Genomic DNA, 144,179 nt, shown 5'->3' with positions numbered 1-144,179 from the left:
CCGAGCGGTGAGTTTTCGATAGGAGAGGATGGGAGGTGGGCTGGGAGAGGGACTGTGTGTGTGTGTGTGTGTGTGTGTGTGTGTGTTGGGGGGAGGGCTGTGTATCTGCCAGTGGAGGAAGCGGGGATGGCTCGGCTGCGCGCTAATGGGGGTGACAGCGGGCGGGTCCTCGGCCACCCCTTCCTGACCTGTTGTGTCTCCGAGGGTGAAGGGTCTGGGTGTGGGTGTGAGTGAGTGACTGGCTCGCCAGCAGGTGGCTGTGTTAGGGTGGGAGTGTGGCTCTGCGGGGGTCCGGGGAGTGTGTGGCCTTGTCTGTCCGTCCCAGGGCGGGAGATTTTCATGGGATTCCACACAGCACGAATTCTGACTTTGTGAGGCGTCTGTGTGAGTCTGCGTCTGACTCTGCGGAGTTGTGCCCAAGGGTGTGCATTTTTGTCTGACAGGTGGAGTCAGTGAGTACTTAGGTGTGTGTGTGTCTCTGTGTGGGTGTGTGACTGCAGCAGAGTCTGATTGTGTGTCTGAATTTGGGGAGCTCGTGTCTTCACTATGTGAGGGGCATGCTAATCTGATGGCTGTGGCAGACGGTTATTAAGGGGCCTCCAGGACCGTGGAGGGGTCAGTTACGAACTTGGCCGGCTGGGGGCATGGTTGAATGATTTGGGGGGAATACCTGAAGCAGTTTGGGGGGCGTTGGAGCTGCTAAAAGAGGGTTCTCGGAGGACGCATATGAAGTTTTGGGAATGAGAAGGGCCTTCGGAAAACGGCTTTTGAGCCAACAGTGGTTATGCGCATAAGTGCCCGGCTGTCCGGGGGGCTTGGGAGCATGACTGGTCTGCACATGTGAAAGGTGGCAGCTTCTGGGCAACGGGACCTGGGTCTGTCCTGGGTGTCAGCCAGAGGGAATCATGTGTCTGGAGGGTGATTTTGAGTTTTGAGATGTGGCTGCAGGTGTGTTTGTGTCCTTATGCCCCAGTGTCCAACGTGTTTATCTGAAAACTGTGTGTGTGTGTCTGTGTGGGTGTGTCTGCGTGGGTTACCTGTGGTTTGAAGTTGTGTGAATCTGAATCTGCACATTTGTAAGTGGGGAGCAAGTGGGTTTTATTGTTTTTAAAAGGCTTGCAAGGCTGAGGGGGTGACTCCAATTTTCCAGGTGTGTGTGTGTCTGTGTCTGTGTGTCTGCATGCCTGTATTTCTGTGGATGAATTTCTGCATATTTGTCTGTCTGATCTGCTAGGAGGTCTAAATTTTTTCAAGCCTACAAGGCTGAAGGAGTGATTCTGAGGTTTAAAGTGAGCCATTGTGAGTAGGAGCTGAGGGCGTCCAAAGGGGGAGTGACAGGGGGCATCTGAGGCGGGAGGCTACTGGGGGGATGGGTCCCCAGGTGAGACTGAGGGTGGACCCTGGGCTGTCAGGCAGAGGTGGTCTGAGTGTCCCATAGGGTGCCCTTTGAGCTTTAAGTGTGCAGATGTGTGTGTCCTGCGTGTATGTGTGCCTGGTGTGCCCAGTATTTGAAGCTGTGTGTATATGCACATTTGTGTGTGTGTGTGTGTGTGCGTGCATGTGCCTGAGTGTTACTGAACCTCAGGTTGTGTTACTGCCCATTTGTGTGTATTTGAGGATCTTCAAGTGGGTCTTAATTTGTACAAGTAGGACACCGAGGCCAAGGGGGTGTCTCTGAGTTTTTGAAAGTATCCCACTGTGAGTAAGAGTGTGAGTTCTGGGCAGGAGGTCACCTCGTGGGAGGGATTCATTGTGCGCCTGATGATCCTGCAGGACCCACCCTGTCCCCCAACCCCCCAAGGGGTCCCCAGACCCCAGTGCCTCTGATGCATGAGCCTCTGTGCCTTTCCTAGGAAGGCCTGGCCTGGGCAGTGGGGGAGGAGCGCTGGGGGAGGGGAAGGATTCTGAGGCCCAGTAGGAACCCCTCAGTAACAAGGATAGTGATGCTGGCACGCTGGGGGGCCTTCGTGGAGGAAGAGGCCCCCTGACCCTCCCCCCTAAAAATACAATTGCAGCCAACACTCTGACGCCTGTGCTGGTGTCAGAGACTGTTTTAACCACCTGACTTGTGCTCGGGGGCGGGGGTTGGGGGTTTGTGTGTCGCTGAGCAACTCATTCCCATTCATTCACGCAAGTTTGTTCACCGCCTCCTTGGGCATCTCTGGAGCCAGCGCTGCTCGGGCGCCAAGGACAAGCACTGAGCAAGCGTGCCCGCTCCTGCCCAGCGGCCCAGCCAGAACCTAGGTCGGGAGGTCAGTCCCAAGGCCACAGCTCTGAAGGGTCCCTGTCATCAGGGCGGGGACAGTTTGGGCCAGGGCGGCGCGGGATCGCGCTGCAGAGTCTCCTCGGGGATGTGCGGGTGCGTTCGGGGCAATGGGGCGCAGGAGCTGCTGCCTAGGAGCCCCTGAGACCCTATGGTACCCGCGGTGAGGCCCCTTGAGGAACCCGCATCTCCCCTGAGGGCGGTCGGGACGCTCAGATCCTTGTGAGCCGCGGGGTGACTCCAGGTCAGGATTTCTCTGGCCACTGGGAGGAGGGAAGACTGGAGGGGACAGAGGAGGCCGGGGTGTCAGTAGTAGGGGTGGCAGGGACTCCGTCCAGGACAGGTGGAGGAGGAGCCCGGGTCCGGGTCCTGAGGTTTTAGGGGGCAGGACAGGCAGACGGGGGACTCTGTAGTTGGATGGAGGAGGCCGGGGTATGGGGGGAGGGGACACTTTGGGAGAGGTCTTTTCGGGATCAGGGAGCCAGGTACGGAATTGGCCTAAAAGAACATCCAGAGGGCCATTCGGGGGGCGTGGAGCCCCTCCTGGAGGCTTTGGGGGGGCGCCTGAGGAAGCTTATGCAGATTTACTTAAGAGAAGGACACTTGGCAAAGGGCTGTGCAGCCTCCAGTGATTCTGCGCTTGCACTTGCTTAGCTGCGGGTTAGGGCTGGGAGCATGCCAGGGGCGTGCATCTTAGAGGGGCAGCCTCTGGGGGATGGGCCATGGGTGAGACTGGAGACCGGCCCTTGGTGTCAGCCAGAGGGGAAGTGTGTTGGAGAGGGTGACTTGTATTTTCAGGTTGTGCATCTGCCGTTGTGTGTGTCCCAAGCGTGTGTGTGTGTGTGTGTGTGTGTGTGTATCTACTGGTGGGTCTCAATTTCTAAAACTAGGTCTGTGGGCTCAAAGGGTGTCTCAGAGGTTTTCAAAGAACATCATGGGGTGTTGGAGTGTGCGTGTGAGTCCCTGATGGGGATCACCAAGTTCCTGGGGGGTCATCGTGTGTCTGGTGGTCCTGCCGGGCCAGCCCTAACTCCCCAGCCACACTTGAACTGGCAGCCAGGCCCTTGTGCCTCAGCTGCTCTGAAGCATGAAGCTCTGTGACCTGGGGATCTTCTTCCATAAGGTTCTGTCTTCCCTGGAAGACCTGGCCCAGAACCAGGGCCTGGACGGGTGGGGGAGGGGCGCTGCGGGAGATCAGAGGCCAGGTTGGAAGGTCCTGGCAGCAGGGACAGTGATGCAGGGAAGGTGGGGGTGGGAGAGGAGGTGCTGGAAGAGGCCTCCTAAGCGCCCTCCCCCCCACCAATAACAGTAGGGTTGGATCCAACACATAAACTGCCTGACTCTGTGTCAGGCTGTGTTCTCAATACCTGACATGTGTTTAATCATATTCAACCCTCATGTTTAATCATTCATTGTCCTTATTTTTATGGAGGGGAAACCTGACAGCACAAGAGGTTAAATACCCGCTGAATTGGGGCTTGTTAGGTAAAATACAGGATGCATACTTAAATTTGAATTTCAGACAAACAAAGAATTACCTTTCAGTGTAACTATGTCCCAGATATTTCTTGCCTATACTTAAACATAACTTGGCAAAATAAATAAAGGGTGATTTTTTATGTAGACACGTCCCATGCAGTGTTTGGGAGCTACTTATACTAAAATATGATTTGTGTATCTGAAATTCAAATCTCAGTTTGCTGTGTATTTCTTGTAATCTTGCTGTTGTTAAATCTGGCGAGCTTGATCCTTGAGATCTCTCGGCTAGTGACTGGCAGGCTGGCAGCCCCCAGTGCACCCTGCAGACACACTGGCCCAAGTCCTGCCCAGGGTAAAGCTGGGGTGGATGCGGGGTCCCAGGACCCCACAGCTGAGCCTGCTGCTAGGCACCCTTGCTGCAGTACTGGCCCCTCCCCAGGGGCTGTGGTGAGGGGTCTGTGGACCGGCCCTCTCGTCTTCACAGCAGTCCTGAGAGGCAGTCACTTTAGCATCCTGTACTAGAAGAGGCCTCCGAGGACAGGGAAGAGAGGTCCTGGTCTGAACCGTTTGGTCAAGCTGCAATGTAGCCTTAGGACCGGGCTGAAATACATCACTGGGAATGCTGACCATGAGCGCACTTATTTAGTGCCTGCTGTATGTCAGACACCACAGGCCCTTTTGATATAAAGTTAACTGAGCTGCACCTTCAGACCCCAGCACTTTGTGTCATAATATTTCTATTCTTTTCTTAAAGGGACATGAGACCCAGGCATCATTAGCCGTGGTCTTGTCCTTGGCAGGTGCCATGCCAAATGCTCTCCCCAAATTATGCAATGGGCCTTGGAAGCCACTCTAGGAGGGAGGCATTGCTAACACTTCCCCTTGGATGCTGGGGACCTGGAGACTTGGGGAGGAGATGGAGCTGCCTGAGTCCATCCGACACCTGAGAGCAGTGCTGGGGTTCACACCCGGGCTATCTGGGTCCCCAGCCCAGACACTAACTGCTCTGGTCTCCTGTCCATAGGGAGCACCTGTGCTGTCATGATGCTACCTCTCAGCACCGTCGAGGGCCAGGAAACTGAGGAGGTGCAGACCAAGCCGCCGGAGAAAGGAGGTGAGACACACATGGAGTGGAAAACTGTGGGCAGGTGGCAGTGGGGAGGGTCTCCAGGGCAAGGCTGATGGGGAATTGTTGACCCTGAAGACTGATCCCAACCCCAAATATCTCCCACGGGCTCCTTCTGGGGAGGGAGGGCCCTGAGGGGCACCCTGGATGGAACGTCCCTGACATCACCTCAGGTCAGTGCGTCCTGTCTCTCCCCTGTTCAGAGCCTACAGCAGTGTCTCCTGGGAGCTGAATGAATTTGGGCTCCTTTTTGTGGCCTGAACACCCCTGTTGTCTCACCCCAGCCCCTTCACTCACTGACATTCCCTGTCTGTCCCCTGTGAGACTTCAGGATGCAATTTAATGCATGTCTGCAGGCACTGCTATGCAACGTCCCTAACCTTTCTGTGCCTCAGTTTCCTCATCTGTAAAATGAGATGATAATAGTAGTTATTTCAGGGAGTTATAATGAACAACCAAACAAGCTAATACTTGTAAAATGCTTAAAAGCGTGCCTGGCACATAGCAAGTACTCCACACATATTAGCTCTTGTCAAGGGTTCATGACAAAGATTTTATTATTATTGTTTCTCAAGCCTCAGAGGGCAAGATGGCCTCATGCCTCTTTCCTCCTCCCGCAGCCCTGCCTTCTGGGGATCCTGATGATCTGCTGAACAATCCCTCCAAAAAGGAGGGAAGGATGTCAGCCAAACTCCTGCCGATCTGTCCCTTGGTAAGTCTGCTTGTTTCCTCGCTTGACCAGAGTCCCCTGGGTTCTGAGAGGAAAGGCACATCCACCACCCCCTCTGCCCAGCAGAGACGCTTGGATGGCTCAGTGCCCCTTGTACCCTTGAGGATGTAGCCCCAGCTCTGGGGGATGGTTTTCTTGAAGATGCTGCCCTCTTTCCTGTCTTCTGTTCTTTCCTAATTCCTGCCTCTGCTCCAATGTCACCTCCTCCATGAAGCCTCCCTTGCTCACTTTGGCCTCATTTCTCTCTAACCCCTTGCTTTGCTCAATTTCTTCAGCGTTATTAGTGCTACCCGAGAGCATACCTGTATCTGTGTGTCCATCATCTGTGTTCCCTACTAGAGTGGTTCCTGGGGAGCAGCAACCTCCTCTGTTGTTCAGTGGCATATCCCCCTACCTAGAACAGATGTAACCAGCGTTAGGCACTGTATACACATGGGCTGATTAAGTGAGGGAATGAATTACGTAAGGGTCCCTCCTGCGTAGGCACCTGTGGCTTTGTCCACCTGGACACCATTCCTCCTTCTGCTACTAACACCCTTGATTTTTCTTGGGGGACCACCTGTCTCCATGCCCTTCAGATGGATCTGATCCCATCCTCAGACCAGCTCCAGGTATGCCCCTGACCAATCAGAGCCGGCAATGCCAAGGTTCCCCATGATTGTTCCAGTCTGAGCATGTGACTCAACCTTGGCCAATGAGGCGTCTGCTCTGTCTCTGGGATTCTTAACAGGTGGGAGGGGAGTTTGGAGCAGCCCTGATGGGGAACCAGGGGGGCCCCGGGGAGAGGTCAGGGGAGGCACAGGGTGAGGCTGCTCTCAAGAACACGTTTCCTATTAGCGCCTGCAGCAGTCCCAGGGAGGACTGTCTAGAAATGTTATTAGAAAAGAATGTAAGAGTCACAGATTTTGCAAAACAGTACAAAGATCATCCAAATTCACCAATTGTTAATATTTTTAATTTTCATGTTCTCTCTAATATATATATTTATATATACATTCCTCAGTCTATCACCTTAGATATAGAATATACTCTTACATAAGTGTGGGACTGTTGTAACATTCAGGCTTTTATCCTTATGCACACTTTCATCTAATCGATGTCCATATTCCTGTTTTGTGAATTAGCTACATACTACCTTTTTTTGTTGTTGTTCTTTTCCCCACCGCACAAGGTCCATTCTGGTCCAGGTATTGTGCTTAGTAATGTATCTTTAGACCTCTTTAATCTGGAAAATCTCCTCAACCTTTCTTGCCTATGACAACTTTGAAGACCAGAGTCACCCCACCCCATATTGTTTTATTTATTTGTTTGTTTGTTTGTTTGTTTGTTTTTTAACCATTTCCCCGTGAATGAGATTCAGGGTAGCTCTGATCTCTGGAACACCACCTAAGTGATGCCCTGTCCTTTTCTAGACATCGCATCTAGGTGCACACGAGCTCTGTCTGCCGTCATTGCTGATGTACTCGGAAGAAATACTTGTCCGATTTCTCTACTGAATACTTTCTGATTTTGTTTTCTCCATGAAGCTAGCTAATAAGAGATCAGTTGGGACACCTTTTTCATGAAGCAAAAATCTTAGAAGTGGAGAGCATTCTGTTCAGCCCATTTTGGTTACTTTGCCCACCACAGAACCAATCATCAGCTGAGGGGATGCAGGACCCTAATTGCCCCAGCCTGGGTCACATGACCATGGGAGTGTGTGAGGTAGAAGGTCCTTACCTTTCCCCAAACGCAGAGAACAGAAGTACGGATGAGGAAGTGTTTCTCAACCAGAGGCAATGTGTCCCCCTGCAGACCCCTCCAATGTCTGGAAACATCTTTAGTTGTCACAGCTGAAGGGGTGATGCTGCTGGTGTACAGCAGGTAGAGGCCAGGGATGCCTCTCAACATCCTGCAATGCACAGCATGCACAGCATGCAGCATCCACTGCAAAGGATGATCCTGCCCCAATATGTCCTCAGTGTGGATGTTGAAAAACCCACACTAAGGACATTTTGGGAAGAACTGTTTTGCAAAGATGAGGGCACTGAGTATAAGAAAATCCCTCTCACTGAGCAGCCAGATTGTTAAAGATCCTTTTCTTGGATTATCCTGCTCAATCCTCACACTCCCCTTTGAGAAAGCACTTGTTTATACTTCATTATACAGAAGTGTAAACTGAGGCAGGGGAAGGTCAGGTCGCTTGCCCCAGGATCCCCAGCTGTTTGTAGCCAAGTTGGAATTCAGCCCCAGGTGGGCTGCCGCTGAGTGCACGTGCTCAGCCCTCACACTTGGGAGAGTGGATGCTACCCAGGGCACTAACGTTCTCCTCTTTCTTCTGTGTTCTCGTTCCTTTAAGCCAACTGTTTGCTTCGCCTATTACTTGGAAACGGATGACTCTGACTCTGATTCCCAGTTTCTTCCTGAACCTTCGAAACCTGGCTCGAACTGCACCTCCCCTTCCAAGCCTGGTGCAGAGTACGAGGAGATCCAGGCGTGGGAATGTCCCCTGTGCTGCCTCAGCATCCTCTGCCTTTCCTAAAACCCGAGGTCCCTCTGCTTCCCGCTCTAGACCCTGCGCTCCCAAAACATGCATGCTGGCCTACTGTGATGTAAAATCCCCAAATACAGCCGCTTAAATAAACCGAACTTGATGTCTCTCTCATGATTGTGGTCTGTGTGTAAAGCTCCCAGGGCTGGGGTGTTGCATCCCCGTGGAGTTGGGCAGCCAAGGTCCTTTGACCTTGGTTCTCTGTGCCACGTGGCTGGAGAGGGCTCACCCCCACATCCCATCCACACTCTGGCTCAGGGGAAGGGGGAGGGGAAGAAGGAAGGGGAAGACACACTTCAGTCCTTCAAAGGGCAACTCCTATGAGATACCCAGATCACTTTTCCTCAAAACTCATTGGCCAGAGCATAGTCACATGACCACATCTAGCTGCAAGAGATGCTGGGAAGTGCAGTCCTTAGCTGGGCAATCCTGTGCTCACCTAATTGCTTCTATTATTATAGCAAAGGAGAATGGCTATTGTGTCCCTACTGACTGGGTCTGTTAAGTTAATTTATCCTCAGCACCAGGCTGTAATGAATACATGAGCGAATAAGTGTATTCTTCAGTTCTGTATCTCTCTCCCATTGACTAGGATCTCCATTTTTACACAAATATTTAGAATGATGAACATTTCTTGAGCACTGACCATGTGGTAAGCACTGAGCTAATGTCTTTACACATTTTGATCCACTTAATTCTCACAACCATATGGCTGGTTCTGTTATTATCCATCTTCCCAAGATAAGAGAACAGAGGCACAGAGAGTTCATGTCACTTGCTTCAGGTCACACAGATCATAAGTAGCCAGCCAAGATTCACACCCAGGCAGGCTGGCTCCAGAGTCTGTGCCCTTAACCATCATGGTAATAACCTCACACATGTGGACACTGGGACTTTCCCAGATGGTCACACAACTCTGAGTGGAAGAGCATCTTCCAACATTCATACCTTCCAAGATTCATAGCATCCGTTCACTTACCTCTTCAGATATTGCATAAATACTTGGAATATGCATGTAGCACATATTTAGACACAATAATGCCACTTAACTACAACAACAACAAAATCCACAGAAATTGTTGACTGAAGTGAAAATGTACAATGTGAGGGCTGTGAGTTTCCATTTTGTTTGGGGTTTACTGAGGACTATAGCCCAGGAGACAGCCTCTCACAGAGCTCTGAGGAACTGCTCCAAAAGGCAGGTAGGAGGTCAGGTTCTATGTGATTTTGGAGTACGTGTATGTGCAATGAAGCACACAGCTTGGTAGAAGGGTACTGTTAGTCACAAGGAACACATATGTCACTTATGATTTTAGCACTTTTCTAAGTATGAGACGATACAAGAATAGTGGTTTTTAAATTTTTCTCCTGAAAATATCTAACTATCTGAAAGCCTTTCTGCCAGTTTTCCCAGAGCATAGAGTACCTCAGCCTGATCTTCACTCTTAATTACTTTCCAGATGTATTGTTGGTATCAACTGCAGTGGCTAATGACTTCATTTTTGTAGAAGTGGGTGGTGGGGAACCTTCTTTTGTTGGCAGTGCACTCCTCTTGGTCATAAATTCAACCAAGGTTTGGGAGGCATTTTATAGCCAATTTCTCCCTTAGCGCTAGTAAGGTTTGTTGCTAGTTCAGGCGAGTATTTAACTGATAGGCCATTCAGTGTGTTATTGCTGGACTATGCCCTGTTAATGGTAGCCATACATGTCTCTGGACCACCTATCGTACTAGTCCCTTATGGTCCAGGAAATGGTTCCCTCTTGTTGCTTCTTCCCATATCTAGAATTACACTATTACGATCATTGATCTCACGTAGAACTATATATTTGATCAGTTGTTTCAAGTTGCCTAGGCATCATTATATTTATTGGAGGCTCAGTCACACAATTCTTTTTTACTTTTTTAAATATTTATTTATTTTGGCTGCATCAGGTCTTAGCTGTGGCACATGGGATCTTTGTTGCAGCATGCAGTCTTCTTAGTTGCAGCATGCATGCGGGATCTAGTTCCCCGACGGATCAAACCCGGGCCCCCCGCATTGGGAGCGTGGAGTCTTACCCACTGGACCACCAGGGAAGTCCCAGTCACACAATTCTTAATGCAAGAAATAACAATATTGTAAATAGGCAGAATACAAGCAATATAGCTAGTAGCATCATAAGTAAATGTTTAAGACAAGAAATTCCATTAGGTGCAGCCCAGTATATCCCAGGTCGTTTGTCCCTATTACATACCAATCACTAACTTTAAGAGAAATGATATATTAGCATTGTTCATAAAGCACCCAGCCCAATTCCCTGTAGTCATTAGGCTGATTATCCTTAGTATGATTTAATTTTCCTCCACATAAGGGAAACCCTTAAATTTCAATGACCATACCCTGATATTTGCAATATAAATTCATCCTGTAACTGAGGGACAGTCCCTCCTAAAAACCAGAAAGTTATATTCTTTGACTGAAATTTCCCTCATTGCTCTGACTGAGCTTCAGTAACTTTTTTTTTTTTTTTTTTTTTTTTTTTTTTTTTTTTTTGCGGTACGCGGGCCTCTCACTGTTGTGGCCTCTCCCGTTGCGGAGCACAGGCTCTGGATGCGCAGGCTCAGCGGCCATGGCTCACGGGCCCAGCCGCTCCGCGGCATATGGGATCCTCCCAGACCGGGGCACGAACCCGTATCCCCTGCATCAGCAGGCGGACTCTCAACCACTGCGCCACCAGGGAGGCCCGAGCTTCAGTAACTTTTAAAGATGATTCATTTAAAAAATTTATTTTATTAAAGTATAGTTCATTTACAATGTGTTAATTTCTGCTGTACAGCAAAGTGATTCAGTAACATGTATATATACATACCTTTTTATATTCTTTTCCATTATGATTTATCAGAGGATTGATTGATTGATTGATTGATTGATGGCTGCGTTGGGTCCTCGTCGCTGCACACGGGCTTTCTTTACTTGTGGCGAGAGGGGGCTACTCTTCACTGCGATGTGAGACCTTCTCATTGCAGTGGCTTCTCTTGTTGCAGAGCACGGGCTCTAGGCGTGTGGGCTTCAGTAGTTGAGGCATGTGGGCTTAGTTGCTTCGTGGTATGTGGGATCTTCCCCGACCAGGGCTCGAATCCATGTCCCCTGCACTGGCAGGAGGATTCTTAACCACTGCACCACCAGGGAAGCCCTATCAGAGGATATTGAATATAGTTCCCTGTGCTATACAGTAGGACCTTGTTGTTTATTCATCCTATATATAATAACTTGCATCTGCTAATCCAAAACTCCCAATCCATCCCTCCCCCAACCCCCTCGCTTTGGCAGCCAGAAGTCTGTTCTCTATGTCTGTGAGTCTGTTTCATAGATAAGTTCATTTGTGTCATATTTTAGACTCCACATATAAATGATATCATATGGTATTTGTCTTTCTCTTTCTGACTTACTTCACTTACTTTGATAATCTCTAGGTCCCTCCATGTTGCTGCAAATGGCATTAGTAGTATTAGTAGTATTAGTAATATTCCATTGCATATAAGTACCACATCTTCTTTATCCATTCATCTGTCGATGGACATTTAGATTGTTTCCATGTCTTGGCTATTGTGAATAGTGGTGCTATGAACATTGGGGTGCATGTATATTTTTGAATTATAGTTTTGTCCAGCTATATGCCCAGGAGTGGGATTTCAGGATCATACGGCAACTCTATTTTTAGTTTTTTGAGGAACCTCCATACTGTTCTCCATAGTGGCTGCACCAATTTACATTCCCACCAACAGTGTAGGAAGGTTCCCTTTTCTCCACACCCTCTCCAGCATTTGTTATTTGTAGACTTTTTAATGATGATCATTCTGACCAGTGAGAGGTGGTACCTCATTCTAGTTTTTATTTGCATTTCTTTACTAAGTAGCGATGTTTAGCATCTTTTCATGTGCCTGTTGGCCATCTGTATGAAATATGATTCATTTTTATGGCTATGGTCAGAGCGAGTAGTTTGATTGGCTAAGTGAGGGGGTCCCATCTTGTAATATGAGTAGTGGCCCAAATAAAGCAAAGACACTACAAAAAAGAAAATTACAGACCAATGAATAAAGGTGTAAAAATCCTCAACAAAATATTAGCAAATTGAATATGATAATATATAAAAAGTATCATACACCAGGATCAAGTGGGTTTTATTCCAGGGATTCAAGGATAGTTCAATATCTGCAAATCAATCAATGTGATACACCACATTAACAAAAGGAAGTCTAAAAGTCACATGATCATCTAATAGACACCAAAAAAGCATTTGGAAAAGTTCAACCTCCGTTCATGATGAAAACTCTGATGAAAGTGGGTATAGAGGGAACATACCTCAACTGAAAAAAGGACATTTATGACAAACCCACAGGGAACATCGTAGTAGATGGTGAAAGCTGAAAGCATTTCCTGTAAAATCAGGAAGAAGACAAGGATGCCAACCCACACCACTGCTATTTTACATAGTATTGGAAGTCCTAACCACAGCAGTCAGACAAGAGAAGGAAATAAAAGGCATCCAAATTAGAAGGGAAGAAGTAAAGCTGTCACCACTTGCAGATGATGTGATACTATATACAGAAAACACTAAAGTCTCCACCAAAGCTATTAGAATTACAACAAGGTCCTACTTTATAGCACAGGGAACTATATTCAATATCCTGGGGTAAACCATAATGGAAAAGAATTTTAAAAAGAACATATATATATGTGTATAACTGAGTCACTTTACTGTACAGCAAAAATTAATACAACATTGTAAATCAACTATACTTCAATAAAAAAAATAAAGCTATTAGAACTAATAAATGAATTCAGTGAAGTTGAAGGTTACAAGATTAATATACAAAAATCTGTTGATTTTTATACAATAGTAATGAACTATCACAAAGAGAAACAAGAAAACAATCCTGTTTAAAATGGCATTAAAAATAATAAAATACCTTGGAATAAAATTAACCAAGGAGCTTAAAAACCTATACTCTGAGAACTATAAAACATCGATAAAGGAATTGAAGATGATAAAAAGAAATGGAAAGATACCCCATGTTCATCATTGGAAGTATTAATATTGTTAAATGTCCATACTAAACAAAGCAAACTAGAGATTTAATGCAATCCCTATCAAAATACCAAGGACGTTTTTTCACAGAACTAAAACAAATACTAAAATTCATATGGAACCACAAAAGATCTGAATTGCCAAAGCAATCTCAAGGGAAAAGAATAGAGTTGGAGTAATAATGCTCACTGACATTAGACTATACTACAAAGCTACAGTAATCAAAACAGCATAATACTGGCACAAAAACATACACACAGATCAATGGAACAGAATAAAGAGCCCACAAATAAACCTGCATACGTATGGTCAATTAATCTATGACCATAAAAGGGCAAGAATATTCAATGGGGAACAGAAAGTCTCTTCAACAAGTGGTGGTGGGAAATTTACACACTACATGTGAAAGAGTAAAATTAGAACATTTTCTCACACCATATACAAAAATAAACTCAAAATGGATTAAGGACCCAAGTGTAAGACCCAAAACCATAAACTTCTGAAAGAGGACAAGGCAGAACACTCTTTGACATAAATCAGAGCAATAGTATTTTTGGATCAGTCTCCCAAAGCAGAAGAAATAAAAGCAAAAATAAACAAATGGGACCATAATAAACTTAAAAGCTTTTGCACAGCAAAGGAAACCATCAACAAAATAAGGACACAACCTACTGAATGGGAGAAAATATTTGCAAATGATGTGATGGACAAGGGCTTAATTTCTAAAATATACAAAGAGCTCATACAACTCAATATCAAAAACAAACAAATAACCCAATCAAAAAAAGGGCAAAAGACCTAAATAGACATTTCCCCAAAGAAGACATACAGATGGCCAACAGGCACATGGAAAGATGCTCAGTATTGCTAGTTATTAGAGAAATGTAAATCAAAACTACAATGAAGTATCACCTCACACCAGTCAGAATGACCATCATCAAAAACTCTATAAATAATAAATGCTAATTTTTATAAATAATAATAAGTGTGGAGAAAAGGGAACCCTCCTGTGCTCTTAGTCGGAATGTAAGTTGGTGCAGCCACTGTAGAAAACAGTATGGAGGTTCCTTAAAAAACTAAAAATAGAGCTACCATATGATCCTGCAATCCCACTCATGGGTGTGTATATATATATATATATATATATATATATATATATACAGAAAAAAAGAAAACACTAATTTGAAAAGATACATGTACCCCAGTGTTCATTGCAGCATTATTTACAATTACCAAGATATGGAAGTGACCTAAGTGTCCAACCCCACATGAATGGATAAAGATGTTATACACACATAACATCTTACACACACACACACATACACACACACACAAAATGGAATACTACTCAGACATAAAAAAGAATGAAATTCTGCCATTTGCAACAACGTGGATAGACCTGGAAGATATTAGCCTTAGTGAAATAAGTCAGACAGAGAAAGACATACTCCATACTATTACTTATATGTGGCATCTAAACAATAAAACAAACAAATGAACATAACAAAACAGGAACAGACTCACAGATGTAGAAAATAAACTAGTGTTTACCACCGGGGAGGGGAGGAGGAGCAAGATAAGGGTAGGGGGTTAAGAGATACAAATTACTATGTATAAAATAAATAAGCAACAAGGATGTATTGTACAGCACAGGGAAATATAGCCATTACTTTGTAATAACTTTAAATGGAGAATAATCTATAAAAATATCGAATCACTATGTTATTCACCCAAAACTAATATATTATATATCAACTATACTTCAATAAGAAAAAAAATAATGTCCCCAACAGAAGTATAACTTCTTTCTTCTAGAATAAATTTCTTAAGGGCTATCCAATTAGAGTCTTGCAGAGGAGAAATCCACCAAGATAACCCAGTAGTACTGGACGTAGGTAACTGACCATAAACCCAACAACTGGAATAATCTTTAAACTCTGCATAGGATTGTGCTAATGATAGAAAAACATTTCATTCACATGCAAAAGTCCTCACAATCAAAAAACAGTATAAATAATCATACGGGTCAGGTCTGGCATCTTGGGATAGCCGTCTACTTCTGATGCCATCTTCTTTTTGTCCTGGTCTGAATATAATTTCTCCTGTGTTTGAGCATCGTTGTGAGATGAGGTTGAGGTCAGCAGTCCTCTCCATAGACCAGTCATATTCCACCGGCGATATCTACAGATTTGGGTTGCTTCCTCTCTTCTCAAGGTCTCCAACGTGTCTTGAGATTCCTCCACCTACTAGGAGGTATCCTTCCTTACTTACCTGGTAGTGTTGCTGGGAACTCTGAAGCAAGGTGCCAGGTTATTTTTCCAAGGGGCTTTATGGCTCTATAAAGTTCACCTTGGCTCTTTAAAGCTGTCTAGTCATATCTGATTCTGTGCATATTCTTAAATATGACATGCCAGTCAAAGCAATGGTAATAAAACAAGTGTTTCCATTTATGTCCCATTATAAGGAGAATAGATTCTTATGGAACTTATGCAAATAACTATGTTGTCATAAAAATAAGAATACTAAGAGTTTCCAAATTCTGGAAGGATCAGGTAGAGAGAAAATATAAATGTTTCAATTCTGCTTACAAAGGTGTAATTTACCAAACTGCTGTCATAATTAGTTGAAAGTGAAATGCTTCCTTATGTCTAGAAAACAAAGATTAAAAGCCAGTGATATTTCAGACAAAAAGCCATAAAAATTAAAAACATATTCATCCCTTCACTGAGTCCTACGGAACTAATCCTTGTTGATCTTAATCTTGTGTTAACAATTTATGAAGTCATCAGGTTTTCCATTTGAATTCTTTAATTTCTTACCCAGTTCAGTGGTATGATTCGAAAGTTATCAGAAATCTGTATCTGTCAAAAAGACATTTCAGTGTAAACAAATTATACATAAAGTTCAAAACAGTTTCTCAGCCCCACCAGGCACATGTCAGTGGCAAAATGTGGCCAGAGGCTACTGTACTGGACACTGCAGATACAGAACATTTCCACGGTCACAGAAGGGTCTGTTTCAGGACTGCTTTAGATCTCGTAGGCTAACAGAATTATCACAAAAGTGTAGCCCCCAGAAAGTGAGGATGTGGGCTTGGTGCTGTGAGACTGAAGAAGCACAGCCAGGTGGAGCATCTTATCAATGGCTCTTGGAGACTCCCGGCTCCAGGCACGGTCCTCTGGGCAGTTTGAGTCTCAGGGTGGCCAGTGCCCTGCCCGCAGGACAACCCCTCTTCCTGGGGCAGATTAACCAGTCGGTTACTGATAATGTAGATAAATGCTAACATTTCCTGGGCACTTTCCACCTGTCAGGTATGGAGCTGAACACTTTATATAGATGATCTACCCTTCACCAGAGTCCAAGAAATAGGAACTAATATGATCCCCAATTTGTAGGAGAGACGAACAAGGCTCATGAGAGCTTTTTTAAAAAGATTATTATTTCAGTTTTTGAACATAAATCAAGGCTCTATGGCTATTTTTTATATTACACTTTTTCAACTCCATGGGATTCAAATTTTCATAAACTATATCTTTAAAAAATAAAGTATAGCTGTTTTCAATTCTGCCCAAACTTCCCCTTTTCCAGGAGCAGCTTGGCTTTATCTACTGCAGGAGCTGGCACAGAAAATTCTCTTGGTCAAGGCTGGGCAGACTCTGGCCATCCAGCCCACAGCCTGTTGTATAAAGAAGGGCTCATTAGCACAGCCATGTCCATTCCTTATTTACAGTCTGGGCTGTTTTCGTGCAAAGTCTTTTAGCTGCGACAGAGACTTATTGGTTCAGAAAGGCTAAACTATTTGCTATGAGACCTTTGACGGAAAAAGGTAACTGACTGCTGCTTCTGCATAGCTTCAGGATACATAAATAAGATTGAGCCAAAGGGTGTGCTAGGGATTGGATGTGGAAGACCAAGGAATGGTGGGCGTCCTTTTTTTTCCCTTTTGGCCACACTGTGCAGCATGCAGGGTCGAATCCATGCCCTCTGCATTGGGAGCACAGAGGCTTAACCACTGGACCACCAGGGAAGTCCCTGTGGGGGGGCATCTTGAATGACTTCATGAATTCTGGCTTGAGCCACTGGAGGTGCTGGGTTCCAAGTTGAGGATGCCTTGGGAGGGACAGAAGTAGGATGATAAGGGTTCATTTCATTTTGGACGTTTTAAGTTGAATTATAGCCAAATAAGCCTTAGTAAGCGCAGGGAGTGTGCATTAAATCTACAAATATTTAATTGACCTTCGTGTCTGTCTGGTTTTTCAAATTACCTTAATATTCACCCATTCCCTCTTGTTCAGGAATCTGGCACTGCCCAGTGAGTTCTGATCTGCAGGTCAAGCTTGAAACTTGATAGTCAATTAAGTTATTCATTCATTTACTCCAAAATCTTTTACTGACACCATAAATAAAGTCAAAATTTGAATAAGAAATGGATCAAAAGTACATTCAGTACACATTACAGAGGAAAGATCAATATCCTTAATATGTAAAGAACACTTACAAATAGATAAGAAAAAGACCAATGACCCAATCAAAGATTGGTGAGATACATGAAAAGATAATTCATAGTAAAGAAATGAAACTGCTTCTAACCATGTTTTCACCCAGCAGTTGGTAAAGGTTAAAAAATGTGTTCAAAAAAATAATAAAAAATGTGTTCATATACTGACTTGGCCTCTCCAAATGCATTGTTAGTTGGGTTCTCATCTGGCACTCTTTGCATAGAGCACTTTGGCAATAGCTGTCCCCAAATTTGAAATGCACATATGCTCTGATGCAATTCTTTCAGTTCTAAAACCTGTCCTCAGAAGCTTCCAATTGTGTGCAATGACACATTTTCAAGGAAGGTCATTCCAGTAGTGTTAGTAGTAAGAAAAAACCAGAAGGCACCCAACTATCCAGTCTTAGGAGACTTGGTTAAACAAATCATGGTAAAGTCATTCAGGGGAATAGTCTACCACCATCAAAAAGAATGAGGCAGTTCTGTATGGACTGATATGGCAAGACTTCCAAAATATATTCGTTAGCTAAAAAATGAAAACAAAAGCAAAAGTGTGTATAGTAGGATATCATTTATGTAAAAAAAGAAACAGGTGGCTAGTGGCAGATGAAATATATTGGTTTATATACACACATGCAAATACATGTATAATTAAACCTATAAATTAACATATAATTAAGCATACAAATAAATGAATAAATATTTATCTCCGAAAGCATAGATAAGAAATCCGTTAATGCCAGTGGGGATTAGTCTAAGGAGGGAACCCAGTGGGGAGAGCTGGAGGAGAAGGAGACATACTCTTTTCCATATATTTTATCCTGTTGGAAGTTTCCACCACCCTTGCAGAAACCAAAGTTCCCCTACATCCATTTCCCCTTTCTTCCAGAACATTAGAGCCCTGCATCTCAGCTGGGATATTGCTATCTGAACGAGGGACAGCATTTCTCACCTATTGTGCTGGTTGTCCGTTTGATTAAGGTCTGGCCAGTGAGGCATAAGGGTAAGGACCATCCTTACCAGACAGCCCAGGTGGGGTGTGTTTCTGCACCTGTGTGCCCATCCGCAAGTGGGTCTCAATTGTTACCAGCAGGCCTGGGAGGCTGAGGCGGTATCTCAGGGGTTTTGAAGGTATGCCATTGTGAGTAGCAGTGAGTGTGTGGGCGTCTGGGAGAGGGGTCACCGCTTGCCTGGGGGTCACTGTGCTTCTGATGATTCTGCAGGACCAGCCCCCAGCCCCCAGTAACCGCTTCCCCCGACCCAAGCATCCAGGCCCTTGTGTCTCTGCTGCTCAGAAGCATAACTTGTGGCTCTTCCCTGTCAACCCGCACCTCCCTTCTCCTGGAAGACCTGGTCCAGGACAGAAGGCTAGACTCGTGGGGGAGGGGCGCTGGGGGGAGGACGGCTATCTGGGGCCCAGTTGGAAAGCCCAGCAACAGAGACAGTGATGGAGGGAAGCTGGGGTCAGAGAGGAGGTGCAGGACCAGGATTCCCAGTCCTCAAACCCTAACAACATTATACTTTGTTTCAGGCACTGTTTCAGTCACTGGACCTGAGTATCTATGTGGACAGGGGAGGGGCGGTGGTCGTGAGGGACTCCTTTCGCGCCTTTGTCCTGCGCGTCCCCGGGCACATTTTCTGGACCCCCTGCAGGATGCCAGGGGCCAGCACTGAGCTAACCCGCCCCGCCCCTGCCCCCCGGGAAGCCCGCTCCAAGCCTGCTCCAAGTCGCAGCCCGGGAGGGGCGGGCAGTCCTGCCGCTGCAGCTCTGAAGGGTCTGCGCCATCAGTGCGAGTGCGCAGTAGGGGGCGGGGGGCGGCGGATGGCGCTGTGGGGTCTCCGCGGGGAGGGCGGGGGCGCCCAGCCAAGATGGGCGGGTGCGTTCTGGGCAATGGGGCGCAGGAGCTGCTGCCTAGGAGCCCCTGAGACCGGATGGTGTGCGCGCAGTGGAGCACCTTGAGGAACCCGCGTCTCCCCTGAGGGCGGCCAGAGTCCTCAGACCCTTCTGAGCCTCGGGGCGACTCCTGGTCCGAGGATTTCTCGGGCCACTGAGAGGAGAGAAGACTGGAGGGGACCGAGGAGGACTGGGCTGTCCGGGTTAGGGGATGGCTGGGTCTCCTTCCAGGTCAGGTGGAAGAGGAACAGGGTCCCGGTCCCGAGATTTTAGGAGGTAGGAGGGTCAGATCTGGGGACTTCGTAGGTTGATGGAGGAGGCCGGAGGTATGGGGGTGGGACACTGGATAGATCAGTTGGGGGTCGGGGGCTAGTTCCCGAATCGACCGAATAGAACGTAGGAAAATGACTTGGGTGGGGGGAGTCCAGAGGGCATTTGGGGAGTGGGGAGGGTCGTGAAGCCCCTCCGGAAGCTTTTGGGGGAGCCAGAGGAAGCTTGTGGGAAGGGCGCTTGGAAAAGCGGTTTCGAGCCTCCAGCGATTTTGTGCGCCCGTGCCTGCCTGAGGGTGGTGGCTGGGAGCTTGCCGGGGGCGTGCATCTTGGAGGGGCAGCCTCTGGGGTATGGGCCCTGGGTGAGACCTAGGGTCGGTCCTTGGTGTCAGCCAGGGGGGATCATGTGTCTGGAGGGTGATTTTCAGTTTTGAGATGTGTCTGCAGATGTTTTTGTGTCTTTATGCCCTGCTTTCCAAAGTATTTGTTTGAAAATATGTGTTCCTACAAGTTAGTGTGTGTGTGTGTGTGCGTGTGTGTGTCTGTATGTCTATGTCTGCCTGGGGTGTCTGCTGTTTTGAGCTCTGTGAATCTGAATCTGCACGTTTGTGTGTGTGGATCTGTGAGTGGGTCGTATTGTTTCTAAAAGGCCTGCAAGCTGAGGGGGTGTCTCTGATTTTCTAGGAATGTCTGTGACTGCAGTGTGGGTGTGTGTCTGCAGTGTGTGTGTGTGTGTGTGTCTGTGTGTGTGCACGACTGAGTGTTGCTGAGCTTTTGGATGGATTTCTGCATATTTGTCTGTCTGATCTGCTGGTAGGTCTCAATGTTTTCAAGCCTACAAGGCTGAAGGAGTGATTCTGAGGTTTAAAGTGAGCCATTGTGAGTAGGAGCTGGGGGCGTCCAAAGGGGAGTGACAGGGGGCATCTGAGGCGGGAGGCCTCTGAGGGGATGGGTCCCCAGGTGAGACTGAGGGTGGACCCTGGGCTGTCAGGCAGAGGTGGTCTGAGTATCCCATAGGGTGCCCTTTGAACTTTAAGTGTGCAGATGTGGGTGTCCTGCGTGTGTCTGTGCCTGGTGTGTCCAGTATTTGAAGCTGTGTGTGTCTGCACATTTGTGTGTGTGTGTGTGCGTGCATGTGCCTGAGTGTTACTGAACCTCAGGTTGTGTTACTGCCCATTTGTGTGTATTTGGGGATCTACAAGTGGGTCTTAATTTGTACAAGTAGGACACCGAGGCCAAGGGGGTGTCTCTTGAGTTTTTGAAAGTATCCCACTGTGAGTAAGAGTGTGAGTTCTGGGCAGGAGGTCACCTCGTGGGAGGGATTCATTGTGCGCCTGATGATCCTGCAGGACCCACCCTGTCCCCCAACCACCCCCAAGGGGTCTCCAGGCCCCAGTGCCTCTGAAGCATGAGCCTCTGTGCCTTTCCTAGGAAGGCCTGGCCTGGGCAGTGGGGGAGGAGCGCTGGGGGAGGGGAAGGATTCTGAGGCCCAGTAGGAACCCCTCAGTAACAAGGATAGTGATGCTGGCAGGCTGGGAGCCTTCGTGGAGGAAGAGGCCTCTTGACCACCACCCCTAATAATAAAATTGCAGCCAATACTCTGACGCCTGTGCTGGTGTCAGAGACTGTTTTAACCACCTGACTTGTGCTTGGGGGCGGGGGTTGGGGGTTCGTGTGTGTTGCTGAGCAACTCGGCCCCGTTCATTCACGTGAGTTTGTCCACAGGTTCCCGGGGCATCTTCGGAGCCAGGCCTGCTCGGGCGCCAAGGACAAGCACTGAGCAAGCCTGCCCACTCCTGCCAAGGGGCGCAGATAGACCCGGGTCCGGAGGTCAGTCCCACGGCCGCAGCTCTGAAGGGTCGGCGCCATCAGGGCGGGGGCGCAGCGAAGGGCGGGGTGCGGAACGGAGGGTGCAGAGTCTCCGCGGGGAGGGCGGGGCACCAGGCCAGGATGCGCGGGTGCGTTCAGGGCAATGGGGCGCAGGAGCTGCCTTCTAGGAGCCCCTGAGGCCCGATGGTGCCCACGGTGGGGCCCCTTCAGGAACCCGCGTCTCCCCTGAGGGCAACCCGAGTCCTCACCCCCTTTGAGCCTCGGGGAAAGTCAGGGTCCTATGATTTCTCTGGCCACTAGCTGGAGAGGAGACTGGAGGGGACAGGGGAGGCCGGGGTGTCAGTAGTAGGGGTGGCGGGGACTCCGTCCAGGACCGGTGGAGGAGGAGCCCGGGTCCGGGTCCTGAGGTTTTAGGACGGGCAGACGGGGGACTCTGTAGTTGGATGGAGGAGGCCGGGGTATGGGGGGAGGGGACACTTTGGGAGAGGTCTTTTCGGGATCAGGGAGCCAGGTACGGAATTGGCCTAAAAGAACATCCAGAGGGCCATTCGGGGGGCGTGGAGCCCCTCCTGGAGGCTTTGGGGGGGCGCCTGAGGAAGCTTATGCAGATTTACTTAAGAGAAGGACACTTGGCAAAGGGCTGTGCAGCCTCCAGTGATTCTGCGCTTGCACTTGCTTAGCTGCGGGTTAGGGCTGGGAGCATGCCAGGGGCGTGCATCTTAGAGGGGCAGCCTCTGGGGGATGGGCCATGGGTGAGACTGGGGACCGGCCCTTGGTGTCAGCCAGAGGGGAAGTGTGTTGGAGAGGGTGACTTGTATTTTCAGGTTATGCACCTGCGGTTGTGTGTGTCCCAAGCGTGTGTGTGTGTGTGTGTGTGTGTGTGTGTGTGTGTATCTACTGGTGGGTCTCAATTTCTAAAACTAGGTCTGTGGGCTCAAAGGGTGTCTCAGAGGTTTTCAAAGAACATCATGGGGTGTTGGAGTGTGCGTGTGAGTCCCTGATGGGGATCACCAAGTTCCTGGGGGGTCATCGTGTGTCTGGTGGTCCTGCCGGGCTAGCCCTAACTCCCCAGCCACACTTGAACTGGCAGCCAGGCCCTTGTGCCTCAGCTGCTCTGAAGCATGAAGCTCTGTGACCTGGGGATCTTCTTCCATAAGGTTCTGTCTTCCCTGGAAGACCTGGCCCAGAACCAGGGCCTGGACGGGTGGGGGAGGGGCGCTGCGGGAGATCAGAGGCCAGGTTGGAAGGTCCTGGCAGCAGGGACAGTGATGCAGGGAAGGTGGGGGTGGGAGAGGAGGTGGAGGAAGAGGCCTCCTAAGCGCCCTCCCCCCCACCAATAACAGTAGGGTTGGATCCAACACATAAACTGCCTGACTCTGTGTCAGGCTGTGTTCTCAATACCTGACATGTGTTTAATCATATTCAACCCTCATGTTTAATCATTCATTGTCCTTATTTTTATGGAGGGGAAACCTGGCAGCACAAGAGGTTAAATACCCGCTGAATCGGGGCTTGTTAGGTAAAGTACAGGATGCATACTTAAATTTGAATTTCAGACAAACAAAGAATTACCTTTCAGTGTAACTATGTCCCAGATATTTCTTGCCTATACTTAAACATAACTTGGCAAAATAAATAAAGGGTGATTTTTTATGTAGACACGTCCCATGCAGTGTTTGGGAGCTACTTATAAAGACTAAAATATGATTTGTGTATCTGAAATTCAAATCTCAGTTTGCTGTGTATTTCTTGTAATCTTGCTGTTGTTAAATCTGGCGAGCTTGATCCTTGAGATCTCTCGGCTAGTGACTGGCAGGCTGGAACCCCCCAGTGCACCCTGCAGACACACTGGCCCAAGTCCTGCCCAGGGTAAAGCTGGGGTGGAGGCGGGTTCCGAGGACCTCACAGCTGAGCCTGCTGCTAGGCACCCTTGCTGCCGTGCTGACCCTTCCTCAGGGGCTGTGTTGAGGGGTCTGTGGACCGCCCCCCTTGTCTTCACAGCAGTCCTGAGAGGCAGTCACTTGAGCATGCTGTACCAGAAGAGGCCCCTGAGGATAGGGAAGAGAGGTCCTGGTATGTACTACTTGGTCAAGCTATCTTGCAGCCTTAGGACAGGGCTGAAATATGACACTGAGAATGCTGACCATGAGTGCACTTATTTAGTGCCTACTGTATGCCAGACTCCAGAGGCCCTTTTGATACTCAGTTAGCTGACATTCACCTCCAGGGTCCCAGCACTTTGTTCTTAAAGGGGCATAAAACCCACACCCATGACCCCTGCCCTTGCCCTTGCCAGGTGCCATGGCAATTACTCTCCCCACATCACACACTGGGCCTTGGAAGCCACTCTAGGAGGGAGGCATTGCCAACACTTCCCCTTGGATGCTTGGGGAGGGGATGGAGCTGCCTGAGTCCATCCGACATCTGAGAGCGGTGCTGGGGTTCACACCCGGGCCATCTGGGTCCCCAGCCCAGACACAAACTGCTCTGGTCTCCTGTCCATAGGGAGCACCTGTGGTGTCACGATGCTACCTCTCAGCATGATCGAGGGCCAGGAAACGGAGGAGGTGCAGACCAAGCCGCCGGAGAAAGGAGGTGAGACACACGTGGGGTGGAAAACTGTGCGCAGGTGGCAGTGGGCAGGGTCTCCAGGGCACGGCTGATGAGGAAGTGTTGACCCTGAAGACTGATCCCAACCCCAAATATCTCCCACTGGCTCCTCTTGGGGAGGGAGGGCCCTGAACTGCCCCCAGTAGTTCTATCTTACATGATGATAGTACAACATCAAAACTAGCCCATGGATATTGGCACAAATCCATGTGTATTTTTCCATGTATTTTATCACATGTGTAGTGGCCTGTAACAATCATACAGGAGAAAGAAAATACCTGACAATTTCCTGCAGAGGCATCCCCACAGGCAGCTGCATATCAGCCGTCCCTTCCTCCTGGACACGGGCTCCCCAGGGTGCCACCCTCTCCAGAGCCCCCTGTTGTCTTACCCCAGCCGCTTCACTCGCTGACCTGCCCTCTCTGTTCCCTGTGGGCCTTCAGGATGCAATTTAATGCATGTCTGCAGGCAATGCTGTGCAACCTCCAGCAAGTGTCCTAACCTCTCTGTGCCTTCGTTTCCTCTCTAATGTTGGATTAACATAGTACCCATCTCAGAGGCTTATTATGAAGAACCAAATAAAATAATCCATGTAAAATACTTAAAAGCGTGCTTCACACATAGCAAGTACGCCACACATATTAGCTCTTGTCAATGGTTTCATGATGAATATCTTATTATTACTGAGTTTCTCAAGCCACAGAGGGCAAGATGGCCTCATGAGTCTTTCCTCCTCCCTCAGCCCTGCTTCCTGAGAACCCTGGTGAGGCGCCAAAGAAGCCCCCCAGAAAGAATGCAAGAGTGTCAGCCAGACGGGTGCCGATCTGTCCCATGGTAAGCCTGCTTGTTTCCTCCCTTTGACCAGAAGCCCTTGGGTCTGAGCTCAGGCACATCCACCACCCCCTCTGCCCAGCAGAGACCCTTGGATGGCTCGGTGCCCCTTGTACCCTTGAGGATGTAGCCCCAGCTCTGGGGGATGGTTTCCTTGAAGATGCTGCCCTCTTTCCTGCCTTCTTTTCTTTCCTAATTCCTGCCTCTGCTCCAATGTCACCTCCTCCATGAAGCCTCCCTTGCTCACTTTGGCCTCATTTCTCTCTAACCCCTTGCTTTGCTCAATTTCTTCAGCGTTATTAGTGCTACCCGAGAGCATACCTGTATCTGTGTGTTCATCATCTGTGTTCCCTACTAGAGTGGTTCCTGGGGAGCAGCAACCTCCTCTGTTGTTCAGTGGCATATCCCCCTACCTAGAACAGATGTAACCAGCGTTAGGCAATGTATACACATGGGCTGATTAAGTGAGGGAATGAATTACGTAAGGGTCCCTCCTGCGTAGGCAGCTGTGGCTTTGTCCACCTGGACACCATTCCTCCTTCTGCTACTAACACCCTTGATTTTTCTTGGGGGACCACCTGTCTCCATGCCCTTCAGATGGATCTGATCCCATCCTCAGACCAGCTCCAGGTATGCCCCTGACCAATCAGCCAGCAATGCCAAGGTTCCCCGTGATTGTTCCAGGCTGAGCATGTGACTCAACCTTGGCCAATGAGGTGTCTGCTCTGTCTCTGGGATTCTTAACAAGTGGGAGGGGAGTTTGGAGCGGCCCTGATGGGGAACCAGGGGTGCCCCGGGGAGAGGTCAGGGGAGGCACAGGGTGAGGATGCTCGCAAGAACACGTTTCCTATTAGCGCCTGCAGCAGTCCCAGGGAGGACTGTCCAGAAATCTTATTAGAAAAGAATGTAAGAGTCACAGATTTTGCAAAGCAGTACAAAGATCATCCAAATTCACCAATTTTTAGCACTTTTTCTATTTTCTATTTTTGTGCATTCAACCCTGATACACACTTTCATCTTATCCCTGTCCATATTCCAGTTTTGATAATTTGCTACATGCTGTCTGCTTGGTGTTCTTTTTCCTCCTACACAAGGTCTGGTCTAGGGCCAGGTATTGTGCTTAGTAATGTATCTTTACTTCTCTTTAAGCTAGAAAACCTCCTCAGCCTTTCTTTGCCTCTCATGGCACTGAAGGTTTTGAAGTCCAGAGTCACACCCCACTCCAAATTCATGGTTTATTGGGTTTATTCTTTACCATTTCCCCATGAATGAGATTCAGGGTAGCTATGATCTCTGGAATCCAACCTAATTGATGCCACGTCATTCTCATGACGTCACGTCTAGATGCACCTGAGGTCTGTCTGCCATCACTGGTGATATGAATTTTGATCCATTCAGCCAAGATGCTTGTCCCATTTCTCCACTGAATAATTTCTGATTTTCTTATTTCTCCATGTAACTAACTAATAAGAAATCATTGGAGAGACATTTGTAGATGAGCCAAATAACCTAGAAGCAGAGACCATTCTGATGGGTCCTTTCGGGTCCTGTCCTCACCACTGAACCAAGCATCAGCTGAGGAGATGCAGGACCCCAATTGCCCCAGCCTGGGTCACATGCCCATGGGAGTGTGAGGGGTTGAAGGTCCCTACCTTTCGCCAACCCTGAGAACAGAAGTATGGGATGCAGCAGTGATTATCAACCAGAGGCAATGTGTTCCCCAGGGGACACCTTCAGTGTTTGGAAACATATGTGTTTGTCACAATTGAAGGGGTGATGCTGATGGCATCTAGTGGGTAGAGACCAGGGATGCTGCTCAACATCCTGCAATGTCCAGGATGTCCCCCCCGACCCCTGCAAGAAGGATCTGGACCCACAGTGTCACTAGTATGGAGGGTAGGTAACCCGGAAATAGGGGGAAGGACGATTCTGCACAGGTGAGGACACTGAGTGGAGCGAAAGCCTTCCAGCCCACCCTAAGCCTCCCAGCCAGGAATGCCAGCCTGGTGAAGCTGAGAGCCAGGACTCCAGAGTCTCAGCGCTGGGTTCAAATCCAGCCTCAGCCACTACCAGCTGTGGGACCCGGAACCAGTTCCTGAACTTCTCTGAGCCTCAGTTTCCTCATCTGTGAAATACGGCAGTAGGAACACCCCCCTCACAGGGTTACTATGAGGATTAAGTGAGTTCACATTTGTGCTGTGCTTACAACAGTGCTTGGGATATAAGTACCTGTCACATAAATGATGGGAGATGTCTGTCCCCTGAGGAGGTTACATACTCACTTCTAATCCTGACTGCCTGATATCCCCCACCTCTACGTCTGATCATAAAGAGTGAGAAAGCTTACTGGTCCCTCCCTACCTCCATTACCTCGTCTGTAGGATGGAGAAATAAGAACAGAGGCCACCTCTTGAGCATTAAATGGGACCTGACATGTCATTCATGCAGCAGAGTAAATACTCAATAACCACTGGGTAGAAATAATAGTCCTCTCAGAAATTACTGCAGCTACGTTCTGCCAGCACCGTGGGAGATGCTTTATATTGAAAGGAAGTGTTTAATTTTTTTAGGAAAGCAGATGGTTTTAAGAAAGCAGCAAAGCAAACGTTGTCACAGCTAACGGGTTTCCAGCTCTCAGTAAGTGGCAAACATTGTTAAATTTAAAGATCCTTTTCTCGGATTACCTTGTTCAGTCCTCACACTCCCCTATGAGAGAGCAGTTATTTATATTCCATTATACAGAAATGTAAACTGAGGCCAGGGAAGGTCAGGATGCTTGACCCAGGATCCCCAGCTGTACGTGGCCAAGTAGGAATTCAACCCTAGGTGGGATGCCCCTGAGTGCACGTGCTCAGCCCCCAAACTGAGGGTGACTGGACACTACCTAGGCGCTAACATTCTCTTCCTTCATCTCTGTTCTCTGTCCTTCCAGCCAAATGTTTGCTTCACCTTTTACATGGACTCGAATGACTCTGACTTTGAATCACAATCTTCTCCTGAAACTTCGAAATCTGGCTCAAAGAGCACCTCCCCTTCGAAGCCTCGTGCGAAGTGTCAGGGGATCAAGGCGTGGGAATGTCCCGTGTGCCGCCTCAGCATTCTCTACGTTTCCTAATACCTGAGGTCCCTCTGCTTCCCGCACTAGACCCCGCGCTCCCAAAACACACTTCCTGGGCTACTCTGGTGTAAAACTCCAAAATACAGCTGCTTAAATATGCCAAAGTTGATTTCTCTCTGATGGTGATTGTGTGTAAACTTCCAGGGGGGAAGTGTTACAAACTGGTGGATTCGGGCAGCCAGGATCCTTTGACCTTGGTTCTCTGTGCCACGTGGCTGGAGAGGGCTCACCCCCACATCCCATCCACACTCTGGCTCAGGGGAAGGGGGAGAGGAAGAGGGAAGGGGAAGACACACTTCAGTCCTTCAAAGGGCAACTCCTACAAGATGCCCAGATCACTTTTCCTCAAACCTCATTGGCCAGAGCATAGTCACCTGACCACATCTAGCTGCAAGAGATGCTGGGAAGTGCAGTCCTCAGCTAGGCAATCCTGTGTCACCTAATAGCTTCTATTATTACAGCAAAGGAGAATGGATACTGTGTCCACCACTGACCAGGTCTGTTATGTTAATTTAGCCCCGGCACCAGGCTGTGATGAATACATGAGTGAATAAATGTACTCTTCAATACTGTATCTCTCTCCCATTGACTAGGATCTCCTCCATTTTTACACAAATATTTAGAATGATGAACATTTCTTGAGCACTGACCATGTGGTAAGCACTGAGCTAATGTCTTTACACATTTTGATCCACTTAATTCTCACAACCATATGGCTGGTTCTGTTCTTATCCATCTTCCCAAGACAAGAGAACAGAGGCACAGAGAGTTCATGTCACTTGCTTCAGGTCACACAGATCATAAGTAGCCAAGCCAAGATTCACACCCAGGCAGCCTGGCTCCAGAGTCTGTGCCCTTGACCATCATGGTAATAACCTCACACATGTGGACACTGGGACTTTCCCAGATGGTCACACAACTCTGAGTGGAAGAGCATCTTCCAACATTCATACCTTCCAAGATTCATAGCATCCGTTCACTTACCTCTTCCGATATTGCATAAATACTTGGAATATGCATGTAGCACTTATGTTTAGACACAATAATGCCACTTAACTACAACAACAACAAAATCCACAGAAATTGTCGATTGAAGTAAAAATGCACAATGTGAGAGCTGTGAGTTTCAGTATTTGGGGACTTACTGAGGACTATAGCCCAGGAGAGAGCCTCTCAGAGAGCTCTGAGGAACTGCTCCAAACGGTAGGTAGGAGGTCAGTTTCTGTGTGATTTTGGAGAAGGGGTCCATGCAGTCAAGCACACATCTCAGCACAAGGTTCCTGTTGGTCATGAAGAACAGACATCTCAGTCAATGATTTTAGTGCTTTTCTAAGTATGGGAAGATGCAAGAATCTTTGTTCATAGTATTTTTTTTTTCTGACAATATCTAATTATCTGAGGGCCATTTCTGCCACTTTCCCCAGAGCATAGAATGCCTCACCCGGATCTTAACCCCGAATTCATTTCAGGGTGAACTGTAGGTGGTACGGAATCGTGGGCAGCATCATTTAGTTGGCAAACTTCAAGAGCAACAGCCACAAGGGGTCGTGGAGGTGTCTCTGCTGAGGTGTCTGGGCTCCTCCAGATGCCTGGTGGACGCTGGTCCTCAGCTCACCTAGGCTGGCTTCTCTTGGGGGCACTGGGGAGACCTGGCACTGCTCCAAGTATCTTTCATCCTCCAGCACGCTTGCCTGGTCATGTTCATCCACATGGCAGGGGTAAAGACACAAGAGAGAAACAAATGCCAATTTCATAAGCACTTTTCAAGCTTTTGCTTAAATAACCTTTTACCCGCATCCCTTTGGCCAAAGCAAGTTCCATGGCCAAGTACAGATTCAGAAGAAAAGGGCACTGCACACTTAGGACAAAGGGTATGGACATGGGGGAGGGTGGAAAACTGGGGCCATGTTTGCAACCTACCACAGGGCAGGATTGTGATCATATCCCCAACCTGCATCGGCTCCCACCTGTCAGAACACAAGAGGATTGATTCACCAGCCAGGCACCTGGGAGGGAAGCCAGGAATATGAGAGAGCCTCCACCTGCCAGGTGGCCCTTCTCAAGAGTCAGAAAAGTCTCTGGGAGGATATGTTATCAGTGTGAGGGATGAGGAAAGACTTCTTGTGTAAGTCAAGTGTTCAGAGTCATCAGAGTATGCTCCCCAGATAGAAACCCTACAGGTGTCCTGAGTATGGGAAAGCTTTCACCGAAGACCCGACTCTTAATAATCACGGGAAATTCCACACTGCAGGGAAGCCGTGTGCATGCACCAAAGGTGGGGTCCTTCGGGCAGGTCTCCTCCCTGATGCACCACCAGAAAATTCATGTTGGAAAAGACTGTAAACTCTCCCGGTGTGAAAAGACCTTTAGCCGGAATGCACGCAAAACCCCCCAGTGCAGGTAAAATGAGGAAACCTATGTGGGTGGAGATTTCCTTCATTTCTCCTCAGAAGTTTTCTGGTAGACCAGAAGTTCTCATTTGGGGTGATACTCCAACGCCCCTCCTGGAACTTCTCCACAATGTAGGGATGTTATGGTTGGTCCAATGTGGTGGTGCTACTAGGCTCTAATGGGCAGGGGCCAAGGATCCCCTACACCTCCTCCAATGCACAGGCACACCCCCTGCACAAGGAATGTTCTGGCCCCAAATGTCAATAGCGATACTATGGGAACGTGCATTTGAGAAGGAATTCAGTTTAATTTTCTTGCCCACAGCAAAGTAACCATGAACTTCACGTGGCTACTTCAGCGTAAAGGAGTCAAACATAAATAAAATGCAGAACAGAGTTTCTCAGCTGCTCCAGGCAAGTTTCAGTGGCCAAATGTGGCCAGGGGCTACCATACTGGACACTGCAGATACAGAATATTTCCATGGGCACAGAAGGGTCTGTCTCCGGACTGCTTTAGATCTCATAGGCTATCAGAATTATCACAGAGCATAGCCCCCAGAAAGTGAGGATGTGGGCTTGGTGCTGTGAGACACTGAAGAAGCACAGCCAGACAGAGCATCTTATCAATGGCTCTTGGAGACTCCTGGCTCCAGGCACGGTCCTCTGGGCAGTTTGTGTCTCAGGGTGACCAATGCCCTGCCCGCAGGACAACCCCTCTTCCTGGGGCAGATTAACCAGTCGGTTACTGATAATGTTGGATAAATGCTAACATTTCCTGGGCACTTTCCACCTGTCAGGTATGGTGCTGACCACTTTACATAGATGATCTCATTTACCCCTCACCAGAGTCCTAGGAAATAGGAACTAATATGATCCCCATTTCATAGGAGATAAAAGCGAGGCTCTCATGAGCTTTTTCAAAACACTATCGTTTAAAATTTTCTACCAAATTCAAGACTATGTGCCTATTTGTATACTATGCTCTTTCAATTCACAGGATTCAGTATTACAATATTTTTTCAATATTATTTTCATAAAATATTTCTGTTTTTAAAAGACATGCCCGTTCAGTTTTCTGCTCAAACTGCCCTTTTGCCAGTGAGCAGATTGGCTTTAACTACTCCAAGGTCTGGTACAGAAAATTCTCTAGGTCAGGGATGGGCAGACTCTGGTCATCCAGCCACAGCCTGTTGTGGAAATGAGGGCTCCTCGCCACAAGTACACCCATTCCTTACCTAACGTCTGGGCTGCGTTCATGCGAAGTGGAGTAGCTGCTGCACAGACCCGATGGCCCAGAATTCTAAAGTATTTGCCATGACATCCTTGACAAGAGAGGTGACTGACCTTGCTTCGAATAGACGCCAGACTGAAATCAATACGGGTGGAGGTGTGAGAATGGTTAGAAAAAGGAGGGAAAATCGTGAACTATTGGGACTGTGATGCACAGTGTAAAAGATATTTTGTGTTTGAGTCCAGGGCACATGCTACATACATGTGTTCCTCCGTGTGTGGCGTGTGTTTGTTCCTGTTCGAAGAACAAGTTTAGAAATACTACGTATTCTTATTTCCTGCACAAGTAATTCTCAACCACTAAAACCCTGCCCAGGGCGACCTCCTAAATTGCTTTCCCTAACGAAGGAAGACGAAGAGGCCCCCGACCCTCCCCGCTATTAACGGAATCGCAGCGAACACTCTGACGCCTGTGCTGGTGTCAGAGACGGTTTTAACCACCTGACTTGTGTTTGCGGGCGGGGGCTGGGGGGTGTGCCTGTCGCTGAGCAGCTCAGCCCTGTTCATTCGCGCGAGTTTGTCCACCGCGTCCCCGGGCATCTCCGGAGCCAGCGCTGCGCGGGCGCCAAGGACAAGCACTGAGCAAGCCCGCCCGCTCCTGCCCAGCGGCCCAGCCAGAACCCGGGTCCGGAGGTCAGTCCCGCGGCTGCAGCTCCCAAGGGTGTGCGCCATGGGGCGGGATGGCGCCGCGGGGTCTCCGCGGGGAGGGCGGCGCTCCCAGGGAGGATGCGCGGGTGAATTCTGGGGAGTGGGGTGCAAGAGCTGCTGCCTAGGAGCCCCTGAGACCCGATGGTGCGCGCGGTGGGGCCCCTTGAGGAACCCGCGTCTCCCCTGAGGGCGGTCGGGATCCTCAGGTCTTCGTGAGCCGCGGGGCGACTCCAGGTCCCAAGATTTCTCTGACCACTGGGAGGAGGGAAGAGTGGAGGGCACAGGGGAGGCCGGGGTGTCAGTAGTAGGGGCGGCGGGGACTCCGTCCAGGACAGGTGGAGGAGGAGCCCGGGTCCGGGTCCTGGTCCTGAGGTTTTAGGGGGCAGGACGGGCAGACGGGGGACTCTGTAGTTGCATGGACGAGGCGGGAGGAATAGGTTTGCTCTGCACACCAGAGAGGCCGGTCGGGTATCAGGGGGTCTGGTAGCGAACTGGCCAAGTAGAAAATCGGAAAATGATCCTGCAGGGAGTCCAGAGGGTAGTTTGAGGGATGAGGAGCGGGGGCAGCCCCTCCGGTTGTGTTTGGGGCTTCGCTGAGACGCATAAGGGGTTTGCAGATGAGAAGGGCCTTTGGAAAACAGCTTTTGAGCCGCCAGCGCTTCTGTGCGCCTGCGTGCTGCGGGTGGGGGCAGGGAGCCTGTTTGGGGCGCGCATCTTTGAGGGCCAACCTCGGGGGGTTAAGCCCTGGGTGAAACTGGGGATGGGCCCTGGGTGTCAGCCAGAAGGAAATCGTGTTGGAGAGGGTGATGTGTAATTTCAGCTTCTGCGTCTGCGGTTGTGTGTGCCCCGAGTGTGTGTGTGTGTGTGTGTGTGTGTGTGTGCATGTCCAGGACTGCCTGTGAGGAGGGCATTCAGTACTGACAAGCAGGCCTGCCCACGGGGGAGGCGGGGGTCTCTGAGTTTCCCTGGAGTGTGTCTGCAGATGTGTTTGTGTCATTATGCCCTGGTTTCCCCAGTGTTCATCTGAAAATGTGTGTCTCTAACACTTGTGTGTGTGTCTATCTGGCCGGGTGTTCCCGCCCTTTGACGCACCTTGTATTTGCACGATTATGTGTGAGAGTCTGTGATGGGTCTTATTCTTTTTTTTTTTTTTTTTTTTTTTTTTTTTTTTTTTTTGCGGTAGGCGGGCCTCTCACTGTTGTGGCCTCTCCCCCTGCGGAGCACAGGCTCCGGAGCACAGGCTCAGTGGCCATGGCCCACGGGCCCAGCCGCTCCGCGGCATGCGGGATCCTCCCAGACCGGGGCACGAACCCGCGTCCCCTGCATCGGCAGGCGGACTCCCAACCACTGCGCCACCAGGGAAGCCCGGGTCTTATTCTTTAAAAAGGCTTAGAGGGAGAGGTTTGACTCTAAGTTACCAGACAGTGTGTTCTGAGTGTGTTTGTGTATTTAATCATATTTAATCCTCAGGTTTAATATTTATAGTCCTCATTTTCATGAGGGGAAAGCTGACAGCGCAAGAGGTTAAATAACCCCTGAATCAGGGATTGCAGGTAAAATACAGGACACCTGCTTAAATTTGAATTTCAGATAAATAATGAATTACGTTTTAGTATAACTATGTCCTGAATATTTCATGGGACTTACCTATACTTAAACATAATTTAGCAAAATAAATAAAAAAATTATTTTTATGTAGACATAACCCATGCAGTGTTTGAACATACTTATGGTAAAAAATGGTTTGTGTATCTCAAATTCAAATCTCAGTTTTCTGTGTATTTCTTGTAATCTTGTTGTTAAATCTGGCAAATTTGATCCTTGAGATCTCTCGGCTAGTGACTGGCAGGCTGGAACCCCCCAGTGCACCCTCCAGGCATACAGGCCAAAGTCCTGCCCAAAGTAAGGCTAGGGTGGAGGCGGGGCCCCAGGACCCCATAGCTGAGCCTGCTGCTAGGCACCCTTGCTGCAGTGCTGGCCCCTCCCCAGGGGCTGTGGTGAGGTGTCTGTCGACTGGCTCCCTCATCTTCACAGCAGTCCTGAGAGGCAGTCTTAAGACTTAAGACTTAAGCATCCTGTACCAGAATGGGGCCCCTGAGGCCAGGGAAGCAAGGTCCTGGTCTGAACCATTTGGTCAAGCTGCCTTGTAGCCTTAGGACAGGGCTGAAATATCACACTAGGAATGATGGCCATGAGGTGCACCTATTGACTGCCTGCTGTATGCCAGACACCAGAGGCCCTTTTGATATTCAGTTAACTGACATTCACCTTCAGGGTCCCAGCTTTTTGTGGCATAATTTTTTTTCATTTTTACTTATTTACAAAACAGAAACAGACTCACAGACTTAGAGAATGAACTTATGGTTACCAGTGGGGAAGGGATAGTTGGTGAGTTTGGAATTGACATGTACACACTGCCATATTTAAAATGGATAACCAACAAAGACCTACTGTATATCACAGGGAACTCTGCTCAATGTTATGTGGCAGCCTGGATGGGAGGGGAGTTTGGAGGAGAATGGATACGTGTATATGTATGGCTGAGTCGCTTTGCTGTGCACCTGAAACTATCACATTGTTAATCGACTATACTCCAATACAAAATAAAAAGTTTTTTTAAAAAGGTAATATTTCTTCATTGTTTAAAAGGTCATAAACTCCAGACCCATGACCCCTGCCCTTACCCTTGCCAGGCGCCATGGCAATTGCTCTCCCCACATCACACACTGGGCCTTGGAAGAACACTAGAGGGAGGCATTGCCAACACTTCCCCTTGGATGTTGGGGGCCTGGAGGCTTAGGGAGGGGATGGAGCTGCCTGAGACCATCCGACACCTGAGAGCGGTGCTGGGGTTCACACCCGGGCCATCTGGGTCCCCAGCCCAGACACTAACTGCTCTGGTCTCCTGTCCATAGGGAGCACCTGTGGTGTCACGATGCTACCTCTCAGCACCATCGAGGGCCAGGAAACGGAGGCGGTGCAGACCAAGCCGCCGGAGAAAGGAGGTGAGACACACGTGGGGTGGAAAACTGTGCGCAGGTGGCAGTGGGCAGGGTCTCCAGGGCAAGGCTGATGGGGAAGTGTTGACCCTGAAGACTGATCCCAACCCCAAATATCTCCCGCAGGCTCTTCCTGCGGAGGGGGTGCCCTGAGGGGCTCCCAGGATGGAACCCCCAGACATCACCTCATGTCAGTAGGTCCTGTCACTGCCCTGCTCAGACCCTTCAGAGATCTCCTGGGAGCTGAATGAATTTGGGCTCCTTTTTGTGGCCTGGACACCCCTGTTGTCTTACCCCAGCCCCTTCACCCACTGACATTCCCAGTCTGTTCCTGTGGGTCTTCAGGATGCAATTTAAGGCATGTCTGCAGGTGCTGCTGTGCAGCCTCCAGCAAGTGTTCTAACCTCTCTATGCCTTGGTTTCCTCATCTCTAAAGTGGGATGATGAGAGTAGCCATTTCAGAGAGTTATTATGAAGAACCAAAAAAGATAATACGTGTAAAATACTTAAATGCATGCCTGGCACAAAGCAAGTACTCCACATATATTATCTCTTGTCAGTGGTTTCATTTTGAAGATTTTATTACTACTGAGTTTCTCAAGCCTCAGAGGGCAAGATGGCCTCATGCCTCTTTCCTCCTCCCTCAGTCCTGCTTTCTGAGAACCCTGATGATCCACCAAAGAAGCCCATCAGAATGAAGGGAACAATGTTATTCAGAGTCCTGCCGTTCTGTCCTGTGGTAAGTCTGCTTGTTTCCTCCCTTTGGCCAGAGGCCCCTGGGTTCTGAGAAGTCAGGTACATCCACCACCATCTCTGCCCAGCAGAGACACTTGGGTGGCTGTGTGCCTCTTGTCCCTCCCTCATCCCAGATGTGGTCCCATCCTGTGGGGGACAGTTTTCCTTGAAGATGCTGCCCGCTTTCCTGCCTTCTTTTCTTTCCTAATTCCTGCCTCTGCTCCAATATCACCTCCTCCATGAAGCCTCCCTTGCTCACCTTTTCTCCATTTCTCTCCAACCCCCTTGCCTTGCTGAAGTTTTTTCAGAGTAATTATTGCTACCCGAGAGCATACCTGTATCTGTGTGCTCATCATCTGTGTTCCCTACTAGGGTAGTTCTTGGGGGCAGGAACCTCCTCTGTTCCTCAATGACATACCCCTGTGTGTAGAACAGATGTAACCAGCGGTAAGCACTGTATACACATGAGCTGATTAAATGGAGGAATGAGTTAGGGAACGGTCCCTGCTAAGGCAGGCAGCTGTGGCTTTGTCCACCTGGACAGCATTCCTCTTTCTCCTACTAACACCCTTGATTTTTCTTGAGGGACCACCTGTCTCCATGCACTATGGATGGATCTGATCCCATCCTCAGACCAGCTCCAGGTATGCCCCTGACCAATCAGAGCTGGCAATGCCAAGGTCCCCCGTGATGGGTTCCAGGCTGGGCAGGTGACTCAACCTTAGCCAGTGAGGCGTCTGCTGTGTCTCTGGGATTCTTAACAGGTGGGAGGGGAGTTTTTGGAGCGGCCCTGATGGGGAACCAGGGGTGCCCCGGGGAGAGGTCAGGGGAGGCACAGGGTGAGGATGCTCGCAAGAACACGTTTCCTATTAGTGCCTACAGCAGTCCCAGGGAGGACTCTCTAGAAATCTTATTAGAAAAAAAATGTAAGAGTCACAGATTTTGCAAAGCAGTACAAAGATCATCCAAATTCACCAATTGTTAACACTCTTTCTATTTGCATGTTTTCTCATATATATATAATATACATATACATTATCTATAATATACATATGTATTCCTCAGTGTATGTGGCCTTAGAAATAGAACATTCTCTTTGGTAAGTGTAAGACTGTTGTAACATTTGGGCTTTTAACTCTTACATGCGCTTTCATCTCATCTAATGTCCGTATTCCTGGTTTGTTGGTTTAATACCTAATGTCTTTTTGACGTTCGTTTTCCTCTTACACAAGGTCTCGGCTAGGTTGCTTAGTAAAGTATCTTTAGTCTCTTTAAGCCGGAAAATCCCCTCAGCCCTCCTTTGCCTCTTACAACGCTGGCGGTTTTGAAAACCTGAGTCACACCCTGCCCCATATCGATGGCTCTTTACTCTGTTGTTCTTGTTGTTGTTTAGACCCTTTCCCCCAACGAGATTCAAGGTAAGCTATGATCTCTTCAAGACCACCTAAGTGGTGCCCTGTCCTTCTCAGGACATCACATCTAGATGCACATGAGGTTTTGCATGTGAGAAGGAACTCAGGTATAATTTTCTAGCTCTGCAACACAGTAAGCACTAACTAACTGCATGAGGCTACTTCAATGTAAAGGAATCAATCTTAAAAAAAATTCAAAACACGGTTTCTCAGCCACTCGGGGCAGGTTTAAGTGGCCAGATGTGGCAAGTGCCTACCGCACTGGACGGTGCAGATACAGAATATTTCCATGGTCACAGAAGGGTCTGTTTCAGGACAGTTTTAGATCTCTTACATTATCAGAATTATTACACACCGTAGACCCCAGAAAGTGAGGATGTGGGCTTGGTGCTGTGAGACGCTGAAGAAGCACAGCCAGGTGGAGCATCTTATCAATGGCTCTTGGAGACTCCTGGCTCCAGGCACGGTCCTCTGGGCAGTTTGAGTCTCAGGGTGGCCAGTGCCCTGCCCGCAGGACAACCCCTCTTCCTGGGGCAGATTAACCAGTCGGTTACTGATAATGTAGATAAATGCTAACATTTCCTGGGCACTTTCCACCTGTCAGGTATGGAGCTGAACACTTTATATAGATGATCAAGTGTAACCTTCACCAGAGTCCAAGAAATAGGAACTAATATGATCCCCAATGTATAGGAGAGAAACCCAAGGCTCATGAGAGCTTTTTTAAGGTTGTTATTTCAAATGTTGTACATAATCAAGACTCAATGGCTATTTTTATATTACACTCTTTCGACTCTCAGGATCCATATCTTCACAAAGTATTTCTTTTTATTTTTTTTTATTTTTTTATTTTATTTTATTTTTTTTTTTGCGGTACGCGGGCCTCTCACCGCTGTGGCCTCTCCCGTTGCGGAGCACAGGCTCCGGACGCACAGGCTCAGCGGCCATGGCTCACGGGCCCAGCCGCTCCGCGGCATGTGGGATCTTCCCGGACCGGGGCACAAACCCACGTCCCCTGCATCGGCAGGCGGACTCTCAACCACTGCGCCACCAGGGAAGCCCAAGTATTTCTTTTTAAAAAGAAAAACAACAAATTGTATCTGTCCACATTTCTGCTCAAACTGCCCTTTTGCCAGAGGGCAGCTTGGCTTCATCTACTGAAGGAGCTGGCATAGAAAATTCTCTGGGTCAGGAGTGGGCAGACCCTGGCCATCCAGCCCACAGCCTGTAGTGTGAATAAGGGCTCATGAGCACAGCCACGTCCATCCTTAGGTAGAGTCTGGGATGCTTTCCTGCAAAGTCCAGTAGCTGTGACACAGCCTGTATGGTCCAGATAGGGTAAACTATTCGCCATGACATCCTTGACAACAAAGGTGACTGATCTTGCTTTGAATAGATGCCAGACTGAAATCAATATGGGTGAAAGTGTGAGAATGTTTAGAAAAAGGAGGGAAACTCTTGAACTACTGTGAGTGTGATACAGTATATAAAAGATATTTTGTGTTTGGGTCCAGTGTACACGCTACATACATGTCTCTCTAGGTGTGTGCGGCATATATTTCCTCATATTCAAATAAGAAGTTTAGAAACAGTACTTACCCTCATTACCTGCATAACTGATTCTCATTCTGTTAAAACCTGCCCATGGCGACCTCCTAAATTGGTTCCTCTAACGAATGAGGCCCCCGACCCTCCCCCCTAGAAATACAATTGCAGCCAACACTCAGATACCTGTGCTGGTGTCAGAGACTGTTTTAACCACCTGACTTCTGTTTGGGGCCGGGGATGGGGGAGTGCTTTGCGTGACGCTGAGCGACTCAGCTCTGTTCATTCCTGCGAGTTTGTCCACAGATTCCCTGGACATCTTCGGAGCCAGCGCTACCCGGGCGCCAAGGACAAGCACTGAGCAAGCCCGCCCGCTCCTGCCCAGCGGCCCAGCCAGAACCCGGGTCCGGAGGTCAGTCCCGAGGCCGCAGCTCTGAGGGTGTGCGCCATGGGGCGGGGCGCAGCGCGGGGCGGGGGGCGGCCGGATGGCGCTGCGGGGTCCCTGGGGGGAGGGCGGGGCCGCCTGGTCAGCATGCGCTGGTGCGTTCGGGGCAATAGGGCTCAGGAGCGGCTGTCTAGGAGCCCCTGAGACCCGATGGTGCGCGCGGTGGGGCCCCTTGAGGAACCCGCGTCTCCCCTGAGGGCGGTCGGGATCCTCAGGTCCTCGTGAGCTGCGGGGCGACTCCAGGTCCGAGGATTTCTCTGGCCACTGGGAGGAGGGAAGACTGCAGGGGACAGAGGAGGCTGGGGTGTCAGTAGTAGGGGTGGCGGGGACTCCGTCCAGGACAGGTGGAGGAGGAGCCCGGGTCCTGGTCCTGAGGTTTTAGGGGGTAGGACGGGCAGACGGGGGACTCTGTAGTTGCATGGACGAGGCGGGAGGTATGGGGGTTGGTCTGCACACCTGACAGGCCAGTTAGATGTCAGGGGTTCGGTTATCTCACTGGCCGAATAAAAACATAGGAACATGACTTTGGGGGGAGTCCATAGAGCAGTTTTAGGGGTGAGGAGGAGCGGGGAGTCCCTGCCAAAAGGTTTGGGGGTTCACTAAGAACGAATAAGAAGGTTTGCAGATGAGAAGGCGCTTGGAAAACAGCTTTTGAGCCTCCAGCGCCTCTGTGCGCCTGCGTGCTGCGGGTGGGGGCCGGGAGCCTGATTGGGGAGCGCATCTTTGAGGGGCAGCCTGGGAGGGATGGGCCCTGGGTGTCAGCCAGAGGGAAATTGTGTGGGAGGGTGATGTGTAATTTCAGCTGGTGCATCTGCAGTTTTGTGTGTCCCGAGTGTGTGTGTGTGCAGGATTGCCTGTGAATGGGGCGTTCAGTAGTGACAAGCAGGTCTGCCTGCTTGAGTAGTGGGGGTCTCAGACTTCCCTGGAGTGTGTCTGCAGATGTCAGTGTGTTGTTATGCCCTGGTTTCCTCAGTGTTCATCTGAAAATGTGCGTTTCTGTGTGTGTGTACCTGGCCGCTGGTCCCACTATATGATGCACCTTATATTTGCACGATTATGTATGACAGTCTGTGATGGCTCTTAAGCATCTTAAAAAGGCTTCAAAGAAGAGGTTTGACTCTAAGTTACCAGATAGTGTGTTGTGAGTGTGTGTGTGTATTTAATCATATTTAATCCTCATGTTTAATCATTTATTTTCCTCATTTTCATGGACGGGAAAGCTGACAGCACAAGAGGTTAAAAAACCCCTGAATCGGGGCTTGCCAGGTAAAATACAGGATGCTTACTTCAATTTGAATTTAAGACAAATAATGAATTACCTTTTAGTATAAGTACGTTCCAAATATTTCATGGGACTTGCCTATACTTAAACATAATTTAGAAAACTAAATAAAAAATGACTTTTTATGTAGACATGCCCCAGGCAGTGTTCGGTTATGCTATACTAACAAATGACTTGTGTATCTAAAATTCAAATCTCAGTTTGCTGTGTATTTGTTGTAATGTCTTTTTGTTAAATCTGGCAAACTAAATCCTTGAGACCTCTTGACAAGTGACTAGCAGCCTGGAACCCCCCCCAGCCCACCCCTTCCAGACACACCGGTCCAAGCCCTGCCCAGGGTAAAGCTGGAGTGGAGGCGGGGTCCCAGGACCCCACAGCTGAGCCTGCTGCTAGGCACCCTTGCTGCAGTGCTGGCCGCTCCCCAGGGGCTGTGGTGAGGTGTCTGTGGACCGGTTCCCTCATCTTCACAGCAGTCCTGAGAGGCAATCACTTAAGCATCCTGTACCAGAAGGGGTCCCAAGGTCAGGGAAGCGAGGTCCTGGTCTGAACTATTTGGTCAAGCTGCAATGTAGCCTTAGGACAGGCCTGAAATACAGCACTGGGAATGCTGACCATGAGCGCACTTATTTAGTGCCTGCCATATGCCAGACACCACAGGCCCTTTTGATATCCAGTTAACTGTTATTCACCTTCAGGGTCCCAGCTTTTTGTTTCAAAATATTTCTTCTTTTTCTTAAAGGGGCATAAACACCAGACCCATGATCCCTGCCCTTACCCTTGCCAGGTGCCATGCCAAATGCTCTCCCCAGATCATGCACTGGGCCTTGGAAGAACACTAGAGGGAGGCATTGCCAACACTTCCCCTTGGATGTTGGGGACCTGGAGACTTAGGGAGGGGATGGAGCTGCCTGAGTCCATCCAACACCTGAGAGCAGTGCTGGGGTTCACACCCGGGCCATCTGGGTCCCCAGCCCAGACACTAACTGCTCTGGTCTCCTGTCCATAGGGAGCACCTGTGGTGTCACGATGCTACCTCTCAGCACCATCGAGGGCCAGGAAACGGAGGCGGTGCAGACCAAGCCGCCGGAGAAAGGAGGTGAGACACACGTGGGGTGGAAAACTGTGCGCAGGTGGCAGTGGGCAGGGTCTCCAGGGCAAGGCTGATGGGGAAGTGTTGACCCTGAAGACTGATCCCAACCCCAAATATCTCCCACTGGCTCCTCCTGGGAAGGGAGTGCCCTGAGGGGCACCCAGGATGGAACATCCCTGACATCCCCTCATGTCAGTGGGTCTTGTCTCTCCCCTGCTCAGAGCCTGCAGGGGTGTCTCTTGGGTCTCCTGGGAACTGGAATCAATCTGGGCTCCTTTCTGTCATCTGGTCACCTGCCTGGATTGGCCTTGCATCCAGTTGCCAGATCTAGGGGCTACGAGGTCATTTGTTTGGGATATGATGGAGGCCTGACCCAAGGATTTAGCTGAGGGGATGGGCAGGAGTTGGGTAGGTTGTGGACCCTGCTGGTGGCTTGTCCTCATGAGTGAGGGATGCTGGGTCTGTTGTAATGTTTTCTTTCTGAAACATCTTACTTTGCAATAATTTTATATTCACAAGAAGTTGCCATAATAGTACATAGAAGTTCCATGGACACTTCATCCCATTTCCCCCAGTATTTTTATTTTATATGATGATACTACAACATCAAAACTAGCCCATGGATATTGGCACAATCCATGTGTGTTTTTACTTGAATTTCATCACATCTATAGCTGTGTGTAACCATCATACAAAACAAGATACAGGCCACTTTTTTAGCTACCTACTCCCTTACCAGAGGTAGCTACTTTCCAGCTTCTTGTCCAATCTTCCAGAATGTTCTATGCTCACTCATACAGACAAGCATGTGTATATATCTGTTACTATGTATTTATGTCTGATGTACTGTGTGTACTGTATATGTCACTGCCAGTTCCTATTTTGTCTTGTTTCATTTAATTCTGATCTGGCACTTGGTATCTTCCAGTCACAGTCCCAATGCTTTCCAAGCATCCAATCACTCACGCTTCACAACTCTGTGAGGTAAGGACAGTGATTGCCCCATTTTGCAGATGGGAAATCTGAGGGCTGACAAGGATGAATGATTAGCTCATGCTGGGATTTGAAGCGTTTGGCCTCGGGGTCTTTGACCTTAAGCATTGTGTCCCCTGTCCACCTTGGGGACTTTTCCTCACAAGATGACAAGTTTGTGTTCCAGCTGCCTGGCATTCCATGGTCTGTCTGTCCTGTCCTGTAGTTTATTTAACCTGGTTCCTGCAGGTGGCCATTCGGGCTATTCCCAGTCTTTGAGGAAGACAATAAATGCAAGTAGAAATAAGATTATAGTTGGGTCATATTGCACACAGGGGAGTATACCCAGGACAATATGTTTGAAAGGGGGAATGGCTGCATCAAAGGAGGATGTGCATTTGTAATTTGGTGAGTTTGACTGAATGGTCCTCCGTAGAGAGGCGGATTTCCATTCCCAGCAGGAGAGTAGGAGTTTCTAAGAAAATATCTGGATTTGTTGGTAGCTTTGAAATATCAGGAGACTTCACTCTAAATCAAGACATCTGTCTTCTGTGGGGAAACTAGACAATTTCCTGCAGAGGTGTCCCCACAGGCAGCTGCTTATCAGCTGTTCCTTCCTCCTGGACACGGGCTCCCCAGGGTGCCACCCTCTCCAGAGCCCCCTGTTGTCTTACCCCAGCCCGTTCACTCACTGACATTCCCTCTCTGTTCCCTGTGGGCCTTCAGGATGCAATTTAATGCATGTCTGCAGGCAATGCTGTGCAACCTCCAGCAAGTGTCCTAACCTCTCTGTGCCTTGGTTTCCTCATCTCTAAAGTGGGATGATAGTAGCCATCTCAGAGTTATTATGAACAATCAATTAAGCTATGATGTGTAAAATACTTAAAAGAGTGCCTGACACATAGCAAGTACTTAACACATGTTAGTTCTTGTCAGTGATTTTATGATGAAGATATTATTATTGAGTTTCTCAAGCCTCAGAGGGCAAGATGGCCTCATGAGTCTTTCCTCCTCTCTCAGCCCTGCTTTCTGAGAACCCTGGTGAGCCGCGGAAGAAGTCCACTGGAATGAAGGGAAGACTGTCATTCAGAGTCCTGCCGATCTGTCCCATGGTGAGCCTGCCTGTGTCCTCCCTTCAGCCAGAAGCCCCTGGATTCTGAGAGCTCAGGCACATCTGCCAGCCTCTCTGCCCAGCAGAGACCCTTGGGTGGCTGGGTGTCCCTGTGCCCCCAAGGATGTGGCCCCATCCTCTAGAGGATGGTTTTCCTTGAAGATGCTGCCCTCTTTCCTGCCTCCTTCTCTTTCCTAATTCCTGCCTCTGCTCCAATGTCACCTCTTCCATGAAGCCTCCCTTGGACACTTCCTCCTCATCTGGATCTAACCCCCTGCCTTGCTGAATTTTTTTCAGAGTAATTATTGCTACCTGAGAGAACACCTTCTATCTGTGTGTTCATCATCTGTCTTCCCTACTAGAGTAGTTCTGTGGGGGCGGGGGCAGGAACCTGCTCTGTTATTCAATGACATATCCCTGTGCATAGAACAGATGTAACCAGCGGTAGGCACTGTACACAGGTGGGCTGATTAAATGGAGGAATGAACTAGGGAACGGTCCCTGCTAAGGTAGGCAGCTGTGGCTTTGTCCACCTGGACACCATTCCTCCTTCTTCTGCTAACACCCTTGATTTTTCTTGGGGGACCACCTGTCTCTATGCACCTTGGATGCATCTGATCCCATCCTCATACCAGCTCCAGGTATGCCCCTGACCAATCAGAGCCGGCAATGCCAAGGTTCCCCATGATAGGTTCCCGGCTGGGCGCGTTGACTCAACCTTGGCCAATAAGGCATGTGCTCTGTCTCTGGGACTCTTAACAGGCAGCAGTGGAGCTTGGAGCGGCCCTGATGGGGAACCAGCGGGGCCACAGGGAGAGGTCAGGGGAGGCACAGGGTCAGGATGCTCGCAAGAACGCCTTTCTTATTAGAGTCTGCAGCAGTGCCAGGGAGGACTCTTTAAAAAATCTTATTAGAAAATAATATGACAATCAAAGATTTTAAAAAAAACAGTACAAAGATGATCCAAATTCACCAATTGTTATCATTTTTTCTATTTTCATGTTTTCTCATATTATATATATTCATATATATTTCTATAGGAATATATATATATATATATATATATATATATATATATATATATAAAACTACTCTTCCCTGTGTATCACCTTAGAAATAGAATATTCTCTTATCCTACTGTTGGCATGTTTTCACCTCTGGGCTTTTAACCCTGATACACACTTTCGTCACATCTGCTGTCCGTGTTCCAGGTTTGTTAATTTACTACGTACTGTCTGCTTGGTGTTCTTTTTCCTCCTACACAAGGTCCTGTGTAGGGACAGGTATAGTGCTTAGTAAAGTATCTTTAGTCTCTTTAAGCTGGAAAATCCCCTCAGTCTTTCTTTGCCTCTTATGACACTGATGAGTCTGAAGATCAGAGTCACACCTCGTACAATGTTGATTGCTTTTTTGGTTCTGTTTTGTTTCATTTCTATGCTTGTTTGCTTTTTACGCTGTCCCTCTAATGGCACTCAGGATAAGCTACGATCTCTGGAACACCACCTAAGTGATGCCCTGTCCTTATCAGGACATCACGTCTAGATGCACACGAGGTCTGTCTGCCATCGTTGGTGATACGAATTTTGATCCACTCAGCTGAGATGCTTGTCCCTTTTCCCCACTGAATACTTTCTGATTTTTGTTTTCCCCATGCAACTAACTAATGAGATATCAATAGGGAGACACTGTAGATGAACCAAATAATCTAGAAACAGAGAGCATTCTGATTGGTTCATTTAGGGTCCTGTGCTCACCAATGAACCAAGCATCAGCTTAGGAGATGAGAACCCTAAATCTCTCAACCTGGGCCACATGCTCATGGGCAGTAGAAGTTCCCTACCTTTCCCCAACCACAAGAACAGAAGTATGGGATGAGGCAGCTATTCTCAACCAAAGGCAGTTTATCCCCCAGGGGACACCTTCAGTGTCTGGAAAATTTTTCTTTGTCACAGCTAAAGGGATGGTGCTGCTGGCACCTGGTGGTAGAGGCCAGAGATGATGCTCAACATCCTGCAATGTACAGGATGCCGCCCTTCCCCCAAAGAATGATCTGACCCCAAAATGTCATTAGTGTGAAACTAATGTTCTGTTCTTTCTTCTCTGTTCGCTTTCCTTCCAGCCAAGTGTTTGCTTCACCTATTACTTGGAACCGGATGACTCTGACTCTGATTCCCAATTTCCTCCTGAACCTTCCAAACCTGACCCAAATTGCACCTTTGTTCCTCTGCCTGTGTTAGAGTTTCGTGAGATCAAGGTGTGTGAATGTCCCCTGTGCTGTCTCAGCTTTGTCACTGCTTCCTAATACCTGAGCTCCCTCTGCTTCCTGCTCTTGACTCAGCACCCTGGAATCATGCATGCTGGGCTACTGTGATGTAAAATCCCCAAATACAGCTGCTTAAATAAACCAAACTTGATGTCTCTCTCATAGCTGTGGTCTGTGTGTAAAACTCCCAGGGCTGGGGTGTTGCATTCCCGTAGAGTTGGGCAGCCAAGTTCCTTTGACCTTGGTGCCACGTGGCTGGAGAGGGCTCACCCCCCACATCCCATCCACATTCTGGCTCAGGGGAAGGGGAGGAGGATGAGGGAAGGGGAAGACACACTTTAGTCCTTCAAAGGGCAACTCCTACAAGATGCCCAGATCACTTTTCCTCAAACCTCATTGGCCAGAGCATAGTCACATGACCACATCTAGCTGCAAGAGATGCTGGGAAGTGCAGTCCTTAGCTGGGCAATCCTGTGTCACCTAATAGCTTCTATTATTACAGCAAAGGAGAATGGATACTGTGTCCACCACTGACCAGGTCTGTTATGTTAATTTAGCCCTGGCACCAGGCTGTGATGAATATATGAGTGAATAAATGTACTCTTCAATAGTGTATCTCTCTACCATTGACTAGGATCTCCTCCATTTTTACACAAATATTTAGAATGATGAACATTTCTTGAGCACTGATCATGTGGTAAGCACTGAGCTAATGTCTTTACACATTTTGATCCACTTAATTCTCACAACCATATGGCTGGTTCTGTTATTATCCATCTTCCCAAGACAAGAGAACAGAGGCACAGAGAGTTCATGTCACTTGCTTCAGGTCACACAGATCATAAGTAGCCAGCCAAGATTCACACCCAGGCAGGCTGGCTCCAGAGTCTGTGCCCTTAACCATCATGGTAATAACCTCACACATGTGGACACTGGGACTTTCCCAGATGGTCACACAACTCTGAGTGGAAGAGCATCTTCCAACATTCATACCTTCCAAGATTCATAGCATCCGTTCACTTACCTCTTCCGATATTGCATAAATACTTGGAATATGCATGTAGCACTTATGTTTAGACACAATAATGTCACTTAACTACAACAACAACAAAATCCACAGAAATTGTCGATTGAAGTAAAAATGCACAATGTGAGAGCTGTGAGTTTCAGTATTTGGGGACTTACTGAGGACTATAGCCCAGGAGAGAGCCTCTCAGAGAGCTCTGAGGAACTGCTCCAAACGGTAGGTAGGAGGTCAGTTTCTGTGTGATTTTGGAGAAGGGGTCCATGCAGTCAAGCACACACCTCATTACAAGGCTACTGTTGGTTGGAACAAACGGACATATCAGTTAGTGTATTTAGTGCTTTTCTAAGTACGGGAGAATCAAAGAGTCTTGGGTCATATTATTTTCTCCTGAACATATCTAATGTCTGAGGTGTAACCAAACCCAGGGTTGGCCACTTGCCGCTCATAAGCTAATAATTCAAGAGGCAAGTGTCAATAGAAAGGAAAGGTGCTTTAATCAGGAAAGCCGACAATCTGGGGAGATGGTGGACTCGTGTCCAGGGACCAACTCCAAAGATCCTGCTCAGCCTTGACAGTTTTTAAAGGGAAAAATGGAGGAATATCAGTGAATCATGGAGGCAGGAGGTTGGCTTCTGCATCATTCTCCATTGCATGTCGAACTGGCTGAGTCTCTCTTCAGATGTTATCTTGCCCACATGATCTGCCTGCAGGATTGCTTAGGGGCGCTATTGGGGGTAGAGAGCTAGTCATAGTTCTTTTTATCTAGGAAAAGAATCGACAGGTTAGACAAGGCATGATGTGTATTCAGGAGAGAATAAGTCAGGAGTTGGTTTCAATTGCTTAGTGATCTCATTCCTCTGATTAGGTTCTTTTAAGGTTAGAGGGGAACAGAAATGGACAAACAGGACAGGGCCAAAAAGACTGCATTCAGAGGGAAATTTCTGCCACTTTCCCCAGAGCATAGAGTGCCTCACCCAGATCTTCACCCTGAATTCCTTTCAGGGTGAACTGTAGGTGGTACAGAATGGTGGGCAGCATCATTTAGCTGGCAAACTTCAGGAGCAACAGCCACAAGGGGTCGTGGAGGTGGCTCTGCTGAGGTGTCTGGGCTCCTGCAGATGCCTGGTGGACGCTGGTCCTCAGCTCACCTAGGCTGGCTTCTCTTGGGGGCACTGGGGAGACTTGGCGCTGCTCCAAGCATCTTTCATCCTCCAGCAGGCTTGCCTGGGCATGTTCATCTTCATGGCAGTGGTAGAGGCACAAGAGAGAAACAAATAACAGTTTCACAAGTACTTTTCAAGCTTCTACTTGAATCACATTTTGCCAGCATCCCTTTGGCCAAAGCAATTCCATGGCCAAGTGCAAATTCAGAAGAGGAGGGCACTACACACTTAAGGGGCAACAGGTTGCACATGGGGGAGGGTAAAAAAACTGCGGCCATGTTTGCAACCTACCACAATGCAGGATTGTGATCATATCCCCAACCTGCATCGGCTCCCACCTGTCAGAACACAAGAGGATTCACCAGCCAGGCACCTGGGAGGGAAGCCAGGAATATGAGAGAGCCTCCACCTGCCAGGTGGCCCTTCTCAAGAGTCAGAAAAGTCTCTGGGAGGATATGTTATCAGTGTGAGGGATGAGGAAAGACTTCCTGTGTAAGTCAAGTGTTCAGAGTCATCAGAGTATGCTCCCCAGATAGAAACCCTACAGGTGTCCTGAGTATGGGAAAGCTTTCACCGAAGACCCGACTCTTAATAATCACGGGAAATTCCACACTGCAGGGAAGCCGTGTGCGTGCACCAAAGGTGGGGTCCTTCGGGCAGGTCTCCTCCCTGATGCACCACCAGAAAATTCATGTTGGAAAAGACTGTAAACTCTCCCGGTGTGAAAAGACCTTTAGCTGGAATGCACGCAAAACCCCCCAGTGCAGGTAAAATGAGGAAACCTATGTGGGTGGAGATTTCCTTCATTTCTCCTCAGAAGTTTTCTGGTAGACCAGAAGTTCTCATTTGGGGTGATACTCCAGTGCCCCCTCCTGGAATTTCCCTGCAAATTTGGGAATATTTCTGGTTGTCCAAAATTGGTGTTGCTACTAGGCTGTAATCGATAGAGACCAAGGATCCTCTAAACATGGTGCAATGCACCAGGAAACCCCCTGCACAGAGAATGTTCCGGCCCCAGATGTCAATGTCAATAGTATCATTACAGAGAATTGCATTTGAGAAGGAATTCAGGTATAATTTTCTAGCTCTCCAACACAGTAATCACTAAGTAGCTGCATGAGACTACTTCAGTGTAAACGAATCAATCTCATATAACATTCAAAACAGAGTTTCTCGGCTGCTCCAGGAACGCTTTAGTGGCCAAACGTGGCCAGTGGCTACTGCACTGGGCAGTGCAGATACAGAAAATTTCCAAAGTCACAGAATGGTCTGTCCCAGGACTGCTTTAAATCTCGTAGGCTAACAGAATTATCACAAAAGTGTAGCCCCCAGAAAGTGAGGATGTGGGCTTGGTGCTGTGAGACACTGAAGAAGCACAGCCAGGTGGAGCATCTTATCAATGGCTCTTGGAGACTCCTGGCTCCATGCACGGTCCTCTGGGCAGTTTGAGTCTCAGGGTGGCCAGTGCCCTGCCCGCAGGACAACCCCTCTTCCTGGGGCAGATTAACCAGTCGGTTACTGATAATGTAGATAAATGCTAACATTTCCTGGGCACTTTCCACCTGTCAGGTATTGTGCTGAGCATAGAAGATCTTATGTAACCTTCACCAGAGTCCTAGGAAATAGGAACTAATATGATCCCCAATTTGTAGGAGAGAAACCCGAGACTTATGAGAGGTGTTTTTAAAGGTTGTTATTTCAAATTTTGCACATATATCACGAATCTATTCTTATTTTTATATTACACTCTTTCAATTCACAGGATTCAAATTTTCATAAAATATTTCCTTTATTAAAGTATATATATTCACATTTCTGTCCAAACAACACTTTTTACAGGAACTTCTTGGCTTTAACTACTCCAGGGTCTGGTACAGAAAATTCTCTAGGTCAGGGATGGGCAGACTCTGGTCATCCAGCCACAGCCTGTTGTGGAAATGAGGGCTCCTCGCCACAAGTACACCCATTCCTCACCTAACGTCTGGGCTGCGTTCATGCGAAGTGGAGTAGCTGCTACACAGACCCGATGGCCCAGAATTCTAAAGTATTTGCCATGACATCCTTGACAAGAGAGGTGACTGACCTTGCTTCGAATAGACGCCAGACTGAAATCAATACGGGTGGAGGTGTGAGAATGGTTAGAAAAAGGAGGGAAAATCGTGAACTATTGGGACTGTGATGCACAGTGTAAAAGATATTTTGTGTTTGAGTCCAGGGCACATGCTACATACATGTGTTCCTCCGTGTGTGGCGTGTGTTTGTTCCTGTTCGAAGAACAAGTTTAGAAATACTACGTATTCTTATTTCCTGCACAAGTAATTCTCAACCACTAAAACCCTGCCCAGGGCGACCTCCTAAATTGCTTTCCCTAACGAAGGAAGACGAAGAGGCCCCCGACCCTCCCCGCTATTAACGGAATCGCAGCGAACACTCTGACGCCTGTGCTGGTGTCAGAGACGGTTTTAACCACCTGACTTGTGTTTGCGGGCGGGGGCTGGGGGGTGTGCCTGTCGCTGAGCAGCTCAGCCCTGTTCATTCGCGCGAGTTTGTCCACCGCGTCCCCGGGCATCTCCGGAGCCAGCGCTGCGCGGGCGCCAAGGACAAGCACTGAGCAAGCCCGCCCGCTCCTGCCCAGCGGCCCAGCCAGAACCCGGGTCCGGAGGTCAGTCCCGCGGCTGCAGCTCCCAAGGGTGTGCGCCATGGGGCGGGATGGCGCCGCGGGGTCTCCGCGGGGAGGGCGGCGCTCCCAGGGAGGATGCGCGGGTGAATTCTGGGGAGTGGGGTGCAAGAGCTGCTGCCTAGGAGCCCCTGAGACCCGATGGTGCGCGCGGTGGGGCCCCTTGAGGAACCCGCGTCTCCCCTGAGGGCGGTCGGGATCCTCAGGTCTTCGTGAGCCGCGGGGCGACTCCAGGTCCCAAGATTTCTCTGACCACTGGGAGGAGGGAAGAGTGGAGGGCACAGGGGAGGCCGGGGTGTCAGTAGTAGGGGCGGCGGGGACTCCGTCCAGGACAGGTGGAGGAGGAGCCCGGGTCCGGGTCCTGGTCCTGAGGTTTTAGGGGGCAGGACGGGCAGACGGGGGACTCTGTAGTTGCATGGACGAGGCGGGAGGAATAGGTTTGCTCTGCACACCAGAGAGGCCGGTCGGGTATCAGGGGGTCTGGTAGCGAACTGGCCAAGTAGAAAATCGGAAAATGATCCTGCAGGGAGTCCAGAGGGTAGTTTGAGGGATGAGGAGCGGGGGCAGCCCCTCCGGTTGTGTTTGGGGCTTCGCTGAGACGCATAAGGGGTTTGCAGATGAGAAGGGCCTTTGGAAAACAGCTTTTGAGCCGCCAGCGCTTCTGTGCGCCTGCGTGCTGCGGGTGGGGGTAGGGAGCCTGTTTGGGGCGCGCATCTTTGAGGGGCAACCTCGGGGGGTTAGGCCCTGGGTGAAACTGGGGATGGGCCCTGGGTGTCAGCCAGAAGGAAATTGTGTTGGAGAGGGTGATGTGTAATTTCAGCTTCTGCGTCTGCAGTTGTGTGTGCCCCAAGTGTGTGTGTGTGTGTGTGTGTGTGCATGTCCAGGACTGCCTGTGAGGAGGGCATTCAGTACTGACAAGCAGGCCTGCCCACCTGAGTGGCGGGGGTCTCTGAGTCTCCCTGGAGTGTGTCTGCAGGTGTGCTTGCGTGGTCATGCCCTTGTTTCCCCAGTGCTCATCTGAAAATGTGTGTTTCCAACAATTGTGTGTGTGTCTATCTGGCCAGGTGTTCCCGCTCTTTGACGCACCTTGTATTTGCACCATTATGTGTGAGGGTCTGTGATGGGTCTCATGCTTCTTAAAAAGGCTTAGAGGAAGAGGTGTTGACTCTAAGTTACCAGATAATATGTTCTGAGTATGTGTGTGTATTTAATCATATTTAATCCTCATGTTGAATAATTTATAGTCTTCCTTTTCATGGAGGGGAAAACTGACAGCACGAGCGGTTAAATAACCCCTGAATCGGGGCTTGCCAGGTAAAATACAGGATGGTTTCTTAAATTTGAACTTTAGACAAATAATGAATTACCTTTGGGTATAAGCATGTCCCAAATATTTCATGGGACTTGGCTATACTTAAACATAATTTAGAGAACTAAATAAAAAATGATTTTTATGCAGCGTTTGAACATACTTATACTAAAAAATGTTTTGTGTATCTGAAATTCAAATCTCAGTTTGCTGTGTATTTCTTGTAATCTTGTTGTTGTTAACTCTGGCGAGATTGATCCTTGAGATCTCTCAGCTAGTGACTGGCAGGCTGGAACCCCCCAGTGCACCCTCCAGACACACTGGCCCAAGTCCTGCCGAGGGTAATGCTCGGGTGGAAGCGGGGTCCCAGGACCCCACAGCTGAGCCTGCTGCTAGGCACCATTGCAGCAGTGCTGGCTCTCCCAGCAGCTGTGCTGAGGTGTCTGTGGACCGCCCCCCTCGTCTTCACAGCAGTCCTGAGAGGCAGTCACTTGATCATCCTGTACCAGAAGAGGCCCCCAAGGACAGGGAAGAGAGGTCCTGGTCTGAACCATCTGGTCAAGCTGCAATGTAGCCTTAGGACCGGGCTGAGCTAGAGCACTAGGAATGCTGGCCATGAGTGTGCTTATTTAGTGCCTGCTGTATATGCCAGACACCACAGGCCCTTTTGATATCCAATTAACTGACATTCACTTTCAGGGGCCCAGCACTTCGTGTCATAATATTTCTTATTTTATTATTATTTTTTTATTATTATTTTTTTCCGGTACGTGGGCCTCTCACTGTTGTGGCGTCTCCCATTGTGGAGCACAGGCTCCAGACGCGCAGGCTCAGCGGCCATGGCTCACAGGCCCAGCCGCTCCACGGCACGTGGGATCCTCCCAGACCGGGGCACTAAACCGTGTCCCCTGCATCAGCAGGCGGACTCTCAACCACTGCGCCACCAGGGAAGCCCTATTTCTTGTTTTTCTTAAAGGATCAGAAACCCCAGACCCATGACCCCTGCCCTTGCCCTTGCCAGGCGCCATGGCAATCGCTCTCCCCAAATCACACACTGAGCCTTGGAAGAACACTAGAGGGAGGCATTGCCAACACTTCCCCTTGGATGTTGGGGACCTGGAGACTTGGGGAGGGGATGGAGCTGTCTGAGTCCACCTGACATCTGAGAGCGGTGCTGGGGTTCACACCCGGGCCATCTGGGTCCCCAGCCCAGACACAAACTGCTCTGGTCTCCTGTCCATAGGGAGCACCTGTGCTGTCACGATGCTACCTCTCAGCACCATCGAGGGCCAGGAAACGGAGGCGGTGCAGACCAAGCCGCCGGAGAAAGGAGGTGAGACACACGTGGGGTGGAAAACTGTGCGCAGGTGGCAGTGGGCAGGGTCTCCAGGGTAAGGCTGATGGGGAAGTGTTGACTCTGTGGACTGATCCCAACCCCAAATATCTCCCGCAGGCTCTTCCTGGGGAGGGGGTGCCTTGAAGGACACCCAGGATGGAACTCCCTGACATCACCTGATGTCAGTGCATCCTGTCACTGCCCTACTCAGAGCTGCAGGGATCTCCTGGGAGCTGAATGAATTTGGGCTCCTTTTTGTGGCCTGGACACCCCTGTTGTCTTACCCCAGCCCCTTCACCCACTGGCATTCCCTGTCTCTTCCCTGTGGACCTTTGGGCTGCATTTTAATGCATGTCTGCAGGCACTGCTGTGCAACCTCCAACAAGTGTCCTAACTTCTCTGTGCTTTGGTTTCCTCTTCTCTAAAGTGGGATGATGAGAGTAGCCATCTCAGAGAGATATTATGAACAACCAAATAAGCTATGATGTGTAAAATACTTAAATGCGTGCCTGGCACAAGGAAACTACTCCACATATATTAGCTCTTGCCAGTGGTTTCATAAAGAAGATTTTTATTATTACTGAGTTTCTCAAGCCTCAGAGGGCAAGATGGCCTCATGCCTCTTTCCTCCTCCCTCAGTCCTGCTTTCTGAGAATCCTGATGATCCACCAAAGAAGCCCATCAGAATGAAGGGAACAATGTTATTCAGAGTCCTGCCATTCTGTCCTGTGGTAAGCCTGTTTTTTTCCTCTCTTTGACCAGACTCCTGAGTTCTGAGAGATCTGGAACTTCCTTTGCCCAGCAGAGACACTTGGGTGGCTGTGTGCCTCTTGTCCCTCCCTCATCCCAGATGTGGTCCCATCCTGTGGGGGACAGTTTTCCTTGGAGATGCTGCCCTCTTTCCTGCCTTCTTTTCTTTCCTAATTCCTGCCTCTGCTCCAATGTCACCTCCTCCATGAAGCCTCCCTTGCTCACTTTGGCCTCATTTCTCTCTAACCCCCTGCCTTCCTGAATTTTCTTCAGAGTAATTAGTGCTACCCGAGAGCATACCTGTATCTGTGTGCTCATCATCTGTGTTCCCTACTAGAGTGGTTCCTGGGGAGCAGCAACCTCCTCTGTTGTTCAGTGGCATATCCTCCTACCTAGAACAGATGTAACCAGCGTTAGGCACTGTATACACATGGGCTGATTAAGTGAGGGAATGAATTACGTAAGGGTCCCTCCTGCGTAGGCACCTGTGGCTTTGTCCACCTGGACACCATTCCTCCTTCTACTACTAACACCCTTGATTTTTCTTGGGGGACCACCTGTCTCCATGCCCTTCAGATGGATCTGATCCCATCCTCAGACCAGCTCCAGGTATGCCCCTGACCAATCAGAGCCAGCAATACCAAGGTTCCCGTGATTGTTCCAGGCTGAGCATGTGACTCAACCTTGGCCAATGAGGTGTCTGCTCTGTCTCTGGGATTCTTAACAGGTGGGAGGGGAGTTTGGAGCAGCCCTGATGGGGAAACATGGGAGCCCCGGGGAGAGGTCAGGGGAGGCTCAGGGTCAGGATGCTTGCAAGAACACGTTTCCTATTAGTGCCTGCAGCAGTCCCAGGGAGGACTGTCTAGAAATCTTATTAGAAAAGAATGTAAGAGTCACAGATTTTGCAAAGCAGTACAAAGATCATCCAAATTCACCAATTGTTAATATTTTTCTGTTGGTATGTTTTCTCTTGTAAATATAATATGTATATTATATGTATATAATATGTATGTTATATATATATGTATATATTCCTCAGTGTATATCACCTTAGAAATAGAATATTCTCTTATATAGTGTGGTTTTTAAGACCAGAGTCACACCCTGCCACATACTAATGATTTTGTTGTTGTCGTATGTTGTTGTTTTTTACCTTTTCCCCCAATGAGATTCAGGGTAGCTATGATCTCTGGAATACCATCTAATTGATGTCGTGTCTTGCATTTGAGCAGGAATTCAGGTATAATTTTCTTCCCTCCAGCACAGTAACCACCAACTGCATGAGTCTACTTCAATATCAATGAATCAGTCTTTAAAAAAATTCAAAACACGGTTTCTCCGCTGCTCAGGGCAGGTTTCAGTGGCCAAATGTGGCCAGTGGCTACCGTACTGGACACTGCAGATACAGAACATTGCCATGTCACAGAAGGTTCTGTCTCAGGACTGGGTTAAATATCCTATATTATCAGAATTATCACACAGTGTAGCCACCAGAAAGTGAGGATATGGGCTTGGTGAGAGCTTTTTTATTTTAAGGTTGTTATTTCAAATTTTGTACATAATCAAGGCTCAGTGGCTATTTTTATATTACACTCTTTTCATTCTCAGGATCCATATCTTCATAAAGTATTTCTTTTTTAAAAGAAAAACAACAAAGTGTATCTATTCACATTTCTGCCCAAACTGCCCTTTTACCAGAGAGCAGCTTGGCTTCATCTACTGCAGGAGCTGGCATAGAAAATTCTCTAGGTCAGGAGTGGGCAGACCCTGGCCATCCAGCCCCAGCCTGTAGTGTAAATAAGGGCTCATTAGCACAGCCACGTCCATCCTTAGGTAGAGTCTGGGCTGCTTTCCTGCAAAGTCCAGTAGCTGTGACACAGACCTGATGGTGCACAAAGGCTAAACTGTTCACCATGACATCCTTGACAACAAAGGTGACTGATCTTGCTTTGAATAGATGCCAGACTGAAATCAATACAGGTGAAAGTGTGAGAATGTTTAGAAAAAGGAGGGAAAACAAACTGCTGTGACTGTGATGCACAGTGTAAAAGATATTTTGTGTTTGGGTCCAGCACACATGTGCTTCTATGTGTGTGGCATGTGTTTCTTCATATTCCAATAAGAAGTTTAAGAAACACTACTTACCCTTATTACCTGAACAACTGATTCTCTTCCACCTAAAACGTGCCATTGGCGACCTTTTATATCGGTTTCTCTAACCAATGAGGATGAGGAGGTCCCCGACCTCCCCCAATAAAGAAATTGAAGGGAACACTCTGAAACCTGTGCTGGTGTCAGAGACCGTTTTAACCACCTGACTAGTGTTTGGGGGTTTGGGGGGGGTGTGCGTGACGCTGAGCGACTCAGCTCTGTTCATTCCTCGGAGTTTGTCCACAGATTCCCTGGACATCTTCGGAGCCAGTGCTGCGCGGGCTCCAAGGACAAGCCCTGAGCAAGCCCGCCCGCTCCTGCCCAGCGGCACAGCCAGATCCCGGGTCCGGAGGTCAGTCCCGCGGCTGCAGCTCTGAAGCGTCTGCGCCATCCGGGCGGGGGCGCAGCGCGGGGTGGGGGGCGGCGGGATGGCGCCGCGGGGTCTCCGCGGGGAAGGCGGCGCTCCCAGGGAGGATGCGCGGGTGAATTCTGGGGAGTGGGGCGCAGGAGCTGCTGCCTGAGAGCACCTGAGACCCAATGGTGCGCGCGGTGGGGCCCCTTGAGGAACCCGCGTCTCCCCTGAGGGTGGTCAGGATGCTCAGACCCTTCTGAGCCGCAGGGCGACTCCAGGTCGGAAGATTTCTCTGGCCACTGGGAGGAGGGAAGAGTGGAGGGGACAGGGGAGGCTGGGGTGTCAGTAGTAGGGGTGGCGGGGACTCCGTCCCGGACAGGTGGAGGAGGAGCCCGGGTCCTGGTCCTGAGGTTTTAGGGGGCAGGACGGGCAGACGGCGGACTCTGTAGTTGGATGGAGGAGGCGGGAGGAATAGGTTTGCTCTGCACACCAGAGAGGTCAGTTGGGTATCAGGGGGTCAGGTAACGAATTCGCTTAATGGAACATAGGAAAATGATTTGGGGGAGAGTCCAGAGGGTAGTTTGGGGGGTCGGAAGGGGCGGGGAGTCCCTCCAGATGGGTTGGGGGTTCACTACGGACGCATAAGAAGGTTAGCAGATGAAAAGGGCTCTTGGAAAACAGGTTTTGAGCCTCCAGTGCTTCTGTGCGCCTGCGGGCTGCGGGTGGGGGCCGGGGGTGTGCTGGGGTCGCTTATCTTAGAGCGGCGGCCTCTGCGTATGGACCCTGGGTGAGAATGAGCGTGGGCCCTGGGTGTAGGCAGAGGGAAATTATGTTGGAATGGGTGATGTGTAATTTCAGCCTGTGGGTCTGCGTTTGTGGGTGGCTGGAGGGTGTGTGTGTGTGTGTGTGTGTGTGTGTGTGTGTGCGCGCGCGCGCGCACGTACGTCCAGGACTTTGTGTGAGGAGGGCGTTCAGTACTAACTAGCAGGCCTGCCCACCTGAGTGGCAGGGGTCTCAGAGTTTCCCTGGAGTGTGTCTGCAGGTGTGCTTGTGTCGTCATGCCCTGGTTTCCTCAGTGTTCATCTGAAAATGTGTGTTTCCAACAGTGTGTGTGTGTCTATCTGGCTGGGTGTTCCCACAAATTGATGCATCTTGTACTTGCATGATTATGAGTGAGAGTCTGTGATTGCATCTTACGCTTCTTAAAAAGGTTTACAGGAAGAGGTGTTGACTCTGATTTTCCAGATAGTGTGTTGTCAGTGTGTATGTATGTGTGTGTATTTAATCATATTTAATCCTCATGTTTAATAATTAATTTTACTCATTTTTCTGGAGAGGAAAGCTGACAGCACAAGAGGTTAAAGAACCTCTGAAATGGGGCTTGCCAGGTAAAATACAGGATGCTTACTTAAATTTGAATTTCAGACAAATAATGAATTACCTTTGGGTATAATTATGTCCCAAATATTTCATGGGACTTGGGTATTCTTAAACATAACTTCATATATTAAATAAATGATTTTTATGTAGACATTTACCATGCGGTGATTGGGACCTATCATGCTAAAATATGATTTGCCTATCTGAAATTCAAATCTCAATTTGCTGTGTATTTGTTGTAATATTGTTGTTAAATCTGGCGAGCTTGATCCTTGAGATCTCTCGGCTAGTGACTGGCAGGCTGGAACCCCCCAGTGCACCCTCCAGACACACTGGCCCAAGTCCTGCCCAGGGTAAAGCTGGGGTGGAGGCGGGGTCCCAGGACCTCACAGCTGAGCCTGCTGCTAGGCACCCTTGCTGCAGTGCTGGCCCCTCCCCAGGGGCTGTGTGAGGTGTCTGTGGACTGGCTCCCTCATCTTCACAGCAGTCCTGAGAGGCAGTCACTTAAGCATCCTGTACCAGAATGGGGCCCCCGAGGTCAGGGAAATGATGTCCTGGTCTGAATCACTTGGTTAAGCTGCCTTATAGCCTTAGGACAGCCCTGAAATACAGCACTGGGAATGCTGACCATGAGGTGCACTTATTGAGTGCCTGCTGTACGCCAGACTCCAGAGGCCCTTTTGATACCCAGTTAACTGACCTTCACCTATGATTCCCAGCACTCTGTGTCATAATATTTCTTCTTTTCCTTAAAGGGGCACCATGGCAATCACTCTCCCCAAATCACACAGTGGGCCTCGGAAACAGCTCTAGGAGGCAGGCATTGCCAACACTCCCCTTGGATGTTGGGGACCTGGAGACTTGGGGAGGGGATCGAGCTGCCTGAGTCCATCCAAAACCTGAGAGCAGTGCTGGGATTCACACCTGGGCCATCTGGGTGCCCAGCCCAGGCACTGACTGCTCTGGTCTCCTGTCCATAGGGAGCACCTGTGATGTCACGATGCTACCTCTCAGCACCATCGAGGGCCAGGAAACGGAGGTGGTGCAGACCAAGCCGCCGGAGAAAGGAGGTGAGACACACATGGGGTGGAAACCTGTGGGCAGGTGGGAATTGGGAGAGCCTCCAGGGTAAGGCTGATGAGGACAAGTTGACCCTGAAGACTGATCCCAACCTCAAATATCTCCTAGTTGCTCTTCCTGGGAAGGGAGGGCCCTGAGCGGCACCCAGGATGGAACCTCCCTGACATCCCCTCATGTCAGTGGGCCCTGTCTCTCCGCTGCTCAGAGTCTTCAGGGGTGTCTCTTGGGAGCTGGAATCAATCTGGGCTCCATTTTGGGGCCCAGATACCTGCCTGGACTGGCCCTGCACCCAGTTGCCAAGTCAGGAATTGCAGGGTCATTCAGGTGGAAGATGAAGATGGCCTGACACAAGGAGTTGGCAGAGAGGGTTGGCAGGAGTGGGGTGATTCCTGTGAAGCCTGTGGATCCTGCTGGTAGCTTGGACACATGAGTGAGGGCTGTTGGTTTTGTTGTGATGCTTCCTTTCTGAAACATCTTACTTTGCAATAATTTTATATTCACAAGAAGTTGCCATAATAGTACATAGAAGTTCCATGGACACTTCATCCCGTTTCCCCCAGTATCTTTATTTTATATGATGATACCACAACATCAAAACTAGCCCATGGATATTGGCACAATTCATGTGTGTTTTTACTTGTATTTCATCACATCTATAGCTGTGTGTAACCATCATACAAAACAAGATACAGGCCACTTTTTAAGCTACCTACTCCCTTACCAGAGGTAGCTACTTTCCAGCTTCTTGTCCAATCTTCCAGAATGTTCTATGCTCACTCATACAGACAAGCATGTGTATATATCTGTTACTATGTATTTATGTCTGATGTACTGTGTGTACTGTATATGCCACTGCCAGTTCCTATTTTGTCTTGTTTCATTTAATTCTGATCTGGCACTTGGTATCTTCCAGTCACAGTCCCAATGCTTTCCAAGCATCCAATCACTCACGCTTCACAACTCTGTGAGGTAAGGACAGTGATTGCCCCATTTTGCAGATGGGAAATCTGAGGGCTGACAAGGATGAATGATTAGCTCATGCTGGGATTTGAAGCGTTTGGCCTCGGGGTCTTTGACCTTAAGCCCTGTGTCCCCTGTCCATCTTGGGGCTGCCTGGCATTCCATGGTCTGTCTGTCCTGTGTTCTAATTTATTTAACCTGGTTCGTACAGGTGGCCATTTGGGTTATTCCCAATCTTTGAGAATGACAAGTAGAGGTAGGATTATAGTTGGGCCGTATGGCACACAGGGGAGTATAACCATGATAATGTGTTTAAAAATTGAAATGGATGCATCAAAGGGGTGTACATTTGTAATTTTGACAGGTTGACTGAATGGCCCTCCATAGAGAGACCAATTTCTATTCCCAGCAGGAGAGTAGGAGTTTCTAAGAAAATATCTGGATTTGTTGGTAGCTTTAAAATATCAGGAGACTTCACTCTAAATCAAGACATCTGTCTTCTGTGGGGAAACTAGACAATTTTCTGGAGAGGCATCCCCACAGGCAGCTGCATATCAGCCGTCCCTTCCTCCTGGACACGGGCTCCCCAGGGTGCCACCCTCTCCAGAGCCCCCTGTCGTCCTACCCCAGCCCCTTCACTCACTGACATTCCCTCTCTGTTCCCTGTGGGCCTTCGGGACGCAACTTAATGCATGTCTGCAGGCAATGCTGTGCAACCTCCAGCAAGTGTCCTAACCTCTGTGCCTTGGTTTCCTCATCTCTAAAGTGGGATGATGATAGTAGCCATCTCAATTTAGCTATGATATGTAAAATACTTAAATGCGTACCTGGCACATAGCAAATACTCAACACATGTTAGTTCTTGTCAATGGTTTAATGATGAAGATCTTATTAGTACTGAGTTTCTCAAGCCTCAGAGGGCAAGGTGGCCTCATACCTCTTTCCTCCTCTCTCAGCCCTGCTTCCTGAGAACCCTGGTGAGCCGCGGAAGAAGTCCACTGGAATGAAGGGAAGACTGTCATTCAGAGTCCTGCCGATCTGTCCCATGGTGAGCCTGCCTGTGTCCTCCCTTTGACCAGAGGCTCCTGGGTTCTGAGAGGTCAGGTACTTCCACCACCCTCTCTGCACAGCAGAGACCCTTGGGTGGCCAGGTGCCCCTTGTCCCCCCAAGGATGTGGCCCCATTCTGTGAAGGATGGTTTTCCTTGAAGATGCTGCCCTCTTTCCTGCTTCCTCCTCTTACCTAATTCCTGCCTCTGCTCCAATGTCACCTCCTCCATGAAGCCTCCCTTGCTCACTTTTTCCCCAAGCCCCTGCCTTGCTGAATATTTGTCAGATAATTATTGCTACCCGAGAGCATACCTTGTATTTGTTTGTTCATTCTGAAGGGGCAGGAACCTGCTCTGTTGTTCAATGACATATCCCCCTGGGAGAACAGATGTAACCAGCGGTAGGCACTGTCCACATTTGGGCTGATTACATGAAAGAATGAATTAGGGAACGGTCCCTGCCGAGGCAGGCAGCTGTGGCTTTGTCCACCTGGATACCATTCCTCGTTCTTTTGCTAAAACACTTGATTTTGGGGGGGACCATCTGCCTCCATGCACTTTGGATGTGTCTGATCCCATCCTCAGACCAGCTCCAGCTATGCCCCTGATCAATCAGAGCCGGCAATGCCAGGGTTCCCTTTGATTGGTTCCGGGCTGGACACGTGACTCAACCTTAGCCAATGAGGAGTCTGCTCCGTCTCTGGGATTCTTAACAGGTGGGAGGGGAGTTTGGAGGGCCCCGATGGGAAATCAGGGGGGCCGCGGGTAGAGGTCAGGTGAGGCACAGGGGCAGGATGCTCGCAAGAACACCTTTCCTGTTAGTGCCTGCAACAGTCCCAGGGAGGACTTTTGAAGAGGTTTTCTTATTAGGAATTAGTGTGAGAATCAACGACTTTATAAAGAGTACAAAGGTCATCCAGATCCACCGATTGTTAACGCATTTTCTATTTGCATGTTTTCTCTAATATGAATGTATATAATATATGATGTTGATGGTGCTCAACATCCTGCAATGTACAGGATGCCGCCCTTCCCCCAAAGAATGATCTGACCCCAAAATGTCATTAGTGTGAAACTAATGTTCTGTTCTTTCTTCTCTGTTCGCTTTCCTTCCAGCCAAGTGTTTGCTTCACCTATTACTTGGAACCGGATGACTCTGACTCTGATTCCCAATTTCCTCCTGAACCTTCCAAACCTGACCCAAATTGCACCTTTGTTCCTCTGCCTGTGTTAGAGTTTCGTGAGATCAAGGTGTGTGAATGTCCCCTGTGCTGTCTCAGCTTTGTCACTGCTTCCTAATACCTGAGCTCCCTCTGCTTCCTGCTCTTGACTCAGCACCCTGGAATCATGCATGCTGGGCTACTGTGATGTAAAATCCCCAAATACAGCCGCTTAAATAAACCGAACTTGATGTCTCTCTCATGATTGTGGTCTGTGTGTAAAGCTCCCAGGGCTGGGGTGTTGCATCCCCGTGGAGTTGGGCAGCCAAGGTCCTTTGACCTTGGTTCTCTGTGCCACGTGGCTGGAGAGGGCTCACCCCCCACATCCTGTCCACAATGTGGCTCAGGGGAAGGGGAGGAGGATGAGGGAAGGGGAAGACACACTTCAGTCCTTCAAAGGGCAACTCCTACAAGATGCCCAGATCACTTTTCCTCAAACCTCATTGGCCAGAACATAGTCACATGACCACATCTAGCTGCAAGAGATGCTGGGAAGTGCAGTCCTTAGGTGGGCAATCCTGTGTCACCTAATAGCTTCTATTATTACAGCAAAGGAGAATGGATACTGTGTCCACCACTGATCAGGTCTGTTATGTTAATTTAGCCCCGGCACCAGGCTGTGATGAATACATGAGTGAATAAATGTACTCTTCAATAGTGTATCTCTCTCCCATTGACTAGGATCTCCTCCATTTTTACACAAATGTTTAGAATGATGAACCTTCGAGCACTGACCATGTGGTAGGCACTGAGCTAATGTCTTTACACATTTTGATCCACTTAATTCTCACAACCATATGGCTAGTTCTGTTATTATCCATCTTCCCAAGATAAGAGAACAGAGGCACAGAGAGTTCATGTCACTTGCTTCAGGTCACACAGATCATAAGTAGCCAAGCCAAGATTCAAGCCCAGAGAGGCTGGCTCCAGAGTCTGTGCCAAAAACCAGAAAGTAGAAGTTGTCGACTGAAGTAAAAATGCACAGCATGAGAGGGGTGGATTTCAATTTTACTTGGGGACTTACTGAGGATTAGAACCAGCAGATAGCCTCTCAGAGAGCTCTGAGGAACTGCTCCAAACGGTAGGTAGGAGGTCAGTTTCTGTGTGATTTTGGAGAAGGGGTCCATGCAATCAAGCACACATCTCAGCACAAGGTTCCTGTTGGTCATGAAGAACAGACATCTCAGTCAATGGTTTTAGTGCTTTTCTAAGTATGGGAAGATGCAAGAATCTTGGTTCATAATATTTTCTCCTGAAAATATCTAATTATCTGAGGGCCATTTCTGCCACTTTTCCCAGAGCATAGAATGCCTCACCCGGATCTTCACTCTGAATTCCTTTCAGGGTGAACTGTAGGTAGGACTGGAGAGTGGGGAGCATCCTTTAGTTGGTAAATTTTAGAAGCAACAGCCACAAGGGGTCATGGAGGTGTCTCTGCTGAGGTTTCTGAGCTCCTCCAGATGCCTGGTGGACGCTGGTCCTCAGCTCACCTAGGCTGGCTTCTCTTGGGGGACTGGGGAGACCTGGCCCTGCTCTAGGTATCTTTCATCCTCCAGCAGGCTTGCCTAGGCATGTTCGTCCCCACGCAGTGTTCAGGGCACAAGAGAGAAACCAATAACAGTTTCTCAAGCACTTTTCAAACTTCTCCTTAAGTCACATTTTGCCAGGATCCCATTGGCCAAAGCAATTTTCATGGCCAAGCACAGATTCAGAACAGGAGGGCGCCGCACACTTAAATGTCAGATGGTATGGACATGGGGCCATCTACCACAATGCAATTCTGAACACATTCCCAACTTCCAGTGGATTTCCATGTCCTCTCCTGGGCCGCGTGGGAGACCAGTCCCTTGGTGAACAAGGATGCTGTCTGGCGGTACAGGAATCAGTGATCTTCAAGGACGTGGCCATGTCCTTCACCCAGGTCCTGCTGGAGCTGGCTCAGAAGGACCTGTACAAGGACGTGTTACTTGACAACTGTGGGAACCTGAGCTCCCTGTGTAAGGACGGCCTCCCCCAGTTCAGACAGGGCTCACAAGAGCTTGGTGGTCTGGTGATTCCAAAAGGCTATAAAGTTTCCAGAAGACACAGATGAGCTCCAGCCCAGGACTGGCCTCTAGCACTGGGTTTTTTGTTTTTTTTTTTTTTTTTGCGGTACGCGGGCCTCTCACTGCTGTGGCCTCTCCCGTTGCGGAGCACAGGCTCCAGATGCGCAGGCTCAGCGGCCATGGCTCACGGGCCCAGCAGCTGCGCGGCATGTGGGATCTTCCCGGACCGGAGCACGAACCCGTGTCCCCTGCATCGGCAGGCGGACTCTCAACCACTGCGGCAGCAGGGAAGCCCTAGCACTGGGGTTTTGATGGTGTTGGCTCTGCTCCTGGTCTCAAGACAGCTTCCAGGAGCCCCAGGAGCACCAGTGTTCTAATTCACTTGCAACAGGAATGGTAGACTATTTTGGTGCTTGTATTCCCCCCAGGAGTCTGACCTGATCTGATTGGACCTGGCTTCATCACATGACCACAGCTAACCAATTACAGTGGCCAGAGAGATGAGGTATGAGCTGATTGGCTGATGTACGCAATGGGGTGGGCTCTGCTGCCTGGGAACTACTTGGATCTCCATCCTTAGAAATTTGAGCTGGTGGGGTGGAAGGTGTGGGTAGGTCAAGGTGGATGTGGAGGCTGGGGAGGGAGTTTCCCCACGTTCTCTCTGGAGGTCCTTTTTTTTTATCACATGGTTAGTCTTCTTTCTATGCAAACATTTGGTCTGGGTTGCATGCTGGGAGGCATCTCACTCTTCTTTCCTTCTTTGGAGCAGGGTATCACGTTTTCAAACCAAAGTTGACCACCAGGTTGGAGCAAGGAGATGACACTGGTGTCAGGGAGAGAGATGTCCCCGGAGCCCCCCGGCGAGGTGATGTGGAATCAACGTGAGACACACCTCCACATGTGAGCAGGAGAGAGAGCACTGCAATCTCCATGGGAAATCCTCCCTATACGCCCCTGGGGAGGTGGGACTAGTCTGCAGGACAAGTTTCCTTCCAGAATTGCTTTTCCATTCCTCCAGCCCGAGAGACTCTTCCACTCTCACGTTCTCATCCCCACCCTTCTTCCTTGTCCTGCATCCTCTGTATCAGACTCCTTGGGTGGCAAGTGAAAGAAACCCTGACTCAGGGCCTTGGCACTGGCTGTTTCCTCCATCTGCAGGGCCCCCCCTGCAGGGTTTTTCTGCTGCTGCTTCAGCCAGCATCTTTTAATTTTCCTCCTTGTATGCATGTATTGGTGCCTTCATAGTTTAAAAGATATTTATGGCAGTTCTTTCGTGCTGGCTGGTTCTAAGATTATCACCAGTTTACAGCCCTCTGTTACTTAGGAAGGCATCCACCCATTTCTGAGTAGTAAAATTATCACCTATCAGCTTCTTCACCTCAAGAATATAGGAGAATATAGAGAGAGTTTTCTCGTTCAGATCATACACACATTTCATAAGAATCCCAAATAGTAACAAGGTGTATTCATTATAAAAACAAACAAACAACCTCTTTCTCACTCCAGCTTCTACTTCTGAAGTTGTAATTTTGTTGATATTTATAACCTATCCAGCTTGATATATTTCTATAAATTACAGTTTTGCCTTCCAAAACCAGATTCCAGTGGTACAAGTACACATCCATCAGAATGACTAGAGGAAAACTATGAGAGTTGGTGAGGCTGTGGAACCCCTGGAACTCTCATGCATTGTTGTGGAAGGGTAAATTGGTGCAGCTCTTCAGAAGAGAAAACTGGTGGCTGGCATCTAGGAGAATTGCACCTATACATGCTCCGATCCGAATAACTCCACAGTGTGGCTGGGGGTCACTGTGTGTCTGATGATTCTACAGCCCCCTCCCCCGCCCCCCTCCCCGTGACCCGGGCATCCAGGCTGTTGTGTCTCTGCTGCTCAGAAGCATAACCTGCGGCTCTTCCCTGTGAACTCGCACCTCCCTTCTCCTGGAAGACCTGGTCCAGGACAGGGTCCAGGTGGGGCGATGGGGAGGAGCGCTGTGGGGAGGACGGCTATTTGAGGCCCAGCTGGAACGCCCAGAAACAGAGACAGTGAGGCAGGGACGCTGGGGTCAAAGAGGAGGTGCAGGACCAGGATTTCCAAACCCCAGTAACAAGAAGTTGTAGCCAGCATGACACTTTGTATACTTTGTTTCAGGCACTGTTTCAGTCACTCGACCTAAGTATCTATGTGGACAGGAGAGGGGCAGTGAGGTACTCCTTTCGCGCCTTTGTCTTGCGCGGTCCCCGGGCACGTTTTCTGGACCCCCTGCAGGATGCCAGGGACCAGCACTGAGCTAGCCCGTCCCGCCCCGGCCCCCTGGGAAGCCCGCGCCAAGTCGCAGCCCGGGAGGGGAGGGCAGTCCTGCCGCTGCAGCTCTGAAGGGTCTGCGTGTGCTCGGGGCTGGGGGGCTGATGGGGGTCCGGGCGGCAGTGGGATTGCGCTGAGGGGCTGCAGAGGGAAGGGGAGGAGGCTCCCTGCGAGCGCGCGCCGAGTGCGTTCAGGGTCTGGGCGGCTCAAGGGGCGCTGCCTGGGAACGCGGGACCCGTGTGGCGGGCGTGCCGGGTAGTCACGCTGAGGACCAGGGAGTCACCCCAGGAAGGCCAGCAGTTCTTGGTCCAGTTGAGCGCACAGGCGACTCTGATTCCCGTGGATTCCTCCTGCCACCTAGAGGAGAGAAGACCGGAGGGACAAGACAGGACGCTGGGTCCAGCAGGGAGGGTCAACGGGGGCTCTGTCTTCCTGACTGGTGGGGAGCATGGGTCCAGGGGGTATGGGGACGGCGACAGGGACAGTGATACAGGGAATCTGAAGCCCCAGAGAGGAGGTGAAGGAAGCCGTCTCCTGATACTCACCCCCTAATAACAATAAAATTGTAGCCAACCCATAAATTGCCTGTACAGGTCTCATACACTATTTCAATCACTTGACATGTGATGTGGTTCAGGATACCCTACCCCTAAATGTGGCACCTGGCATATTGAAGCTGAAGGGGTTTGAGAAAACAGCCAAAGCAGGAAATTCACTCTCACCTCTCCTTTCCCCTTCTTCCCTGAAACAGGTCATAAACCCTCATGGGAGACGTGCCCTCCCTATACCAGGAGGAAAGGAGCATCCTTAGCTCCAGAGAAAAAGGAACGCTTCCAAGAAGAATCCTAACACACAGGCCTTGCTAAGTTTCCATCAGGTTATTACACTTACCTCCTATTCCTTAACCTATTATAGTCTTCCACAGCTGTCCACGCCCTATCAAACCTAGCATAAAATACTCAGGTCTGTTTCTTTGGGTCTTCATTTCCTTAGGAAGGCTCTTGTGTCATGTAAAAGTTATATTAAAACAACTTGTAAGCTTTTCTTCTGTTAATCGTCTTTGTCAGTTAACTTTCAGACCCACCCAGGGACCATAAGAGGGTAGAGGAAAAAATTTTCCTCCACTATGCACGTATTTAATCATATCTGATTCTTATATTTAAGAAGTTACTGTCCTTTCATTCTGGAGGGACAGACTGAGGCTCAGAGAGTTTAAATGACCTCTGAGTTGTAGATTTCCAGATAAGGAGGGCACTTTTGGGGAATCCCCCACCAGGAGTTTGTGAGTTCCGACTTTGTGAGACTAGGCTTGACTCTGCAAGAGTCTGCACGTGTATACCTAAAAAGTCATCGCCAAATCTCAGGTCATAGGTTTTTCCCTTATGTTTTCTTCCAGGAGTTTTCAAGTTTTGGTTTTACATTTAGGTGTGTGATCCAATTTGAGTTAATTTTTGTGATGGGTATAAGGTCTGTGTCAAGAAATATTAACCATTATGTCATCATCATCATCACTACCATGAACATCATTATGCATAAAATAATTATTGCGCATGTTTCAGTATGCTTTCCCCACATATCCTGAGCCCTTGCCCGATAAATATTCTTTAGTTAAATACAAATGGCTCCTAAACACAGGAAAACATGTTCTACCTTGCTCATGAAAAAAGAAACATAAACTAGAACTGCCTTGAGTTTCTCAACCTTGGTTTTGGAAAATTTGAAAAAGCATCATATAATACTGAGAATGCAGGTTTGCTCACACAAGCTGTTGGGGGTCTAAGCTGCAACATTGTCTATGGAACGCAATTGAGAAATCTCTATCAAAATGACACACACATGTGCACTTTGCCTCAGTGATTCCACTCCAGGGGATTTATCTTCCTAGCAGATTTACACACTGTGGAATTGCTGAAGGTCAAAGTTATGCACTGAATACTGGTAGCAAAGGGCTGGAAACAACTCAACCACTCAGTAGTCAGGAATGGGTTAAATAAATCAAGTCACAACTATACAACAGAATCCAAACAGCTGTTCAGAAACAGTGAGCAATTTCTCTTTGTACTGATATGAAAAGCTCTCCGAGGTATACTGGTAAGTAAAAACTGAAGGCACAGAATAGTGTGCAAAGTCTCCCACCTTTTGTATAAAAAAGGGAGGAAATAAGACCATGAGTATTTTTGCAAACATAAAAATATATGTATTATTTTTGGACAAATATATAATTATACGTAATAGTGAATCTATGTATCATAATGATAGGTGTATTATATATTACTTAAGTACACATTTTATGTTACAGTATATATCATATTGTGCAAGTGTCATACATTGTATTATATCTTTACATTTTAAATTTATTTATAAGATATATATTATATATTTTTTTCATATTTTATATTTTTAAATATATTTATTTGTATTACAGATATATATGTACAGAATATATATTATAGTATAGATACACGTTTATAATATATATCAATGATAACCAGACGCATCTGTGTGTATAACGCACAAATGCATATACATATATATCTACTTATATATACATAAAGAAATTGTGGAAGGACGCTGAAAACATTCATGCTTTCATAATTATTCAATATAATTATTCATAAATATTTAAATAATTGCACTGGTTACCTGGTTGTATGTGGTTTATGGCATTAAAAATTTGGTGGGTGAACACCACACACAAAAAGAAACTCAAAATGGATTAAAGACCTAAACGTAAGGCTAGACACTATAAAACTCTTAGAGGAAAACATAGGCAGAACACTCTATGACATAAATCACAGCAAGATCTTTTTTGACCCACCTCCTAGAGTAATGCAAATAAAAACAAAAATAAACAAATGGGACCTAATGAAACTTAAAAGCTTTCGCACAGCAAAGGAAACCATAAACAAGACAAAAAGACAACCCTCAGAATGGGAGAAAATATTTGCAACTGAAGCAACTGACAAAGGATTAATCTCCAAAATTTACAAGCAGCTCATGCAGCTCAATAGCAAAAAAACAAACAACCCAATCCAAAAATAGGCAGAAGACCTAAATAGACATTTCTCCAAAGAAGATATACAGATTGCCAACAAACACATGAAAGAATGCTCAACATCACTAATTATTAGAGAAATGCAAATCAAAACTACTATGAGGTGTCACCTCACACCAGTCAGAATGGCCATCATGAAAAACTCTACAAACAATAAATGCTGGAGAGGGTGTGGAGAAAAGGGAACCCTCTTGCACTGTTGGTGGGAATGTGAATTGATACAGCCACTATGGAGAACAGTATGGAAGTTCCTTAAAAAACTAAAAATAGAACTACTATACGACCCAGCAATCCCACTACTGGGCATATACCCTGAGAAAACCATAATTCAAAGAGTCATGTACCACAATGTTCATTGAAGCTCTATTTACAACAGCCAGGACATGGAAGCAACCTAAGTGTCCATCGACAGATGAATGGATAAAGAAGATGTGGCACATATATACAATGGAATATTACTCAGCCATAAAAAGAAACGAATTGAGTTATTTGCAGTGAGGTGGATGGACCTAGGGTCTGTCCTACAGAGTGAAGTAAGTTAGAAAGAGAAAAACAAATACCGTATGCTAACACATATATATGGAATCTAAAAAAAAAAAAAATGGTTCTGCAGAACCTAGGGGTAGGACAGGAATAAAGATGCAGACATAGAGAATGGACTTGAGGACACGGGGAGGGAGAAGGGTAAGCTGGGATGAAGTGAGAGAGTGGCACGGACTTATATATACACTACCAAATGTAAAAGAGATAGCTAGTGGGAAGCAGCCACATAGTACGGGGAGATCAGCTCGGTGCTTTGTGACCACCTAGAGGGGTGGGATAGGGAGGGTGGGAGTGCGATGTAAGAGGGAGAGGATATGGGGATATATGTATATGCATAGCTGATTCACTATGTTATACAGCAGAAACTAACACACCATTGTAAAACAATTATACTCCAATAAAGATGTTAAAAAAAATTGGTGCGTGGCACACACACACACACACACAACACAAACGGTGAGCAGACTTTCCACTGCATACTGCTTATTTAATTAAAAAAATTTAAACCATGTGTTAACTATTGAAAAAATTACTAAAGCATTTACAGGAAGCAGGTCTTCCGTCCCCTTCAGTCCAGCCTGGTTCTCGCGCGCCCCGCAGCGGAGCCGGCCGGAAGCGGCCTGCGTTTCCCGCGCGGCCCTCCGGCCGCCGCACAAGGCGCACGCGCAGACCGCACACAGCGCATGCGCCGCGGGTTTGGGCGCCAAGTCCGAGGCCGAGCTTCACAGTCAGGCGGCGGCGGCGGGCTGGCAAGGTGAGTGCGCGGTGTCCCAGGCCGGACACTGCGGGAGGTACGTGGGGGCGCGGAGCGGGCAGTGGAGGCGCGGGCCTACCTGAGGCGACGCTGGGGCGGCCGGGCACCTTCACTGGGAAGTCGACGGGAAAGGAGGCGCTAAGTAGCTGCCCTGAGGGGAAGAGGCGGGAGGCCGTGCGGGCGGTGGTCGGCTCTGAGGAGGACGCGGCGGCCTCCCTGCCCCTCAGGCCTCGGCCTCCTGCCAACGCCCTCCTCGGCCAGAAGGCTTTCCGGCCTGGACGGGTCCGCCCGCCCCCGCCCTCCCCCAACAAACACCCTCCTTCCCCCTTGAGGACCTTCGTCCATCCCCTCCAGGGCACCCCTCCCCTTCGAGGACCCCCACCTTCCCCTCAGAACATGCTCCTTCCCCCTTGAGGACCCTCCCTCCGCCCTCCCCCCAGAACCCCTCCTTCCCTCTTGAGGACCCCCACCCTCCCCTGCGCGTATCCCCCAGCCCTCCCCCTCCCGGACCCCTGCCTTCCTCCTCAAGGACCCAACCCTGGCCCTTCCGTCGCTACAACACCCTCCTTCCCCTTGAGGATCCCCCCTCCTCCTCAAGGACCGCCCTCCCTTTTGAGGACCCCCCCCGTCACTTTCCCTCCCCCCGCCGTAGGCCCCCCCCACTCCGCATCCAGACCCCACGCCCCCTTAAGCCCCCACCTCTCCCCCAAGGACCAGCTCCCATACTTGGCCCTGCCTTTGTCCCGCCCCTCTGCCCTGTCCCTAAGTCTCTCCCAGCTCCACCCCCTTTATCTCCCTCAGCTCAGCTCCTTCCTTCTGTCCCCCGACCCCTGTCCCGCCCCTCCTCTCCGTGTCCTTCCCCTCTGTCCTGGCTCCGGACCCGTCCCTCTCCTCAGCCCTGCCTCTCCCTTCTGCTGCTCCTTTACCTGGGTCCCGCCCCGGCACGCGCCTCCCTTCCCAGGCGGGCAGCTCTCTTCTGTGCTTCCTCCTCGGCGCGCCCCGCTCCTCGTCTGCGCTGGCCCTGCGCTCTGCCGCCCGTGCTTTGCTCGCGTTCTCTCGCCTCCGCACCTCTCTTCTGTTTGCCCCCTTCAGTGCCTGCTTTCTCCTCCCACCACAGCCTCTGCCCACCTGGGGTCTCCGCCCCCTTCTCCCGACACTCTCATCCCCATTTCTCTGGAAGTTCTTCCCGACTCAGAAATCAAGCAACCTACCATCATCACTCATACATTTTTGGGGGGAACTCTTGAGCTTTTTGTTTTTAGTGTTTAACATATTAGCTGCTTTTCTCACTACCTTCTAACATGCTTTCCTGGAGAACCGGGTCGGGGGGGGCGGGGGTGAGATAGAAGGGGCTGTTTGGGTAGAAAGGATAGAAAGTATAAATACTGCCTTTCTCCTTTCAGGAAATTTACTTGCTGCCCTGTTTCGTTTCAAAGTTCATAATATTTTTGCATTAAATTACATAATACATCTATTTTCGTCTCACTATAAAACGTGTTTCTTAATAGTAGACTTAAAAAGTGATTCTTCAGGATGGTATGCCTCGTGATTTTCAGCTCCCGCCTTATTTAAACCTTACAGCAACATGAGAAAAAAGGTCTTTCTTCTTTTTCCTTATTTTCACAGATGAGAGAAGCTAAATTTATTTATTTATTTTTATTAATTAATGAGTTAATTTTTGGCTGCGTTGGGTCTTTGTTGCTGCACGTGGGCTTTCTCTAGTTGTGGCGAGCAGGGGCTACTCTTGGTTGCGGTGTGCGGGCTTTTCATTGCGGTGGCTTCTCTTGTTGCGGAGCATGGGCTCTAGGTGCGCGGGCTTCAGTAGTTGCGGCACATAGGCTCAGCAGTTGTGGCTCGTTGGCTCTGGAGTGCAGCCTCAGTAGTTGTGGCGCGCAGGCTTAGTTGCTCCGCAGCATGTGGGATCTTCCCGGACCAGGGCTGGAATCCATGTCCCTTGCATTGTCAGGTGGATTCTTAACCACTGCACCACCAGGGAAGTCCCGAGAAAAGCTAAATTTAGAAAGATGCTACTAATTACCCACGTTTCCACATCATTTTGTGTAGATGGCTAATGTTCCAAAATAAAGAAACCATTTACTTCCCGTATGTCAAGTAAATATTTAATAATGAATGTTTAAAGTGGAAATGAAATTATTCTTCTAAGGAACTTTTTGGTGAATGGAGAAATCAGGAGTGCAATTATGAATTATTTTAAAAATAATCGAAACAGGAGTGGTGACATCCCCTAAATTTTGATATATAACCAAAATTAACAGCTTTCAATAGTCAAGAAAGAATGAAATAAATTAGGCATTTGTTTCAGGAGATTCCCAAAGTCCCACAAACAAACTGATAAAACTAAAGGAACCAGGAGTAAGAAAATAATAAAGATAAGTGAAACTAGTACATGAGAAAACAAAAATAATGGCATTGGAAGTAGCAGCTGGTACTTGGGATGAGTGGCAATAATGAAAAAAACAATAGCAGTAATTAACAAAAAAGACAAACTAGGAATAAAGCAACATTGATTAGAGATAGGATAAAGTTGTGTACTTAGTAGATTTCAAATTCTCAATCATGTGTTAATATATTTCAACTTCAAGCAAATGGACGATTTTCCTGGAAAAGTATTTTTTAAAAATTGGATTCAAGAAATAGAAAACCTGAGCAGACCAATGAGCATTACAAAGCACCGAACAAAGTCATTAATTGGTTGACATCAGAGAGCCTTTTGCCCAGATGGTTTTAGTGGTATCAAGAGTTAAAAAATAAAGTTTGAGTAAAAAAATGTTAGGAAGAAAAACAATGTGCCAAGAACTACTGAGGTATGTGGTTAAAAGTTGGATGATAAGGGATGTAGGATTAGGATAAGACTGAGCTCCAAAAGATAAATATTTAAGGGAAGCAGAATCAAGAATTTATGTAAAAGAGAGAAAAGGAGGGATGCTGTGGGTGCCCTCTGAGAAGACAGAGCCATGAGCTTCTTTTCAGTACCTGTGGCCTGAAGGGCCTTGACTGTTCGAGGTCTTGCTTTCCCTCTTTGGGCCAGGAGAAAGGATTGTGACTCTCTGCTCTAGCTTTGGACCTGGCTAGTCTTGGGAGGCAGGCTGGCAGGATTTCACAGTCATTTCCACTACTCCTTTCTCAGGATCCTTCCCTGGAGGCTGCAGACCTAGAAATTCAATTCAGGGGGGCCTCATACATCCCAAGAAGGAAGCGATAGCAAATTTAATAGTTGATGGTAGGTGGGAAAGTTTTTAGAAAAAATTATACTCTTCTCATACCTTATCCCAGACTAAATTCCAGGTAAAGAATTAAAATGAAATGTTTAAATAAAGAAATAAGAAAATATATTTAAATATTTAACTGATCTCTGAATGGGTAGTGACAAATTGGACTTTGAAATATTAAAATTCTATGAAGACTAAAGAGAAAGTGTGGCATGGTTGGAATTTTTTTTTTTAAGCAAATAGGTCAAAGAGTGAATATCCTTTATTTATATGGAGCTTTACCAATCAGCAATAGGAACACACTGGTGGAAAAAGGGCAAAGGATAGGAGCAATGTATAATTGGCCAATAAATCTGAAAAAAGTAGTAAGCTCTATTATTAGTCAAAGGAAATGCAAAATTAAAGAATAAAATATATCTTTCATTTGTCTTATTGGCAACAGATTTTGAGAAGTGATAATGTTCTTGGCTGGCAGAACTAGTTACATAATTTGCAGGGTGGAGTGCAAAATGAAAAAGTGGGGCCCCTTGTTTAAAATATGGGAAGTCTCAAGACAGCAACAAGAGGGCATTAAATTAAGCTTGAGCCCTTCTGAGGCTCTGTGTGACTGCACTGGTTACATGCCCATGAGGCTGGCCTATTGACGTGCAAGTTGGGTATGTAATCTTATATATTGAGATTGGAAGAAGAAATTGGTGGAAGCCTTTGGGAGGAAAATTTGGCAGATTGTGTTAAGAACTTTTTTAAAAGTTCATACCCTTTGTCCAGGTAATTTCGCTTTTAGGAATCTGTCCTAGAAGGGAAATATCAGAGATGTGGACAAATACTTAGTTTCAGTGGTGTTCACGCATTATGATTTATAATAATGAAAAACAAAAATGCCTTCAAACAGAAAAACTGCTTGTCGTATAAATCACAGGTACATGTTTTTTAGTGGAGAGGAGAAAAGAAAAAAGGAAATGTTTCCCCCAAGTGGCAATTTTGTTCGTGATTTCACAGAGTGCAAATTTTACGGAAGAAAAGTATTTTTTATTTTCCTGATCATAGAAGATAGAAGGTTCATTGTAGGACATTTGAAATTAGGAAGTAGTTTTGAAGGAAAAAGTATAAAATCACCAGTAAAAATAATTTGTAGTCTCACTGCTCATAGATAACCCCCTTGGTGCGGTATTTTGGTTTACTTTCCAGTTGTTTTTCCCTGTGCTTTATATGGTTGAGTATACATTCTATATTCAAGTTTGTTTCCTGCTTTTTCACTTAATATTACAACCTAGATATTTCCCCTCGACTATAACACAGCTAAAAAATTTTTAGTCAAATATAATACAGAAAAAGGCACAAACCATTAGTATATAGCTCAGTTTTCACAAAATGAATACACTGTGTCCATGTCATGAGCTCCTGGATTAAGAAAATAGACCATTACCAGCTCTCCGGAAACGTCTTATGTTGTCCCCTCCCAGTCATTACCACTGCCCCCCGAATCTCAGTCCCAACTGTTACCACCATTCTGACTTCTAACACTTTGGACTTGTTTTGCTTGTTCTTGACCTGTGTACAAATGGACTCATATAATGTGGACCTTTTTTTGAGCCTGGTTTCTTTTACTCAACAGCAAGATGCATCCATATTCTCAATTCTGTTTAGAATTCTACTGTTATGAATATACCATTCTACTGTGGTTCTGTCTCCTCTCAGACACTTAACTATCATCTGATTTTTTCACTTTGAACATTTTGGAGGGTGTGTAGTGATATCTCATTGTGGTTTTAATTCAGGTTTCTCTGATAACTAATGAAGTTGAGCCCTGTTTCGTATATTTATGGCCATTTAGCTGTCTTCTTTTGTGCAGTACCTGCTCAGATCTTTTAACCTTTTTGCTCTTGTTTTGTTTGCCTTTTTCTTACTGATTTGTATGATTTCTTTATATATTTTGCATATGAATCCAGTTCTTTGTAGGACATATGTTTTATAAGGATCTTTCCTCATTCTGTATTAACTCATTTAAATTCACTTTTTTAAGTGACATTCTTCTGTGATTCATCAGTTAGTTCAGTTCATTGTGGTTTGGGGTTCAAGCCTCTTTTCCCTTCACTGCCATTTCTGAAATTTTTCTAGCCTGCACCTGTGAATCTTCTAGACTTGGTACTGTGACTGAGGCAGCATCCTGTCTGTAGATGTGCAAATCTATGTGAATGTTCATTTAGACATTTGTGTGAAAAAAGCTAACTTCCTTTGCTTCAAATAACCTCTGCTGTCCAGTCCTAACTGTGGAAGCCATTTGTGAGTCTCACTGTGTAATTTCTGCAGTCCTGAGGTTTCTGAATCCTTTCTTCATCTGGTACAACTCTGCACACCATCTTCCACAGCAGTGTGTTCTGAAGCAGCCTGCCTTTTAGAGTATTTCCATCCTTTGAAGGGCCAAGCTGTAAAGATGCTGCACATGACAGAAGTTTTGGATATCTTGAGGAATCCCCAGCTCATTCATCTATGTGATCAAGAAAAAAATACAGAAACCATCTGCATAAGAAACCCAGGGACTCTGAAAGTTTCTCACCAAAAGTTTAGGCATTTTCAATACCTGTCAGTGACTGGGCCTCACCAAGCTGTGAGCCAAATCCAGGAGCTCTGCTGTCAATGGCTGCAGCCAGAGACCCACACCAAGGAGCAGATGATGGAGCAACTGGTGCTGGAGCAGTTTCTGAATACTCTGCCAGAGGAGGTTCAGACGTGGGTGAGGTCAAAACAGCCCAAGAGCAGCAAGGAAGCAGGAAACCTGGTGGCAAACACAGAGAGAGGAAAGAAGCAACTGGCTGTTTGCATTTATTGAACATTTGCTGTATGCCAGGCATGTAATAGGGAGCTTAATAAAGATTTGTTAAATGACTGAACAAATGAATTTTATAATCCAGTCTAATCTGCCTCATCTTGTGTGCAATGGAAGAAATTAGGGGTTTGGCTTTTGCTTGTTTATTATTTCTCTAGGAGTACCCCTTCCCTCCAGCTTTGTTCTCTCTCCCCTGCACATTTCTTATTAAGCCTGAACTTTAGTATCAACACAAAAGACCACACAGACAAAAAAAAAAAAAAAGAGGGCATAAAATGTGGGAGATATGAGGCCTGGAAATTTAACTTCTGTTAAAATTTGACTTGTCTCTTAGAAACTCAAGTTACTAGATTGGAACTAAGGGCATTTCAATAATGAGAGAAGAAAGCTGTTCACTCCTAATAGTCCTTTGAATAAAATTGATGCTAAAAGCAAAGTATTGTTTGGGTGTATATAGAGAGAGACAAGGAGAGAAAGGCAAGGGAACAAGACTTGGGTGTGGACCAGTGGGATGGGTTAATTACATTTAAAAGTATAAACAAATAAATTTGAAATAAACATGAGGGTCATGCATGGCTGAATACTGATGTATCATGAATTAAGGATTCTGATCAGTCCTGTGCACCTGCATTCCTTAAAAGAATTTTGAAGATGTTAATAGTGAACATGTTGGACACTTAAAATGTACTACATTCTAGGTATTTTATAATATTCACTTACTTCTCTTAATAGCCCTTGAAATAGGTATTACCCTCCTTCCATAAATGAGGAGACAGGCACAAAAACGTTGAATGACTGGCCCCTGGTCCCACGGTTAGTAATTGGCAGTAAGGATTCAGCTGGGAGGCTGGCACCAGCGTCTGTGCACTTAATCATGGTGTTACACTGCCTCCAGTGGACATGGGGGATATTGTCCCACGTTGGTTTTAAACTTGGCCAAAGGCACAGCCTTTGATGCAGCTGGAATTCAGGGGAAAGGAAAGAGCTCTCTAGGATATGAGAAAGAAATTACAGATTAATGAAAGGTACACTTAGAAAGAGACTGCAGGCAAGGAAGGCCTTCAAGGTTCAAGTTTCTGTAGGGAAGGTGGTGGTTGTATTCTAGATCAGTGAGTGAAAAAGATGTAGGGAAAGCTTAGTAATAAGAGTTGCCATTTTTAAAAAATGCATGCTGTGTGCTTTACATATATAATGTTTAATCCTTACAGGAGCCCTTAGAAGTAGAGGTCTTATCATTTTCATGTTACAGCTGGGAAACTGAGGTTCCCTGGTGACTGAATCGATGGTGAGGCTAGGACCACTGATATAAATAAAGAGGAACTTCTGCTTTATTTGGAAGGTACTGAGAAGCAATGGAAGAGTTTAGAGGTGGGAGATAACCAGAAATCTTTTCTGGAACTTGCCATATTGAGCTGAGAAAAGATTTCTGTGGTCTTTCTCTTGTCATAGGAAGTCCAGGACTGCTGCTCCCTCCTGTGGCAGGACAGGGTGGCGTGGGGGTGGCAGGCTACTCTCTGTGCCTGTGGGTGCTGCCAGACTGGACTCAATTCCATGGTCATTTCTGCTCCCTTCTAGGTTTCCCTGCTCGGGACTCTGTCCTTGCAGAAAAGAGAAACACCGAAGAACAACAAAAGAAGGGCACAACGATGTTTGACGGTATGCCATCTGCTAGACCTCAGGTGAGTCGGGCTTTCTTCTGATTTAGTTCTCCAATATGGGGGCCTCACCTTCCTGATTTCCAGACGTTCCCCGTCTAATTAAACCACATCCTCATTTCCTCAAAGTCTTTATATAAACATTACCTAACTGAGCCTTTTCCTGGCTTTTGTATAAAAAATGTTCTTCTGACTCTTCGTATTCCCCTTCCCTGCTTTATTTTTCTCTGTCACACTTATCACCACCCCACATACTATATCTTTAACATTGTCCGTCTTTTCCTATCTTCTGAATTAATCTTTCATGGTTTAGTATTCCATTTTATCTCCACTTTTGGTTTAGTCAAAACCACCCTCATGTGGTTTGTACTATTATTATGATCCTTTTTTTATATGAAATAAATGGCAGCCATTACAGGGACGTGATACTGTTGTGAGGTGTTTTTTTTTTTTAATTTGCTCCTTAACGTTCTTGTTAAGTCACATTTTGAAACCTAGAAGAAATTAATATGCTGCACTTCCTTTAGAACCAGAAAATAATTCATGGGAGGGGGGGTGACGATTAGGAAACAAATTGTCTAAAAATGCTCCTTGAGGGAGAGATAGGGGGGAAACAGTTGAGAAACACTGTCCTAGATGATCTGTTCCTGAGAGTAGGCCTCTGTCCTTACAGTGTCCATGTCAAGGACCCCAAGGGAAGATGCCCACAGGGACTACGGAGGTAATACAAACGAATACCGTATGTAAGTGGGTGGATTATGACAAATGGGGCACCTGCCCCATCTAAGGGGCGGCTATGACTCGGCTTCAGCTGATGGCACCGTGTGAGAATGTGGGTCCAGATCCCCAGATCTTCTGATTTTTTTTTAAAGAGAAGCCAAAAATCCAGTTAATAATTTGAAATATACAAATTTTTTGGTGTTGGCAGCTAATATGAATTTTGAAGAAAGAATTTTAAAAAACACATGTGAGCCAAATAAATCCCTCTATAGGAGCTGGGCAGCCAGTACATGCCCTCTAGTTTAAGTCATATGTTCATTGATCTGCATAGTGTTTCTGTAAAAACACAAAAGATATATATTAGTAAAATGGGTATCGTAGTCTTATGTAGTCTTCTAATATCTGCTTTTTAAATTCGCCCTTCGGTTACCAAAATTGTTGCATGTAACTGTAGTTAATTAGTTTGTATTGCTGGAATACTATTCCATGGTATGAGTATACCATAATATATTTATTTCTTCTACTATAAATGAATGTTTGGGACTTCCCTGGTGGCGCAGTGGTTGAGAGTCCGCCTGCCGATGCAGGGGACACGGGTTCGTGCCCCGGTCCGGGAAGATCCCACATGCTGCGGAGAGGCTAGGCCCATGAGCCATGGCCACTGAGCCTGCGCGTCTGGAGCCTGTGCTCCACAACGGGAGAGGCCACAACAGTGAGAGGCCCACATACCGCAAAAAAAAAAAAAAAAAAAGAATGTTTGGGTCTTTTCCATATTTTGGATGTTATAAGACAGATGTTATGAACATATCTATCTCCAAGTACACATGAGCAAATATACCTAGGAACAGAATTTCTGAGTCCAGAGTGGTTTACTAATTTACATTTCCCTTAGCATCTTATAAGAGGCCCCAAGGGTCCACATTTTAGACAATATTTCGTATTGTCAGACTTCTTAATTTTTGTCAGTTGAATGGGTATAAAATCATACTTTGTCATTTTGAAATGTATTTTCTTATTTATTAATAAGATTGAATATCTCTTCATATTTATGAGCTCTTTGTGTTTTATGGATGAGTCACTGAGGCTTAACCTATCCATTCTCATAAAGCTTGTTAGAAAGAACCAGACCCAGAACCTAAATCCAACTGTCTCTGATTCCTGAGCTTGAGGTATACTGCTCAGCTTTTAATTATTTGCATTTTTCTTTCTTTATAAAGTGACTTAAAAGGATTTTTCTCCCGCAACCCAGATCTGTCAAAATTAGCAACAGGAACTATCTCAGAAGTGTTCTCACTTCTCTCAGACTATAAGACAAAGAAAGGTATCTTTCTAAGTCCCTAGAAATAATCTAAGTGGATTAGAACACTTGGATTAGAAGCTTTCTGCTGGTCTGAACATCTGCTTCATGGTCAGTCCCCTCTCATCAGGCACCTTTCCCCCTCCTTGGGATAATTCCTGGATTTCGATCATTTAGGAGTGTGTCTGGTATTTTAGGAGCTGGTGACTTTCAAGGATGTGGCTGTGGACTTCAGTCCAGAGGAATTAACCTACCTTAGTGCTCCTCAGAGGAAACTCTACTGGGAAGTGATGCTGGAAAATTATAGGAACCTGGTCTCCCTAGGTAAGCTGTGATGACCAAAATTGTCTCCAGACATTGCCATATGTCCCTGGTGGCAAAATCATTGGAAACAGGCTTTATTTTTCTTCTGTTTAAATTTGCATTTTCCTTATTATCTCACCGTCTTTATAACCCAGGCTGGGAGTTCCTGTGGGTACAGGACAGAACTCCCAAGTTATGAGTCTCCTTCTTCAACAGGGTACCAGTTCCCTAAACCTGACATTATCTCAGGGCTGGAAGCGGAGGAGTCACATGCAGTGGAGGAAGACAGCAGTACAATGATATGTCAAGGTGAGTAGTGAGACAGGAATCGTGGGAAGACAACCCTGGTCAGCCAGGAGGAGCCTGGGAGCTGTTCCCCAAAGCCCTCTCAGCTCAGGGAGAAGGTTGGTAAGTGCTCTCACCTCAGGGGTTCCTGCCGCTTCCCCACATCACGTGCACTCAGTACTTCTTTCATCTCCTCTCTGAAGCTCATCTCTTCCTGCAGCATGAGTTCCTCTCCTGTGCAGCTCCAGGGAGGCCAGTTTCCCTTTTCTCTAGTGTTCCAACTCCTGCATTCATTCATGCCTTTCTCCTGGCAGCTAGAAATCAGAGGTCTTTCCTCTTTAACTGAAATAAGCAAAAAACCTTGGCGTGATACCACTCCTCTTTCCAGCCCCACTCAGGGGCTTGCCTTTATAAAGCACAAACTTTTGATGATCTTCTTACCACCCTCAAAAGAAAATCCAAACTTTTAACAAAACATTTAAATCCATCCCAATCTGGCCTAAAATTCACATCCCAGCCTCATCTCTCACAGATACTCCAAGTAGAAACCTGTGTTGCTGGCTCCCCAGGACTGTGTACTTTCACAGTTCAATGTCTTTGCTCAGGATGTTTTATAAGCTTGCCACCCCCTTCACTGCTTGCTGAGCCCTAATGCCATCCCCTCCGTTGAGTTTTTCCTGTTCCTAAATGGAATCAACCCCCACCCCCATCTCTTCTCCTGTAGTCATTTATAGCCTGATTGGGGTCCGTTTTACAGACTTATTATGACCATCTGGTTGGATAATGCTCTGCTCAAAATAGGCATTTAATAAATGGTGAATTGAAGGGAATGGGGTAAGAATAGAGATTGGGAGCCAAGAAAAGAGTTAGAATCCTTTTGCTTTATTCTGAGCAAGAGGTTGTTGACCTGTTTTCTCCAGCGTTTCCCTAATGGTCCTGTAGAACCATGGTAATAGGCGTTCTTTAAAAAAAAAAAAAAGTGTTCCATGACGAGATCAGTTAGAGAAATGCTGCACACTATGTTTCCCCTCTTTGGAATTTGAGATGCCGATTAAAGGTTCTGAAGAGTCCTACAGGATTGAAAGCTGCTTGACTTGCATCCTATGGTATCTCCCAAATTGACTTGACAGTGGAATCCCTTTATCGCCCCAACTGTTAGTTGCTCGGAATAGTAATAATTTGCCAAGCATGGTCTGCATGCAGACAAACCCCAATCCCAGCTCTTTCTCTGGTTTCCTCCTTGTTCTCCTGTCTGTGTCTCTGGCATCTTTGTCAACGTTCAGTCCTCCTGGATGGTCTCTTTTCTGCCTCATCCTCACCCTTCCTTGCTTACTGTCCTTTCCATCCTCCCATTCTCTCCTTAGGTTCCCAGAAAACTCTCAAACCTCTTTAAGAACTGTTCTTCTATGTTTGGTCTCTTTCTTCTGTTTCTACTATAATGATGTGTCTCTTTGAGTAAAAATAGTAGAGGAACTTTTACATTGCTTTTAGATTGGGAGAAAAAACCTGAAACCAAAGATCTAACTCCAGAGCAAAGCCTGCCTATAGAAAAGTCATCCTCAGGGGCAGGAAGACAGGATTTGGAGGTAGGAAACTTCTGGTGTGTCTATGTCGGAGAGTCTTCTCCTGATGATCCATTGGGTTTGCACCAGATCAACCAGGAGAAACTTTTGAGTCCAGTAAAAATGAATGACCCCAAGACCCTTGCTCAGGAAAGAAGCCATGACAGTGATCGACTTGAGAGACGCTTAGATCTTACTAAACAGTCAGAGGATCTTCTAGGAAAGGATCCCCAGGAACGCACTCCTCATGGAATTTGCACCAGTCCCCAGCCGGTAGACAGCAGGCCTTTCGTCCAAGAGAACAAACACAACAGATGTGAATTTTGTGAAAGAAGCTTTAGTACCCAGTTGGCCCGTGAGAGACACGAGCAGATCCATACAGGGAAGAAACCCTTTGAATGTAAACAGTGTGGAGAAACCTTCTACCTCATGCCACACCTCACCAGACATCAGAAGACTCATTCACGTGAGAAGTCCCCTGGATGCAATGAAGGTGGAAAGTCTTTCACTCAGCATGCACATATCAACGGCTGCATAAGAATTCATAGTCAGGAGGACTACTATGAATGTTTCCAGTGTGGCAAAGCTTTTATCCAGGATGTGCATCTTTTTCAACATCTCAAAGCCCATGAGGCAGCAAAAGCCCTTCCACCCGCGTTGCCCCGAAACAAGACATATTTAATTCGGTATCAGCGGAAACATGACCATGTCGGAGAGAGAGCCTGTCAGTGTTGTGACTGTGGCAGAGTCTTCATTCGGACTTCACATCTCATTCAGCACTACAGAATTCATGCTCAAGAGAGGCCTTACCAGTGTCAGCTGTGTGGGAAGTGTTTCAGCTTACCCTCCTACCTCACTCAACATTATCAACTCCATTCTCAAGAGAAACGGGGTTGAGCGCAGTTACTGTTGAAAAACCTTGACTCAGAACATTCTCAACACTTTTGACTTTCCCCTGGAGAGAGACCCTTTGAGTGCTCTGAATACCAGAAGGTTTTCAACCAGCCCTCACACCTTGTTAACAACTTGAAAATTCATCTTGGTGTGGTCAGAAAACAGAGAATGGTTGCAAGAGGTTAGAACAATCTTTGCAAAGGGAGAGTCAGCACATGTGTCAGTCACCCAGGCAAAAAACCTTACAAAGAATATTTTTGTTGCATAGGAAAGAAGCTAATAGATTTTGCCCTTCTTTGGTGTTATCCATAGAATGGAGAACCTTGATTTTGACATCCTGACAGAAAACTTGTGACTGGTAGTTGGGCTCCAGACAGGAACTCTGTTGCCTAATTTTCTGCAGAAGTGTTTACATACAGTATCTTTACCACATGGGATGAGTCAGCAGAGGGCATGGTAAAAAGATTTTTGAGGTGTACCTATGTTGATTCATCCACAAAGCTGAAGTAATTGGTAATATGTTTACACAGTACTTGTTGATTTACAAAACATTGCCAAATGTATTATTTGATCTTTTAAGGAATGCTGCATTGTACCTAGTATGAGGATATTTATTTCATTTTTACAGGTATAGCAAACTTGAAACTCCAAGTTGTCATTTGATTTGACTTGGGTTGTAAGTGATGGGGCAAGAACTGAGCCCCAGTGTGGTTTGGTTAGGTTTGGCTTTTGAGATTCCATGAGATATTTATTTTATATCTTGATGCTCAACCCAGGTTTGTTTTATTCCTGCTATATCCCCTCTGAAGAAAAGGTACAGTACTATACTGACTGCAGCTGTCTTCCTTTTTAGTAATCCCAACATTATTTCACATTAAATCAGATGGGGACACTTTTGTAGTATAAGGGGTTCAGAAAGCTTTTTTTTTTTTTTTGACAGTACACGGGCCTCTCACTGTTGTGGCCTCTCCCGTTGCGGAGCACAGGCTCCGGACGCGCAGGCTCAGCGGCCATGGCTCACGGGCCTAGCCGCTCCGCGGCATGTGGGATCTTCCCAGATCGGGGCACGAACCCATGTCCCCTACATCAGTAGGTGGACTCTCAACCACAGTGCCACCAGGGAAGCCCCCAGAAAGCTTTTTTAAGATGAAGTTCTGATAGCCATTTCTGTTACAATTTAGGGTTAGGTGAATTTTTGAGACACTGATCAAGGAAGGATATTTTTGCTAACCACTTTCTTATAATTGGTCTTGGATATCGTAAATCTGCTACTAATTAAGTAGAATTTTTGTAGTTTTCTGTAGTTGTTTGAAGGTTTGAGGTTTTGTATTTTTCTTTTTTTCCCCTCTCCTTCCTTTTAAAAAATCCTGTTTGAAAACGGTATTTCTGCTTTTCTTGGGCACTGGCATCCTCAGCACGACCAGCTTCACCTAAAATCCTAATTCTTTTCTGGGCATACTTCACTCTTTAAAAGTATGAGCCCTGAATTGCACTAAAAATTTCTTTTATACCATATTGCTATAATGTAAAAGTTTTCCATCACTGACTTGGATGGTGGTCAGATACAAAGACACATGAGAACCAGCTGGACCTGGTGTCTCAGAACTTGACTCCTTGCCTGGAAGGATGGGTTGCTGCTATTGTTATTTACGGCCCTGCTTTTTCTCATCCTGCCATGTTTGAGGTTGATCTGTGATGTGTGGCTCCAAAATCATGAAAGTAAAAACAAACATGAACCTACACCAGCCGAATGAGTGCGAGCTACACAGCCCCTTTTCTTCATTTCTCAGGTTCTTGATGAAACAGTCCTCACCGGCTGGTCCTATTTTCTCACCACAGTCCACCCTCCAACCCACTATAAATTTGTTTCCGATTCTGCCACCACTACTGCAAAGGGACATAATGTCAATATGTCTTATTGTTGATGATGTTAATTAACCTTTATTTGTTTCTTTTTGTAATTAATAAATATCTTGCAGGAGAAACTTTGAGACCATGCAAGTATCTAGTTTCTCCTCACACTTTTACCTACTAAATTCTAGCAATTAGCAAGTGGATGTTACCTACAGCCATTTTTACTGTGTAGTATTGTAATGATGATCTCCAATTTTCTTCATTCCTTCTACATTTAGTAATTAGAATTCTCCTCTGAGGAAGACTTGTCCTCCCTATTTATTTATTCAGTAATTTATTTATATCAGTATGGATTCATGGATGTTTATTTTATTCTATTGGCTGTAATTCAGCACTGCCATTATTTATTTTGTTCAGATTGTTCCAGCTCTGGCCACTGGGAGTCCTTTCAAGTTGGCTCCTCTCATCCTTTTCTGGACACTTCTTTTGCACCCTGTTTAATTTCTCTCCCTTCACCTCCAGGAAAACCCCATGCCTTTATGATAGCTTCTACCTCATCACTGTCTTGTGAAATCTGCTGCTTTCCCCGGGGTCATAGGTTTACTTACACCCTTATCTATCATTTCATTTCTTCCTTCATCATTTTTGCTAAATCTATATTCTGCCTGGTTTGTTATTTGCTTAACACTTTCTTTCAATTGTGTCATCTCTATTTTTTAAAAAAACTTCAATACATCTACCTAAAAAGGAAAATTTTAAGCCAACTCAAAGAATTTTACCCAGACCATAGTCAGATTTTCCCAATCATTTTCAAGATGTCCTTTAACAGTTGGCTTGTTTGAATCTGGATCCAAACATGCATTTGGTTGTCTGACCTCTTGATTCTCTCTCAGTCTAAAGCAATCTCCTCTCACTTTTTTAATGCCTTGTGTGACCCCAAGAATAATGTAGAAATGTATTTCCCTCTTCTCTCCACCCAATTCCTAATATATGTAACAGTCTTGGTACTCCTTATATTCAGGTTTAATTTTTTTTTTAATTTAGAAGCGCTCATTTTTAAATTCTTAAATTTTTAACTGTGGTAAGAAACACATAACATAAAACTAACCGTGTCGAACATCTTAAAGTGTCCAGTACTGTTAAGTAGAGTCACATTGTTGTGCAATAGATCCCCAGGACTGTTTTCATCTTGCAAACCTCAAGCTCTGTATCCATTAAACAGCAACTCCCCCTTTCCCCCACCTTACAGCCCTGGCAACCATGATTCTAGCACTCTTGGGTTTTTTTCTTTAAAGCTTTGTGTGATTATGCAAGTAATACTGGAAGAAACTGGGTCGGTTGTCCTGTGGAATGTCCCCCCTTCTAAATGTGTTTGTTTGCTTCCTGTGGTATCCTTAAGCTTGTTCCTCTCTCTATATTTTCTGTAAATGGAAGTTAGCTCTAAACTCTGGAGACTTAATTAGATTCATCTTCAACTTCTTTGGCAAGAACACCTCATAGGTGGTTTTGTGTACTTTATATCATATCCCGTCAGGCTTTAGCTCTCCCAAAGGTCCAGCCTTTTTAAAGTCGTTCTCCAGGCCACTGCACCATTCACAGGCAATGAGGTTTCAAAGTTTTCACTATCACTCATGGTCCAGCTGCTTTAGTTCCTTCTTCATTACCTCTTCTAGACTTTTCTCAATGTGCCTCCCACCATTACTCCACCCTGGTCTTTAGGTACTTGAATTAAGAGGTGGTGGAGGGGCTTCCCTGGTGGCGCAGTGGTTGAGAATCCGCCTGCCGATGCAGGGGACACGGGTTCGTGCCCCGGTCTGGGAGGATTCCACATGCCGCGGAGCGGCTGGGCCCGTGAGCCATGGCCACTGAGCCTGCGCGTCCGGAGCCTGTGCTCCGTAGCCTTTGCTACGCCTGGTATAAATAAGCATTTGAACAATTTTACCAGCATTGGATATTTATTACTTAAAACAAACCAACGAAAAAGTTTGCCTATTTGATAAACCAAAACAGTGCTTCTTGCTTACTAATGAATTCTTCCCCCATGTTTTTTTTAATATAAATTTATCTATTTATATTTTATTTTTGGCTGCGTTGGGTCTTCGTTGCTGCACACAGGCTTTCTCTAGTTGCGGCGAGCGGGGGCTGCTCTTCATTGCGGTACATGGGCTTCTCATTGCAGTGGCTTCTCTTGTTGCAGAGCACGGGCTCTAGGCACGCGGGCTTCAGTAGTTGTGGCACGTGGGCTCAGTAGATGTGGGTCGTGGGCTCTAGAGCGCAGCCTCAGTAGTTGTAGCGCACAGGCTTAGTTGCACTGCAGCATGTGGGACCTTCCCGGACCAGGGCTCTAACCCGTGTCCCCTACCTTGGCAGGCAGATTGTTAACCACTGCGCCACCAGGGAAGCCCCGCCCCCCATATGCTTTTAAAGTTCTTTGTGTATAATCTAGGCCTTTTGCCCATTTTAGCTATTGTGTCTTTGTGCTTGTTCTTTCTGATTTGCCTGAACTCACTTTCCTTTTCTTAAAGTATGCATTTCTGAAAGATTCATGTTTTTCATTTTAAAGCAATACTTAGCGCATTAAAAACAATTTCTATTTTACAGAAAGGTACATCTCCTACTCCCTCTGCCTTGCTGCCACTCGTGCCCCCAATACACCACGAACACCATTAACGTTTTGGTTTGATTTCTTATAATTTAAAAATAATTGCCGGATTTCTGGAAGTGCTTGCCTCTAGGGAGTGGTGGGGAAGAGATCTAGTTCTCACGGTACCTCTGTTCTTTTTCACCTATTTACGCATGTGGCTGTAAGGTGTTCATAGTTTTCAAATAGCTGTGATCATTCCATGTGTGCAGTAGCATATTTTTTCCACCCTGTTGTACACCTTACAGACTTCTCTATCACCCCCTTGTCAGCCGTTTTCACCTTGTTAATAGCTGCACAGTATACCCAGAGCTTTATCTGTGTGGCCCTCCCTCTGTTGTTTGAATGTTTAATTTAGTTGTGATTTTTCATAATTGTAAATGATAATGTAATGAACATTCTGGTACTTAAAATATTTTTGTAAATTTAGGATTCTGTAAGGTTTCGCCAATGGGGGATTACTGTGTCAGAAGGGAAATAATTGTTTTAAGGTTCCTGATACACACGTCTAAGTTTTCCTTTGAAAGAGCACCAGTTTGCACTGCTGCAATTAACATGTTGGATGGTGTGTGTTCCACACATTCTCGCTAGCATTGTTTATTAAGAGCACTTTTCACCTTTGCTAATTTAATAAGGGGGGCATCTAATTTTAATTGCATTTATTTAGTTTTTAAGGATGTTGAACATTTTCCTCTTAAGCTTGTTAAGCAATTATATTTCTTCTCTTTGCATTGTCTATGTGGCTTTAATATCTTCCTATCAATTTGAAGTCTCTTTATGTAATAAAGATATTATTTGTCTTCATTTTGGCCATAAATGTTTTCCCCATTTGGCCTTTTCTTTGAATTATTTTTTTGACGAGGTTTCAATTTTTATATAGCTCAATTCTGATATCTTTTTTAAACCTAAAAAATCTAACCTTCTCTAAGCATTAGTATTTTTTCTGCAGTTTTTATTATTTGTAAAATATACTTTAACTATTATTGAATTTACTTTGTATTATGTGAAGATAAAAATTATCCTCCGTTGTTAATTGCCCCAGCATCAATTTTAGTAAATGATACAGTCATATTTTATAATACAGTTCTGTATCTGGATCATCCACGTTGTTTCATTGTTTTGTCACCCTATTATATCATAGATCTGTATTCTTTTTAACTTTTATAGCCTCATTTGAGTTTTCTATCACTTTGCCTTTAAGAAGTTTATTTATGTGCATTATATTTATATGAGAAAATGAATTTTGTTGCTCTTCCAGATGAAAAGTTGTTTAACAAAAACAGCCTTTTGATGACTATTGAAGTGAATTTATAAATGAATTAGGAAGAATTAACATTGTTACATTTAAACTTAGCATCCAGGAATATGATATTCTTTTATGTACTCAAGCACTTTTATCAGCCAGCAAAGTAAGTTCCCCTTAGTTATTCCTACATACTGTTGCAGTTGTAGGTTTCTTTGTGTAGGGTTTTTCTTTTTTGTTATAATTCTCAGAAAGCCAGCATCCCAGAAATGGGGTTACTTCACTGTTGCCCCACTACATGCATTCAAGCTAGCTAAACCCTACACTTCCAGCAGTTGGGGGCCGCAGATGCTCTTGAAGGAAAGTGCAGAGAAGCATAGCAGTAAGTATGTGCATGCACATGCGCACACACACACACACACACACACACTTATGAATACCACCACCTTAGAAGGGTCAGCCATCTGCCCACCTGGGCCCCGGCTTTGAATCTCCTACCACTCTGGGTCTAGGGCTGGTGCCCAGACCATCTGACAGTCAGGTCTCCTCCAGGTGGGACCCTGAAGGAGGGATGAAGTACAGGTACATTGCCATGGTACCCAACCCACTTCAGCCTTTCAGGTGAAGAGACCCATTTGGATTCATTGACTATAGGTGTGTGGCTTTTGTTTTTTGTTTTGGTTTGGGGTTTTTTTTGTTGTTTTTTTGTGGGGCTTTTTTGGTTGGTTGTTTGTTTTTTGGCTGCACCATGCAGCTTGCAGGATCTTAGTTCCCCAACTAGGGATCGAATCCACTCCCCCTGAAGTGGAAGCACGGAGTCCTAACCACTGGACTGCCAGGGAAGTCCCCCCCCATAATTTCTCTTTTTAATATGGTATAAGATATGTGTTTAATAAACCCCAAATCTTTAGTGTTTCTCTAAAGGTGACAAAGTAGGTAAATTTAGACATGTTTAGCAGTGAATGTTTCAGTATTTTTATCCTAACTGGAAATGATCTGGATATTCAGTGAATTCCCATCATTTAATTTAATTTAGGAAAACTCTAAAGTTTCACGTTATCAAACATCTGGAGAAATTGATTTTAGGTAGACATACCATAAAACAATCATTTTTAAAGAATTCATGTAAAAATTTTAATCCCATTGATCTCTATTTCATTACCTATGAAAATATCACCATACCAAGTTAATTTTCTTGCTGACAAATTTTGTAACAAAGATAACATGAACTTATTGACTTTTAGTAAACCTAGGAACAATTAAAGTATTAATACTTAATGCTGATGACCCTAAATACATGTCTGTATTAATCAAAGCAACAACTTAGGCTTGTTTTCATTTATTAAAAGAGTAATTCTATATCACATGATCCTTTAAACATTTGGATTACTTTTTTTTACATTTAAAAATATCTAATTTGTAAGTGCTTACTTTTAAGTCAATAGAACTCTTTTACAAATTCATATTGATAATATCATCTGTAGGTAGAAACAGATCACATTTATAACATACACAAACATACGTACATCCAGATAGACACAGATCTCATAGTTTTCCTGCTTGAGTTTTAAAAGTCCATTTTTTTTAAGGTTTTAGTTTCTACGAATTGAGCCAAGGCTGTAGTCTCAGGCAGCGTGGGCTGTGTTTGCATTTCAAGGACATGATGAGAGTTATAACTTCAAGCCTTCTCCTAGGAGTACTTTTCTTTCTGAGAGTCAGAATTTTGAAAAGATGTTTTATGAAGCCAGTTGTGTTTAACTGTGCATGCAAAATTAGTTTTGGAATGTCAAAAAAAATTTCATCTTGGCCAATTTAGGGTTAGGTAAATATCTGTTAAGTATTGGCTCCGTACCAGTTGTAGAAGCCAGCCGGAGCTCCAGTGGGTGGCTGCCTGTCCAGGAGCTGGGAGCTTTAGAAGCACAATCTCCTGCTTTCTTTTAGTTTCAGTTTACTATAAAGTGCAAATCTAAATTTAAATTTCCAATTCTAAGCCACATTTAAAAAGTCAGCCAACCCAGTTCACTGCAAAATTCCTTCCAGGCCTTCCTACCTGGAACTTCCCCCAGGTCCTCTGCCTAGGAAACGTACCGGCACCCTCTTAAGACTCCAAGTCTTAAGATAACAGCTCAAATAAAAGTCGTGGACCATCACTTAATATAAGGAGGTCCAGGTATCAGGAAAAACTCACCAAATCACCTGAAGGGTGCTGTGAAGCCAGAGGGGCTCAAGGGGCCCATGCTTGTTACAAGCGTGGTCTAAAGTAGACTCCAGGTGACCTCAGGTGGGTTCTTCTGATATCCTGCTGACTATACCAAAGCAATGTTAATGAAAATAATAATCTATAAAAGAATAGAATAGAAAAGTTTTATTTATTATAGAAAAGTTTTTATTTTTATAAGCCAAACTGAGGGCTAACCTGAAAGCCATCTTCCCAGATTACTCTTGAGAAGCTGCTCCAGTTTTCAGTACAGTTTTATATATTGTCAGAACAAAGAACATTAAACAAATCAGGGTTATATTTCTTCAGTGTTTCAAAAAAAAAAAAAACCAAAACAGATCAGCACATACACAGCGAGTCAGTATGGTCTTGGCACCTGGGAAGGGAGTCTTTATCATCAAAGGAGGACAAGGAAGAGAGGCACTTAATGTTTATTTTTAACATGGACATTCTTTACTTCTGGTCAGTGTGCCCTTAAATAATTAAAGCAGATGTACAACGTATATATGACAGGCCACAAACAGGCTATTTTAAGTAGCATAACATTCGAGTTAACTCAAGTATAAGCCTGAATGACTTCCCTGTATCTCAATGTGTGAACATTTCTTTTATCAACAGCCACCACAGGGCCCCGCATACTAGTGGACAGCCACCCCGGGATTTCCCCTGCAACACTCGGGATCACCCCTGGAACCTTTGGGCCCCACATGTGAGCGGACGGCCCCCACAACTTTCCATTTCCCATCCTGTATTTCCCGACATCTTGGTGCTCACAAGAGTTTCCTCGGTCTGCTGGCTGGCTCTGCCAGTTGTTGGGCTGCACCCCACAGGCCTACAAGGCCTGAACTTGCCCGGCCTCAAGACCGAAGAAAGAGCCCGGAGTCAGCAACAGACACATCAGTGGTTTAATGGGTTGGGGCGCTTACACGTCTGAAGCAACACTGCACCGTGTGTGGCAGATGGCAGACAGGATATGGCATCTTCACTCCCTGGCGAGGAAGGGGAGATTGCCAGTTATGGGGGAATTATCAGGTGGGCTCATTGGTTACCAGGGAAACCAGCAGAGGAGCACGCCCCTCACGGCCCCTTTGATAAGAACAATCATGAGCTGGGGCTTGGGGCAAGTGTAGGAAAGTCAGTCGTGTGTGAGTGTAGGTGATGCAGGCACTGGTCCAGCAGGGATGTAGAGAGAGCAAGAAAACAGCCACCTTGAGTGGCCTGACCATACGGTATGCCTTCTAGGATTCTGTCCTGATTCATGGGTGACAATGCCACTAAGTGGGGTGAAAACTGGGGAAGATGCGGGTGTGGAGGATAAATGAGCTCTGTGTAGATGTGTGAAGTCTGAAGTACTTGCTACATGTCCATTCAATGTGATTCAATGACTGTCTACCCATTCACTAACCAATTGTTTACGGTGCTTCTATTATGTACAGAGAGAGTCTGGTCTGGGTCAACTGTGTGCTGGAGCACGCTAGTACCAGCTCACAAGAGCTAATTGTTAAACAAGAATGTTGCCAATCAGTCATTAAGCTATCAGTAGCTTGGCATTAGCTGTGGTGAGATTGTTTACACCATGGAAATTGGCAAATGCTTTTTTTTTTTTCCAGAGAGTTGATTTATCAGCACCACAGTAAACAAGCCAAAGTAATGTCTATCTTCATGCAGCTTTCATTCTAGTGTTGGGGACAAATTTTAAACAAATGATTACACAATAATTAAAATTGCAATGCATATTTTGAAGAAATGAGAGTGATGAGAGTATAGGAAAAATGGGCTAAGTTGGCCAGCAGGGGGTGATAAGGAAGTAATGCTTGAACTGTGATCTGAAGGCTGAACAGCACGTTTTAACATAGGAGATCAGGATGTGTTCTATTGATGAGGTGTCATGGTTTGATTGGCAGTATCTTTTTCTTCCTTAGTGGAACATAAAATAATGGAGCATCTTTCAATGAATGGTGGTTTAGATTCACTAGCAGGTATTAATCTGATTCAGGAAGGGGTGCCTGAACTGGGTTTGTGGAGCCCAAAGATTCCAGGCAGGTGTTGCAGAAATTACCATGGACATAGGAAACCACCAAGGCTCAGGAATCCCAGCCCCCGGACCCCAGCTCACACCAGAGAAGCTCTGATTTTTGCTGTTCTGCTTCATATTCGTTCAGAAAAATACACATTGAATACCTAGCGTGTGCCAGACACTACAACACCCAGGGGATACAGTACTGAGGAGACCAGAGCACTGCCCTCATGGGGATTATATCTGAAGGAAGGGGATGGGGATTCGGGGCAGAACAAACGAACTGAATAACTTAGGTAATTTCAGAAGGATGATAAATGCAATGGAGGTAACAAAACAGGATGCAGGCATGGTGAGTCACCTGGAGGGGATCTGCTTTGGATGGCAGGGCCACAGAAGGTCGTTCGGATGAGGTGACCTTGGAGCTGATAGGGAGTTGGCCACTCGGGGTCTGGGGGTTACACCAAGCGCCTTGATGTTTTCTGCCTCAGTATATCTCAGGTAATCATGGGAGTGACACCCGTCACCTTTGCTGTATTCTATTTGCTAAAGTTAAATCAGTTTCCTCCCACATAAGGGGAAGGGGTTATACCAGGATGGGACTCATTGGCATGTGCCTGCCAACCCCAGGAATCACCAAAGACTTGCCTGATCTGGCTGACTGGTCACATGCCAATTTATGTCTCTCCCAGGGATTATGCATTTGATCAAGAGGTTGATGTTCTCAAGTAAAGGAGAGCTCTTCAACCCTCAAGGATATGTTGGTAGCACTGCAACCCTATCCTAAAAACTCCCAAAGAAATGTCTCAACAAGGTAAGACATTTTAAAGTCCTAGAGAAATACAATCCAATCTCTATCATTAAAAAGCAGAACCCACCCCCAAAAGTAGAACCCCAAATGGTTCTGGAGCAAAAATATTGGATCCTTTCTCAACCCTCTGAACTTTGGGTAGATTGCCTATCCTATCTGAATTTCATCTTCCACATGTAAAATGAACAGAATTTTATAAAGAGTGATAGAGATAAGGTATAAAAGTGACTAGTACAGGTGGCCTGGAAAAAAGGGAAGAATTGGAAGCATGACAATAGGTAGAATAAAAAATAGTGGCTTGGGGACTTCCTTGGTGGTGCAGTGGTTAAGAGTCCACCTGCCAATGCAGGGGACAGGGTTCGAGCCCTGGTCCGGGAAGATCCCACATGCCGCGGAGCAACTAAGCCCGTGTGCCACAATGACTGAGCCTGCACTCTAGAGCCTGCGAGCCACAGCTACTGAAGCCTGTTCACCTAGAGCCCGTGCTCCACAACGAGAGGCCACCGCAATGAGAAGTCTGCACACCGCAATGAAGAGCAGCCCCCACTTGCTGCAACGAAGACCCAATGCAGCCAAAAATAAAATAAATAAATTTATTTTAAAAAATAGTGGCTCATCAAGAGATCAGATGTGGAGGAGTGGTTAAAAAATAGTAAATATTGTTCTCTCCATTTTTTTCTGGAGCTTTATCTGAGCACATGGCAACCCAGCTGGAGACATTTCCCAGCATCCCTTGCAGGTCAGAATGGCCATGTGACTAAGCACTGGCCAATGGGATGTCAGCAGAAGTGATGGGTACAACTTCCAGGTCACATCTGAAAAGCACTCTCTTTGCCCTCTACTTCCTCTGTCTCCCTTCCTGCAGCTGGACTGTGAATGAGTTGCTAGTGAGCCTTCTACCACGTGGATAAGGAGACTGTATGGGATGGTACAGCAAAGAGACGGGAGGAACCTGGTCTCAGGATGACTTTGTGGTGTAGAGACACCCATGTTTACAGGAAAGAGAAAAAAAAACCCTTCTGTATTATTTAAGCCACTGTTGTTTGGTCTGTTAAAGCAGCTGAACCCCAAACCCAACCAATACAGTGCTATCAGGTAAACATTAGAGAAAGAAAAAAGTATCCCTGATGTTCTCTTAGGAGGGAGCCACATGAAGACCATGTCTCTGCAAGTACGATATGGACTATTTTTCTTCCGGAATAGTTACTTCTGATGAACTCACTGACTTGCATTTCAGACAAATATTAGATGGAAAATGTGTACCACTAAGCATTAGAATCATTTTGAGCAGGCCAAGGTGTGATCACTTGTGGGAGGTCCATGGAAATGGATGAGCTGGGCAGAAAGTCCCCTAGTGGACTCACACTCCAGGATACAGGGTCATTGGTGGGCTTTGGGATGAAATGACCCCTCACCACAGTTGTCGTTCAGAACCCACAGGGGATTAGTTCCAGGACCCACCAGGATACCAGAATGGACGCTCAAGTCCCATAGTCTGCCCTCCATACCCACAGGTTCTGCATTCATGGGTTCGACCAACCAGGGATTGTAAACAGAGTACACGATCCACAGTTGGTTGAATCTGCAAATGTGGAGCCCGTGAATACCGAAAGTCAACTGTATTTTAAATAATTCTTTCCCTCTTTCTACCTTCGCCTGTGTATGTACAGTACCATTTGCCTAAATTAAATGCACCTTGGACACGTCTCCATTTTATCCAGCTGCCTATTGTGGCTTCCTGCATGAATCATCATCAACGTTGTCAACTTTTTGGGCCACCCAGTGTGTTCCTGGTGGTCTCTGGAGACATTAACACCTCCACTATGACCACAAGGAAAATCTTGTGAGGCTGGATTTCTGGGTCACTCCATGTCCTAAGGTGGCACCTGAAGATACAGCTTCCACAGGGATCCCTTCATGTCCTTGTTCCTCAGGCTGTAGATAAGCGGATTTAGAGTGGGCATGAGGATGCAGTAGAAGACGGCAGCCAGACGCCCTTGCTGTGGGGAATATCGCGCCGTGGGCTGCATGTAGGCAGAGCTGCCAGTGCCGTAAAACAGGAGGACGGTGGCCAGATGGGAGGAACATGTGGAGAAGGCCTTCCAGCGGCTGGCTGCTGAGCGGATCTAAACCACCATGGCCAAGATGTGCACATAGGACAGGACAGTGAGACTGAAGCAGCTGATGATGACGCAACCGCTGGCTACAAATCTTGCAGTGTTGTGGACACCTGTGTTGGCACAGGCTAGGTGCATGAGTAGCGGGATGTCACAGAAGTGGTCAATCATGTTGGGGCTGCAGAAGAGCAGGGAGAAGGTGTTGGTTAGGGGAAGGCAGAGAAGAGGAGCCCGCTGCCCCAGGCCGCCACCACGGAGACACAGGTCCGGGGCCTCATGGCTGCCCCCTACACCAGGGGCCTGTAGGTGGCCAGACAATGGTCATAAGCCATGGAGGTGATGAGAAAACACTGCGGACTTCAGGCAGACAAAGGCAAAGAGTTGGGACGTGCACGCATGGAGGGAAATCTGCCCTGAGCCCAACAGGCTGGCCACCAGGGCCCGGGGCAAGGTGGTGGACACGGAGCAGATATCCACCAAGGAGAGGTGTTTGAGGAAGAAGTACATAGGCGTGTGCAGGCAGGCGTCCAGCGTCACGGCGGCCACGATGGAGATGTTCCCCAGAAACGCAGCCAGGTAAACCAGAAGGAAGGCAGCAGCGCTGAGCAGCTGTATCTCAGGGACCGCTGAGAAACCCGGAGGAAGAAAACAGGCACTGCCTTGAGATTGGTCATGTTGTGTCTTCGGAAAAGCTCGCGAATGGCAGGGAAGGCTCAAAAAGCAGTGCATGGGGCTTCCCTGGTGGTGCAGTGGTTAAGAATCAGCCTGCCAATGCAGGGGACGGGTTTGAGCCCTGGTCCGGGAAGATCCCACAAGCTACGGAGCAATGAACCCAGTGCGCCACAACTACTGAGCCTGTGCTCTAGAGCCTGTGAGCCACAACTACTGAAGCCCACACGCCTACAGCCGGTGCTCCACAACAAGAGAAGCCACCGCAAAGAGAAACCACCACAAAGAAGCACATGCACTGCAATGAAGATCCAACACAGCCAAAAATAAATAAATTTATTTTTTTAAAAAAGTAAAGAAGGGCTTCCCTGATGGCGCAGTGGTTGGGAGTCCGCCTGCCGATGCAGGGGACGCGGGTTCGTGTCCCGGTCTGGGAGGATCCCACATGCTGCGGAGCGGCTGGGCCCGTGAGCCATGGCCGCTGAGCCTGCGTGTCCGGAGCCTGTGCTCCGCAACGGGAGAGGCCACAACAGTGAGAGGCCCCTGTACCGCAAAAAAAAGAAAAGAATTTTTAAAAAAATAAAAGAAAAAAAAAAGTAAAGGAATAATCATGACTCTCTTTACAAAGCACTCTCTCATCTGTTGCCATGTTTAATATCCATAAGGACTAAGGACCTCCTGGGGATAGATTTCACCTCCATTTTACAGATAAGATAATGGAGGCTCACAAAGGTTGAGTATCTTGTCAATGATCAGAGATGTAGTAAGTAGTGTTAAATTTTCCGTTTCCGGTTTTGCAATTTCCCAATTGCTCATTGCTGGCGCTCAGAACAAGAGTCAACCTACAGCAAAGTAGCATTGGCTCTAGGGGCCCTAACTGTATATGCTCTCCCCCTTTGATCAATTTATTTCTGCATGGATCATGGTCTCTACGAACCTGTTTCTTTCTTACATAGATGGAGAGGTCTCTGGACTTGGGCAATATGTCCAGAGTGCAAAAGTTTATCCTACTGGGTTTATCTGCCAGGCAAGGCATAAGGATTGTGCTGTTTGCCATCTTCCTGACTCTACCTGCTGACCCTCCTGGAGAACACGCTCATCATTTTCCTTGTCTGCAGTCATGGTGAGCTCTGAAAGCCCATGTACTTCTTTCTGGGCAAACTGAGCTGCCTGGAGATGTGCTACATGTCAGTGACCATGCCCAGTTTGCTCGTGGGGCTGAGGTCCAGTGCATGCCATGTGCCCTTCACAGCCTGCATAATTCAGCTTTTTTTAATTCATATCTCTCATTGGCACCAAGTGCACCCTCCTGGCCTCCATGGCCTATGACCACTATGTGGCCATCTGCCGCCCATTACACTACCTGCTGCTCATGAGGCCCCAGATCTGCTTGGGTTTAGCTTTGTCTTCATGGCTTTGTGGGCTGTTGGTCTCGGTGGTCAAGATATCATGCATCGCCAGCCTGTCCTCCTATGGCCCCAATGTCCTCAACCAATTCTTCTGTGATGTCTCCCCTCTGCTCAACCTGTCCTGCACCCACGTGACCCTGACGGAGCTGGTCGACTTCATCTCTGCCATCGTCATCTGCAGGACCCTGCTAGTTGCTCTGGCCTCATATGCGGCCATCAGGAGGGCTGTGCTCCAAATGCCTTCGGCTGCTGCGGGCAGCAAACCCCTCCACCTGCGCCTCCCACCTGATTGTGGTGGACATCTTCTGCTCAGTGGTTCTCTTCACGTATTCCCGCCCCAGCCGTGTCGAACCCACTGACCTCAACAAGTTGCTGTCCGTCATCTACACGGTGGCCACGCCCATGTGCTGCCTGATCTAGTCTACTGCCTGCAGAACAAGGAGGTCCACGCAGCGCTGCGGGAAAACCCTCCCCCAGCGCTGAGTCTCTTCAGCGAGAACTGACATTTCCTGCTCCTGATTTTAACACTTTCTTGGCCAAAACACGTGCACAGCTTTCAAAGGCAAATGGAAATCCGGAGGAAAATATTTGCAACATAACGTATAAAGACTTCTTTAAATAAAGGAGAAAAATATGAAGACCTCCACCGAGAGAAAAACCAAAAGGAAAATGGTCATGAACATGAAGGCTATTGAAGGAAACATGTAAGTGGCTGATAACCTACAAAAAAGATGTGCATGCCCTCTAGTAATCCAAGAAATGGAAATTTACTCCTTGCCCACTGTAAAAAAAAGTATAATACAAAATTTAAGGACAAGAATTTTTATTTCAACACTGTGAAATTTGGAATAAACATTATTTTATTGGAAATTTTTGTAAATAACTCAAATGTCCACGAACGTGAAATTATTTAAATATGTTACATTATATACATAGTGTGAAATAACAGGCATTCGTTAAAGAGATTAAACCAGACTTGCAGATACTGCCATGGGGAGACTGTATGTTGTTTAGTTAAAAATGAAAGAAGCAGTATAAGAGTATGTCAAAGATTTGTAAAACAATAATAATAGACTAATTGCAGTAGTTATTTATGTTAATAACTAAAACCCTAGAAAGGAATCTGAAAAGATATATATCAAAGAGTTATTAGCTATGTTTTTAGGCTTGAGACCACAGGGGACTCATATTTTCTATTTTATACATTTGAATATTTTGCAACAAACTTGTAATACCTTTATAATAGAATAAATATGCATTTTATAAGAGAAAACAGAATTCAAAGAAAGACCTTCTATAGAATGACTTACTACCATACTAGCATATTTTTCATTTTTATTTTAAGTAATAAAAATTCGTGTTGGGGAACTTCCCTGGCGGTTCAGTGGTTAAGACTCCGTGCTTCCGCTGAAGGGGGCACAGGTTCCGTCCCTTGTCGGGGAACTAAGATCCCACATGCAGCGTGGTGCGGCCAAAAAGAAGAAAAAAAAATCGTGTTGACAATGCCTCAAGGGAAATGAACATGTTCTAGTGTGGTTTGTGAGAGTATATGTTGGTACGTTTTAGAAGGGCAGTTTGCTAATAAATACAAAAAGCCTCGAGAATCTGAATGGCCTTGCATTCATCCATTCAACTTTGGGAATTTATCCTGGAGAAGAAAGTAAAAGATATGGGCAAAAGTTGACCTACAATGATACCCATTCCAAACTATTTGCACAAAGACAAATAAGCCAATAGTTCATCCAAAAAAAGGCAATAGAAATGGCCAATAAACTATGGAATAATATTCAATCTCCACCACAACTAAAGAAATGAAACTCAAAGTAATAAAATGCTCCCCCCTGGTAGTGGAGCATCTTTTAATTTGCTCAGAGCAAATTTAAAAAGAAAAATCGTTTGAGAGAACCCAGTGTTGGTTGGATGTGGGGCAATGTACCCTCTAAGACTACTGTGGAAATGCAGATTGAGGCAGTGTTTTCGGAAAACAATTGGCCAATATTTATCAAATTTTAAATTCACATTCACTTTGACACAGCTATTACCATTTTATCTTCATCTTCACTGATGTTTCCAGCTCTCTACCTTCCAGGCTCTTTATGCATGCGTGGGATCATGTGAGTGGTACTGGCCAGTGAGTAATTATGTCACTTCTAGACCAAATCATTTAATTCCTGGTGTGAGACCCTCCAGATCTCTCTTTTCTCTTTGGCATGGTGGCAAGCAAAGTTCAAGACTGGCCTTTTCCACCTGAATTCCGACCATGGTTAGCAGAACGCCCTTTAAAATGGTCATAAAAATTCTCTATGTGCAAGTCTCACAGATACATTGCTAAATGACAAAAGCAGGATGCCAAATATGATCTGGGAAATGGAAGAGCTTGGTTCCAATTGTTTGGAAAAATTTGTGCCACCAAAAATTTTCATGTTTCCTCTTTCCTCAGAAATACTCCTCTTTTGAAAGCTCCACCTGGCCAGGTGTGGGAGCACTTTGAGTCTGTGCTCTTTGCCCATGGTTCTTCTCATTCCCAGGCTGCCATCCTTCCCAAGCCCAGAACCAATCATTGTGGTTGTTGGCCTGGGGGTGGGGGGGTGGGGGGTGGGGCAGGGGGAGGTTGCAATGCTCTAGTTGGCCAGCAGGTGTTACATGCCTTCCCCTAGACCCAAGAGCCGCTGTGGCCGGTTCACTCAAGTCATAAGGGCAGAGCGTGGGGTAGCGTTTCTCCCCCAGTGGGGTATGTGACCAAAAGGACACCTCTTTAGGTGATAATGGAGTCAAGAAAATATCAGATTCTACTGCAGCTACAATTCCATGAGGGAGATGCATCCTAGAACAGGGAAACGAGCAGAATGAAGAAAACCATAAACCCAACAATTCCCAATGTTGCTGGGCACTGCTGTCATCTCTGGGGCAGAAAGAAGCTGAATGGGGGTCAGGTTCGGCTCTATCTCTTGGGCAGAAGACAGAGATTACAGTGATTTTTTAATATTGAAAAATAATCTTATTATAAAAGCCATACATGCTTGCCACACACACACACATTTTTTGACAAAATACAATGAAGTGAAAATGAAAGCAAAGCCTTCCCAAGGTCTGCCACACACTGGCAATCGCCATTAGCATTTCAGTGTTGATTTTCAAATTCTTTCCAATATACATACATACACTCATTGCATTACAAAATCAAAACGTAATTACACTGTCCATGCTGTTTTCTAACCTGAATTTTCCACATCACGATATATAATCGACATCTTTCATGGAAGTAAATATAATTACAAAATTTGTTTTTCATGGCATTGTAGGATTCCATGTGTAGCTGTGCCTCAGTTTAACGACCCCTCTATTGTTGAATAGAGGTTTCTCCCAACAGCTCTCCATTCGAGGCACAAAATGCTGGGACTTCCCTGGCGGTCCAGTGGTTAAGACTCTGCGCTTCCACTGCAGGGGGCAGGGGTTCCATCAGGGAACTAAGATCCCACATGCCGTGTGGCATGGCCAAAAATTTAAAAAAAAAAAAAAAAAAGAGAAAGAAGCACAAAATGCTATGAATATTCTCACGATTACATTGTTGCAAGCATTCCTAAGTTATTTTCTTGGCAAAAAATCCTTAAAATGATACATTGTCAAAGGCCATGAACATTCAGATTTTAATGCACATTGACAAATTGCCCTCCAGAAACATTATACCAATTTCAGTTAATAACTTTCATGATTGCTGAAATTTGGGAAAAAAATTCAATTCCTTGAATTTTGGGGTGTGCATCCTCATACGCAAACACCTGTAGCTAGGTCTAGAATTTTTGTCTTTACATTTTTTAATTTAGAATTTTATTTAGAATTTTACTCTAAATTTTTACATTTTTATTTATAACTATATCAGGCCTCCATGTCAATATACAGAGATACAACTAATTTTAAAAAATTGCTTCATAAGGTTTCACAATATGGGGGCAACATAACCTATTCAGTCATTATGTTATTGGTGAATATTCACATTCTTTCCAGTTTGGGCCACTTAAAACAATGCTACAATAAACATCCTTGTACATGTATTTTTACAGATCAGTGCTTTAATATTCCTGTGAGATATCTGCAAATGTGGCGATTCTGGGTCAGATTGTAGCCAGAACAATTCAATTTTTATTTGTTTATTTATTTATTTATTTATTTATTTTGGTTGTGCTGGGTCTTTGTTGCTGCGTGCAGGCTTTCTCTAGTTGCGGCAAGTGGGGGCTACTCTTCATTGTGGTGCGTGGGCTTCTCATCATGGTGGCTTCTCTTGTTTCGGAGCACGGGCTCTAGGCACGCGGGCGTCAGTAGCTGCAGCATGCAGGCTCAGCAGTTGGATCACACAGGACCTAGAGCGCGCAGCCTTCAGTGGTTGTGGCACACGGGCTCAGTAGTTGTTTAGCTTAGTTGCTCTGCAGCATGTGGGATATTCCCGGACCAGGGATCGAACCAGTGTCCCCTGCATTGGCAGGCGGATTCTTACCCATTGCGCCACCAGCGAAATCCCCACAATTCAAATTTTTAATAGGTGATACCAGGCTGTTCTCCAAGAAGGTTTTAACAATTTATGCCACCACCAGCAATGTATGAGAGAGAGTACCCACTTTTTTAAAACCACTTCAGTTCTAGGTGTTAACAGTCATTTGAATTTTTCCTGATCTGGTACAGTGACGGTAAAACATTGTAACTAGCATTTTTCCTGAATATCAAGGCGACTTATTAGATTCATTGCTCATTTGCATCATCTCATCTATAAATTGCCATTTATAATTGCCCTCCTTACCCTGACATACATATATTTGTAAAGTACTTTGAAAACAGTTTGACAGTTCTTTTTTTTTTTAACGTCTTTATTGGAGTATAATTGCTTTACAATGGTGTGTTAGTTTCTGCTTTATAACAAAGTGAATCAGTTATACATATACATATGTTCCGGCTGCTTCCCACTAGCTATCTATTTTACGTTTGGTAGTGTATATATGTCCATGTCACTCTCTCACTTTGTCACAGCTTACCCTTCCCCCTCCCCATATCCTCAAGTCCATTCTCTAGTAGGTCTGTGTCTTTATTCCTGTCTTACCCCTAGGTTCTTCATGACATTTTTTTTTCTTAGATTCCATATATATGTGTTAGCATACGGTATTTGTCTTTCTCTTTCTGACTTACTTCACTCTGTATGACAGACTCGAGGTCCATCCACCTCACTACAAATAACTCAATTTCGATAGAAAGCCCAGAGATAAACCCACGCACCTATGGTCACCTTATCTTTGATAAAGGAGGCAAGAATATACAGTGGAGAAAAGACAGCCTCTTCAATAAGTGGTGCTGAGAAAACTGGACAGCTACATATAAAAGTATGAGATTAGAACACTCCCTAACACCATACACAAAAATAAGCTCAAAATGGATTAAAGACCTAAATGTAAGGCCAGAAACTATCAAACTCTTAGAGGAAAACATAGGCAGAACACTCTATGACATAAATCACAGCAAGATCCTTTTTGACCCACCTCCTAGAGAAATGGAAATAAAAACAAAAATAAACAAATGGGACCTAATGAAACCTAAAAGCTTTTGCACAACAAAGGAAACCATAAACAAGACGAAAAGACAACCCTCAGAATGGGAGAAAATATTTGCAAATGAAGCAACTGACAAAGGATTAATCTCCAAAATTTACAAGCAGCTCATACAGCTCAATAACAAAAAAACAAACAACCCAATCCAAAAATGGGCAGAAGACCTAAATAGACATTTCTCCGCAGAAGATATACAGATTGCCAACAAACACATGAAAGAATGCTCAACATCATTAATCATTAGAGAAATGCAAATCAAAACTACAATGAGATATCATCTCACACCGGTCAGAATGGCCATCATCAAAAAATTTAGAAACAATAAATGCTGGAGTGGGTGTAGAGAAAAGGGAACACTCTTGCATTGCTGGTGGGAATGTGAATTGGCACAGCCACTATAGAGAACAGTATGGAGGTTCCTTAAAAAACTACAAATGGAACTACCATATGACCCAGCAATCCCACTACTGGGCATATACACTGAGAAAACCATAATTCAAAAAGAGTCATGTACCAAAATGTTCATTGCAGCTCTATTTACAATAGCCAGGACATGGAAGCAACCTAAGTGTCCATCAACAGATGAATGGATAAAGAAGATGTGGCACATATATACCATGGACTATTACTCAGCCATAAAAAGAAACGAAATTGAGTTATTTGTGGTGAGGTGGATGGACCTAGAGTCTGTCATACAGAGTGAAGTAAGTCAGAAAGAGAAAGACAAATACCATATGCTAACACATATATATGGAATCCAAGAAAAAAAAATGTCATGAAGAACCTAAGAGTAAGACAGGAATAAAGACACAAACCTACTAGAGAATGGACTTGAGGATATGGGGAGGGGGAAGGGTAAGCTGTGACAAAGTGAGAGAGTGGCATGGACATATATACACTACCAAACGTAAAATAGGTAGCTAGTGGGAAACAGCCGCATAGCACAGGGAGAACAGCTCGGTGCTTTGTGACCACCTAGAGGGGTGGGATAGGGAGGGTGGGAGGGAGGGAGATGCAAAAGGGAAGAGATATGGGAACATATGTATATGTATAACTGATTCACTTTGTTATAAAGCAGAAACTAACACACCATTGTAAAGCAATTATACTCCAACAAAGATGTTAAAAAAAAAAGTGATTTCTCCTGGAGTATTCTACCTGATACAAATGGAAGACTTATAATTAGTCTAAGTTTCAAATAAAAACACATCTATACTAAAAAAAAAAAAGAGAAAAGGTACACACAATTATATATAAAATAGATAAGCAACAAGGATTTACTGGATAGCACAGGAAACTACATTCAATATCTTGCAATAACCTATAATGGAAAATAATCAGAAAACATATGTGTATAACTGAATTACTTTGCTCTACCCCAAAATTAACACAATAATGTAAATCAACTATACTTCAATTTTTAAAACTTTTAAAAATTATCATGCTGTATACCTTAAATATATACAATTTTCACTTAAAAATTAAATGACATTAAAAAGCAGAATTGAAGAGGACCTACATAAATGGGCGCATGTTATAAACTTGAGTAGTCAGTAATATTCACTTTGAATTTTTACCTATATTAGTCTGTACATTTTGTGTCATCCCAGTCAAAATCCCACAAGGGTATGTGTGTGGATGTGTAAGTGTGTGTATGTGTGAAACTAAGCAAACTGAATCCTAAAACATATGCGAAGGTAAAGGACCAACTCTAGTGGAAAACAATGCTTGTCTCAAAGCTACAGAAATTAACAATAAGGAAATCTGACCAGTGAGCTAGCAAAGAGAGCAAAGAACTGAGCCAACACACAAATGTTTATTTAATTGATAAGAAAAAATGGCATTGCAGAGAAGTGAAAAAAGTAAAGGCATTTCAAGAAACGGCCTTAGCCCAATTCACCACTACTAAGAGAACGTGAGAGGACTTCCCTGGTGACGCAATGGTTAAGAATCCCCCTGCCAGTGCAAGGGACACGGGTTCAAGCCCTAGTCTGGGAAGATCCCACATGCCTCGGAGCAACTAAGCCCGTGTGCCACAACTACTGAGCCCACATGCCACAACTACTGAAGCCCTCGTGCCTAGAGCCTGTGCTCTGCAACGAGAAGCCACGGCAATGAGAAGCCCACGCACCGCAATAAAGTGTAGCCCCCGCTCTCCACAACCAGAGAAAAGCCTGCGCGCAGCAACAAAGACCCAAGGTAGCCAAAAACAAACAAACAAACAAATAAATAAATAAATAAATTTAAATTAAAAAAGAATGTGAAATTTTCTCAAGCTCAAACTCTTCTTAAAACTATGTGCCCTCTATAATATACATATATCGAAAGTAACAGAACGTTGTAAATCAACTATACTCCAATAAAATTTTTTTAAAAAGATAAAAGACCAAAAAAAAAATTATGTTCTAAAGGAAGAAGGAAAAGTAAATTCAAAATCAATAAAACTCTTAAAAGATGGTAGGAGACACATTGCTTTGGGGTCTATTTAGACTTGGAAAGAAACGCAACTGGTTTAGTTATATGATAACTAAGCACTCTATCACACACACACAGTGAAGGGACTGAAAAGTCAAGCTATAGTGTGGGAAATTCTTTGCAACACATATATTTGAAAAAGAGCTCATATCTTGAACACAGAAATAACGTCTATAAAGCAAAAAGAGGGAATTCCCTGGTTGTCCAGTGGTTAGGAGTCTGTGCTTCCACTGCTGGGATCCCAGGTTCGATCCCTGTTTGGGGAACTAAGATCCCACAAGCTGCGGGGCAAAGCAAAAAAAAAAAAAAAAAAAAAGAAAGAAAAAGAAAAAAGAAAAAGAGGGGGAAATACTTCAGAAGAAAACAGTGGGGAAGAAACTTAAACTAGCCCATCAGAAAGAAGAATATTGAACTGCCATTCAATAGATGAAAAAATACACAAACTTGTTAGCAATCAGGAAAATGCAAAAGAAAAACATAATGAGATACAACTACAAACCTCATATACAGCCAACACCAAACCGTGCTTACTGCCAAGTTTTGGAATGGGAAATAGATTGAACTACTCATTCACTACTGCTGGGGGTGTAAATCGGTCGACTGTGGCAATAAAATTGGTAGTATCTACTAAAGGTTAATGCACACAAATTTATGACAAAGCAGTTCCACTCCTACATGTGTATTTAGGGGTAATGCATGGGCTTGAGCACCCAGACACGTACAAGAATATTTATAGCAGCGTCAAACCAGAAACCACACAAATGTCCATTAACACCAAAATATGAGAAAAATTTAACCAAAAACAAACGCAATGAGAAAAAAAGAAAAGAAAAAATAAAATAAATTAAAAATGTCACCTTCTTGAGATAAAATTTCATTGTAAAAAGTTGGACCTAAATGATGGGGGGGGAAAGCAATGAAAATGACCAAATGACACCTACATGAAACAACAGAGTTAAATCTCACAAATGTGTTGGACGAGATATCCAGAAACATATAGTGTACGAAGCCACGCATATAAAGTCCAACAGCAGCTAAAACAAAATCATACTGTTAGACACCAGTATTGTACTCATGTCTGGGGGGAAGCAAGAGGGTAGTGAGGAAAGGAATCAAGAAAAACTCTTTGAACATAAGAAAATGTATGATTTTACTAGACAAGGGTACGGTTATATGTTAAATATTATTCGTTGCATTGTAAAATCTTGTCCTGTGTACTTTTTCTACATGCGTTATTTTTCACACATTTTTTTAATTAAAAAAAAAAAAAAAAAAAAGCCTGTTTACTTTCCTACGATTCAAGGGCGCCATCTAGCGACCTCACAGGCACTTCATGAACTCAAAAGCATTCCCTAAAATTGAAACAGAAAATAACCGAGATACTTTTGTTACTTCGTATTTTTAAGGGTTTTTTGTTTAATATGACTTTTCCCCCAAATTATGATAATCATGCACACGGCCTTGGAAGTTTGTAGGGCTTTGGATATACAGCACAATGTCCTGTGGGATTCCTGCAGCCCAGGCGTGGACGTGGCTTGGGGATGGAGTGTAAGCTGGGTTTCAAATCCTCTCATCTCCTCGGATGGTGCCTACCGGCAGCGTGAAATATGCACACCGTGCCCAGCAGCCCTGACTGTCAACGAGGTCCTCGGAGCATCTGCCCCCGACAGATGAGAACGCTAGGCTCAGAGACGGGAGGGTTCCTGGCTGTCTGGTCCTGAGCCCCTGTTTCCCGCATCAGCACCCCCCCCCCATCCTGCCCCCGAACATCCAAGGAAAGGTAAACTGGGCCACCTCCAGTAATACTTGCTACACACCTGCTTTTTCTGTCCTCAGACATCGACGCTCTCATCTTCATTGTCACTGGATTCCTGTTTCCCTGATAAAAGTAGCAACAAGAAGAGAATATTTTAATAATTTCATAGGAAATCAGGAACAGTTGTTATCTTTTCTCTTTGGATCTTTTCAATTCCCAGTGAGAAAGATACACCAGCAGAAACCCAGAAACTTAGCTCCATTCTTTGTGCCATCGTCCTAAGAGTTTACATTCCGATGGGGGAACATGCAGTAATGAAATAAGCAGACAAGAGAAGCATCAGGTTTCTGATGGAAACAAGGCAGAGGTATGCACGGAGGGCCTCTGGAGATGACAGTCAGGGTGGACTTCCCTGAGGAGGTGACCTCTGGCCAGAGCCCTGAATGGAGACAGGAAAGAACCACATAAGGACTCAGGGGAGGAGGGGCGGGAGGAACAGCAGGTGCAGAGGTCCTGAGGTTGGTTCTTTGAAGAGGCAGAGAAGCCGGTGTGGCTGGAGCCCCGTGACCAAGGGGGAGATAAAGTCAGCAGGGCCTGGCCAGCCACAGAAGAATTTGAGTTTTATTCTGAGCAAAGAAAGAAGCCCCTGTGGAGTTTAATCTGACTTGTACCTTAATTTCATTTCCTCTGAACATTTCTTCTGTCTGCTGAGTGGAGACTTGAATGGGACTGAAGGGGAGTGGAGCGGACAGGAGACAAGGGAAGGGGGTCTTGGGGATTCAGGTGAGACACCTGGATGAGGTAATGGGGAAGGTGGAAAATATCAAGAACATTGGACGCCTCTAATCCTGCCTCAGACGTTTGTGCAGGGAGATTACAGATAGTGTAAAGAGAACTTGGTCTGTGGGGCCTCGGGCAGCAGCAGCCACCCCAGGAATCATGGATTTGGAGTCCCTGGGGAGATGTCTGCTGGGAAGTTCTCCTCAAACCTCTCACCCCAGCTGCGGGGGAAGGGTTACGAATTCCTAACATGAGCTGCAGGGGAGGGGATGGACCTAACTGCCCCCCCGCAACAAATCACTGTGTATGTTCTTTCTCTCAATTCCTGAATTCCTTTCTCTAAGTCGAGCGTCCTCCTGCAGGTTACCATGGCAACCAGGACATTCCATCCTCTTAAAGATGTCTTTAATACACGTGTATGATATTCTGGAAAATGTGAAATTATAGAGATGACAACCATATTGGTTGTTGACAGGGGTTAGGGGAAGAGACAGGAAGTGACTATAAAAGGGGGAAATGAGGGGCGATTTGGGGGTGGTGGAGTCATTCTGCATCCTGATTGTGGTGGTGCTGGTGGTATTGAATCTGTGCGTGTGATAATACTCAGAGAACAATACAGCAAATAAAGTCAACATTTTTAGAAAGTGTTGTTTCAATACTGGCAGCCATTAAAAAAATATGTTGCAGAAAAAGCCTTAATGACAAAAAAAAAATAGTTCTTGGAATGTGTATTTAAGTGAAAAAAAAGCAAGATTACCAAATGCTATACACTGTATAATCTCTCTCTTTTTTTAACATCTTTATTGGAGTATAATTGCTTTACAATGGTGTGTTAGTTTCTGCTATATAACAAAGTGAATCAGCTATACATATACATATACCCCCATATATCCTCCCTCTTGCGTCTCCCTCCCACCCTCCCTATCCCACCCCTCTATGTGGTCACAAAGCACCGAGCTGATCTCCCTGTGCTATGCGGCTGCTTCCCACTAGCTATCTCTTTTACATTCGGTAGTGTATATATGTCCATGCCACTCTCTCACTTCGTCCCAGCTTACCCTTCCCTCTCCCCGTGTCCTCAAGTCCATTCTCTACGCCTGCGTCTTTATTCCTGTCTTGCCCCTAGGTTCTTCATAACCATTTTTTTACTTTTTAGATTCCATATATATGTGTTAGCATGCGGTATTTGTTTTTCTTTTTCTGACTTACTTCACTCTGTACGATAGACTCTAGGTCCATCCACCTCACTACAAAAAAACTCAATTTCACTTCTTTTTATGGCTTAGTAATATTCCATTGTATATATGTGCCACATCTTCTTTATCCATTCATCTGTCGATGGACACTTGGGTTGCTTCCATGTCCTGGCTATTGTAAATAGAGCTGCAATGAACATTGTGGTACATGACTCTTTTTGAATTATGCTTTTCTCAGGGTATATGCCCAGTAGTGGGATTGCTGGGTCGTATGGTAGTTCTATTTTTAGTTTTTTAAGGAACTTCCATACTGTTCTCCATAGTGGCTGTATCAATTTACATTCCCACCAACAGTGCAAGAGGGTTCCCTTTTCTCCACACCCTCTCCAGCATTTATTGTTTGTAGATTTTTTGATGATGGCCATTCTGACCAGTGTGAGGTGACACCTCATTTTAGTTTTGATTTGCATTTCTCTAATGATTAGTGATGTTGAGCATCCTTTCCTGTGTTTGTTGTCAATCTGTATATCTTCTTTGGAGAAATGTCTGTTTAGGTCTTCTGCCCACTTTTGGATTGGGTTGTTTGTTTTTTTGATATTGAGCTGCAGGAGCTGCTTGTATATTTTGGAAGTTAATCCTTTGTCAGTTGCTTCGTTTACAAATATTTTCTCCCGTTCTGAGGGTTGTCTTTTGGTCTTGTTTATGGTTTCCTTTGCTGTGCAAAAGCTTTTAAGTTTCATTAGGTCCCATGTGTTCATTTTTGGTTTTATTTCCATTTCTCTAGGAGGTGGGTCAGAAAGGATCTTGCTGTGATTTATGTCATAGAGTGTTCTGCCTATGTTTTCCTCTAAGACTTTTATAGTGTCTGGCCTTACATTTAGATCTTTAAACCATTTTGAGTTTACTTTTGTGTATGGTGTTAGGGATTGTTTTAATTTCATTCTTTTACATGTAGCTGTCCAGTTTTCCCAGCACCACTTATTGAAGAGGCTGTCTTTTCTCCATTGTATATTCTTGCCTCCTTTATCAAAAATAAGTTGACCGGGCCTCCCTGGTGGCGCAGTGGTTGAGAGTCCACCTGCCGATGCAGGGGATACGGGTTCGTGCCCCGGTCTGGGAGGATCCCATATACCGCGGAGCGGCTGGGCCCGTGAGCCATGGCTGCTGAGCCTGTGCATCCGGAGCCTGTGCTCCGCAACGGGAGAGGCCACAACAGTGAGAGGCCCGCGTACCACAAAAAAAAAAAAAAAAAAAAAAAAAAAAAAAAATAAGTTGACCATATGTGTGTGGGTTTACCTCTGGGCTTTCTATCCTGTTCCATTGATCTATCTTTCTGTTTTTGTGCCAGTACCATACTTTCTTGATTACTGTAGCTTTGTAGTATAGTCTGAAGTCTGGGAGCCTTATTCCTCCAGCTCCATTTTTCTTTCTCAAGATTGCTTTGGCTATTCAGGGTGTTTTGTGTTTCCATACAAATTGTGAAATTTTTTGTTCTAGTTCTGTGAAAACTGCCATTGCTAGTTTGATAGGGATTGCATTGAATCTGTAGATTGCTTTTGGTAGTAGAGTCATTTTCACAATGTTGATTCTTCCAGTCCAGGAACATGGTATATCTTTCCATCTGTTTGTATCAGCTTTAATTTCTTTCATCAGTGTCTTATAGTTTTCTGCATACAGGTCTTTTGTCTCCTTAGGTAGGTTTATTCCTAGGTATTTTATTCTTTTTGTTGCATTGGTAGATGTGAGTGTTTCCTTTATTTCTCTTTCAGATTTTTCATCATTAGTGTATAGGAATGCAAGAGATTTCTATGCATTAATTTTGTATCATGCTACTTTACCAAATTCGTTGATTAGCTCTAGTAGTTTTCTGGTAGCATCTTTAGGATTCTCTGTGTATGGTATCATGTCATCTGCAAACAGTGACATCTTTACTTCTTCTTTTCCAATTTGGATTCCTTTTATTTCTTTTTCTTCTCTGATTGCTGTGGCTAAAACTTCCAAAACTATGTTGGATAATAGTGGTGAGAGTGGACAACGTTGTCTTTTTACTGATCTTAGTGGAAATGGTTTCAGTTTTTCACCATTGAGGATGAAGTTGGCTGTGGGTTTGTCATATATGGCCTTTATTATGCTGAGGTAACTTCCCTCTATGCCTACTTTCTGGAGAGTTTTATCATAAATGGGTGTTGAATTTTGTTGAAAGCTTTTTCTGCATCTATTGAGATGAACATATTGTTTTTATTCCTTAATTTGTTAATATGGTGTATCACATTGATTGATTTGTGTATATTGAAGAATTCTTGCATTCCTGGGATAAACCCCACTTGATCATGGTGTATTATCCTTTTAATGTGCTGTTGGATTCTGTTTGCTAGTATTTTGTTGAGGATTTTTGCATCTATGTTCATCAGTGATATTAGCCTGTACTTTTCTTTCTTTATGATATCTTTGTCTGGTTTTGGTATCAGGGTGATAGTGGCCTTGTAGAATGAGTTTGGGAGTGTTCCTCCCTCTGCTTTATTTTGGAAGAGTTTGAGAAGGATAGGTGTTAGCTCTTCTCTAAATGTTTGATAGAATTCTCCTGTGAAGCCATCTGGTCCTGGGCTTTCGTTTGCTGGAAGATTTTTAATGACAGTCTCAATTTCAGTGCTTGTGATTGATCTGTTTATATTTTTTATTTCTTCCCGGTTGAGTCTCGGAAGGTTGTGCTTTTTAAGAATTTATCCATTTCTTCCAGGTTGTCCATTTTATTGGCATAGAGTTGCTTGTAGTAATCTCTCATGATCCTTTGTATTTCTGAAGTGTCAGCTGTTACTTCTCCTTTTTCATTTCTAATTCTGTTGATTTGAGTCTTCTCCCTTTATTTCTTGATGAATCTGGCTAATGTTTTATCAATTTTGTTTATCTTCTCAAAGAACCAGCTTTTAGTTTTATTGATCTTTACTATTGCTTTCTTCATTTCTTATTCATTTATTTCTGATCTGATATTTATGATTTCCTTCCTTCTGCTAACTTTGGGGGGTTTTTTTTGTTCTTCTTTCTCTAATTGCTTTAAGTGTAAGGTTAGGTTGTTTATTTGAGTTGTTTCTTGTTTCTTGAGGTAGGATTACATTGCTATAAACTTCCCTCTTAGAACTGCTTTTGCTGCATCCCATAGTATCACCTAGTTTTAAAACTGAGAAAAACCAGATGTTGACGGCAACATCCTTCATCCCAGAGAGAATGTGAAAAGCACATAAATGGTCTTCAGTTGAGGATTTGCTAAATAAATGTAAGGTGTAATTTAGGTACTTGCCAACTTTGGACTTCTTTTACCAATGAGGGATAGAGAGATTCAAGCCATACTTGGGAATACATTTTAGCATGATAATAATTATGCGTGAAAGGGGTTGACCCTGAAAGAAGATGTCTGGAAACAACGTCACTTAAGGAGTAGTTGAAAGATCTTTGCATCTATTTTTTATACAGGAGGAGTGTGTGCAATTCCACTAGTGTGTGTGACCCCAGACTATATCCGATCCCTTATATTTATGTGTATGTGTGTTATAGATTACCCAAAAAGTGAAGCTAATTTTCCACCCTTTCTTGCATCGACCTGTCTTGCAACATTTCCATTTTCCCACTCCTTGAATCTGGACTGTACCTGTAGTTTGCTTTGGCCAATAGAATGCTGTGAACATGGAAATGCATCCACGTGGAGCCTGGGACTCAAGTGGTGTTGCAGACTCTGCTCACACTCTTGGAACCCCACCCAGCTGCCATGTGGACAGGCTCGGGCTAGCCTGTTGGAGCAGAAATGAGCCATCGCAGGTGAGGCCACCTTAAATGAGCCAGTCCCCAGACAGCCCACGGCTGACCAGTGATGCATGAGTGGGCCCAGAAAGACCAGAAGAACTGCTCAGCTGAACCCAGCCCACGGCTAACGAACTAAACCACAGCTGTTGTTTATAGCCTCTGTATTAGTTGCTAGGGCTGCTGTAACAAAGTACCATGGACTGGGGGGGCGCTTAGGAAAGAGAAATGTATTGCCTCGCAGTTCTGGAGGCTGGAATTCTGAAACCAAGATATCAGCAAGGTTGGGTCTTTCTGAGGGTCTTGAGGGAAGATCAGTTCCAGGCTTTTCTCCTTCCCTTGTGGATGGCCTGTTTTGCTTTACGTCATCTTCCTTCTATGCCTGCCTGGCTCTGTATCCAAATTTCCCCTTTTTATAAGGACACCAGTCCTATGGGATTAGGACCCACCCTAATGACCTAATTTTAACTTGATTTCCTCTGTAAAGTCTCTACCCCCAAATAACATTCTGAGATACTGAGGGTTAGGACTTCAAAATATCATTGGTGGGAGGGGATGGGAGGCAGACACAATTCAGCTCATAACAGGTAAATATAACTTTATAAAGAAAACTATTTTAAAAATCACATTTATCACTTATATGTGGACTCTTTTAAAAAAAAAAATGACACAAATGGGAATTTCCCAGCGGTCCAGTGGCTAGGATTCAGCACTTTCACTGCTGGGGCCCAGGTTCAATCCCTGGTCGGGGGACTAAGATCCCACAAGCCGCATGGTGGCACGGCCAAAAAAAACCACAAATGAACTTATTTACGAAACAGGAACAGACTCACAGACATAGAAAACAAACTTATGGTTACCAAAGGGGAAAGGGGAGGAAGGGATAAATTAGGAGCTTGGGATTAGCAGATACAAACTACTATGTATAAAATAGACAAACAACAAGGTCCTACTGTATGGCACAGGGAACTATATTCAATACATTGTAATAAACTATAATGGAAAAGAATCTGAAAAAGAATACATATATTCAGTCTTATATATACATATGCAAATATATTTATATATAACTATATGTATGTATAACTGAATCATACCAGAAACTAACACAAACTTGTAAATCAACTATACTTCAATAAAAAATAAAAACAAAAATATTTAAAGGAAAAGAACTTTGAGCTGTTTCCATTGTCCATTCTTTGAGGAAAATGTCCCCTCTCATGATTTCAGCAAGGGCGGACAAGTATCCATAAACCCTTAAGAGTGAAGATAATATTGAGTTGGTCAAAAAGTTGGTTCGGTTTTAAGTAAAAATAAAAGACACATTTTTCATTTTTCCCACGAACTTTACTGAAAAATATATTCATTAACTGAACAAACTTTTTGGCCAACCCAATTTATATCACTGTAGTAAAATCACCACTATTTTTCATTCAAGAAAAAATATTTTTTCTTAGTATAAATTGAACTATTTCTGCTTTTCTTTGGTAAAATCATACTTGGTGTTGTTGTCTATCCAAAATGAGGCTAATTTTAGTTAAAAACCACAATGGACTTCTGCTTCTGGCCAAGTTGGAGTAACGGGGACCAGATTTTCCCTCCCTTATGAAACAACCATAAAAGGGGCAAAACATAAAACATAGTGCTTTTTAAGACAGTGCACATCAGACTACGAAGGACAGTGGGACATGGGAAATGAATGAAGGGAGCCCTACCATTTCCCTGGCTTACTATCTTAAGAGCGTTTCTAGGTCATGGTGCAGGGGGAGGAGTCCAGGCAGAGCCCTGTAGATGCCCTGAGTTGAAGAGATGGAGCTGAGAATCCAGGAAAACCAACATGGCCTGAGTTCCTAGGAAAGGGTACTGAAGCGAATAGGGCCACCCGGAGATCTGCAGAGGGTCCCCCTTGAGCGCTTAGCAGAACCATGGTCCAAGGCCAGGGAAAGAACTTCCCAAAAGGGTTAAGGAAACAGTGTTCAGTACTCACACCAGGCAGGCACACGTAGTATCATAAACGCAGACTATTCCAGCTTTCTTTTTCTTTTTGGCCGCATTGCATAGCATGCGGGATCTTAGTCCCACCACAAAGAATCAAACCCCAGGGCCCCAGCAATGAAAGTGCTGAGTCCTAACCACTGGACCGCCAGGAAATTCCCTCTTCCAGCTTTAAAAGATATAAAGCACAGCAGCGATTGCCTTGCACATTCAGGAAGTGTTCTTAGCATGGCCCACAAGAACCTGAATTACCCGGCCTACACTTCAGCCTCATCTCTGGGCCCTGCCTCTGTCTCAGTCACTTTATTGCCAATAAACTGCTATGTAACAAATCGACCCTCCACTCAGTGGCTTGCTCCTGGCTTACTCCTGTTAAAGCCTGGAACCACTGTATGAGAAGTTCTACTACTCTGGGTCCACTGTGCTGCGAGGAGGCCCAAGCGAGCCACACGGAGGTGTCTGGCCAGTCCCAACACCCACTGCATGGAGAAGAGCCAGGCCCCAGATGTATGGACGAACTGAGCCATCCCAGCCATCCCTGGCTCGTCACGCCACCCTGATAAAGTCCCACTGTGGGGCAGAGATGGAGCCCTCCCTCTGTGCCCTGCTTGAATTGCTACTAATAGAACGTTTTTTCCTAATAACCACAGAATAATGAAATGAGCATGATAAAATGTTTTTCTTCATAATATTTCCACATCATATACTTGAATAGAAAGGTTCTTTCCTGTATTTGAGTAATCCCTGCCTTTTTTTTAAAGGGGGGGGAGAAAAAGCTTTTTAGTAAAAAAAAAACAAAAAACCTTCAGCCTTCTGAGCTCCCTACATGGTTTATGAGGAAAGTGTAAGAGGCGTTTTTTATTTTTATTTTTTTTAATTAATTAATTAATTTTTGGCTGTGCTGGGTCTTCGTTGCTGTGCGCGGGCTTCCTCTGGTTGTGGTGAGTGGGGACCGCTCTTCATTGCGGTGCGTGGGCTTCATTGCCGTGGCTTCTCTTTTTGCGGAGCCCGGGCTCTAGGCGCGTGGGCTTCAGTAGTTATGGCACGTGGGCTCAGTAGTTGTGCCTCACGGGCTCTAGAGCACAGGCTCAGTAGTTGTGACGCATGGGCTTAGTTGCTCCACGGCATGTGGGATCTTCCCAGACCAGGGCTCGAACTTGTGTCCCCTGCAGTGGCATGCAGATTCTTAACCACTGCGCCACCAGCAAAGTTCCCTCATGTTTTTTAACTATCCAAATGTAAAACTAAACCAGAAAAGAAATTTAAAACCTTGGTGGCTTAAAACAAAAATCCTTTCTTCTCATGCTTACAGGTCTGTGGATTGGCTGGGAGGCCCTGCTCCATGAGTCCCAGGCTTGGAGGGGCAGTGGGCCTGTTCTTACCATGCAAGGCCAGAAGCTTCCAGAAGGATGAGGGGAAACCCACAATGCCTCTGGACATCTACACATAAAACAAAAACTTGAAAGGTAAAGAAAGCATGTTTCCAGTGGAGTGAGGGAAGGGGGGAGGGGTAAAATAGGGGTATAGGATTGAGATACAAATCACTATATATAAAATAAATAAGCTACAAAGACATATTGTACAAAATAGGGAATATAACCAGTATTTTATAATAACTATAAATGGTGTATAACCTTTAAAAATTTGAATCACTATGCTGTACACCTGAAACTCATATAATATTGTACATCAACTATACCTCAATTAAAAACAATAAAAAGCAGCTGTCATGGTTTAACGGGCAGCCTTGGGAGTACGTAAAATAATACGGTATCTTACAATCTGTAGCATGTTGATTCTGGTGACATACATACGTCTTTCCATTGTATATTCACACGTTTCTCTGCTTTCCCAACTATCTAAAAATGAGCTTGTGCCCATTTCTCTAATGGCCGAAGGAATGATTTATGAAGGCTAATCCTATGAAGGGAATAATTTAGGAAGCCTAACTCTATGGAGAAGCACTTTACAAAAACAGCAGGCCAATAGTGACTCTTATGTCGAGTTCTGTACTATAATCGTTTGCCCACGTCAATGGATTTGTCACCTTTTTCGCTCTGGTCTAGAATTACATCATATCTCTGAGACAAATGATTTCCATGGCTTAAGGGTGAACTGTGGGTTGCAAACTCCAGCTCAAGCCCTTTCTGTGCTGTGTGGCCTGGGGTGACTCAGCCTCTCTGATCCTAAGGGTCTTTTTTACCCTCACCTGTGGACTGCGCCCCCTCCTTGAGGAAGAAGATTCCCGCCCCCATATTACTGGCCCCGCCCACCAGGGCGCCCAGGTCGTGGTGAGCGGAGCTCGGGTAGACACACCCAAGCCCCGCCCCCAGCCGCCCTGCCCTCCTCGGGCTCCTGGAGCCGCTGAGATTCGTCATCCCACTGTGTGCAGTCGCACGGCCTTCTGGTACTTGTAGTTTCCGTGACACAGGCGCTGCGGGCCGTCACAGTGCAGGCGCAGCGCGGCGCCTTCTGGGAGTTGTAGTTCTTGAGGGACCCGAGCGAGCCGCAACTCTCCCAGTGCGCACGCGCAGTCCGGGCCGGTCCTGGCCCTTGGGCTAGTTTGTGGCGGCTGCTACCTTGACCTGTGTGGCCAGCACGTCCGCGCCACCGCGGGACGAGGGGTCACCGGGGCTCCGCGTGGGCCGGATAGGCCAGACACCGTGGAGAAACTGACTCAAACCCGCCAGGCTCGGCGGGAGTCGCCCAAGGCCTTCAGAGCTGGTCCCGGAGGCGAGGGCACCGCGGTGCGCATGCGCGATTGCGTGTACGCCGGTTGTGTGTGTGTGTGTGTGCGTGTGCGTGTGTGTGTGTGTCGGTATGATCCCGACTCTAGCGGCGTGTTCCTGTGCGTGTGAGGCCTGCCCTGCGTGCCACTCCAGAACTTTGTGCCGGTGCGGGCGTGTAGCTATGTGTATCACTGTGCGTGTAGGCCCGCCTGTCCCATCTGTGCATGAGACTTCATGTGAGTCCGTCCCCAAGTGTCACCACATGTTTGCACGTGCCTGACCCTAGCGGCCTGTGCCTGTGAATTTAAGCATTTGGGGACCTCTGCCTATCTGTGACTTTGGGCATGTGTGGAACTTGTTCTCCTAGGTGGGTGTGAGGTGTATAATTCCACAATTCCTGGCTGTGCAACTGCGTAGGGTGGCTGGGTGGGTGTGCCTGCCAGCATGGAGCTGGATGGTCAGGGTGTGCCTGAGTGGAGGGCTGTGCACAGGATATTGATGAGAGACACTGCGAGAGTGGGAGTACTGCGTGTGTGTGTGTGTGCGTGTGTGTGTGTGTTTGTCTGCACGTGGGTGAGACCCCGAAAACCTGCGGCTCTGGACATATGCGGAGCTCTGCCCACCGCATGACTCTGCGTGTGACTAGGGGTGCCACTGTGGGTGGTGTCCCAGGCCAGGCCTGCCCGTTGAGCAGGACGGCATGTGTGACTTTGTTGTGTGTGTACCCATGTGTGCATGGGCAGGCGTGACTGCAGACGTGCTTGGAGTTGTGTGGGTGTGCGAGACTGCCTGCCTCCTTGTGTATGGGAAAGACTGTGCCACAGCATATGGGTGCCTGTGTAAGGGCATCTGAGGGCCAAGGCAGGGGGTGGTATAACTGCCCCCGCCGTGTGGTTGCATGCAACTCCATGTGTGTGTCTGTGTGTGATGTGACATGTGTGTCTGTCTCTGAGCATGTCTCTGTCTCCCTTTTGGTTGCTTGCTTGTGCACCTGACTGGCCCAGGTGTACCCCACCCTGAATCCACTTACCTTCCCCACGTGCAAACAGAGGAACGCAGGAAACACCCTGCGTTCTTGCTCCACCCACCCACCTGCGCCTGCCCCAGTATCTTCCTTCAGGGGTCCCTGTTTCTTTCTCTCACAGATGGTGACTGGACCCACTGAGGCATGTGTGGCCACGGCAGGGGCTACAGCCTGAGTGACCTGGAGAGGACCCGATGCTCCCGAACCCACGAGGTGGGTACCACTGCCTGCTCTGGGGACCCAGTCAGGCCCCACTCAAGCCTGAGGGCTGCCTGTGGGGGTGGCACCAGAAGTGGGGGTGGCACCAGAACTGGGACTGGCCCCATTTGGCTCCCACCAGCAAAGTTCTCACCTCTGCACAAAGACCCTGCATGATCTGGCCCTCACCCTGCCATATCTAATCTCCCCTGCTCTCCGCCTAGGTCACTCTTCTCCAGCTCCCCCCAGCTCTGCCTAGCCTTTTAACTCTTCCTCCATCACCTCCATCATGGTCCTGCCTTTGCACTTGCTGGGCTCATGGCCTGGAATGATCGCTCCATAACTTCTTCCAAGTCTCGGCTCACTGAGCCCTGCACTGGGGGACAAGCATTCCAGGTAGATGGAATGGCCAGTGCAAAGGCCCTGTGGCGGGAGCATGCCTGGAGTGTCTGTGGAACAGGGAGGAGGCCTCTGGCTGGAGCAGGGCAAGCCCAGAGCAGGTGAGGGTGTTGTAGAGGCCGAGGTCAGGGAGACGCTGTGCAGGCCATGGAGAGGAGTGTGGCATTTATGGAGCCATTAGTGGTTTTTTAAAAAGTATTTATTTATTTGGCTGTACAGGGTCTTAGTTGTGACGTGTGGGATCTTTAGTTGTGGCATGTGGGATCTTAGTTCCCCAACCAGGGATCAAACCCGGGCCCCCTGCATTAGGATCTCAGTGTCTTAACCACTGGATCATCAGGGAAGTCCTGCCATTAGTGATTTTAATTGGGAGAGAGAGGAAGAGGAAAAGCTCTGGAGCTGGGCAGCCCAGGTGTGGGTCCTAGTATTGCCACTTCTGGGAGCCTCACTGAGGAATAAAATAGCTTAAAGGGTGCTGGGCACATAGGTCTGTGTTCAACAGGTGCTGGTTATTTTGGCCACTATAATAATACTATAAAACCCGAGTTGGCTTCAGAGTGGCCGGGACCAGTGCCTCTTAGATGTTCCTGTGCCCACAAACCACCCGGGGCTCTTATCAGAAGGCAGATTCCAAGTTACCAGGCCTGGGGAGGGGCCGAGCTCTGCACTTGTCCTGGGCAATGCTGATGCTGCTGGGCCTTGGGCGAGGGTGGAGCGGTGTTGATCTCAGAGTGGAAATCAGGACCTCTGTGTTGACGGCTGTCTCGCTCTATGTGCTAGTTAAGATGAAATGTCTCCTCCTGGTCCGGACATGTGGCCCGCCCGCCCGTGAAAACTTTCACTGGCTTCCTGTACCTGCTGTGCATGTTCTGTGTGCCACACATACCTGCTCGTCGCCACCTGTAGCTCGTCTTTGCTGGGGTTGGGGTGGGGAGCACCAGGGGGATGTGGGAAGCTCAGAGCCTTTTGAGGGAGGCTCAGGCTCAGCCTGTGAGTGTGACTTTGCACACAGCAGGAAGCAAGCTGGAAGCTGGTTGCTGCTGGTGGGAGACAGACACAGGACCTTCTGGACCCATGTGAGCAGGGTCTTTCAGGGAGGGGTGGGCTGCTGGTGATACCAGGAGAAACTCATCACCCCTAGGATGGCCCGCACTTGGCCCACCCACCCCAGGGGGCTGAACCCAAAGCAGGTCACTGACTGCTCTCCACACGTGCACATAGTCACAGGCACCAGGGATTAGGACTTCAGAACATCTTTTGCATGGATGCAATTGAACCCATAACAGCAGGACTTAGAAACATTTTCGGTTGTCACATCTGGGGGCATCCAGTGAGTAGAGGCCAGGGATGCTGCTCAACATCCTACAATGCACAGGATGGTCCTGCAACAAAGCGTGATCTGACCCAGACTGTCAGTAGACAGACCCTGCACTGATCCTTTTCCAGCCTGGGACAGGTGACAAACCTGTTTGGTTTTTTGTTGTCTTTCTTTTTTTCTTTCTTTCCTTCTTTCCTCCTCTTCCTTCCCTCCCTTCCCTCCCTCCCTCTCTTTCTTTCTCATCCAGTAACGAAGATGTGAAATCGAGGCAGCAGCTTGCAAAGCCGGGATGGAAGGACTCTTGACGGTTGCCGTCCAGCAAGACTCTGAGTTGGAAGAAACTCGGAAACACGAAGGTCATTTCAGGGATGGCCGGGAGAACCAGGAAAGTTGTTTGAAGCAGGAGGTCCATGAGGAAGACCCCACTGAGGACTGCGTCCCAGAGCATGATGAATGCACCAGAACCCCCAGGACCAGATCGAGCGCCCCAACTACCCAGGCTGACTGCAGGCCCCAGAGGCGCGGTGCACCAAGAAAGAGCCCGAACCAGAAGAACACAGATGCCAGTGCAGAGGAGGAGGAGGAACGAGGTGGTGGCACCAGAAAGCCGTGGAAGTGTCAGGACTGCGGAAAGGCCTTCAGCTACTGCTCGGCCTTCACCCTGCACCAAAGAACCCACACAGGGGAGAAGCCGTTCTCCTGCCCCGACTGCGGCAAGGCCTTTAGCCAGAGCGTGCACCTGATGCTGCACCGGCGGACGCACACAGGCGAGCGGCCCTACACGTGCGGCGAGTGTGGCAAGGCCTTCAGCCAGGGCTCCTACCTGGCAGCGCACCGGCGCACGCACACGGGCCAGCGGCCACACAGCTGTGTGGACTGCGGCAAGGCTTTCGTGCGCCCCACGCACCTGGCGCAGCACCGGCGTGTGCACACGGGTGAGCGGCCCTTCTCGTGTGGCCAGTGTGCCAAGGCCTTTCGCAACCACTCCTCCCTGCTGGAGCACCAGCGCATCCACACGGGCGAGAAGCCGTTTGTGTGTGCACAGTGCGACAAGGCCTTCCGCTTCTCCTCAGCGCTCATCCGCCACCAGCGCACGCACACTGCCGAGCGGCCCTACGCCTGTGGCCAGTGCGCCAAGGCCTTCACGCAGATCACGCACCTGGCGCAGCACCGTCGCGTGCACACAGGCGAGAAGCCCTACACGTGCCCCGAGTGCAGTGCGCCCTTCAGCCAGAGCGCCTCGCTGGCTGAGCACCGGCGCATCCACACGGGCGAGAAGCCGTACACGTGCGCACAGTGCGGCAAGGCCTTCACGCAGGTGTCGCACCTGAGCCAGCACCGGCGCGTGCACACTGGCGAGCGGCCCTACGCCTGCCAGGACTGCGGCCGTGCCTTCAGCAACCGCTCGCACCTGGTGCAGCACCACCTCGTGCACACGGGGGCGCGGCCCTACAAGTGCCTGGAGTGCGGCGCCACCTTCAGCCACGTGTCCTCCCTAATTGAGCACCAGAAGGTCCACACCGGAGAGAAGCCCTACCGGTGCAAGGACTGCGGCCGCGCCTTCAGCCAGGACTCATCGCTGACGCTGCACCGGCGCACGCACACCGGCGAGCGGCCCTACGCATGCCCCGAGTGTGGCAAGGCCTTCAGCAACCGCTCCTACCTGATCCAGCACCACATTGTGCACACTGGGGAGAAGCCGTACGAGTGCAGCGGCTGCGGCAAGGCCTTCAGCTTCTCCTCCGCCCTCATTCGACACCAGAGGACACACGCTGACGAGAAGGTGGGGGACACCTTTGCCCAGCTGCCGCACCTGACTCAACACCTGAGCTCCGACCGGGAGGAGGAGCCTGTTGATGGTGGTGGTCCTGCAGAAACCGTGGTAGACCAGCCCAAGAATGAGGGCTGAGGGCTGCCAGGGCCTCCTATAGGCAGGCACCCCGCTGAGCCTTTTATGCTCAGGCTCTCAGCACTAGCGGGTAGATACCCTACCATCCCCATGTTGCTGATGAGGAAACCAAGGCTCTGGGAGGCTCCGTGTGGTGCCTGAGATCACACAGGAAGGATGTCACAGGGTCAGAACTGGACCTCGCATCTACCAGACTCACCTCCACCACCTTCCTGGTTCAAAATTCTAATTGTAACCCATGAAAGTAGACCCGAAGATATATCTATGAGTCTCTGGCCGGCCTTTTGATTGTTCATTTTATGACTGAGTAGACATTTGGTCCATACATTTAAATAAATAAAAGGTTCAGTTCCTTTGGTGCAGTTGGCATGGTAACAGGGAGCAGGGTCTTAAGAATAAATGTGGGGACTTCCCTGGTGGTGCAGTGGTTAAGAATCCGCCTGCCAATGTAGGGAACATGGGTTCGAGCCCTGGTCCAGGAAGACCCCACGTGCCGCAGAGCAACTAAGCCCATGCACCACAGCTACTGAGCCTGTGCTCTAGAGCCTGTGAGCCACAACTACTGAAGGCTGTGCACCTAGAGCCCGTCCTGTGCAACAAGAAAAGCCACCCCAACGAGAAGCCCGCGCACCACAATGAAGAGTAGCCCCTGCTCGCCGCAACTAGAGAAAGCCCGCACGCAGCAATGAAGACCCCACGCAGCCATAAGTAAATAAATAAATAAATTTATAAAAGAATAAATGTGGATCCCTAAGACTGAAACAGTGCTTCCAAACTTAGAGAAAAATGAGCAGAGAACTCCAGGGCAGGGAAAGTTGTTTTAGAAGGAAGCACCTCTCCCCTGACAGACCTGTGGAGGGTGATTTTTAGAGTGGACCCCAGTCTTTTTTTCAGTATGAGGAAACATCTCCCCTTTCCAGATGTTTTCCCCCAACTCAAAGTCCTGACTTTCATGGTTGTGTCTGTTAGCTCTTGCCAAGTAACAAATCGCCCAGAATGTCCATTTAGTGTTTCCCATGCAGGGTGGTTCTGGAGGTTTGGACCAGTTTCATTTGATGTTGAGAAGGGGAGGGCCCGCCATACCAGCCTCTTTCTTGGACCTCTGGGAGTGTGGGAGTGCGTAAGCACCAGCGATTGGCCAGAGAATGGAGGCGGGACTGAAATCAGAGCTGATCCTCAGTGGCTGTTCACACCTTGGATTTACGTTACAGCCACCGCCTTTGTAAACTCAGTGCATGCAGGACAGCCAAGTGGACTGCAGGTGTTCCCACAGTTGGGATAGTCTGGCCTTAGCAGCTGTGTGGCTGGCCTGGAGTCTGGGCTGCTTCCGCTGCAGTCCCGATACCTGACTTTAGTGGATCAGTGCCTACAAATCTGTACTTGTACTTTTGTGAACACAGCGCCTGAGGGACATCTGGGCTGATTTCTTGCCTTCCCACAGTGGAGGCAGGGCCGAGGGCAGTGCCAACAACAGTGTACTTTGTGAGCCCACACAACAGGTGACAAGTGACACCACAGCGTGCTGCCTGATGGGCAGCTCCAATAGAGGAATACTCACTGACTCCTCTCCCATCCCACCCACCTCACACCACAGCTTAGAAATGGGTCTGGGGGCCTCTACTCCAACAACTAGGGAGCATGCCCTTACCCCAACAGGGCAGTGAAAACCACAGAGCAAAGAGGAAGCCCCACTCACTAACCAGGGCAGGCTCTGGTCACCGCAACATCAGTCACACCCCCTATCAAGTGGATAATGGCCAGCACACACTGAGGAAAGACGCAGCAGGCATCCATACTAAAAGCAGCCCTTGCACCAAAAGTATTAAAACCACGCAGGCTACACAGGGACATTCCATATAAAAATAGCCATCGGGAGTTCCCTGGTGGTCTAGTGGTTAGGATTTGGTGCTTTCATTGTCATGGCCCAGGTTCAGTCCCTGGTCAGAGAACTGAGATCCCGCAAGACACACAGCATGTTTAGCCAACATAAAAAAAAAAAAAAAAAAAGCCCTCTAAGACCACAGTAGATAACTGTTCCTCCTAAACCCATAGGGTAAGAGAAATATAAGTAAAATGAAGAAGCAGAGGCGTCACTCCAGATTAAAAGATCAAGAGAATTCCCCTGAAAGAACAAACAATGAAACAGACCTCCTCAGTCTAATAGACACTGAATTTAAAAAAGGAGATAATGAAAATATTAAAGGAATTAAGAAGAGCTATTGATAGAAATGCAGATTACTGTAAAAAGAAACTAGAAGCTATAAAAGGAACCAAGAAAAAATTTTAAATTCATTTGGTGAGGTGAAAGCTGAGCTAAAGACATAAATAGCAGATTGAATATGGAAAAGAATGAATATGTGATCTGGAAGATAGAATAATGGAAATCTCCCAATCAGAACAGCAGACAGAAAGCCAAATGAAGAAAAAAAAGAAGAAAGCAATATAAGAGACCTATGGGATAATATAAAGCATGCCAATATATGCAAAATAGGGATACCGGAAGGAGAAGAAAGAGAAAAGGGGATTGAAAATGCATTTGAAGAAATATGGCTGAAAATTTCCCAAACCTAAAGAAGGAAACAGATATCCAGGTACAGGAAGCACAGAGGGTCCCAAACAAGATGAACCCAAACAGACCTACACCAAGACATATCATAATTAAAATGGCAGAAGTTAAAGAGGGGATTCTAAAGGCAGCAAAAGAAAAAGTTAATTACAAGGGAACCCCCATAAGGCTATCAGGTAATTTCTCTACAGAAACATTGCAGGTTAGAAGGGAGGGGCAAGATACATTCAAAGTCCTGAAAGGGAAAAATCTGCAACCTAGGATACTCTACCCAGCAAGATTATTTAGAAGAATAGAATAGAAGAAGAGAGAAAGAAATTCCCAGACAAGCAAAAAGTAAAAGAATACAGCAATACTAAACCTAGCCCAAAGGAAATATTGAAAGGCCTTCTCTAAATAGAAAAGCAGCAAGACTCTATAGGAAAGAGAAAATCACAACTGGAAAGTAAATCACTTAAATAAGCCAGTGCACAGATTTTTTAAAAATCAAAAAAAGTTCTGCAAAATTTTCTGTGAAAGTGCTGATAGCCACAATGAATGGCAGAAGGATAAACCTGCAGGTGTAAAAGAGGACGTCAAGATCATACAACGTGGGGGAGGAAAGTAAGAAAATGTAGTGGGTTTTTTTTTTTTTTCAGAATGTGTTTCAGCTTATATGACTACCAGTCCAAGCAAGTAGATATAGGAAGGGGTTAACATACTTGAAAAACAGGGTAACCACAAATCAAAAAACATACAATAGATGCACAAAAACCAAAAAAGAAGAGAACACAAGCATAATACAAAGAAAATCATCAAACCACAAAACGAAAAACAGAAAGGAACAAGAAGAAATACAAAATCAATGGGAAAACAAGGTTTAAAATGGCAATAAGGACATATCTATCAATAATTACCTTAAATGACAATGGACTAAATGCTCCAATAAAAAGACATAGAGTGGCAGGTTGGATTAAAAAAAAACAAAAAAGCCTACAATATACTGTCTACAAGAGACCCACTTTGGGGCAAAGGACACACATAGATTGAAAGTGAGGGGATGGAAAAAGATATTTCATGCAAATGGAAATGACAAGAAAGCAGGGGTCACAACACTCATATCAAACAAAACAGAGGCTATAAACAGGGAAGATAAAGAAGGACACTATATAATGATAAAAGAAGAGGATATTACACTCGTCAACATATATGCACCAATATAGGAGCACCCAAATGCATAAAATAAATACTAACAGACATAAAGGAGGAAATCAATGGGACTATAACACCCCACTCACATCAATGGACAGATCTTCCAGACAGCAAATCAATAAAGCAACAGAGATCCTGAATGATACAATAGAACAGTTAGACTTAATTGATATTTTCAGGACATTACATCCAAAAAAACCCAGAATACACATTTTTTCAAGTGCACATGGAAAATTCTCTAGGATTGATTACATACTAGGGCATAAAACAAGCCTCAACAAATTTAAGAGTATAGAAATTATTTCAAGCATCTTTTCTGACCACAAGAGCATGAAACTAGAAATCAACCACAGGAAAAAAAATGAGAAAAACAACAATTACATGGAGAATAAACAACATGCTACTAAAAAACCAATGGGTCAAGGAGGAAATCAAAGAGGAAATTAAAAAATACCTTGAGACAAATGACAAAACACAATCATACAAAATCTATGGGAAGCAGCAAAAGCAGTTCTTAGAGGGAAGTTCATAGGGATACAGGCCTTCTTCAAGAAATAGGAAAAATCTCAAACAAACTAACCTACCACCTAAAAGAATTAGAAAAAGAAGAATAAACAAAACCTACAGTCAGCAGAAGGGATGAAATAATAAAGATCAGAGAGGAAATAAATAGAGATTTTTTTAAAAGCAATAGAAAAAATCAATAAAACAAAGAGCTGGTTCTTTGAAAGGGTAAACAAAATTGACAAACCTTTGGCCAGGTTCACCAAGAAGAAAAGAGAGAGGACCCAAATAAACAAAATAAGAAATGAAAGAGAAATAGCAACTGATACCACAGAAATGCAATGAAAAAATGAGAATACTATGAACAATTATATGCCAACAAATTGGACAATCTAGAAGAAATGGACAAGTTTTTAGAAACATACAATGCACCAAAACTGAATCAAAAAGAAATAGATAATTTGAACAGACCAATCACTAGAAATAAAATAGAATATGTAATTTTAAAAAAAAAGACTTCCTACAGACAAAAGTCCAGGACCAGATGTCTTCACAGGTGAATTCTACCAAACATACAAAGAAGAACTTATATACTAATCCTTCTCAAGCTCTTCCAAAAGATTGAAGAGGAGGGAACACTCCCAAAGACATTCTATGAAGCCACCATCACTGGGATACCAAAACCAGACAAAGACACCACCAAAAAAGAAAATTATAGTCCAATATCTTTGATGAACGTAGATGGGAAAATTCTCAACAAAATATTAGCAAACTGAATCCAACAACACATAAAAAAGATTGTACACCACAACCAAGTTGGATTCATCCCAGGGTCACAAGGATGGTTCAACATACACAAATCAATCAATGTGATACACCACATCAACAAAAGAAAAGGAAAAAACCACATGATCACCTCAATAGATACAGAAAAGGTATTTGATAAAATTCAACATCCAGTCATGATAAAAACTTATGAAAGTGGGTATAGAGGGAACATATCTCAACATAATAAAAGCTATTTATGACAAACCCACAGGCAAGATAATACTCTGATGAAAAGCTGAAAGCCTTCCTAATAAAATCTGGAATCTAACACAACATTGTAAATCAAGTATACTTCAATAAAATAAATTTTTAAAAAAAGTTCTCAACGACTCTGATAAGACCAGCCCTAAACATGTAAATGAATACAAGCATCAGCTAACTCAGACCTTGAAGAAATGTACCTCTGACTTATTTAATGTTCTTTGTTCTGACAGTATATAACACTGTGCTGAAAACCATGCTTCTCTGCAGAAATTTCTCAGAATAATCTGGGAGGCTGTCTTCTGGACTATAGTCCTCAGTTTGGCTCAAATAAAACTCTTTTCTATTTTTATTATATATTTATTGATTATTTTCATTGACAAGGGGTTGGTGGCATTTGCGGGGCTGCGCAGCTCTCTCCCAGGAGATGAGAGGCTAATAGCAAAAAGGAGCCAGCCCAGGGGAAAGTTTGGGGGAAGACTGCTCATTCCTGGTGGTCCCTGAAGCCTGGCATTTGGAGGATAGGTGGGGGAGGTCCCTGCATCAGCTGAGGGGACCCACCTGAGGTGAAAGGTGGGCTGCAGACCGGACACACGGAAGACACACTGTGCTCACACACACCCCATCACAATCACATTCTGGACCCTGCCCTTCCCCCACCGCACATCCCCCAGTTCTGTTGGCTGACACCTGGGAGAAACGAACTCCAAGGACCACACCACCTGCCCCGCCCAGAGACATCGTCAATGTCCCCCGCGGTCCCGCCCCTCGCCATAAGCCCCGCCCCGGCTTGCAACTGCTCCCGCGCGCTCCTAGCCGGGAGCGACTCCCATAAGCCCTTGGGGCGCTGTCCTGTTTAGCGGCGCGGCCTGTAGTTCCGGCCAGACTCGGTTCCTGTGTGGTCAACCACCTGGGCAGCCGCGGTCCGGAACGGCCAGGAGCCGCTGACTTGGGGCCGAGTCGACGGACGCTGTGTAGGCCCAGACGGGCCCTCTCCTCCCCGCCCGCGCTCCTCTTGGCGCCGCCGGGCGCAGGCCGGGACTCTGTTTCCCAGAGGGCGCCGCGGCTGACGGACACGCCCACTTCCGGCGGCGGCCCGCCACCTGGGTTCCAGCTGGCCAGGCAGGGTGGCTAGCTCGGCGGCCGGCCGGGCGGGGCCCGCTGGGTACCCGGCGTGCCCGGGCGGGCAGGGTGTGTTTGCGCGACCCCGGGGACGTGTGCACGCACGGTGGTGACATGCGGGGGGCGGCCAGCGCGCGGGCCCGCGGCCTGGGATCCCCGCCGCAACGAGGCGTCCCCCGCACAAAGCCCGGAGCGGGCCGCGGCCGGAGCGCGGGGACCCCGGTTGCTTTCCCTTGCCCTGCCCGGGGAAGGCCGCGCGCAAGGAGTGGTCTCACATCCAGGGGCCAGCGGGGAGCGGCGACCACGGGGCCTGAGAACAGAGGTGAGTGTGACAGGTGGCCCGGCGGGTGGACGGGGACGAATTCATCCCCTCAGGGTGAGGGGAGGGTGGGGTCTGGGACAGGAGGCTTCTCGGGGCCCAAGTGCTGGTGAATGGCGTCCCTGGGCTCCGGGGCTGTTGGATGGGGGCATCCAAAGTCCTGGAAATTCAACCCGAGAGCATCAGTCCGCGGTACAGGATCACTCTAACCGGACACCTCCCTATTTCAGGGCTCCTAGAGAGAAGACACTCCCCCTCCCTACCCGTGACAGCCCCTAGTAGAGTAGCGACCACATCCCAGGTGACCCTTCAAAACTGGTCCCATCCTACTCATGCTCGAGCATTTGACGCTCCACTTGTTGAATCCGTTTCAGATTTACAGCTGTCGTTTAAGACTCAGCAGGAAGGGAGCGTGGTGTAGATCTGGCCTGTAGCTACTTCTCTCTCTTCCCCCAGCTCTGCCTTCCAGCGACACGGCCTTTGTCCAGGTGAGGAGACACAAGCAGGAGGCGGCAGGGACAGGAATTGAACGGCAAGCCACCTCCCAGGTGAGTTGGCATTTCCTCTCTCCTCTCTGAAATGCAAGCTTGCTTTTCAGGACTTAATAATATTTATTTTCTTTTAAAAGTTTTCAATCTAAGAGACCTGTCAGGGGAGCTGGTTCCCATTTCCTCACATTCTGGTGAGCGATGGGCTACAGGGACAGCCCAGGGCCTCCCTCCCTGCTTCCTCTTCATCCCACTCAGAGTTCGTTCTTCATCGAAGAAACGATTCAGCCCCTCCCTGTGCAGCTTTTCTCAGAGGGCCTCTGACGGAGCAGAAAGGTACTCCTCAGCGCAAACAGGACAGCCCCTTGTATTGGACCTGGTGTGTTCGGTATTCTCTTTGTGCCAGCCCCTGGAGAGACAGATGGCTAAGCCCCAGCCCCTGCTCCCAAGGAGCTCACAGCCTGTGGGTGGAAAGTCATGGAAGCATACAAGGTTCTGAGTGTGAGTTTTAGGACCAGGTACTGTGAGAGTGGGCGGGAGGAACTCTTGGCTCCTAGCTGCCTGTCGGGGAAGAGTAAGGAGGTGATTTCTGAGCCCCATGTTTCGAAGGGAGGGGAGAGGAGAAGTTTGGCAGACAGAAGAGGAAAGGGCAGCCCTGGTGCGACATGGAGGGCTGTCTTTTCCTCACTTGATTGCGTTGCTTCTTAGAATGCTAATAAATTCTTTGTTTCTGTCAGCTGTGTGTCCTAAATATGTGATCGCCAGCTCATAAACGTATGAGCTGGGTTCCAGTTGCCTAGACTGCATAGATTACCAGTGATATCCATCCACATTACCAAAGGCAGTGCTCAGTTCTTCGTGTTTCTTGATTATCTTTGACGCTTGACGACCGTTGGCGTTTGAAATAATTCAGGGGTTGGCAGGCTTTCACTGTAAAGGGCCAGGTAGTAAATATTTTAGGCTTTGCAGGCTGTGAGGTCTGTGCTGCAGCTACTTCCCTCTGCCTTCTAGAGCTAAAGCAGCCACAGACAATATGTAAGTGATTGGGTGGGGTTGCGTTCCAATAAAATTTTACTTACAAAAACAGGTAACTGCCACCCCCTGAAAGAGCTCAACCTGGCCCTCCCAGCTTCCTGACTTCTCAGCTTTCACTGCTGGTTCCTCCTCATCCTCCTGACCTACAGCTGTCCCTGTGCCTCTGGGCTCTGTACTTGTCTCTCTCCTCTTGTCTGTCTACAGCACTTTCCTTGGGGAGGTCAGCCTGTTCTTGTCTGCACAGACCAGCCAAGCACTGGCTTCTCCCAATCCGCCTTTCCAGCCCAAAGCTCTCCTCTGAGCTCCAGGCCTCTGTGTCCAACTGGACTCCTCCACGTGAATGTCGAATAGGCGACACAAGCCTAGCACGTCCAGACCCAGGTTCCTGGGGTTCCCCCGACCATCGCCTCTGTCTCTGTGGCAGTTTCATGCTCTGTGTTACTCAGGCCACAAGCTCTGCTGTCATTCTTGTCTCCTCTCTTGCCCTCACCTCCCACGTTTGGTCCATTTGCAAATCCTGTCAGCACTGTTTTCATGTTGTACCCAGAATCTGACAGTTACCACCACTGCCACCACCGCCTCGGTCCTCATTATCTTACCGTTGGCCCCTTCTGCTCATGCTCCCCGTGGCCGCTTCCCAGTGCAGCAGCCAGAGGAGTCTGTTCTGTCACTCTCTGCTCAAACGCCCCAGTGGCTTTCCCAAATGAAGGCCAGATCCTTAATGTGACTGACAGGGCCCCTAGTGACCCGGGCCCCTGAACTCTGACGTGTGCTACCACACTCCTCCATCACTCACTTTGCTTTCTCAAAAGTTGCCTTCTCGTTTTCCTAGTCACTATGTCTAAAATTTCAGAGCCTCCCACCCAAATTCCTCACATCCCTCTTCCTTGCTTTACTTTTTAAGACTCTTAGCACTTTTTAACATACTATGTACTTAGTTTATCTGGTTTTCTCTTGTCTAATTCTCTTGTACCACAAAGTACATTTGACACAGGCAGGGCTTTTGGATTCTGTTGCCCCAGCGCCTGATACGGAAAATATGTGGTGGATGAATGTGTGAATGTAGTCTTAAAGTTCTCCTGGAGCCAATGTTTCACTATTTAATATAGCATTACAATGATACTTTTTATACCTGAAAATGTGCATTATCTCTGATTACTTTCTATGAGTATATTCCCAGAAGTTTTTCATTCCTTGTGGATTAAAGTTTACCAAAGTTACATGAAAGCAAAATACTTTTAAAATTATATGTGGATGGAACAGCAGTAGGGTCTCAAAAGCTAGAATTCTAGATTTTACTTTTTTACTTTAAAAAAAAGTAAACTTTACCCCCCTCAAAAAAATTATTACAGACTTTTCATTTGTGTATTTTAAAAATTAACTGAATTGAATTGAACCAAAAAAAACCCTTTGATGCATTTTTTTTTGCCTGTAAAATACCTTTTTTTTTTAACTAGTTTGTTTGCTTTAATTTTTATTCATTTGTTTGGCTGCACCAGGTCTTAGTTGCGGTGTGTGTGATCTTTAGTTGCATCACATAGGATCTAATTCCCCGAGCAGGGATCGAACCCGGGCCCCCTGCATTGGGAGCATGGAGTACTAACTGCTGGACCACCAGAGAAGTCCCTCCTGTAAAATACTTTTTACTCGTTTTTTCCTATAAAAAGTTAATACAAAGTATTTTTCTGTAAGGATAAAGTTGCTTTTTGGTTTTTATTTGTTTTTAAAGTTTATCTCGTCTTTATTATGATTGAGAGTTAAAGCACCAGATCAATTTCATATTATCAGTACAGATTCCGTACCTGTATGTTTCCTCTGTGGTGTAGTATGACCCTGTGAAACCCACCTGAAAGTCTACACATCTGTATGATGGCAACAGGAATAAGACCAGGACCTGCACATTCTCGCTGTGTCCTCACATGGTGGAAGGGGCTGGGGAGGTCTCTGGGGCCTCATCTGTAAGGACACTAATCCCATTCATGAGGATGGGCCTCCCAGAGGCCCCCACCTCCAAATACCATCGCACAGGGCATTAGGATGTCAACATAGGAAGTTTAGGGGGACACAAACTTTCAGACAAAGAGCTAACAAAAGTCATTGATTCTGTATGTAAGGAGCAATCTGTATAAACTGGGAAAATGTCTTAAAAGGTTATGCACGTACTGTTACTTTGGGGTCGCTCTGGAACATGGGATTGGAGAGATGGGGAAGGGGATGTTTCTTATTAAGAAGAAAAATCAAAACCAAAAAACCCAGTTGCCAAGTATAAGAAAATATTTGAACTTGTATTCTTCTCTTTAAGGGCCCCCAAATTCCAGTTTTACCAATAACAAAGTAGGAACAAATGCTAGAAAAATAGGCAACATTTTCTCTGGCTCCAACAGACTTATAAAGTTACTGTAAAGATCCTGTGAAGATATTTTAAAAGATACTGTAATTTGTATACAATTTATATACTACATATAATGTATATATTTTGTTTCATTTAGTAAGGAATATCTGAAAGCTATTTGAATATCTGAAAAAAATAAGTGCAAGACTTCCCATCCAAGGAGCAGGCAGTTAGAATTGTAAGATTGGAACCTGCAAAAACCCATCATTCATTCATTCATTTATTCATGCTGTGCTAGGTCTCAGTTGCCGCACGTGGGATCTTTGTTGCGGCATGCAAACTCTTAGTTGTGGCATGCATGTGGAATTGAACCCGGGCCCCTGCATTGGGAGCACGGAGTCTTACCCACTGGACCACCAGGGAAGTCCCAAAAACCCATCTTTTAGAATTAGGTCAGAAAAGAAGCAGAAAAGTAACCTCTGTCTCAGCACCTATGTCTTTGAACGCAATTGAAAATGTTTGCCAAAAAAAAAATCTGCATTGAAATGTTTTGTTTGCTTTTAAACCACTTTGTTGAGGCAAGATTGACACATAGAAAGCTGCACATTTTTAATATGTACAACTCGCTGAGTTTGAGGATAAATATGTACTCATGAAACCAGCAACCCCATCAAGGCCATAGACTTATCTATCAGTTCCCGAAGTTTCCTCCCTTCCCTCTTTAGTATTCTTACTTTTTTGGCAGTGCAAGCACTTAGCATAAGACCTACCTTCTTGGCCGACTTTAAGAATGCAGTGCAGGGAATTCCCTGCCGGTCCAGTGGTTAGGACTCCGTGCTTTCACTGCTGAGGGCCCAGGTTCAATCCCTGGTTGGGGAACTAAGATCCCACAAGCCGTGGGGTGTGGCCAAAAAAGAAAAGAATACAGTGCAGTATTTTTAGCTATAGGCACTGTGCTGTACATTAGAACTCCAGAACTTACTCATCCTGAATCACTGAAACTTTGTACTCTTTGATCATCACCTCCCCGTTTCCCCCTCCACTGGCCCCTGGAAGCCACCATTCTACTCTCTGTTTCTAAGAGTTGGGACTATTTTAGATTCCACATATAGGTGAGATCAATCATGCAGTTTTTGTCCTTCTCTCTGGCTTATGTCACTTAGCATATGCTTCGAAATGTTTGGGTTTTCATATACCTAAAGATTTCCACTGCTGAGTCTTGCGCAATTTTCAAAACTTGAAAGAATTTAAGGAACCGCTGGTGCAAAATGCAGATCAGTAACAGATCAGGGTGAACAACCCAGGGAATGAGAGCCAAGCCTGCCTAGCGAGGTAAGCGCTCCTGCCAGCCACTCGGCCAGCAAATCCATTCCTCTGCCTTTGAGGCTGGGTGCACTGACTTGAGGACTTGCTGCTGTGAGCTGGCCTGCATTTGAGCAGGGCTTTGCTCAGGGCTGACTAAGCAGTTCCCGGCTGTTTCCCGCAAGTGTTACCAGGTGTTTTCCGTGTTTTATGGGGCCTTGGCGTCTCCCGCTTAGGAGAGCCCTGCATCAGGAATTCACCATCTCTACACAAAGCAAGATACCACTCACAGAACCCTTTACACAGTTCAGTTAAAAATCTTCAAAGTTGGTGCAAGTTAAAGAACGTGTGATAGTATTATATATTATTCAACAGATAACAAATCTCCAAGGGGCTTTCGTTGCTGGTAGAATTTAAATGGAAAGGTTGAGCCGTGGGTCAAAGTCAGCACAGTGAATGTTCATTTGGCGTTTACAAGGCACCTCACATTCTGAGCGCCGTGCTTGTGCCATCCTTTTTAACCCACGTCACGGTCTGTGAGGTTGGTTTTGTTGATGTTTCCCTCTTAAACATGGGCAACTGAGACGTAGAGGGGTTAAGTAACTAGCCGAGGTTTCAGAGCCGGTGAACGGACAGTCCTGAATTCAGCCTTCGGGGTAGTTGGACTTTTTTGCTTCCTGACTTCAGTCTATGCTTTGAAAATCCCAAGGCTGCCAGATATTTAAATATACCTTCTGTTAGCCTCAGATTCTGGAGGTCAGTTTGAATTGAATAAATGTTTGAAATACGTTAGGATGTATCAGCATTGTACACTGAAATCATAAAATTATGCTACATAAAATTCCACCAGCAGCGCGTGAGTAGCAGACCCAGTCATAAACGGGCTTGCAGTGCCTCCTCGATACTTACCCGCTTCTCTGAGATGGCACCTTGATTCTTTTTTTGTAATTGTGGTGTAGTTGACAACATAGTGATTCACAATTTTTAAAGGTTATACTCCACTTATAACTATTATAAAATGTTGGCTGTATTCCCTGTGGTGTACAATACACCTTGATTCTCAAAGGCATCTTATTAATGAAAAGCTTTATCGTATTTTTCATTCTAATTATACACTCATCTTTATTTCAGAAAAAAAGAATTCGGTTAGTTTGTTTGTTTTAAATGAACATTCAACATGTGGTGAGCACTAAAAGCAAATAGAAATCCTTAGAACACAGTTTGGGGTTTAGTCATGTGATGTTCACCTCCAGGTTTATTTCCCCATTCTTTTTTTTTTTTCCCCCGGGAGAAAGAAGGATTTATCATTACTTGCAGGAAGTGCTCAGAACACTGGGGATCTTTCCCAAAGCAATGTCTCCTATTTCCCCATTCTTGTGCTGATCCAGGGCACTTGACTGTCCTCATGGTAAGAAACGCTCTGGTACCTGTTATGCATGGAACAATTTAGCCTCCGTTATATATTGTTTCTAATTGATGTCACATATTTCTCTTGTGTGTACCTCCTGTCACTAGCACAAAATTGCCAGTTCTCCAAGGGTAGAGGCTCTCTCTTTTTCCCTTTTCTCTGAAGTTTACGATGTAATGAGGCCCGCTGTCCAGTAATTAGCTAGATTTCCACATCACTGGGTATTTTCCCTCACCAGTATAATCTCCTACCTAAAATGAAGAGGAGGTAACCCTTAGGCCCCTATATTAACTTGCAAGGACTGCCATAAGGAGAGCACCACAGGCTGGGCAGCTAAAACAGCAAACCGTATACCGTTCTGGAGGACAGAAGTTTAAGACCAAGGGGTGAGCGGAGTTGGTTTCCCCTGAGGCCTCTCTCGTTGACTTGCAGACAGTCGCCCTCTCGCTCTGTTGTCACATGGTCCTCCCTCTGCGCTCACCCATCCCTGATTTCTTCCTCCTCTTACAAGAATACCAGTCAGATTGGATCAGGGCCCAACCGTGTGACTTCATTTAACTTTTAGTCACCTCTTTGAAGGCCCCGTCTCCAAATACAGTCACCTTCTGGGTACGGGGCGTTGGGACTTCGACATGTGCATTTGGGGGGCAGGGCCTGAGCACTGGTCCAGCAAGAATGTGGTTTTGTCGTTTCAGAGCTTGGTGACATTTGGGGATGTGGCTGTAGAGTTCTCCCCAGAAGAGTGGGAGTGGCTGGACTCTGCTCAGAGGAGTCTGTACAGGAGTGTGATGCTGGAAAACTACAGGAGCCTGGTCTCGCTGGGTAAAGGCCCCTCCCTCCCTCCTCATCACCACACCCTGCACCATCCTCTTCCTTCAAGCCAAGGACAGACCCACAGCATGACCACGTCCCGTTTCTTCTTACATATTTAGGACTTTGTGTTTCTAAGCCCAAAATGATCTCCTCATTGGAACAGAGGACGGAGCCCTGGGCGGCGAAGAGAACGTTGACAAGAGGCCAGTGTCCAGGTGAGCGTGGGAGACCCAGGTTGGGTGAGGCCGTGGTGGTCGCAGCTCTGAGCTCACAGACACCTGAGATCATCAGCAGACTTGAGCCTCTGGCCTGGAGGGAAAATCAAGGCCTGGGCTTTGCAAATTCTCCTTCTCCCCATCTCTTCTCTCCAGCTCTGCTTCCCCCCCCCACTAAGTGTAACTTTTTTGTTTGTTTGTTTGTTTTTGTGGCCACGCCACGCAGCCTCTGGGATCTTAGTTCCACAACCAGGGATTGAACCCGCACCCCCCTGCAGTGGAAGGCAGGGTCCTAACCCTTGGACCACCAGGGAAGTCGTGTTACAACTCTGGTAACTCTTGTCTTCTCCTCTGGATCTCATGTTTTCCCAGCACCCATCTTTTGCCTTTCACACTAACACAGTCGTCACTTTCTTTAAAAATCTTCGGCTGATTCTGATGTAGGTTTTACTATCTTATTTCTCTTTGATGAAATGACTTTCATTTACAGACTTCTTTTAACTGATTGTTACTGCGCGTCAGCATTGAGCGAGCCCACCAGGTGCTGGCTGGGAAGATGAGTGTAAGCCGTTAGAAAACTAACCATCCCATAGGGGCGACAAGACATTTCTGTACACATAAGTGCAGTAGAAAGTGCTGTCCTACATATGATTAGTGTAAATAGGTACCTAAGAGGAAGAAAAAAGTTATTCCCGGTTTCAAGCCAGGGAAACGAGGCACAAGAGTAGAGCCTTGAGCAGAAAGGTGAGAACGAGAAGAAAGAGATTGGTAGTTCAGGAGAGGATTTGTGTTGGGCCGTGATCCGTCTGGGGCCCACGTGGACTTCCCCTGTGCAAACAGGCTGCACACAGGTGGGCGACTGGCTCTCAGAAGGAAAGGACACTGATTCTGATTTGATGGAATGTTGTTGCAGATGTTGTGATGCAGATATCATCATATTTATACCACTTGGGAGTACAGAGATTTCAACCACAGCACTATTTCTGGAATAGCAAGTTAACCAAGTAACACAAGGAATCAGCATTACAGATTTCTTTTGGAGGTTCCTGTAATAGGAAATGACTACCGTTTCTAGAGAATTGAGAATCTTGTAAGAACTCTTTGTTCAAACCGTACTTTGGCGGCAAAGTTTGTATCAACAGGACAGTTTACAAACTCTGACGACTCACATGGGTCATCGTATGGCCCAGGAGAACCGGAGTGGCGTTTTGGGGGAAAGTTTTCCATTTATCATGGTACTAAACCGCATTCTCTGAGCTAGTTTTCTGAGGCAGGACTGTTTTTTTCCCTTCTGTTGACTCTTCCTCTCTTGCTGAGACTGTAGTTGATTTTGAAGACTTGTACTTTTAAGGCCAGGATCTGAACATTGGTTAGTTAGCATTGTAATAAAAAAAAAAAGAGAGATGTTATTTTTTTTAAAAAGAGAGAAGAAATTTTTGCTAAATAAAATGGAGAAAGAGTCAAAAGTGAGACTTCTGTAATAGCACTGAGATAAGGATCATCTAGCGTTTCCTTCAATAGGCTGTGCCCCCTCTTTGTCTATTTTGGCCACATTTCATCTTAGATTTAAATCTCTGTGAACTCTCTCACCTCCTGCACTTCGATCTCTTTCCCCAGTCTCCTGCTAAAACCGTACCATGCACTACTTGGTCAACATTTAGGTGTGAAAACTCACATTGTGTCCTTTAGGATTAAAGCTACACAAATTTGGGAATGGAAGGCCAGTTGGTCATACAAAACAGCTTTCAAAACAGTATACTTTTTTTGAGGATTTTTTCCCATCTGATTACATTTTGGAAGATTTCTTCATACTGGTATGTCATCAAAGAGATATTTACCTTCTTAAAAATATCTTTTAGACTCACGGGCTCTGCCAAAGACTAAGGAGTTATCTTCAAAGAAGAGCTTCTGTGAAGAACAGTCCTCCCAGGCGGTGCTCATGGAGAGGCCCACGACCTACAGTCTGGAGTGCTCCGTTCTAGGGGCAGACTGGGGTTACAGTGCTGTGTTGGAGAGGCATCTGGTGAGTCAGGGTGTACATGGAGGGGGAGGCACGCTTACGGATACGTTGCATGAGGTAGACTCGGCGAGATTCCTAGTAAGGCACTTAGAGAGGCAACGCTGATGACTCCCAGGAACTTCCTTGTGTCCTTCACAAAGAAACCCGTCCTTAGGACAGCGATCTTGTCTGCAGTAAGTGTGGGAGAAGCTTCCGTTGGAATCCAGGGCTGCTTACCGACAGTGTCCCCCCAGAAGAGAGAGTACCTGCAGTCTTGATACACACAAGGGGGGACACTGGGTCACAGCAAGTCGTAAACAAGTCTGTTTAAATCAGAAATGTTCGACTTGTAATGGATGTGAGAAAACTTTGAATAGGCTCTCAACCCTTCCTTTTCGTCAGAGATTTCATATGAGAGAACAACCCTCTGCAGACTTCACTGAACACCGTGTGTTGAATGTCAGGAAGCCTCCCGTGAACTTCAGGAAATCCATACCCTCTGTACCGTCATTCTCCTCCAGAAATTACAGATTCTCCATGGCACAAACAGTTTCCCCTAGTTTTCTTTTCTTTCCGCCTAAACATATACGACATAACTAGCTCAGTCATCATGTGACCGGTATCACTCAGAACCTAGTGAAAATTCTTGGTACAGAGTGCCTCTCACAGCATGTGGATGCAGCCCACCCCACAGAGCCATCGTGGGTTCACGAGCACGGTTTGATGAGAAACGTGTTTGTACCATTTCAGGGCTTGGTGACCATCACGAACATGGCCGTAGACGTCTCCCAGCAGCCAGACCCAACTCGGAAGAGTTTCTGTAAGAATGTCATGTGGGAGGACCACAATCTCAGGGCAGTAGGTAAGGATGTTCCTCTCCCAAATCTGAATCTTCAGGAGCCCCCATTTTCATTCCTCAGTTTTGAATTGTGTGTGTGTTTGGGGGTGGGGTGGGGTGACGGGGTTGTCTTCCAAAGCACTGGGTTGAATTTTTACTCGCAGTTCTTAAGAGTGACGTTTGTAGAGTTGAAAGTATCTTTGTCATACTTGAAGCATCAACTTCAATATCCTTAAAATACTCTTCACTTTTCTTCCTGGTCCTTCCTGTAATAAAGTGCTCTTCCTTCAAAGCCAAGGAATTGGTTGTCCATTTAAGAATGCCAAGGTATGACCGAAACCCCTGTCTTTTCCCATGTGCAGGACGTTGTGTGTCTGAGCTAGACTTTGTCTCTTTGCTGGACCTTGGGAAGGAACCCTGGGTGGTGAAAGGAGAGCTGGCAAGAGACCCGTCCCCAGGTGAGCGCGGGAGGCCTGGGGTGGAAATGCCACTGCAAGCCAGAGTGTACTCACCAAAGAGGCCAGGTGCTCCCTAACGTACAGAGAAAGCCCACCACGTCCTCAGGTCTGGAAAGAAGATTGAGATCCGAGCTTTGAAAATTACACTGTTCTCTCCTCCCCCTCCCCCTCCCTCCCCCTCCCCTCCCCTCTCCCTCCCCTCCCCCTCCCCTCCCCTCCCCTCCCCCTCCCCTCCCCTCCCCTCCCCCTCCCCTCCCCCTCCCCTCTCCTCCCCTCCCCTCCCCTCCCCTCCCCTCCCCCTCCCCTCCCCCTCCCCTCCCCCTCCCCTCCCCCTCCCCTCCCCTCCCCTCCCCCTCCCCTCCCCCTCCCCTCCCCTCCCCTCCCCCTCCCCTCCCCTCCCCTCCCCCTCCCCTCCCCCTCCCCTCCCCTCCCCCTCCCCCTCCCCTCCCCCTCCCCTCCCCTCCCCCTCCCCTCCCCCTCCCCTCCCCCTCCCCTCCCCCTCCCCTCCCTTCCTCCTCCTCCTCCTCCTCCTCCCTCCCCTCCTCCTTGCCCCCCACCCCACCTTCTCTCAGTTGATAACTCCTCCCTGTAGCTCTGCTCCTGTCCTTGGCCACTCAGACATGGATCAGCCACTTGGTTCCTTAAATGATCTCTTCCAGACCCTGAGGGTTTCTGGAGCTGTCTTCCAAAGGTCTGATGTTCGTGGTCAGATGGCCACTCACTTCGTGATGCATCCATTCCTGTAAGAACCACACATTGAAGGAGGGAGCCACTCGGCTTGACATTGGCAGGCGATTGGAGAATGAGGGAATTTACACTTCTGTCCTCAGCCATCAAATATTTACTCCCATGGAGGGGACGACATGTGCATGGATGACTTGCATAAACCAGAGCTTGTGAAGTTCCCAACATGGCCTTACAGAGGCAAAGGAGAGGGTTCCCCCCAGAGAATCCTTGTCTGGGTTGGAGAGGGTGGGCAGATGGATTGCAAGAAGACGTGGGCAGGGGGCCGTTTCTTCGATACACAAGGAAGGAAAAGAAACTTCTTTTGAAAATAATGGTTTTCAGAAAGTGTAATCCTGTCACCTGTCTGGGAAAGGAATAGAAAATCATAACCCGTAATCACAATATGTTAACAAGACAACTTTATGCCCTTCAAGCCCTGATGAACACATATGTTGTTTTACGTGGTAGAAATAGAGTTTGCATTCCGTCCTGCGTACCGATGTTTTCACGTGAGTTCCATGTTCCGTGTGCCACTGCTCAATTAGGTTGCGTCACGTTTCTTGGTGTTAAAAATATACTTATAATAGGCACCTTTATGTTAGTGAAGGCTGTACATTTGGGGGATGCCTGTATCCCTGGAAGTGAAAATCTGCTGGGCTCTGAGAGTTTTCTGTTCTAGTGACTCTAGCAATGACCAGATGACTAGATGTATGGGTTTAATTGCATCTTCGTAGCATTGGGTAGTTTGGTGAAAATGTTTAGCTTCTTATTTGGTGAAAGATTATAGCCTAAGGTGATTTTTTTATTATGAAAATGAGTTGAATACTTTCCCCAAATTTTGTTATTGTCTTTATCCTTTTGTAAAATGTCCCTCATTTATATCCATTTCTCTATTTGTGTCTTAAGTTTCTTTTGTTTTTGATTTTTTTTTTTAATATTTGGCTGTGTCCAGTCTTAGTTGTGGCATGCAGGATCTTTCATTGCGGCGTGCGGGCTTCTCTCTAGTTGTGGCGTGTGGGTTTTCTCTCTCTAACTGTGGCACATGGGCTCCAGAGCATGTGGGCTCTGCAGTTTGCAGCACATGGGCTTTCTAGTTGAGGTGCACGGGCCCAGTAGTTATGACCACGCAGCATGTGGAATTTAGTTCCCTGACCAGGGTTCAAACCCACAAGCCCTGCATTGGAAGGCAGATTCTTTACTACTGGACCACCAAGGAAGTCCCTATTTTTTTGTTTTTTGGGTTTTTTTTTTTCTTTTTTGGCTGTGCTGCACAGCATGTGGCATCTTAGTTCCCCAACCAGGGATCAAACCCGTGCCCCCTGCAGTGGAAGTGCA

The 144,179-nt window shown here is 46.5% G+C and overlaps 1 protein-coding gene, 1 long non-coding RNA gene and 2 pseudogenes across 4 annotated transcripts; 3 read left to right on the top strand and 1 right to left on the bottom strand.

The window, feature by feature from the left end:
* Nucleotides 1–39,752: 39,752 nt before the first annotated feature.
* On the top strand, nt 39,753–84,361 carry LOC307066951 (uncharacterized protein; the record flags this gene model as incomplete). Its single annotated transcript, XM_079724162.1, is given in 14 exon segments — nt 39,753–39,807; nt 42,001–42,090; nt 53,850–53,939; nt 59,556–59,645; nt 61,572–61,663; nt 64,763–64,880; nt 66,877–66,974; nt 71,432–71,585; nt 71,641–71,867; nt 77,463–77,549; nt 81,470–81,508; nt 81,512–81,638; nt 81,834–81,926; nt 83,520–84,361. Coding segments are annotated over 14 exon segments (2,202 nt in total).
* Nucleotides 84,362–97,016: 12,655 nt separating this feature from the next.
* Nucleotides 97,017–97,933, bottom strand: LOC307066950 (olfactory receptor 9S13-like; annotated as a pseudogene). The gene has a single exon. The product of its transcript is annotated as an olfactory receptor 9S13-like (transcript).
* A 951-nt stretch (nt 97,934–98,884) lies between these two features.
* LOC307066949 (olfactory receptor 6Z7-like) lies at nt 98,885–99,840 on the top strand (annotated as a pseudogene). Its single transcript has one exon. The product of its transcript is annotated as an olfactory receptor 6Z7-like (transcript).
* Nucleotides 99,841–131,216: 31,376 nt separating this feature from the next.
* LOC307066410 lies at nt 131,217–134,376 on the top strand. The gene is made up of 3 exons (XR_013811373.1): nt 131,217–131,233; nt 131,687–131,778; nt 134,253–134,376. It is a non-coding gene; the product is annotated as an uncharacterized lncRNA (long non-coding RNA).
* Nucleotides 134,377–144,179: the final 9,803 nt, after the last annotated feature.

This window comes from Hyperoodon ampullatus (assembly GCF_949752795.1).
Source record: "Hyperoodon ampullatus genome assembly, chromosome: 18".
Lineage (NCBI taxonomy): Eukaryota > Metazoa > Chordata > Mammalia > Artiodactyla > Ziphiidae > Hyperoodon > Hyperoodon ampullatus.
This window is presented reverse-complemented; position numbering and strand designations above follow the sequence as displayed.